Genomic DNA, 142,108 nt, shown 5'->3' on the forward strand with positions numbered 1-142,108 from the left:
CTGATCTCAGCAGTCCCTTGTTTCCCAAGCAGATATTTTCCCATCTGTCTAACCCATTTAATTTTTCAGCCCTACCTTTAGGATGGTGTTGGCCTCCAAGCAGGGTGGGGGACATACCACCGGCGTGCTCCTCCAGCCCAGGCTCGCTCAGCCCTTGCTGCATCGTCCCTGCTCGGTTTGGTGCCCAGATCCGTGGCCGTCATAGGATTTCGGCTGCAGTTCAGACATCACCTGGGCTCTTGGGGCTTCAGTCAGTCCACCCTTTTAACTCAGCTGCCCATCCTTGTTTCCTTTACTCTGTGAAGTTGGTCAGTTCCTGTAGCCAGGGTGGCGGTTGATGTTAGGAGCTTCACAACGTAGCGTGGCACGAAAACCCATCCTCCAGCATGGGTACGCAGGGTGAGAAAGCAAAAAGGGAGCATGTGTGAGATGATGTCCCAGTGACGGTCTGCTGTGGCATTTTCTGAATTACTCCAGCATTATTTGCAGAAAGGGTTGGTTTCTTTCTGCTGGGGTTACCGGTCCCCTCCTGTCTGCCCCGGCACTGCAGGTTCACCACCAGGATCAGTGCGGATGATGCCCCACCGCGGATGTCTCACTAGGTGCTGCCTCGTTCCTACACGGGCTGGGCAAGAGGGGCGCCAGCCATCTTGATTTGAGCAGTTCCCCGTTAGCTGCTTCACTGCTGATTGACTTGCTCCAATATTTCAGCTTCAAGGAAAGTTTGGCTTTGGCTTTTTTCCCCTCGGGCCAATCAAGGGAACGAACTGCTTCAGCACAGGGCACCTTGGAAATGCGTTCTCACCATTTTCTCCTCTGCTTCGGCCATCAAAATGGAACAATCGTCTTGTATCAGCTCAGCTTGACACTGAATGACTGAAGAAGGTATGTCAGAAGGGGAGGGGAAAGAAAAGTCACCTATGGGTTATCGGTGACTGTACGGAAAAGCTGCTGGGTCTTTGATTTTTGCTTTGTTCTCGTCAGCTCTTGGAAGTCCGGATGCCCAGCAATGAAAACTAGAGTCTGATTTAAGGATGCTGGAGGTCTCTGGGCATCTGTTTTCATCCCTGTGGTGGGTTGACCCTGGCTGGACCCCAGGTACCCACGAAAACCACTCTATCACTCCCCTCCTCAGCTGGACAAGGGAGAGAAAATATAATGAAAGGCTTATGGGTTGAGATAAGGACAGGGAGAGATCACTCAGCAATTACTGTCATGGGCAAAACAGGCTTGACTTGGGGAAATTAGTTTTTATTACCGATCAAATCAGAGAAGGGTAATGAGAAAACAAAATCTTAGAACGCTTTCCCCCTGCCCCTCCCTTCTTCTGGGGCTCACCTTCACTCCCGATTTTCTCTCCCTCCTCCCCAGTGGTGCAGGGGAATGGGGAATGGGGGTTCCAGTCAGTTCATCACACATTGTCTCTGCCGCTCCTTCCTCCTCAGGGGGAGGACTCCTCACACTCTTCCCCTGCTCCAGCGTGGGGTCCCTCCCATGGGAGACAGTCCTCCATGAACTTCTCCAATGTAAGTCCTATCCATAGGCTGCAGTTCTTCAGGAACTGCTCCAGTGTGGGCTCCTCTTTACACAGGGCCACAGGTCCTGCACGGGCTTCCCAGGGGATCACAGCCTCCTTCGGGCATCCACCTGCTCTGGTGTGGATATCTGTTCCACCGTGGACCTCTACGGGCTGCAGGGGCACAGCCTGTCTCGCCATGGTCTTCACCACGGGCTGCTCTGGTGCCTGGAGCACCTCCTCACCTCCTTCTTCACCGACCTTGGTGTCTGCAGAGTTGTTTCTCTCGTGTATTCTCACTCTGGCTGAGGAGATGAACGTGTTATTTTTGTTACCGTTTAACAGGCTCGCTCAATGTCAGGAGCGCCGCCCGTTGTGGTTTCCCCTTCCTTCCCCTGCCCATCACCAAATCCATCCCGCAGCATCCCTCGTGGTATGCTGAAATCACCTTGGACCCACCCTCCAAGGAGTTCGGACCAACCATTTGTGGCCAAAACTCAAAGGACGGCCCTGCCGTCTCTTCAGCAGCCTCCAGAAGAGAATGGCCCTCGGATTCCTGCCCTGCTTTGATTACCCCCCGCCGAACGTTAATTAAAGCGTCCAGCAGACGCTTCGCAAAGTCTCGTCCCGCACAAAGCGAGTCACTGGGATGTGGTCCGCTCCCTTGCTGGGAGAGAGCGATGAGACGGAGAGGGATGCTTGGTAACAGAAGCAGCTTGCTTGGATCTGCCCCAGCAAAGTGGGGAGCATGTACCCCCCCAAGATAATCTAGGCTGGTAGCATTTCAGGGAAGAAATCTGCTCCATTTGTCCAGGCTGGCTTTTGAAAAGAGGTCATGCGGTTAGATAAGCCAGCCAATATCTGGCTGGGGGGATTTTAGGATTTGCTGATGCCTGTACAGCCCGTGCTGATGACTTGCTTTTATCATCCTAGGCAATCAGATCTGGTGTATGAAACCTTTCACCTAGCCTTAATAGAATGGGAGTTGATGCTGGGCGCGCTCGCTAGTACCTGTCAAAGCAGAATCGCGTGACAGCAGCTTTTTTTGTGATGGTTAGCGTGAGCCGTGACACACACCACAGGCAGGGCAGGAGTTTGCTCTGGGAAAGATGAGCTCAGAGACAGCATCGCCTCTCCCAGAAATATTGGCATCCTCCGACAGTGAGGAAATGGTTGCAGATGGATATTCCATCTCCTCTTTCCTTTGTAAGCCTGGTTCAGACACCAGCACCAGCAGGGTTATGGACCGAGCCCAGCTGCCACATGGACTTAGCCTGGTTCACTGAGCTTAAACGCTAAAGCTGGAGCAGTTTGCTCACTCTTGGGGTTCAGCAGGGCATGTTCCTCTCCAGGGAGGGAGAGGCTGTCCTGCATTTTGTGCTTGGTTCGCTTCGGCAATTGCTTTCCCCAGGTTTCATCATGCTCACCTATAAATAACTCCTAAAAACACCTCTGCAGGTGATAATTAATCAGAGAACTGTGTGGCTGCTCCAGCTAAAAGTACCTGGCTTGCTAGTGGCAGCTCCCCGCCATCCTTCAGGCACCGCTGGGGCCCAGAGCCAGCCGTCATGTGGCATGTCACAGGATGGGACATCTCCAGTGCCAAGCTCCAGGCTGCAGGGTATGCCTGGCGCACTGGGACGCTGCAGGGATAGCTCCAGAGAATGATGCAGGGGCCAAGGCATGTTGTGGGGCAACCTTGACCACTTCCCGTGGGGACCGTGGGGGACTGCATGGTGCTGCCTGTATCAGCATTACCCCTGTGCTGCTCCCCGGGCTTTCAGGGAGGAGGGCAGGGCTCTGGACCATCGCAGTCATCACGCCTGCAACCCCAAAGCAGCCTTGTTTGGATGCATGTGGTTTTGGGTTCTGGTCTTTTTTTTTTCTTTTTAAAGAGGCTGATGCTGCTCCTGGCAGGTCAGCATCCCTCATCTGCACTCCTCGGGGAAGCGGGCACACACACTGCACTTGGTCATCTCGATCTTCCAGTGCTTTCCCACAGTGGGAAGTGAGGGTTTGGGAGATCCCACGGAACCCCCCCGAACTGAAGTTCACGGATGGTTGCCGGCAGCAGTAAGTATTTACTTTCTACAAATCCACCCAAAAGATAGATCTTTAAAAAAATCAAGTTAAGTAATTGCAGGTCTGAGTGTGAGCATCAATGTGAGAGCACATAGGGCAAAGCAGCACCAGGACCCGCCTGCAGGTCTCAGGCCCTGGGAGCCCTGCACAGAGGAGGAGGAGGAGGGAGCGCTCGTTTGCAGGTCGCTGCTGTTTCTTGTTCTGCCCTTGAATAACGAGCATATTTAACTTCTCAGCGTGTCTTGCAAGGGGGCAAGTCCCCCTCTGAGCGCTCTGTCCCTGTGGGCCAGGGGTCTTCTTGGACCCACAAGCCAAGGAGGTGGAGTAGCCTGAGAACCTCCTGGAGCTCCCATGGCAGTGGAAAATCCTCGCTGTTGCCCTTGGGAACCGGAGGGCTGGGGTGAGGCTGCAGAAACCCTAGGGCTGCAGAAAAACGTCAGCAATTCCTGTCAGTTCCCGCGCTCTAGCTGGTGGGAAGCAACGAGAGATGCCGACTGCATCCTCCTACTGGAGCCAGGGCTGCTGTGTCCCCCAGGACACCCCCATTCCGAAGCCAAAGAGGCTCTTGGCCATGTTTTGCAGCCAGAGGGGTCCGAGGGTCACCCAGAAGAGCCAGGAGCAGCACTGGCTTGCCCTGCTTCTTTTCCCCAGCCTTACTCTTGCAAGCCTGATGTTAAAGTCCAGGCAAAAATAAAATAAATCACTAAAAAAGGCTTCAGGTGGCAGCAGAAAACAACAGCTCTCCTCTCCTTTCGCAGCTCCAAAGGGGTGCTATGTGAGCGCTCGGCGATGCTGAGAGGCTGCTGGAGGCGCGGGAGGTGTTTGTGCCCATCCTTTCTCCAAGGGCAGCGAAGGGATTTTGGCTGCTATCTTTTTTGACAGGTGTTTTAAAACCAGAGATTTGGAGAATTTGCTGGAAAAGCTCAGGCTGCAGTGCCTGGAGCCCTGGGGCGATGTGGAGCCTGCACAGCTCAGGGAGAGGAGCAATGGTTGGCCCTGACTCAGTTTCCCCTTTTGGGAAGTGACCCAGTCTCAGCTCTGTCACTTAGAAATGCATCGTGGCTGATGATTTCTCCTTCTTCCACTAGGGGAAGCAGGGGCTTGGGCTCTCTGCCCTGTTTAAGGGGCAGCACGGAGTGGTACCTGACTACAGAATCACAGAATCACAGAATGTTAGGGATTGGAAGGGACCTCGAAAGATCATCTAGTCCAATCCCCCTGCCGGAACAGGATTGCCTAGACCATATCACACAGGAACGCGTCCAGGCGGGTTTTGAATGTCTCCAGAGAAGGAGACTCCACAACCTCTCTGGGCAGCCTGTTCCAGTGTTCGGTCACCCTCACCGTAAAGAAGTTTTTCCTCATATTTAAGTGGAACCTCCTGTGTTCCAGCTTGCACCCATTGCCCCTTGTCCTATCAAGGGATGTCACTGAGAAGAGCCTGGCTCCATCCTCATGACACTTGCCCTTTACATATTTATAAACATTAATGAGGTCACCCCTCAGTCTCCTCCAAGCTAAAGAGACCCAGCTCCCTCAGCCTCTCCTCCTAAGGGAGATGTTCAACTTCCTTAATCATCTTCGTGGCTCTGCGCTGGACTCTCTCTAGCAGTTCCCTGTCCTTCTTGAACTGAGGGGCCCAGAACTGGACACAATATTCCAGATGCGGTCTCACCAGGGCAGAGTAGAGGGGGAGGAGAACCTCTCTCGACCTGCTGACCACACCCCTTCTAATACACCCCAGGATGCCATTGGCCTTCTTGGCCACAAGGGCACACTGCTGGCTCATGGTCATCCTGCTGTCCACTAGGACCCCCAGGTCCCTTTCCCCTACGCTGGTCTCCAACAGGTCTGCCCACAACTTGTACTGGTACATGGAGTTGTTCTTGCCCAGATGCAGGACTCTACACTTGCCCTTGTTATATTTCATTAAATTTCTCCCCACCCAACTCTCCAGCCTGTCCAGGTCTCTCTGAATGGCTGCGCAGCCTTCCGGTGCGTCAGCCACTCCTCCCAGTTTTGTGTCATCAGCGAACTTGCTGACAGTGCACTCTAATCCCTCATCCAAGTCATTAATGAATATATTGAATAGAACTGGTCCCAGTACCGACCCTTGAGGGACTCCGCTAGACACAGGCCTCCAGCTGGACTCAGTCCCATTGACCACCACTCTCTGGCTTCTTTCCTTCAGCCAGTTCACAATCCACCTCACTACCCGATCATCCAGACCACACTTCCTCAGTTTAGCTGTGAGGATGCTGTGGGAGACCGTGTCAAACGCTTTACTGAAATCGAGATAGACCACATCCACAGCTTTACCATCATCTATCCACCGGGTTACGTCCTCATAAAAGGCTATCAAGTTGGTTGAGCACGACTTCCCCTTGGTGGAGCCATGCTGAGTGCCCCTAATGATCCCCCTATCCTTGATGTGCCTAGAGACAGCACCAAGGACAAGTTGCTCCATCACCTTTCCGGGGATGGAGGTGAGGCTGACCGGTCTATAGTTACCCGGGTCCTCCTTCTTGCCCTTTTTGAAGACTGGAGTGACATTCGCTTTCCTCCAGTCCTCAGGCACCTCTCCCATTGCCCACAACTTAGCAAAGATGATGGAGAGTGGCCTAGCAATGACTTCCGCCAGCTCCCTCAGCACCCGCGGGTGCATCCCATCAGGGCCCATGGATTTATAGACGTCCAGATTGCTTAATTGGTCCCTGACCCAGCCCTCATCTACCAAGACAGATTCCTCCTCTATCCTGACTTCTTCTGGGGCCTCAGGGGTCCGGGGCTCCTCAGGACAGCCTCCAACAGTATAGACAGAGGCAAAGGCGGCATTCAGTAACTCCGCCTTCTTTTTATCCTCTGTCTCCAGGACCCCCACCTCATTCATCAGTGGGCCTACATTGCCTCTAGTGTTGGCTTTACCTGCAATGTATTTGAAGAAGCCCTTTCTGTTGTCCTTGACCTCTCTTGCAAGGTTTAATTCCAAGGAGGCCTTAGCTTTCCTAGTTGCCTCCCTACATCCTCTGACAACAGACTTATATTCCTCCCAAGTGGCCAGCCCCTCCTTCCATGATTAAGGGGTGATGAGGGGATGGCAGCCCCAGAGTAACTCTTCCCTTGAGAACGGTTGGGAAGGCCACGTTGCGGTGATACTGCAGCCCCTCCGGCTCCCTCCTCTGCATCGAAGCTGCTTGTCCCACACAGTTTGGCCCCTAAGTTGCTCTGAAAGTCATCTCTGTGCAGCAGGCTCCGTATTCCTGGCGCAAAGGTGGTGAATAAACAAGTCGCTAGCGACTTCCACCGCTCCACCTGGGCTGGCTTGGAGGACAAGGATGGCCTTTTCCTTGCTCCCTCCTGTTAGCGATATCGTAGTGTCCTCTGCTGGGCACAGCTCAAAGCGGACACGACACGACGGTTGTCCAGTTCTCGCCCTGCATGTCCCCTAAGGCCCCTGTCTCCTCATTTCTCTGGTGAGCCAAGGGTAAATAAAGAGCAGGACAAACTAGCTGAGGCTGAGGGAAAAGGAGAGGAGGAGGATACCTGGTTTCTGCTGCTCTTTTGCTTTGTCTGTGTTAGAGATCTTTCCAAAATGAAAGCCAATGGGATGGACATTTTGCATCTTCCTCCCTTTCTCTTAGCTCCTTTCTTCCACCTACACAAGAGGTTTTGAAAAAAAAACCCAAACAGCTTCAATTGGGAAATGTTTTTTTAATTCTGTTCATCTGATCTGAAATCAAGTTGTTTTGCTCTTGTGCAGAGAAAGTCACTGGATCGATCTGGAGATTGTTTGCAGCAGGATACTCAGGTGACATCTCCATAAGGACATTTTAAAGTGTTTTTTTGCATCAGACAGCTGCTGGAAGCCAGCCCAGTGCTCAGAGATGACTGAAACCACCACAGCTGGTGGTGTGATGGGCACTGCGAGGTCTCACTGGGTCTCATTTCCAGAGGCACAGATGCGCTGCTGTCACCTGGCTCCAGCTGGGACAGCCAGAGCTGTCAGTTCAGGAATGTGTGGAGCTGCAAAAGCTGCATTTTAAAAGCAGATCAGCCCTTACGCACCATGGGGACTGTCTGTGTGTCCCAAAGAAGGGTTTCCTTCTGTTTACTGGGGACAGGAAGAGGGAAGGGAAAGGCAGAGGATGAAAAGCAACAGTCCTGGACAGGTTGCAGGTGGCATGGATGCCCACGAGAACTGGGCACTGCAATGGGGGCAGGCTGGGGAGGAGAGGGACTGGCTTCTCGAATTGAACAGCTTTCACTGAAGTACCTGCTTTTTCAAAGAGCAATAGAAAATAACAGCACCAGGTACTTAGCAGGACGCCTTGTTGTCATGACTTACCGGGATGACCCAGCCTGTTTTGAGCCCTGAATATTAACTTATGTTTAAAGTCTTTTCTGACTTTTTCTATACCTAGTAGTGGGGACTGTGGCAGCCTCAGGATGTAACCTCTCAGCGATCACCAAGTCACCACGTAGTGCGACAGTAATGCTGAGAACTGGCTTTTCTGCATTGAGGTGGCTTTGAATCTTTCGCTTCTCCAGCTCTCTCTCCATGATTGACAAGCATCCAGCCCTATATCTCTCAAGTTAGAAAGCACAAGAGCCATTATTGTTAGTGTTGGTGATTTATTTCTAGGGCTGGGGTTTGGGTCTTTACCTGAACATCACTTACAAAGAATAAATCAGTTGGGTTTTATAGACATTGCTGATAAAGTCTCATCACCTAACAGGTAAGCTCCAGCTACAGCACACTGCCTGATGGGGAACTTGGGTAAAACACCAGTGGCTTTATAACCACTTCCCTGATGAAACCTTAATTTTGTTCAGGGTATTGTAAACACACACAAAACCCATTTAAGATGTGCGTCTAACTTGGCTTATGTGACACGTATTGTCAGCATATAACATTTGCCTCTTCTATAATAACAGCTATACAAAGATTTCAAAGTGCTTGATAAACCTGACAGTCTTACTCTAGAGCAAATGGTTATTCTAAAGCCCTTCAAGCAAAGTCTTATGAAATCCCTATGTATCTCCATTGCATATAGAGGTTAAAAAAATAAAACGTCACCGTGAGTCCTCTGTACGCCAAGACGTGGAAGCCAGGAGCCTTGGACTTCACACTAATATCTTCCCAAGTCACTGAAGCAGTCCTATACAAATTATTTTTAAAGACCGATTCTTAATTAAAGGCAAAAATTATATCAGTGAAACAACCCCTCCCATGGTGCTAGTTTAAAGGAACACTTATTTCTTGACTGAAAGTCAGCAATTATTTTAGTGAAATTTGAGATGTTCTCTGATCCTTCTGGTCTGGAGCAGAGGCCTTAGCTCCTATCACTGGTTTCATGTGCTAGTGGGACTTTGATTTGGTTGGCTTTCTTGTTCTTCCCTTCTTACAGCAGCACCTGCGGCAGCAGAACATGCAGCACTTCACAGAAATGAAGAGGGAGAGGAGCACCACGGCGAGGAGGAAGGCGATGACATCTAGGGAGTGGTACTGGATCCAGTTCAGGTCGTGAGCAGCAGGTCGCAGGTGTGGGGCCCCTTTGTGTCTCATTACAAACTCGACCCAGTGCACGGCCAGGTCCAAGGGGTGGATGGGTCTGTCAAGGTGAAGGTCTGAGAGACGCTTGATGTTCTCTTTGTACCTGTCAAGAAAAGATGTTGGGTGTTTTCAATGACTTGTGCTTCTGAGACTGAGTCCCCAGAAAAAAAGAGATGCACTGGCAGTTGTCTGATGGTCCACTGGGGGCTTCTCTGGTGGTGTTTCCCCCCTCCACTACCCCATGAGAAGGATAATGGCAAAGTTATGGGCCCAGAAAAGCGCCGTTTTCAATGACAAAGGAGAAAAGGTAAAATAACTAGAAAAGCTTAGTTTGAGCTGCCAGCAAAATCTCTAGGGTGAAGGATGAAGGCATCTGGCTGAAATGTGAGACTGGGTGTAGACAAGCTGTCCAGCTGAAGAACAAGATGCATTATCAGTAGTAGTAGTAGTATTGCTATAAGAATGATGGTTAGGAAACTGGCAATAAGGTGCTGTTTTTCAGAAACATGATGGGGAAAAGGATGCCAAGGACTGAGAAGCCCTAGTGACAACAGCGAGTGAGAGCGGGGAAAAGGAGCGTGGATGGCTTAAAGCTCCCCTTTGCTGTGATGCCTTGGGCATGTTGACTGCAATACTGTGATAGCTAGCATTGTTCCCTGTACCGCCTCAGTGTACCTACACATATTTCTCCTGCTCTGTACTGGAATTGTCCAGCCTTACTGAGACAGGCAGCAGCTGACTGTGCTCCTACAGCTCCTTATGAGCACTAGCAGGGGGGAAAATGACTGAGAAAACTGGTCTGTAAAATAAATGAGTGATAATAGCTATGTTTAGTAAACCCTGCCAGCTGGAAGGCAATGCTTCCTGATGCAGTACAGCCTCTGGACTGTACCAAGGCACTGCCACTTGCCTCCTTTCTCCTACTGCTCTGCAGACAGCATCTCTGGGCAACCCTCATGCAAAGAAAATCATCCAGGCAACTGAGCCTTTCAACCTTTTCAGGCTCCCCACTGATTCATGTCACCACTGTTTTGGGGAACAAAAGCAGTTTGCCACATCTGCCTTCACTGATTGCCTTTTCTACCACCTCGTGTCGAAGCCCTCTACATCACTGCCTGGTAAGTTTGGCTTTAAGCAGGTGACAGGGCTTTTTGTCACCTTGATTTCTTCCATTGCACTTATACTCCAACCTCTCTGATACCTGCATCCTCTCATATGAGCCAGTTCTTGTCACCTAATTATTATAATCCCAGGCAGTGAGGACGGTGCTGTTACAGGGACAGGATGAGGTTAACCCAGGGCAAGCATCAGCTTCTCAATGATGTAACATTGATATAAGAAAGCATATAAGAACAGAGTAGTATTCTGTTAAACTGGAAGCTAGAGTGCTGGCATTACACAACAGGAGAAGGAGAAAGGCTGTGCTTCCATTACTGACTTTTTATCATTAATAACTGCTTTCAGGGCAGTGGATATGTCCTGTGAAGTCATCTCAAGTATATTCAGCGTCAGTCCTGCTCCCCGTGACTCGACTCGCTTGGCGTTGTCCATCTGGTCTCCAAATAATGGCATTAGTACCATTGGCACTGCATTGCATATGCCCTCATAAACACCATGTGAGCCTCCATGGGTAATAAAGGCACGAGTCTTAGGGTGAGCTGTGGAGGAAAGAAAGACTTGCTTAGCTTTTTGATTTGTTAAGTCACAGTAACACATCCTAGGGGAACAACTTGCACAAAAATGGTACTGGTAGGTATAAATCAAGAACTTTGGGCTGTCATGTGCATCATTACTTATGGACAGACCTAGGGCTGCAGAGAAGAGGACATTACAAGGGACTGAAGGAACCTTGGGTTGTAGACCTCTGTCTTGGTTTGGGTAATCTCTGGAAAGCGTTGGAAAATCCTCCAAAGCTTCTCAGACTTTAGGATGAAGTCAGAGGTTAAAGAGGATGTTACCATTGCTTACTTGTTTACCATGTCTTCCATCTGCTGGTTTTGCAGATCTCCAACAGCTGAGTCCTATTGTCTAACGACCAAATGCACTCCTGGCAATAGCATGTACAATTTTACCACTTGAAAAGCCCGATGACCTGTCTGGAAATGTTCACTTGGGGACCTTAAATTTTCTTTTCAGTCCAGTAGACAAAAACATGACAAAAACCCATGGCTGGGTGTTGAGACCAGCTACGCAGAGATAAAGACCTTCATTTTTGACAGTAAGGGTAGTCAAGTGTTGGAACACCTTTCCAAACTGTTGTTTCACAATTTGGCAATTTTGAGGTTGCAGTCAGGTAAGCTTCTAAAAGACAAGCTCTGGTTCAAACAGCAAAGGCTGTAAGGAATTCCTGTGACCCACAGTGATACAGGGAGTCAGCAGAGATGATGCTAATGGGGCCTTGTAACAGCATTATCAGATTAAAAGAAACACTGGTATCACTTAAGATATGTCAGACCTACCTAGAAGATCATTCTGTGGCAGCCATTTGACGAGCTTTACGTTCTTCGGCAGGTTGGGGGGCACCTCTCCTGTGTATCGCCACAAAACCTTTCAAGAGAAGTAAACACAATGTCAGTTCTCAGCATCTGGCCTCTTGCTGCTCCCCAGTGGGTTTGAAAAGCACAGCTAAAACGATCTGTGGTGCACAAAACCTGTTTTGTCATGCAGAGCAGCTGGGTGGTAGTTTCTTCTGGCATCAGGGAGCAGGAGAAAGAAGGGAGGAACAAGCACACTGAAAGCTGAAGGTAACTATGTGCTGTATTTGAAAATAGTATTGAATCGCTGTGCTGGAAGGGGGAGAGGGAAACCGTACCGTTTGAGGGACCGATCCCAAGGCATCCGCGATTTCTGTGGCTTTCTTCATAGGAATCTCAGAGACCATGGAGCCCAGCGAGAAGACAACGATGCCATGTTCTCCAGAGGCATTCACAATATCTTCAAATTCCTGCCAACACAAAGCATATCCTTAGTCAAAGTCCTTTCCATGTCATACGCTGTAATTTCTGTCACGTTCCCACAAAACTATCTGGAAAGGCAATAAAATGAACAGTCAACACAGCTAAAATTATGATCAGGAAAATTAGTTATCTATATGAAAATGAGTCCTAGGAAAAAAAAATGGGCACAGGTGGATGAACAAAGTTATGGAGGTGTGTGAGTGTTTGCAGAATTGAAGCCCAAACTGAGAGTGAGTATGGACATGAGAAAAAATTTACTTTAAAACAGTCATGTAGCAAAGCCTGCCTGCTCACAGACATTGGTTTCTGTGCAACAAAAAAGATGCTGCACCAATTAAGGAGATCAATTAATCATCATACTTTTCCTGGCAACCAATCCCCAGGTGAAAAAATTGTGGTTTATTTTCACATTTATTGCAAGTCAGATGCTCTGGATTTAGAGTGGATGCTCTTCTTTTCAGACCGTGCAGCTGCAAGAGAGAATTAAGATTTTGAAAAGTGTTCTGACAGCAGATAGCTCTAACTTCTCATATCTGGATTTATTGGGTCTGCTTTGAGTATGATAATATTGAACTGCTGCCAGGTTTTTTATCTGTTTTGTTTGATTTAAATAAAAGAAGGACTAGGAGATCTGTCACTGGAATCCAAGAACAAAAGGATTCTGATGAAGCATAAAAACAGCCGAAGGCTGGAGCAAAAATCCTGTGCCATAGAAAAATATATGGTAAAGCCAGGGAAGGAAAGACAAAACTGGAGGGAATTTTTGCAGGCATCAGAGTTAAATGAGTGGAATAAAATGAACTACATGTTCCTGTAAGTCTGGCAATTAAAATGTTATCTCTAGTGTCTGAGGGGATAACTGAGACTGACCCTCTCAGTTTATGCTCTGTTACATATTTTTGTGGCTGACCAGGGTGCTGTGGCCCTTTGCTTAAGAGTGGATCCCAAATAGAAGGAGCCATCAAAGGCTTGGTGATAGCTGCGCCCTGAACAGCAGACCTGATGCTCTCCTGGGGGCAAGCAAGGTGAAATGTAACTCTAATTTCAGGGCTTGATTCTGTCTTACCAGATTTCTGTGAAGACACACTCTCTGTTAAGGCATCATCAATGTCTGGTTGGGAACTTGGGGCTCAGTTCTGTATAAGCTCACAGACATCTGGGAGCTGCAAAATCCTCCCCAAACTACAAATGTGCTTTTGGTACAGTCCTCTTTGGCCAGTTGTTGACTTGCTTCATGCAGTTCCTGATGCAGTGGAACAGATATGGCTATTTCAGGGCGTATTTAGCCCTATTTATTTTCTGTGGGACCAGTCACATCAGTTTTACTCTGTTCTTTAAATGTTTTTGTGTGCCAAGGTCCGACTTTATTCTCAGAAGCACCACTACCGTTCTGAAACTTTTTGCAGCCCTGCTTTGGGAATAGGTGAGTTATTTTACTAAAGTCTCTTTAACCAGCATCTGCTTGTATCAGTGGGTACTGCATGTGACTTTTACAAATGGGACCTGCAATGGGCACTCACTGAAAAATAAGAGAAAGCACTAAGAGCTGGGAGGATTTCTTAGTGGAAAGCAGCAGATATCCCATATTTGGGAAGTTTGGTATAGTTCAAGCTAAGCATTTCAGTCCAGATCTGCGACAGGGTATTTTATGCAAAAGGTCTCTTGCTGCTTCACTGGGGTGGGGGCGGTGGGGGGTAGGGATTTCGTGCAGTCTCTGAAATTCCTGCAGAAATGGTCCTCTGCTCAAGGGCAGAGGACTAGGATGATTTGGCCTGCTGCATTAGCCTAGCTAACACCAAGTCTTGTAAGGGCAGAGGACTAGGATGATTTGGCCTGCTGCATTAGCCTAGCTAACACCAAGTCTTGTAAGGGCAGAGGACTAGGATGATTTGGCCTGCTGCATTAGCCTAGCTAACACCAAGTCTTATAAGGGCAGAGGACTAGGATGATTTGGCCTGCTGCATTAGCCTAGCTAACACCAAGTCTTGTAAACAGGTATAGAAAACAAAATTACTGGAAACAGGCAGCCAGAAAATACTGGGGGAAAACCTGGAAAAACACAGCTTTTTGTGCATGATTGTTTGGGAATCTGGAGGCCTCTCACAAAATAACTTACTCCTCGTTGCATAAGGGATGCAGAGGTGCAAAGTGCTTTCCCAGCCACTTCCACCTCGCGCTTTCTCCCGTTACTATTTGTTACTGCCGGGAGCTCCACCTCCTGGTGAGAGCAAACAAGTGCAGCCATAGCTAAACTAGGGGAAAAAAGGTAAAACTAACCTGTGATAATGCTTTTTCATGAGTGCAGCTTATGCCTCCGATCAAGACCATATTAGGCATCAGGGGCCTGGGGTACTCAAACACAAAGTCGTATTTCATGAGCCAAATAGATGCGTGGCTGAACAGCTCAAGCACTGTTGCCTCTCGTTGGAGGAATTCTTTGATCAAACGATCATACGGTGAATAAATCAAGCTGCAAGCCAGGGAGCTGCTCAGGCTAGCTATGAGATTGCCCGCGCGCTGGAGGAACGCCATGCGGTCCGTGTAGCGAGTGAAGAACCTGGGAACATAAGAAGGAGGATTTGGACAGAGGGTAGCGTGGAAGTCTAGGCTGCACGGCAGTCCCCGTAAGAGGTACACAGAAGGTAGGGAGAGATGCTCGGCCACTATCTGTCCACATGGAAAAAATGGATCTATAAAGACAGCATCAAATTTGCTTTCTTCAAGGTATTCAATCAGCTCTTTGTTAGACAGGAGACGTTTGCAGGAATCAAAGAACATGGTTGTAATATTTGCCATTCTTGAGAATTTTTCCAAGAAGGGTTGAGGTGTGAAACTCCTATAGCCCAGCTTTTTAAATTCTGCCTCCACATACTCCTTGGTGTAAGGCACAGAGTACGTTTTCATGGTATAATGCACTGATGAACCTATCCGCAAATTTATCTCTGGCGCAACCACCACGATTTCATGTCCCCTCTGTCTGAGCCGCTCCACAACCGGTCGCATGCTGAGCCAGTGGCTGCCATCAATAGGTACAACCAAAAGCTTTGCACCTTCAGAAAAGGTCCACAGGAGCAGGAAAAACACAACCCAGGACGGAAGAGAATTAAATCCTGGATTTGAAGAAGCCATTTTCCTTGTGCTGTCAGTAAAGTTTTAAACGGCCGCAAAACTATTGCAGGGGACGAGGAGTGAATCGTGGGGTACTTTGCACTTTAATCTTAACTAAGGTAAGTGCTTAATTTTTAACAGGCTGTATGTTTGTGGGCAAAAGTGAGGGTAATTTTTAACTGTGGGTGAAGGTTGGGTTTATCATCTGTGCATGCGGTGAAGGCTTTAAGCAACTGGGCACTGCAAGGTAAAGTTGAATGCTTGAATTAGCATTAGAGGATTCAAATGCTCAAGGGAGAAGTGTCAAGCGATTGGCAGAGTGTCGCACTGAAAGGCTGAATAGTCATGAATGGGAGGTAACACCTGACCAAGCAATCACTGTCTTATTAACACCCAGTTAATGATAAACTCCCTGCCTTGAGTCTGCTCAGCTGACTGGACACAAAACTCAGAACAAAAGTCTGACCTTTGGGTTGCCTTGCGCTCTCAGAGCCTAAACAAGAAGCAATGATTGACAGAGCTTTGATATACACTGGGTTGACATGGTTTATCTTCAGATTTCTTTCCATATCGTAGCAGTTATCAAAGTGAAAGCCCTGAGTCTACAGCAGTAAATGTGATGCAAGCTTAGCAATAACTTCTGCTGTTGCAACATCACCATGGTCCAAAAAACAGAATAAACAACCGGCATCTGCATTATTTGCACAGCCCACTAGGGAGATTTAAACAAGCTAGGGAAGGAGGGTAGATAGTTACAATCCTGAAAGCTTCTTTTTCCAATCGTCCTCTTATGCTATCTTACACTGCTTCTTACACAAATTCAGAGCTCCCTCTACCACCTTTGGTTGCATACCCTGCTAGGTTTTGGGGTATTCATACACATTATCAATCTCTGTGGCACAGTAGAAGTGCCTGGGTATATCCTCAGAGTTAATTCCACAGTTCCATTTTTCATCCAATCAAGTCTCCTGGAATTAATCAATATTCCACAACTGCGAGGGATATTAAATCATATGACCTAGAATTATTTTGTCATTTACCTAGTTATAGCTTAAGTGCCATGATTGTCTAATACTACGGCGATATGCTTACAACAAGCTAAGCTATACCTAGGCAGCTACAGAGTTTACACAACTTCACCTAAGCTTTCCCGGAGAGAAACCCTTCAGCTGCTTGCAGTGCAACATCTATCAGAGCCTGAGATTCCCACTCCCAAATCTTGCCATCCTGGTATTCAATCACATATTGCCTCAAACACAAATACTATTACAGGAAGCACTTAAAAAGGCAAATAAATAATTGCTAATAAATGCTGTAATACCCTCAACATAAACAATGTCAAACCTTTGATAATGGCTTCTTCTGCTCACAGTTGATGCCTCCAACATAGACCATATTTGGCATTATTGGGCGCGGATACTCAAAAACAAAGTCATATCTCATCAGCCAAATGGATGCTTTGCTAAACAGTTCCAGTACTGTTACTTCTCTGTGAAGAAACTCAGAAGCTAAGTTCTCATATTTTAAATAAAACAGATAGCAAAGCAAATGCTCTGAAACCCCAACCAGGAGGTTCTTCACACGCTCCGTAAATGTCATGTGATCTGAACTGGACGTGAAAATCCTCGGCACATAAGAAAAAGGACTGGGACACTGCGTGGCTTTGTAGTCTAAGGAACATGGAAGACCACGCATGAAGTACACTGAAGGGAGAGAAAGATATTCAGCAATAATTGGTCCACAGGGCAACACAGGATCCATCATAATGGCATCAAATTTGCTGTCCTGGAGGTACTTCATTATTTCTTCATCATATAAGAGATGCCGACAAGTGGAAGAGAACATGCTGGTCAGTTCTGATATATTGCTGAGTAAAATTGTAAATTTTTCTAGAAAGGGAGTGTTATCAAAAGCATTTTCACCAATGGAATGGTAGTATCTATCCACAAACTCCTGTGTGTAAGGCACAGAGTATGTTTTGATGGTGAAAGATTGTGAGTTTTTCATGAGCAAACTGGCTTCAGGAATCACCGCAATGATTTCGTGCCCCCTCTCCCAGAGTTTCTCCAGAACCACACGCATGCTCAGCCAGTGACTTCCATCCTGAGGCACAACCAAGAGCTTCCCACCTTCTGCTGAGCTCCAGAAAGAAAGAAAAAGAACAAGCCCAGTGTATATCTGATACCTCCACATAACTGCCATGGGGCTTTCGGCAGGAAAAGAAATAAACTGTTCCTTCTTACTTCTTCCAAGCAGCATATGAAAGCAAAAAAAATAGTTGCACCTCATTTATAACTTGATGGTCTTTAATCTTTACCTCTGTAAAATGTTTACTATGACAGGTTGTTGGAGTTCAAAGATCACATTATAAACAGTGACAAAAGCATTGATTGATAAGAGTGCTATCAAGGGATCTAAAGCAGGAAGCATTTCCATGCATTTAAGTTATCTTAAATGATTCAGAACAATTAGCAAGGTCTTTGAGTAGCAGAGGTAGCAGTTGTTTGTAGAGGGATTTTTCCAGGTCAAGGTAGTTTCAAGTGAGTCACTGTGCATTTGACTGTCCTGTGCCAGATTAAAGTCAGGAGTACTGCTTCCCAACTTTCATGGCCACTGAGCTTTCTCCAGAGAGCTTACAATACAAGAAGTGTGTTGCCCTATTGACATGAAAGACCTAAACCTCCAACTTACTCTCTTACACCTTTGCTCAGAAAGGTGCCTGGAGTTCATACATGATGTTCTACAGAGTCAGCAGGAGCTGGCACGCCAAGCAGTGGTGTCACCAAAGTTTGGGTAACATATTAACCAAACACCTTTTTATATAAACAATGATGCAGCAGAATATGCAGTTCTTGCTCAAGAGGAGCCATAAGAGTTCATAAGTGAGTGTCTTGAGGCCAAACATTTTTGAAAGTTCTTAATAATAGCTGCTTTTCAAAAGAAGTTAATAAGGCTTGGCTGTGGTATGAGCCAAGAGAAGTCCACACTTGTGTCCTGTGCTTACCAGAAGAAGGGGAGAACAGAGTTTCTGAGCTGCTTCTGCATGTGCTATGATAAGATTTTTAAGGCAAACCCAAAACCATGTTGGAAGTCCTGTTCTCTATGACACTCGATCACAGCCTACAGCTACTCAATGCGGAGTAACAATGATGATAGAGCCAAACTTTTCTGGGTAGCAGTAAATACTATAATAAGGGCCACAAGTGGCAGTTTGAGAGATTTGGACTGAACATTTGGGAAAAGCTTTTTACCTCTGAGTTTTTGCAAGTTTGCCTGTATAACTGCATGGCTGACCTGATCTGATGTGGAAGATGATAGTCCCACTCCAAGGACTTGTTTAGATATCCAAATCAGGTTGATTTGAATGGGATTTAAGTGCCTCATTATTATTGAGAATCTGGGTTGAAGCTGCAGCAAATGATGCAATGGATATGCAATGGTTACATGGGTGAATGAAATAGGCGCCTATAAACAAAGCAATGTCCTTAGATAGGGAGAACACGCAAAGGCACATGAAAACTTTCAAGATAAACTTAGAAAAGCAGATGTCTGCAGTTTGTACTTAAAAGAAGCACCTGACCAAGCAGATCTCATTTGCCATTAAGCCATATTTCATGGAAAGGGAAAAGGTGGATGCCAAAAATTTGCAAGTTTACAAAAGCAAAACAAGATATAGGAAAGCACAATTGCTGGCTGGAGAAGAGAGACTCTTTTAAACCCCTAACCAAGCACACCTGATCGGAGAGAGCTCTGAACGGTTTCTTCATGCTGTGCAGCAGCCTGGAAGAGTTGGCTTGGAGCAGGTAAGAATGATGGGAAATCTGGTTCATGAAATGTCTACCTTTGCCAAAGGTATCTGGGTGTGATAAGCGCATTCCAAGGCTAATACTAAATGTGTCTAAAAAGTTTATTTTGATAAGAGGTTCTCCATGTGGCATGTTAAGAAAAGTGATTCTCATGAGCCATTCTCTAGAAAGCAAGAAGTAACGTCTAAGGAAAATGCATTAAAGAGGAAGGAATTTCAGACATCAATACAGTCCCATTCTGCAGCCTGTTTAAGCAAAACTTTCTCTCTAGCTGACAGTGAGGTGATATTAAAAGACCAAAAACTAAAAGGAGGTGGACAGAAAGTATTCTCGTATGCCAAAGAGTTAGCTGCAGTACCTATGTGTGCACTTTCACTGTTTGGCGATACAGGAAAAGATCTCACATAACAAGGGGATGCAGCATTACATATGCCCTAAGGTGGCAGCATACACTCAGGTAGTTAACCCGGAGTTGCAGACTTACTGTTACTCTAACAAGCTAATGTATAACAAGCCCTCAAATATCATATTTGATATACAGTCATTTCCATGTAGTCTTCTGCTAACATTTCAGCCAAACGTGCATTTTCTGTGTAATGCTAATATATAATGCTATAAAACAACACTACAGAGGTTAAAAAAAACCCTTTAAGGCTAATGGCATGTTCACAAGAGATTAAACATTGTGTCGCTGGATTTTGAGCAACATGCAAACACCTTTTCACGTGTATATGAGTCCAGAGACTGAAGTCCACAAGTTCAGCCCATTCCAAAGGCAAGGGTGAGAACAGATTATCTATCAGGAGAAAGTAAAGCTAAAGTACAGAGTGGAGTGCCAAGGTTGTATGCTGGAAATGGTACAGCGAGTATCTCCAGTTAGGGAAGCCCATGATTACCTCTTTTGTAAGTCATAAATCCTGGCAGTCAGAATGTATCTCTTATTAACCACCCAAATCCTTTTTCAATTCATAGGTTTTGTCTAAAAAAAAGACCAAAATCTTCTGGTGTTGAGAGGCAGATTTTTTTTTTTGCATGCATGGTGTAAAAAAGTACTGCCTTTTGTTTGCTTTAAGCTTGCTGTCACCTCATTTCAGTGTTTGTAATACATCAGGTATTGGGAGGAACGGCTTATCAGTTCTCCTTTCACCTTTGCTACACTTTTCAGGATTTTATAGACCTCTGTCACACATCCTCTGCCATAGTTCTTTTCATAGGTTTAGCTAGGCAGTTTATTCCATTTCTGCTTTTCTAGACTGAGTGCCAAGTTTGAATCCTCTTAAAAATGCTTCATTTTTACAGTGTAAGATTCAGCTTTTTCTGAAAAATAAACCCTATTTCAATGTTTTGCAAAGTCAATATGTGAAAAACTTACTTAACAGGAACAGTTATCTCTAAGAAGATATGATGTTACTCTGCAAACCACAAAATATATTTGAATGCATATTAAAAAAAATCTGAAATAAATACAACATTCATTTTATAAGAATAAATAACCTAAGTTACACTTTATTTTTATGATGCTAGTTGAAACTTTAAATAAGGAGCATCAGTGGTCTGCGATATGCAGAAAGAATGCCAGAAGCTGGAGAAATGGGCCAACAGCAACCTCATGAAGGTCAGCAAAGCCAAAAGCAAAGCTCTGCTGCTGGGATGGGATAACTCCATGCCACAGGACAGGCTGGACAGACAGCAGCTCTGCAGAAAACGACTCAGGGTTCTTGTGGACAAGAAGTTAAATATGAGTCAGCAGTGTGCCCTTGCAGCCATGGAGGCAACAGCATCCTGGGCTATACGAGTAAGAGTGCAGGCAGCAGGTTGCGAGAGGTGATCCTTCTCCTCCGTTCAGCACTTGAGAGACATCTGAAGACATGTACCCAGTTTGGGGCTCTCCAGTACAAGAAAGACATTGATGTGCTAGAGCAAGTCCAGCAAAAGCTAGGAAGATGGTTAGAAGCTGGGGACGATGACACAGAAGAAGAGGCTGAGAAAGATGAACTTGCTCAGGAATCAGAAGAGAAGGCTAAGGAGATCTTATTGCTGTCTTCAACTCCCTTATCAGGAGGGCATAAAGAAGACAAAGCCACACTCTTCACAGAGATTCACAGTGACAGGACAAGAAGTGACAGACACAAGCTGCAACATGGAAAGTTCAAATTGGATACAATAATAAATTGGATATTATAAAGTGTTTTCACTATAAGGGTCATAGGAGATATTAAAAACTTGACAAGGCATAGAATGGAACAACCTGAACTAACTGGACCTGCTTTGACTAGGAGGTTGGCTGAGAGGCCTGCAAATGACCTTCCAACCTATTCAAAACAATAGAGAATCCTTCTTTAAAGAAAAAAAAAGACAGGAACGTAGAGGAACTCAGCAACGACAAGGTGGACCACAGGATGAGTGAAGGCCTCCTCAAATGAAAGTCTGCCTTGCACCACATCAACAGCCCTGAGTGAAGAGGCACTGAGCAACCTGCTCTAATGTCAAAGCTGGCTTTGAGCAAAGGCACATGACCAGTGAGGAGTTCCCCAGAGCTAATTCTATATACAACACTTTCGCCATCTTTATACTGTGATATTCAGATGCCTTCACTGAAATAAGTACTGGCACCTGTTTGCAAAGAAAAAGCAGTTTGAAATCCTTCTACTATCACCCAGAGATGGAGACCTTTCTAACAAAACCTGTGTGTTATAGTTTTTCAGAGTATATAAAAGCCTGCAAGATTGACAAGAAAAAACAGAGTATGACCCACCTGTGTTAGCTTCTTGTGAGCACAGTTTACTCCACTAACCATAATCATGTTGGGCATCAATGGTCTTGGATAGTGTAAAACGAAGTCTAGCTTGATGAGCCAAATGGAAGCCTGGCGTAAGAGATCTGTCACAGTCACGTCCCGCTGGAGGAACTCAGAAGCCAGTTTTGCATATGGTTGAAAGAAAAAATCACAGAGAAAATAATGTGGGATCCCAAATAGTAGATTCTTCACCCGCTGGAGAAAGTTCATGTGGTCTGTAAGGTCTGTGAATACCCTGGGGACATAAGAAGGGGGATTGGGACACTGAGTGGCTTCAAATTCTAAACCACATGGCATTTGCTGCAAAAAAAACACAGAAGGGACTGAAAGATGCTCAGCCAGGATCTGCCCGCACGGTAGCATTGGATCTGTAAAGACAACATCAAACTTGCTTTCCTCAAGATATCTGACAAGCTCTTTGTTGTACAGTAAGTGTGTACAGGTAGACAGGAACATGGCAGAAGTTATTTTTGACCGTTGATAAATTCTAACAATTCTTTCCAGAAAAGATCCTTCTTCAAATACATCCTGTGAAAATGCTTGGAAATTTCCATCCAGCTCTTCCTGTGTGAAAGGGACTGGGTACATTTTCATAACAAAATTCTTTGTTGGCTTTATGTGTAAATTTATCTCAGGTGCAACGACGACTATTTCATGTCCTTTCTGCCTGAGACTGTCCAACACTTCCCGCATGCTGAGCCAATGACTCCCATCCACTGGTACCACCAGCAGCTTCCCACCAGCAGCCAAACTGAGCACAGACAGGAGCAGAACCAGCATCACCATGACTTGCGGATGAGCACTAAGCACCAGGGCCATTTCTGCAGAAATCTGGTGAGTGCTGCCCAGAAAGAAAGCCACTGGCGGCACTGAAGCAATAGCACGAGCTCCGCGCTTTTATGCAATCTGTCTGCAACATGACTTTTGATCCTTGGAGGTATTTGCTGTGTGGTAAAGGTATGATCATTCATTTGATAAAAGGGTGGATAACAAGCCATAGAGTTCAGGAATCTACCTGGGAGGGTGGTAAATGTGGTGGATGCACGAGATAAGCCCCATCTGTTTCTACTAGAAAAGCTTTGGCCGCTCTACTGCCTTTGAGCGGGATCTGCCAAGCCACCATAGCGCCTTCAGGCTCACTGAGATTGACTTTGTTCTCACATAGCCATCACCAAGCTGAAATCTTCTGAGGCCTGCCTGTAAACAGAGACGGTGCTGCTTAGCGTGAGAGTCCACAACCTGCCATATTCCTGCTGATTTCACCTTTGGAAATAACCTTGTGAAGGAGCAGACAAATTCATTGACAAAGAAAGAAGTGGTAAGGCAGCAAGGGTGCCCCAGGACAGAAGCCTGCTGCCAGGCAGCCCTTCAGACTTGCCCACTGCTCATCCATCACTCACTAAGGATAAAGAGAATACCAAGCTACTCAACGCTACCCAAAATGGCTTCAAATATGCATAATGAAAAAGGTATCAACTGAGCATAATGTGTAAGTGAAAAGCTACAGCTGCCTACACAGAAAATTGAAAGTGAGGAAGAAAGTGAGAGAAAAATAATTTCTTTCACAAGTATTTGCCTAACTCCCCCCAAACGGGAACTTGATTCCTATCTGCAACACAAAATTCCACCCTTGTGAACACAGAAGTCTATCAGAGCAAGAATTAAAAACAGACCATGACCCACCTGTGTTAGCTTCTTGTGAGCACAGTTTAGTCCTCCAACAAAAATTATGTTGGGCATCAAAGGTCTTGGATACTCTAACACAAAATCTAACCGCATGATCCAAACAGAACCCTGGCGTAAGAGATCCGGCACAGTCACGTCCCGCTGGAGGAACTCAGAAGCCAGTTTTGCATATGGTTGAAAGACAAAATTACAGAGTAAATAATGTGGGATCTGAAAGATTAGATTCTTCACTCGCTGGAGAAAGCTCATGTGGTCTGTAAGGTTTGTGAGTACCCTGGGGACATAAGAAGGGGGACTGGGACATTCAGTGCCTTCAAAATCTAAACCACATGGTACTCCTCGCAAAAAGAACACAGAAGGGACTGAAAGATGCTCAGCCAGGATCTGCCCGCAGGGTAGTACAGGGTCTGTAAGGACAGTGTCAAACTTGCTGTCTTCAAGATATCTGACAAGCTCTTTGTTGTGCAGTAAGAGTGCACAGCTGGAGACTGCAAAATCACTGAATCTTTTCATACTTTGGTATTGTTTAAGAAATCTTTCCAGAAAAGATCCTCCTTCAATTGCAGCTTCTATAAATTCTTGGTAAATTTCATTCAACTCTTTCTGTGTGACAGAGATCGGGTACATTTTCATAACAAAATTCTTTGTTGGCTTTATATATAGGTTTGTCTCAGGTGCAACGACGACTATTTCATGTCCTTTCTGCCTGAGACCATCCAACACTTCCCGCATGCTGAGCCAATGGCTTCCATCCACTGGTACCACCAGCAGCTTCCCACCAGCAGCCAAACTGAGCACAGACAGGAGCAGAACCAGCATTGCTGTGACTTGCAGATGAGCACTAAGCATCAGGACCATTTCTGCAGAAATCTGGTGAGTGCTGCCGAGAAAGAAAGCCACTGGCAGCACTGAAGCAACAGCTCTGTGCTTTTAAGCAATCTGTGCTACAGCATGGCTTTTGATCCTTGGAGGTATTTGCTGTGTGGTAAATGTATAATCACTGATTTGATAAAAGGCTGCATAATAAGCATTTAATTCCAGTCAAGTCCACAGGCTAGTGGGGTGTGGTGGACGCACCAGATAACACCCATCTGTTTCTATTAAAGGAACAGTTAAAGAGTGTCCTAGGAAGGAGGCAGGGGTGGTTCTAGGTGGGACTGCACTTTCTATAGCTTCCACCTGGCTGAACCTTTTGCAAGTGTAGAGGATGTGTGACTTCCCCATCACCATTCAGCCTAGCAGAGGCTGTTCCTTTCCCCCTGGGCAAGACCTGTCCCATCTCTTTCTCTCTTTAAAGACTCATCTCTAGGAGGCCTATGGCCCCATAGCAGATGTGGAAGAACTGTTTAAGATGATGTTTGAGAAGACTGGTGAAGATGTATGATGCTAGGTTTGTCTGCAGGACACATCACCCACATTAAGCAGTGCTTCCAGTGTCTGAGACTTGTCTCAGGGGATGGAGGGGCTGGCTTTGTGAGCTCGGAGTGACACCAGATGGTTCAATTTAGCAACGGTTTAGCAAGAGTAGGCCTCAGAGTAGGCTCTAAAGGCCTGCTCTGTGTTACCTTTACACAGAACAAACTTTCCTGTCAATAATTTTCCTTTCAGCTAGAATAATAACAATAGGTTCTGAAGCAAACTACATGTTTTGTAGATAAAGTTTGTTTGTGGGATTGATAACAAGGTTCTAGTAAATAATGATTCATGCTGTTTACACTTAGTCTTAGAAAAACAAAGGTCTCTGCTAATTATATAAGGCCAAAAGACAAAACAAAACTGTAAAGAACAACTTTGTGATGACTAAATTAACTTGATTCATAAACTCTTGTGTCAGAGGAGAGATAAGTTCAAAACGATATCTTCTTCTTGGGAACACATGTACTTGTAAACAAGAAGGCCTCGACCACGCTTGCGCACAAGCACGATTAAAGGGGAATTGCGACCACCAGCGACCCCCAGAGACCACCCAAGAGCCCTTCCCCAATTTAGTACGCATGTGTAAAGACATTACGTAATGCATTACATAATGTGTTATGTATAAGTTGTTTTTTTAATTGGGTGGGGTTTTCCCTTGGAATTGTATATAAGGGGCAAGTTTTTGTTCTTAGACGTGCATGCTAGGAGGAGAGATCCCCCATGCACCCAGCGCTGCAATAAACCAATGTCAGCTTTCTAAACTATCATTTGGTTTGGAGAGTTTTCTTGGTTACCATTTTCCGGTAACAGGAGGATAGAGCAGAGATGTATGAACACTCTTTGATGGGGACTTTCTACAAAAGAATTCAGGGCCTCATTCTGGCTTCTCTGTTGTCACTGGTAAATCTTGCATGGTTTCTAGCAGCGGTGGAGTTGCGTGAATGCTCAGGTGGCAAATTACACCGTGCATGAGGATGTCTGTAAGATGCCACAGCCACCTCCACCACTTGGAGATGGATACAATAGCCACACAGGCTTGGTGACCTTACCCCGTAGCACACAAGTCCTAAATAATATGACTGAAGAGAAAGCCAGGGCACCAAAAAAAAAATAGCACAACTCTCCAGGCTCTCCTACTGAGCAGCAGAGGAGGCTCTCCAGTAAGAACTGTGTGCATTGCTATCTTCTATGTTAGAGGCACTCAAAGCACATGCCACATCTGAAAGGTTAGCATTGTCAACAAGGCTGCATCCATCCCCTCAGTGCTAGTCATGCTGTGCTGGACATGTCAAAGCAGACCTGCTCCATGACTTCATTCATTAGGACTGGGTTTTTGAGCCTGGAAAAAGCCTCTAGGATTTTCTGGGCTGTCCCATGGGAGCTGCTCATAAGACAAATCCAGCACTTTGTCCTACTGTCCACAAATTCTGACAATCGCTTTGGCTGGTGGATACAATGTCCCATCACAGGCCTTCATTAGAAGAGCCTAGAGTTTCTTTTCAACTGAGCATACTTAATAAACTAAAAGCCACAGCTGCCTACACAGAAAATGGAAAGTGAGGAAGAAAGTGAGAGAAAAATAATTTCTTTCACAAGTATTTGCCTAACTCCCCCCAAACGGGAACTTGATTCCTATCTGCAACACAAAATTCCACCCTTGTGAACACAGAAGTCTACCAGAGCAAGAATTAAAAACAGACCATGACCCACCTGTGTTAGCTTCTTGTGAGCACAGTTTACTCCTCCAATTACAATGATATTGGGCATCAAAGGTCTTGGATAATCTAACGCAAAATCTAACCGCATGAGCTAAATGGAAGCCTGGCGTAAAAGATCCGGCACAGTCACGTCCCGCTGGAGGAACTCAGAAGCCAGTTTTGCATATGGTTGAAAGACAAAATGACAGAGAAAATAATGTGGGATCTCAAAGATTAGGTTCTTCACCCGCTGGAGAAAGCTCATGTGGTCTGTAAGGTCTGTGAATACCCTGGGGACATAAGAAGGGGGACTGGGACACTGAGTGGCTTCAACACGGAAGGGACTGAAAGGTGCTCGGCTAGTATTTGCCCGCAGGGTATTACAGGATCCGTAAGGACAGTGTCAAACTTGCTTTCCTCAAGATATCTGACAAGCTCTTTGTTGTGCAGTAAGTGTGCACAGGTAGAGAGAGCCATGGCAGAGATGCTTTTCAGTCTCTGGTATACTTTAAGAAATCTTTCCAGAAAAGAGCCTTCTTCAAATACATCCCGTGAAAAAGAATGGATACTTCCATCCACCTCTTCCTTTGTGAAGGGTATTGGATACATTTTCATAATATAATTCTCTGATGGTTTTATATGTATGTTTATTTCAGGTGCAATGACGACTATTTCATGTCCCTTCTGCTTCAGACCATCCAACACTTCCCGCATGCTGAGCCAACGACTCCCGTCCACTGGTACCACCAGCAGCTTCCCACCAGCAGCCACACTGAACACGGACAGGAGCAGAACCAGAACCAGTGTCACCGTGACTTGCGGATGAGCACTAAGCACCGGGGCCCATTTCTGCAGAAATCTAGTGAGTGCTGCCCAGAACAAACATCCCCAGCTCCAGGCTTTTAAGCAATCTGTGCTGTGGGTCTTAGAGTGATCTTTGGACTTGTTTGCTGTGTGGTAAATCTATAATCATGGGCATGGCAAAGATGGAATAAGAGGTGTTAAAGTTCAGCTAATTTGGCAGATAGTAATCTGAGCAGCAGCTAGACTGGGAAACATCCATCTCTTTGTATTGGAGGAACACCGGGATTTAAGGAAATGAGGGAATCTTCAACAAGTGGTCTGCTCAAAAGTGCTGATTAACAGATAGTTAATTTTCCAAACAAGAATTTTGAGTATAAGAAAATTCCTCCCCTCCTACCAGTCCAAATCATTTTCTATTTGTAAAAGATTAGAAAAATATTACTGCTTCACATGGTCTGGTCTCTTTATCAGTTTTATATCTTTACACTGTAATGAAAATGGAAAATGGGCTGACACAGTTCATTTCCCTGAAAGGCCTCTTTTTGCAAGGATGAAGTAGGGGCTGGAAGGAGGAAGGACGAGGGCATGTTTTTTTGCGGAACGTATTTAAAACTGGATTAGCAACTCAGAAATACCATTTTGGATCAGTCTGGGAAGAGCATGCCCCAGGGCTATGAAAGCAAACAACCCTAATGCATAGACAGGATTTGCAGACAATCAGCCCTGATTATGAAAATTATTGCACAGAAGTCATTTCGACCATACAGTAATTTACTATGGAGGTTGCTACTATGCACCAGAAGTTTTTTAAGTACATTGACGGAACTACTGCAACTCTAGGTACACCCTTTGTAGGGAAACTTTTCAGAAGGCAGCGTAAGCTGTTGCAGATGGCTCAGTGCTGGCTAGCAGCTACGAAAACCTCCAACAGTAAGGAATCCATGTGGTGAGAGGATAAGCCTAGACTGACACAGCAACCAGAAGATTACCTGCCAACTGACACATTATGACACTTTCTAAATTAGGAAAGGGTGGTTCTATTAACCAAAAAGATTAATTGTTTTTAAAAATCAATTGGAACAGTAAAACAAATAGTTTCAGGTAATAATACTGATCTGGCAAACATAAGCATCAGACCTGCCTGCTAAGATGGGAATCACCCTTACTGGTGCCTGTGCACCTTGTTATCAAGAATGCAGTGATAAACTACTTCTACCTAGCCCAAAGAAAGCAATTGTATTAGTAAAAATGCTTAGATCCTGCTAATGCTATAGACGAGTACCTGCAAGACTGGGAGAGAATTAAAATCAACCTAGTTTTTAACCTATTTTCTTTGTCTTTAGAGTATACCTTACTGCACGTATAAATCCCACAAACGCATGTACACAATTATATACACACAGAGCATTTGCAAACAGCCTTTTCCCTTCAAACCTTAACATATTTTATCAAGGAAATCACTGACCTGAGATAATGGCTTTTTCTTTCCACAGTTTATACCTCCAATGAAAACTATGTTGGGCATCACTGGCATGGGATACTCAAAAACAAAATCCATTCTTTTAAGCCAAATGGATCCATGGCTTAAGAGCTCCTTCATTGTTACTGGTCTGTGCAGAACAGCCGAGGCCAGAAGTTCAAATGGCAAATAGGCAAAATTGCAAAGAAAGGATTCTGATAATTTCAGAAATAAGTTTTCCATGCGCTGGATAAATGTCATGTGGTCTGAGTTGTCTGTAAATGTTCTCGGGACATAGGAAGGGGGGTCTGGACACTGGGTAGCCTGCAAATCAAAACTGCAGGGGAGTCCCCGTAAAAAGAAAACAGATGGGATAGAGAGATGTAGAGCCAGGATTTGTCCACATGGTACAACAGGATCCGTGAGAAGAGCATCAAATTTACTCCCTTCAAGATATTGCATCAGATCCTTATTGTGCAGTAAACTGGTACAGGAGGAGACATACAGACCAGAGATGACTTGAACTTTTTCATAAAGCGCAGTAATTCTTTGAAGAAAAGGTCTTCTCTCAAAAAGATCATTCGCAAATGAATGCATGCTTGCTCCCAGTTCTTCCCTTGTTAAAGGCACTGGATACGTTTTCAGAGTGTAATATTCAGATGTCTTCACATTCAAGTTTACCTCTGGTGCGACAACGACAATTTCGTGCTCTTTCTGGCTGAGGGCCGCCAGCACTGAGCGCATGCTGAGCCAGTGACTCCCATCCATTGGCACCACCAACAGCTTCCCACCATCGGCCAAGTAAAACAGAGACAGGAAAACCAAAACCCCTGCAGAAACTAAGTAACTGTATTTACTTATGTGAGCCATGTTCCTAGAAACCTAAAGTCTGTTCATCTGCCCTGATCTGACAGATTTTAAGTAGATCCACAGCCCCCTGCCAGATTCTCACATTCCCCCTTAATGATCCAGCTTTTCCAGCAAAACCAGTCACCCCTAAGCATTCAAGGCATTGATGAATCATTTAAGGAACGTGATAAATCAGTTTGAATTCGGCAGAACTGGGCTTGGTATCTGAGGTTCCCTTGGAATGGGTCCTTTCTGATTGATTCCCTGTGCTGATTGATGTTAGATTGAAAAGAAAATCAGACTTTGCAAAAGCAAAATCCCAAGTTTGTGAATAGTGCTGGCACTTGGAAGTAACTGGGCTTGCTGAAAGCAGGTGTTAAAATGCTTTATTGCTTTCCTTCTTTTCTATCTTTCTTTTTAATAAGCATTTTACAGCTGTTCTGAAATGCTTGTCGAGTTTATGTTTAAAATTATAAAATTATGCCACTATACAGCATGATATCTGTGCAAATCCTAAGGAGGAGGCTCTGTGATTTACAAACAGCTCAGCACTGGGGCCAGGTACAAATTTATTACAACAAGCAACACTGCAGCAGAGGCTTGCATCAGAGAAGGAAAACCACAGAATCCGTGCTGTCAGTCACAACACTTCTCATCCTGACGTCTCTATGCCTCTTTCGATCATTTTCTTCTTCCAGGAGCAACAGGGAGCAATAGGAAGGAAAAGCCACTCCGTTCCCCTTGTACTTAATTAAATACAGGAAAGCCTGGACAGAAGTAGCCAGTAACAGCCCTCTTGTTTCAGGCCGGGAATTGATTTTAAATGGTAAGAGGTGGTATTGTTATTTCAGATGAAAAATTAAAAGTAAGATACCATGTCTGAGCAGTTAACAAGTACTTGTGATAAACTTGTCAACCTGCAGGATTATATTTTGCCATTAGATGTGACAGTGTGATGCAGAGGAGTAGTTGGAAGACAACAAGAAATCAGGATTGAAGAATCGGTACTTCTGCAATAAATATTGCTGCTGGACTATGATCTTTAGCCCCTGAGCAAGATGAGAGCGAGAGTGAGCTTTGTCTTCAGAGGACAGTCTGATTTTAAACTGGAGCTGCCACATGGCCTTGCCTGCAGGCAGGATTCCTCTCCTTGCTTTCCCAGAAGATCTGCCTGGGTTTGTCCCTGAGGAGCCATTAAGCTGCTCTGATGGACAGAACAGATAGGAAAAAGCACTACCCTGACAAAAGTAGCCATGTAGGGGGTTGATGGCAATTTGAAAGAGACTTTTGTGAAAACGCAAGATATGAACACTAGCAGCTTAGGAGAAATAAACAGTATTTTCAATGAGCAGCATCAAGTGAAGTACTGGGAGGAGGAAAGCAAAGCCTGAGGGCAGTTAAGGTTGGCTCTGGGGAAGATGTGCCAGGCTTGTGAAATGCAAATCTCTTTGGTTGTGAAGCTTCACTCGTTCATGTTCACAAAGGCCTATGAATTTGGGGCAAGAGTAAGAGAGGTGATAGGCAGGAGGAATCCCTTCCCGAAGACTCCGGGAAGGCTGGCAAGTGAAAAACGTTCAAGGGAAGAACAGAGTGTTTATTTTTAAGTAACGTTCACAAAGGATAAAACTTTATCCTTTCTAGGAAACAATGTGATTTATTCATGAAACGGCTGGATGACACTAACTACAGATTCATCATCTGCTGAGGAGAGGTGTCTCCTCCTATATCTCCTTTTCCACTTAACCTCTGGCTTCATATGAGGCTGTTCTACTTACAGCACAAGCAAGCAAGAATATACATCACATGCAGCAACAAGCTAACATACATCATGAGCACCAACAAGCTAACACACATCACATGCCTGCCTTTACTGCGTACTTTTTAGACCACAGATGCAACCACCTGTCAACATTTCCCTATCCAAAGTGGACGTCTCCTAAAAACGCAGGTGAGAATTCAGCTGTGTAGTTTTCGTGATGGGATCTGTTGTTAGACCAAAACCTTCACCACAAAGTATTAGCCTTCGACTGAAACACAAGACTGCTGTTACAGAAAAGAGCACATGATGCTGTTGCACATAACCCAGTGAGTTATTTTTCTGACTGGATAAGCAGCTAATGCTCTTCAAGAAATAGTCTACTGCCTCAAAGAATTTTTGGAAGAGCTGTTATAATTCACCTGCCCTTTTTGCATTAATTTCTGGGCAAGATGGTGTTTGTGTACCTGACTTCAGCTGGAATTAAACACAGCATGTGATCCCCTCACCAAACAAAATCCTTGTGCTGGGCAGACCCAAAGAAAAGAGGTGGAATCACATCTCGTTCTCCGGGTCTGTTTCTCATGCGGATTGGCTATACAGAAAGTATTAACCTAAATTATGTCTTTAGGTAAGAAATATCCATATCAAACACACTGAAACCTCACTCAGATCATGCAGGTGTATGACTGACAGAACTTTTCCCTTGTTACACCTTTCCCAGCCAGTCACTGACCTGAGATAATGGTTTCTTCTGTCCGCAGTTTATGCCTCCAATGAAAATCATATTGGGCATTACAGGCATGGGATACTCAAAGACAAAGTCAAGTCTCTTCAGCCAAATGGATCCATGACTTAAAAGCTGTGTAAGTGTCATTGGCTTTTGGAGAAAGTCCGAGGCCAGGCTTTCAAATGGTGAAAAGATGATACTGCAGGTGAAAGTCTCTGAAATGCTAATCAGGAAGTTCTTCACTCTCTGAGGGAAAGTCATATGATCTGTATTGAGTGAGAGTATTCGTGGGACATAGGACGGTGGGTCCGGACTCTGAGCAGCGTGAATGTCTAGTGCGCACGGGACGCTCCGCAAGAAGAAAACAGTAGGGATAGAAAAGTGCAAAGCAATTATCTGTCCACAGGGTGTCAGAGGATCTGTAAAGATGGCATCAAATTTACTTTCTTCGATGTATTTCATCATCTCTTTGTTGTACAGTAAGGAACGGCAGGAAGCTTGAAATATGGCAGAGGTCTGTCGGAAATGATCCCAAGTATTCAAAAATCTGGTCAGGAAAGGCTCTTCGCTAAAACAGCTTGCACTAAATGAGCGTATATGTTCTTCAATGTCTTCCTTTTTGAAAGGTACAGGATACGTTTTCAATTCATATATCCCTGAGGAATCTATCAGCATTTTGCTGTCTGGTGCGATAACAACTATTTCATGCCCTCTCTTGCTCAGCTCAGCCAGCACTTCCTTCATACTGAGCCAGTGGCTGCCCTCCACCGGGATCACCAGCAGCTTCCCGGCAGCGGCAGGGCTCAGGCAGCACAAGAAGAGGAGCAGCACTGCCACCAGCATGTTGAGAGTCCAACGGACAGGAACCCATGCACAAGAGAGGCTGGGGTGGTTCGCAAGCTTTTGTAGCTATGCTCCGCCTACACAAACACATCACTAGGCAATGATTTCAAATAATGCCTCTGCCCTTTTGACTTGCCTCATATGTCAGGTATTCACATGTTTGCACCCAATGGGAGTCACGCTAGGTGTGTAATGATTATAAAAGGCTGAGGTGAGGTTTGTACTTCAAAAGCGGGTTTGCATGAGCACGAGAAAGGTGTGTTTCCTATTATACACTTCACTCTCCTAAGCTGTGACTGCAGCTCGGTGCCTCAGCCGCCTTCTTCCCACAGCAAGACCACAGCCTCACAACACCTCTTACCATGAGCAACCCAGCAATCTTTACTGACTTTTACTGCCAGCATGCTCTAAGGTACATGAGAATCCATGAAGGAAATGCATCTGCAGAGTGGATGGACAGAAACACTGCTGGGATTACCCCACACGGTAGTACTGGGTCTATGGAGAGTACACCAAAATTACTTTTTTCCATCTAGTGCTGGAGTTCTCTGTGTCTCTGCCCCTCTGAAGGCTGTCAGAGTTTTCACAGAGTGTAGTGACTTGGTACTTTTTTTATAAGTACTTTCTTTTCTAATGAAGCTGAGGCAAGTTGTACAGTGAAACCTAACTTATAGTGAAGATAAATATGATAAATCAATGTTAAAGTACCTGGGTTTTGTTTTTTGCTTTTTTTAAAAAAAAAACAAAACCAGATTGTACAACTGAGAAAAATGAATTATTTTTTCATTGATGCAAACATGCTTTTTTTTTTATGATAAGTAGCCAACAGAAAATCTTTCTTCATTTCTATGTATAACTTCCATCTAACCTTTTATCCTATTGGGTATAAAACTAAGTTGCAAAACAGCAGTTCACCGTTGTACCTCAGATAGCATAAACCAACAACACGTTTGTAATTCATGAACTCACAAGTTCATGGCCCATGTCAGTTCAGTTTATGACTGAAGTAGTTCATGAACTCTGTGGGGCCAGATCCTTCTTGGTTGTAAATTGCTGGGTTTTTAAATGTTGGTGATAACCTCTCACCATAAAGATTTATAAGTAGGTGTCTGGGCAGGTGCCTTTGGGATACAATTGGCTCCTCCAGGGCATTCAGGGCTCTACATCATTTCTGGAGCCTTCTTTCATGTGCAGTTTCTGCATGCTTATTTTCAAGCCTAGTGGGAAAGCTTTGACCTTACTGAGAACCTGCCCTCCAAAAAGAGCAGCTAGCTCCATCACCTGCACTGTCCCCATATCAGTAGTTTATGACATAGGATTAACTTAATGGGAATTTTCAAACGGCTCAGGAGAAGGTGATGCACAGAAACAGACCTGTTGCTCATAACCTCTGAAAAAGCTGTCAAATGAATACTAGAAGAAGATGAGGTCAAGCTAGACTGAGATATGAAGACAGACAGTCATGCATTTCTCATGTGGGGCACTTACAGACATCTGCTTGGGTCTTTAATATCCGATCAGCAGTCTTTCCCACTGCTGACTCTGTGTCCTTTTGAAGGACCCCTTGTGAGCCACTGCTACTCCTTTTCCTTCATTCGAACATATATAATGAGTTAGAGTGAACCAAGCGGTGCTAGAGACTGTCCTGGTAAGAGGGATTGGCTCTGCCACTTCCAACACAAGCACTAAACATACTTATTTGGAATAAAGGGAGGGTATTAGGGCTTTCTTCTACACTACTCCGTTTCAGGGGCACTCACAATTTGCAATATTTGAATATCCCTTTCCTGCTTTTGATCTTCTGTAGAATATGCTGTACTTGATTCAGAGACCTAGTTAGTACCCAAAAACATGAATGGCGTTTTACATAAGACATCCACACCCAGAAAAACTTAAAACCTAATTAAATAACCTATAAATGAAGGGGAGGATACAATTTTAAAAGGCTTTCTTTTTTGGGTTAGATATTGACACCTTGACATAACGGGAAGATGTAAATGAATCAATCTGGCAGATGGATGTGACAGAAAAAGAACTGATGAATAGCTAAAATCTTAAGTCCTAAAACCTTTAATGTGTATGAAAGAAGAATGGGTATACAGAAGTACAGACAGACAGGCCATGAGACAGCTGGGAAGGGAGGACACCATGGGACAGACAGAGAGCAGACTGTACTTATATGGGTGTTCCTGAGGCTACTCTTTCAGAGCAATAGAGCCAAGTCCTCTGAGTCTGGCTTTGGTTGCAGGGACAGCTCTTACATAGATGGACACGGTGTAAGAAACTTAGATGAAATGGAAGATAACAAGTCTGGTTCCTGTTAGGGAGGAGAATTTGCAACTCACCAAAATTCAGGTGAGCTTCAGTTCAACAAAACAGTTTATCATTTGCATAAAAGTTACATGTCACTTAAATGTTCATATCTGGTAAGACTTCATGTTTGCCAGGATATTATTTAATCTGAATGCTGGATACTAGGAAATAACATTTCTGCATCATGCAGGATTTATCATTAGCTTTCTATCTTTAAATATCAAGGTGTTGTCAGTTAGGTTTTGACGTAAGAACACTTAAAGATTTATGTTCTTGCCTTTTCAATAAAAACAAAGTAAAATTTTATACCTGAGGCAGTTTTTTCTTCCGATCACAGTTTATCCCTCCAATAAAAACCATGTTTGGCATCACTGGTCTCGGGAACTCAAACACAAAATCATATCTCATTAGCCAAACAGATCCATGGCTTAGAAGGTCTGTAGCTGTCACTTTCTTTTGAAGAATCTCGTATGCAAGTTCTTCAAATTGAGCAAATACAGGCTTACAGTAAACGAACTCCAGCATATGGACCAGCATGTTCTTCACGCGTTGAGCAAATGTCATGCTATCTGAATTATTTAGGAAGAGTCTGGGGACATAGGAAGGAGGGTTTGGACACTGGGTAGCTTCAAAATCCATACCACAAGGAAATCCCCGCAAAAAGTAGATGGAAGGAACTGAAAGATACTCAGCAATTATCGGTCCGCACATCAGAACTGGATCCGTGAAAACCACATCAAATTTGCTCTCTCTCAAAAACTGCATCATGTCTTCGTTGTGCAAAAGGCTCTTGCAGTTGGTGAAAAAGAACTTAACAATTTCTAACAGGCTTTGATACATTGTAATAATAATATTCAAAACAGATTGTTCAATAAAATGAGCATTAACGAATGACTTGAGCGCAAGAGCTAAATGTTCCTCTGTGTAAGGTGTTGGATATACTTTCAATGTATAATTCTGAGGCTCCTTTGCCTTCATATACAAACTTGTTGACGGTACAACCACAACAACTTCATGTCCCTTTTGCTCGAGTTTCCCCACCACTGGGCGCATGCTGAGCCAGTGACTTCCATCCTGAGGTATCACCAGGATCTTTCTGCCTTCAGCAAAGATTAAAGATGATGTCAGAAGAAGAAACATCCAAGTATGTTGGTAAAAACACTGAAACGGAAGAGCCATTTCAGTGGAAGTAAACCGGAGAGTCCTGCTCTGGAGGCATCCGACACAGTCCTTTATATGAAGGTCCATGCAAGCTTTAACTTTTCTGGAGGGAACTTATTGACTGCAAAAATTAATATTTAACTTCCCAATGTTGTTGTGGTTATCTTTCAATATTGCCATTGCTCATATAACAAGGAAGGGGAGCACACTGTCATTGAAAAAGATGTCCCCCTTTGCTCTTTTTGTTAATTTTTAAGCTTGGAAGTATGTCAGCACGTTCCTTCCTTCACGAAACTAAGATGACCAGGGATGTCATCTTGTAATAACAGTTGTGGTTAATACCATTGACTTGATAAGTACCCAGTGAGCAAATAAGCCTAGTTTTGCTTTTAAAAAGCAACCTTTAAAATACACCCAGCAGAATGAAGGGAAATTGCAACACCTTTTATTTTATGCACTAACCTGAGAACACCTAACCAGTATGTAGAAGGCTGATGTTAAATTCCCACCTCCTGGAAGCTGGCAAACCTGCATATCTTATGAATATATGGCAGCTACCAGGATATACCATGCAATCCCAAATCTGAGGAGGAGAAGAACAATCCTCTTTGGCTTTTCTCCCCATGGTGTCAGACAAAAAAAAAATAACTAAATGATGAGTTCAGGGCAAGTGAAGGGAAAGGAGGCCAGCGTAGACCTTTTGGGACACAAAGAAGGAGCCTTGGTCTTTGGTCACTGTCCTGAAAACCCTTTTTATATATTGTAAGCAAGACAAAATTTAGGAGGAGATATGATATCTTTTACTGATCCCACTGATAACACACACACAAAAAACCCCAACAAGTAAACTAGGCTTTTGAGCTCTCCTCCTTTCACGGATACAGGTGGTAACGTAAGCAACCACATACATGTGTCTCTTGGACCTCATACAGGTGTCTCCTGGACCTCTTCAGCTCTGAGCCCTGACAGAGCTGCAAAATTGCCTTTTCTCTTCCATGTTGCCTTCTGAGCAGCAGCCCAACTTTTATGAGAAGAGAGATCCTCTCTTGATTAAATTAGCCAGGAACCTGGTAGTTGGACCTGTGGGTTTGAATCCACTCACCAGGAGGCACAAGCTGTCCCTAGAGCTCATGTTTCCTGAGGGAAGAACTGATTGCTGGGCCATTATGAAAAAACTAGGTGGTAATACCCCATCTTGGGTTTCCAGAGAAAGCTCTACTAGGGTGGTGTGACCCCTTGTTTGCTGGCATTCACTGCTCTGTGCAGTGAGCTGAGGCCCTCAGGGCTTTGCTTTATGCAGGGTTTTTTCTTTATGCAAGTAAAAGCAATGCCAGACCAAAGTCTTTTGGGTGGTGCTAAGGAAGAGGTCCTTGTGAAGAAAATTACTGAAGCAAAACTGTCAGCAGCACAAAGTTTTTCCTGTTCCTTCCTTTTATAAGTAGTGGTGGTATTCCCAGCACCTTCAGTATAGAGAAACAAACCCTTACAGCCTTAGGCAATGGGATTTGTCTCAGTAGACGCCCAAAGGGTGTTAGCACTGCTCCGCATAGCTCCACGCTGTCACGCTGACATGGAGGAACCACCCTTAGACACGGAGAACCGATTTCTAGAGAGGGCCAAATATTGGAGAATGAGAGGCGGGAGACAGTTTTGTAAGGCACATACTGAAGGCGTGTGCCTTAGTATGCACAGTATGAAAGCGTGAGACTGAACAGATTTACAAATAATTCTGATTAAATGCTGGAGATTTGGAGAGAAAGAGTTTATGGCAACTGCTGTGACAGGAACTGACCAAATCCAATTGGACCTTCCTACTTGGTGTGTTTTTTACTATGCACTTGGATATGATTTTCAACAGCAAAATTAGCTAGCTGAAAACAGCCAATACAAAGTTCATCTTCCCGTGTCTGTAAGAGAACAAGTCTCTTGCTAGTATGGCTACACTTTCTTATGGACTCAACAAACTCCCTACTTTTTGTACCAGACCATCAGAGCAAAAACTGTGGAAAAGGTGAGGCGGCAACAGGAGGGACAGAATTAAAAAAAAGAGAAATTAGAGGTAAGCAGAGAACAGACAAACAAAGAAAGGATGAAGTTCTTCGGTTAGCACAGAATCAGCTGAGGTCAGATCTAAGCTGGGTAATTATTATTCAGAAAATTAACAGACTGGATCATTTTTCAAAATGACATGGTAGGTTTACACGTTTGTTATTCATTATTCAGTAGCAAAGGGCACCTGGCTCCCTTGCAGGTTTGAAGGGTGTGGTGCTTGTTACCCACTCCCGTTATATGTGCAGAGAGCACCACAGAGTAATTTGAAGACCAGAAGCTTCAGTGAGTGAGAGCTGTGTGCCAGCTTTTGGGAGCTAGGAAGAAAGACTTCACCACTGGATACTGAAGGACATAAATTTTATGTTGAATAATGCTGAAGCTTGGATGACCCAAGACTGCAGATTTGTTTCCCTCTCAGAATTATCTCTTTCAATAAGGCTTGTGTGGGTTACTCCAGGGTGTCTCTTCAAGCTGGAAAGGAGCATTGCAGCAATGGAGCAGTGCTGCACTGGCATGTAAGCTGCCCTGAGAAGTTGAGACTGCTTGGACCCTAAGCCATAACCATGCTGAGGGATTTGGGTGCAGGTGTGCTTACTCCTCACCCTGTGATTGCTTCAGCCAGAAAAGGTACTAAAATTCTCTCAAACTGCTTATCTCTGAGTTGGACTGGTTGTGATGTGTGGATTTCTTCTAATGTGAGCAGCAAACAGTGAGTGGCACTAAGGGAAGATGATAGCAAATGGATACCTCAGCAGCTGCTTGTTATATGAGCAGCCCTAAAACTAGAACTAAAACGAAATGTTTGTTGAGGCAGCCTAGAAGTGTTGGGTTTATCTACTGAATTTGTTTTCCTGTTGTTAGATGAGATGCTCACCCACTTATGCTCTGGGTCTTGCAAGCAGGAACGGGTTGCTCAAATGCACAAGTAATGATGTAATTTGATTTCCCAGGTTTTTGGATGATGGATCAGGCATGGAGGAATCCTTGTGTAATTGAACACACTTTTTTTTTTTTTTTTTTTTTTTGATGATAAACAATGTCAGGCAAAAGGATTACAGTACAATGAAGGTTGGTAGCTGCTGCCATGAACCTGCCTGATTCCCTCCTCATGTTTTACATAGCTATGGAGATATACTGGCATTCACCTGTACAGGATGAGGTAGTATGTAGTTTGGGTAGTATGACTTCAGAGGAAAAACAACCCATAGAAGTGATGATATGTTGACTGCAAGTTGGAAAGTAATCTTACTCTAAGTCTTTGCAAGAGCAAGACACAGCAGGCAGCTAAGCAAATTACAGATCATTTCTAGGGCAGCCCTTTCCTAAGCTGTAAATAGAAATCATATGAAAATGATAGTATGATCCTGAAATTAATGACTCTATCCTAACAGAAAGATAGGTGACATTTAAGGCTGCCCAGGTCACTGTAATTAGAACGCTTCCTAACTTTTGTAGGGCAATGTGTGTTTGATATTTATACATATAATACTCTTAGAACCTTCATAGATTTTTCTGCATAGTCTCTTGTCAAATATTGTACCTTTAGACTCACCTTAGAGAAGGTGTTTTACTTTAAGCAGAAGACAAACTTCACATGGAAAGGGAAACTAAGGCAGTAGTTCCATTTGATATGAGGGGAATTTTTGTCAAAAGAACTGTGTTTTACATCTTTCAATATTGCCTCTTTAAAATATGGAGGCACAGGGATGCAGACAAAAGCAGACTGAAGAGGACAGTGAGATAAACTGTTTGGTTAGAGCAGCTGATTTGGGTTGCTACATACTGTGCATTGAAGATGTACAATGCACAACAGTGAAACTTTCTTTTTTAAAAGTAGTGCTGCTTTTATTTGCCTGATGTTGTCTATTTTGCCATTGCAGTGTAAGTCAGATGAACGTTATTGTCAGCTTTAAAGATGCTCAACATCCTTTACAAAAGCATAATAAACAGATGATTCTGATGTGGTATCAGGTTGCTCTGAACTGCCACTATGTTCATCGACACCTTGAATATTGCATGAAAAAAGTGACCCTAGTATTTGGTTCAAGAACAAAGTGATGACTAGTGGTTCAGTGCTGAAAATGAAGAGTTCCCCTATAGCTGACTTTACTGAGCCTAGAGTTAAAAACAAAAGACGACTCTCAGAGCAAGGTCTTTGGGTTTTCGGTCAGGTGAAAGAAATATACATCAGACTCCATGAAAATGAAATCAAAACTGAATCTGGTTAGTGAATAATATACATTCACAGAGGACACTAATTTGTAGCTGGCAGATGAAGTCCATTTTTGTTGGACTTATCAGAAAATCTTCATTAATTCAAATGAGTCATCTGCCTCCATCAAGGTAAATGGATTTCAGCCTGTAGAAAACAACTGCCAAAACCTCATTGCATTAAATAATTACCAGAAATAATAAATAAAAAAAAAAATCAATAGCACTAAACTACAGAAACAACATAATCACATTTCATTGGCAAAATGTGTAATTTGGAAGAAAAAGACCATACCTTAGGCAGTGGTTTCCTCTGAGCACAGTTTATACCTCCAATAAAGACCATATCGGGCATCATTGGTCTGACATACTCAAACACAAAGTCAAATCTCAGAAGCCAAAAGGAAGCTGAGTTCATGAGCTCTAGCAGGGACACATCTCGCTGAAGAACTTCAGAGGAAAACTTTATCCCCTCTGCATAGAAACCGTTACAGTACCCAAGCTCCAGGAGGGCAACCAGTGCATTTTCCACTCACTGGAAAAAAGTCATGCTGTCCGAGTTGAAGGTAAATAGTCTTGGGATGTAGGACAGAGGGCTTGGGCACTGTGTTGCTTCATAATGTAAGTTGCAAGGAAATCCTCTCATGAAGAACACAAATGGAAGAGAAAAATAATTAGCAATTGTTGCCCCACACATAAAGATGGGGTCTGTTAGGATAGCATCGAAGCTGCTTTGATTCAAATACTGCAGGGTCTCCTTGCTGCTGAACAGGTTCTTGCACTGAAGAAAGAATGTATGGAAAATATGCACTGAGCTGTTGTACAGTGCAAGAGCGTTCAGTGGGAAAGGCAGGTCTTTCAGGTGAGTGGCAACATATTCACGAAAGGAATTATCCAGCTGTTCTCGTGTGTAAGACACCGGGTATGTTTTCACCATGTATGCCTGTGTCACTTTCATCTGCCAGCTTATTTCTGGTGTAAGTACCACCACTTCATGTCCTCTCTCTGTGAGCTTTTCAACCACTGGCTGCATGCTAAGCCAGTGGCTTCCATCCATGGGCACCACCAGGAGTTTCCTTCCTTCTGAGAGGCCAGGCAGGAGGAGGATAAAAATCCAGGCACAACAAAGCTGCAAAGTCATGTTCCTGTGGTCAGAGTACAGACTGTGGAAGAGTCTTCTCATTCAGGCTCTAGCTTGAAGATGCTTTTGAAGGCAGCTGATGGGTTTATATGTTGAGTTGTGCTGCTTTGTCATAATCTTCTAGTTAATGATTCACTGCTCTGGCTTGTAGGTGGTTTGGTTTTTTTTCTCATTAATTCTAAAGCTGAATGTGGTGACCCTTTTCTGTGCTGAGTCATTGGAGTTCCTCAGTGTCCAACGCAGAACTAGCTCCTCAACATGCTAGTCAGATTTCATAGGACTTCTCTCTTCATCGTTGGTGTGTCCTGTCTTACTCCTTGGCCAGGGAAGGCAAGTCTGGTGCGAACAACTCCAACACCAGAGTAACAAATGAAAACAGCCTCAACAGATTTCATTGCGGTTGGAGACACATATGCTCAGATAATTTCTGAGGACAGAACAGGAGACCCTCAGGATAAGGGGAAAGGGCAGATGAACCAACTCTTCTAAGCTAGCAGAAATCTCCACAGTCTAAAATGACACCAAGAAGAAACACTGGGAGAGGCTGACCTGGCAGCTGTGGCAGAGATCTGTGTAGCTGAAGCCCAGGTTCTTGCTTCAGAGCAGTAACGCAGTTGTTTCACAACCTACGAGATGGCCCTCGGGCAGTTGAACACCCCTCACCACTTGCCCATACATCAAGCAGAGGCCAGACATAAGACGTACTAAATGTATCTTAAGGACTACTATTCCCTGTATGGCTTGGACTGTTCAGTAGAGACTCAGGTGTGAGCCCAGGTATGGGACCTGACTTAGCTAACGAGAAGCTTCAGTGCAAGCATGGGTTTGCAAGAGCTATCAGCTTCACAGCATTGCTTTTGACATCAATGCCAAAAAGATTAGATACCTAAATAGCACTGTGACATGGAAAAATAATGCAGCCTCTGTCCCTCAGGCACATGACTTCTTTTCTCTCCCTTCCGTATCATGGTCAATGCAATTAAATTAATTGCACATTGTTCTCTGCGTATTTTCCTATCAGCCTTTTTATTTCTTTTTCCCACTTTACCAATGTCTGTAACTCTTTCCTTGTGTAGGGGAAACTATTGAGTAAGTGGCAAAACACAGTTTTCTTTCAGACACTTGATAACGTTTTGGAAAACAAAATATTTGAGCTTCAGAGTAGGGGGAGAAGCTTTGAGGTAAAAGTGAAAAAAATACTCTCAGAGTCTTATGTTATTATAAACTGTAAGGAAAAAAATGATGAATAATAACTAAACCATGTTATTTCCAGATTTATATAAAACACACTTAAAAATGGTTGTTGGGAAGATGACCAGTTTAGCAAACAGCGTTTTCTCACAAAAAGTTTAATGTATATATTTTGTAATGGCACCTCCCCATTTGCTGAAGAGGGGTAGGCAGAGAGCTGGTAGGAAAACGTCCTGCCCTCCCCTCCCTTCTGCAGCAGGGTGAATTTGCCATCCAAACCTTGCAGCACCCTTACCATGAAGAGAGAGGGTGCAAAGGCAAGCCCAGGATGGGTGATGTTAATCAGTACCTGAGAGGAATTTCTGAATGTTTGAGAGTTTGCCAGCATATGCTAATCTATTGCAAAACTGTCTTTGTGTATGCGTACTAAATTGGGAAAGGGGTCTCTGGTGGTCGTAATCCCCCCATAATTATGCTGTCCGCTGTATGACCCCACTTCTGCACAAGCATTGTTGATGCACATGTAGGTGGCTGCAAGGAAAAGATACTATTCTGGTTATCTCTTCTGCTGGCACCAGAGTTGTGAACCAAGTCATTGGTCGCAGTCTTGTTTAGCTTTGGCCCTTCTTTGTAATTAATGAATTTAACAGAGACCTTGGATTCTCTAAGAATAAGCAAAAGTAAGAATCTTTCTGCATACCATTCCCACCAGAATTTTAAGTGTTATCAGTCCTAGAAGCAGATACGACCTGCAAAGCAAGCAGTTAGCTTCAGAAAGTTCAGTTACTTCAGCTGAAAGGAAAATTACTGAAAGGAAAATTGTTTCTGTTTAAAGGTTACACAAAGCAGGCCTTTTAGGGCCTACTTTGAGGCATGCTTTTAATAAACCGTCTGCTTGGGGGCATGAGGAGAAGCAGCCCCAGCACCTCTAAGGGCTCTTCCTTGCAGCAGCAGCCCTTGTGTCACAAGGCTCTTACACTGAGCTTCACCCCTGCTATGTTTCTCAGGCGGCTTCAGCAGGGCCTGTCCCTGGTGGTGTCCTGAGAGGTCTGGGTGATGGCAGAGATGTGCTGTGCCCCTCCCGGGCCAGGCCCACCACCCAGCAGCGGCGGGGCCTGCTCCAGGCCCTCAGGCCGGCGAGGCGGCCAGGCCCCGCGGTCGCCATGGCAACCCCTCACCCCCCACAGCGGAACGGTGCCGCCATGTGCAGCCTGACTCCCGCCATGCACCGCGGCCGGCAGGGAACTACAGCCCCCAGAAGGCCTTGCGGGGAGGTCTGAGCTCCCAGCGGGCAGTGCGGCTGCGCCCCGCCCGTCACGGGGTCGACTTGCCGGCCGGTCTTCGCTTCGCGCCGGCGCCTGTGCCCGGTGGTTCCTTCCCGCCCCTCGCTTTGTGGAGCGGGGGCAGTGAGGGGGCGCCGCTGTTCTCTCTCCGGGGCTTGGCCAGGTGCGTGAAGTCCCAGGGCCGCGGGCGGCCTTTAGGTCCCAGCGTGCTTTGCGCGGCGCCACAACAAACATGGCGGCGGCCGCGGGTCCGTAGCCGTAGGGGCCGGCCTGGTTCCAGGTGCTGGCTCTGAGCGGTGGGTCGGGCTAGGCGGCGGCCGAGGGGCCGAGCCCCGGCGCTGCGGGCCGGCCGAGGTGCAGGCGGCAGGCCTAGAGCACCAGTCCTCGTCCTCTGTTCGGTGCCGGTGAGGCCGCGTCTGAAGACTGGGCCCAGCCCCCGTGAAGTCTCCGGGACTGGAGCACGTGGGAGGTAGAGAGAGGCAGGGGGAGCCGGGTGAGTTCAGCCTGAAGGAGGGAAGGCGAGGTGGAGACCGTCCTGCTGTTGGGAGGGCATGTATGCGCCCTGATTCTTGTTGGAGGTGCGCTGGGGTAGGGTGAGAGGTGCCAGACCCAAGTTACAACGTGGGAGGTTCCTGTCAGAGATAAGGAATACAGGGCGGGGGCTTAGAGGGGTTTTGGGATCTCCTTTCATGGAGTTATTCCAACTTTGGCAGGGCAAGGACCTAGTAAAGGATATGCTCTGCGTTGGCCCGGCTTTGTGAGGGCGTTGGACCAAAGACATTATCCAGAGATTCGTTCTAATCTATATTACTGTATGACTTTTAAGGGAAGGAAGCTGCTAGCAGCAGTGTCTGAGGATCCAGAAATAAGGAGCGAGGGATGATTTGGCACTATCCTGCTGAAGTGCTTCTCTGGAGTGGTGGGTGGTACAGCAGGCTGTCAGTAAGATGATGGCTGTCTCCTAGATATGTGCCTTTTTATGCTGAACAAACCTATTAGGAGCAAGCTGTTTTGTCTTTGGATGAGGAAAAACAGAAGGGTCGTAATCTTTGCATGGTTAAATACTAAAGTGCAGCAGGCCTAAATGGAAAGCAAAGATAATATTTTCATAAAATATCGTGGTAATTTTGACCACTTATTACACTCTTCCCATCTGAACTGGCCAGTACACAGAGACAGGTTACTTGTGCACATGGATTTGTTGAGAGATGGTGCAGGGATTTTGATGAGTTTGAGAGGCCTTAGAGGCCTTACATACCTTTCCTGCAGGAAACTGGGCAACTTGAACACTGGTTAATTATAGGTGTTTAGAAGGACCTGTTTATTTTGCTGTGCATGTTTTTGCTTATGCAAAATTCATATGTGATGTATTTGATTCTAGTTAAAAGTCTGTTCAGACCTGTGCTACCATAAATGCTTTTAATTCACCCTTCTTTTGTAACATTAGTGCATACTTTTGTATGGATCTGATGTTCAGTTTTAGAATGAACAGAATAAGATGAAGAAAGTTATAAATAAATTATTCAGTCAAGGCTGAAAGGTTCTTCTTGGAGGATTAGAGGTGGTGGATTCAATTGCATTTTTTTATAGTAAATAGATTATTTTATATTTTTTTAAGGACTGGTTTGCCTTCACAATGTTTGGGGACTTATTTGAAGAGGATTTTTCCTTTATTTCAAATAATCATTGTGGAAAAGGGAAGAAATCAAAGCCCAGAGATTCTGAGCCTCCAGCTCCCAGGGATTTCACCAACCTAAGTGGTATCAAAAATCAGGGTGGGACCTGCTACCTCAATTCCCTTCTGCAGACTCTGCTTTTCACACCTGAATTTAGAGGTATTGTGTTCAAAATCTTCTTAAAGTAATGTTGGAATTGATATTTTACAGTGACTTCCATTTCTAATTATTCATTAAAGAAACACCACAAACACAGATGGTTTTTAGGAAGAGTTTTTCAGTTCACTTCAAATAAGTTATTCCAGAATGCTCAGACCTATTGGTCTGTAAAATTAGTGTTGTAACTTCTGCACAAAATGTAGGTATTGTAAACATTACATTTTCTTACAAGTAGACAGTCTACAGTTTGTGTAAATAAGAGGGGTTATTGCTGTCTATAAAGTGTCATTCATTTTTTTTATGCAACCACTACAATTCCTGAAAAAATGGATATTTTGCCATCGAAACACCTTCATGCTTACTGCTGCTTTATTGTTATAGCTTGAACCAATTGTAAGGATGACTGATGCTCAGAAATGTTGTTTAATGTCTTAATTTGCCAAAAAAAATAGCATCATAATGTTGATAGTTAAAATACAATAAATCTTTAAAGAGGAGATGTTGTCTTTTTTAAACAGGCTTTTGTCTTTACATTTTGCAGAGGCCCTGTTCTGTCTGGGACCTGAAGAACTTGGGACTCTGGATGATAGCAGTAAACCAGATGCAAAGGTATTTAAAATTTTCTTGTCATTAGTCACTGCTGAATGTTAATTGGGAAGAATATTGTTTTAATTTGCATTCAGCCTTACATGAGAGTGAATGAAAGCTTAACTTTGAAGTTGGTTGGCCGATACTTGATTTTGCGTGCAGATATTAAGTTTTCAGTGCCGTAAGCTTTTGCTTCAAAAGTAAGATATTGAGCTTGTTTCTGCTGAATGAAAGCAGAGATCTTTTTGTCTTCAAGTGGAACAGGAACAATCCTAAAGTCTATACAGTCCTCTTTAGATTTTTCTCTTCTGTAATTGAAGCTACAGTGCTATGACTTATTTGTCACCAGAAAAAAAATCTAAATATATATGCAGCCTTGGTGATTGCAGTGAGGCTCTCTGAAGCGGTAACAGCCCACCCATGCACAAGATGGTATGAAACTGGAATTTAGTCTTTGTTTAAAAAGTGCTTACTGAAGTTGACTACAGAATTTCATTCTTTAGTTCTCGGGTTAAAGTGACACAACTGGTTGCTTGGAAAATTTTTTTCTTTGTAAGTCAAAGATAAATACAGGTAGCTGAGCAAGCTTGTTGACATTACCCATTCTCATTCCCATCTCATTCACCCCACCACCAAACCCTTTACTGAGCAAGGGGTAGCATATGTTAAATCTGTATGTCATGATGTCTTGTAGCTATGTTCTTAGGGTTTAGTATTATGAAAAATATCAGAGAAAGTTGTCCTTTTTAACTATGGTGATGGCTTAATTTTAATCTGTACAGTTTGCTTTATTACAACACATGTGTTCCATGTAGATTTTTGGGAACCAAGTCTTACTATGTTTTGGTGTGAATTGAGTAACCTGTGTTATGAAAGCCATAGACAGTCGTGGCTTATTACAAATTTTGTACTAAATTATTTTTCTTTTTATTTAAATGATTGGTTTGAAGACTCTTTCTGATCTGTTGGTTTTTGTTTTGTTTTTTTTTGTTTGTTTGTTTTGTTTTGTTTTTTGTTTCTAGGTTCGAATAATTCCATTACAACTTCAACGGTTATTTGCTCAACTTCTGCTCTTGGACCAGCAGGCTGCATCTACAACAGACCTTACTGAGAGCTTCGGGTGGAACAGCCATGAGGTACAAATCACCAATGGTGGCACCATCATTGATAAAACTTTTTCCTGAATGGAGAAGATTTTTTTTTTTGGAAGTTTGACATTTAAGTAGTGTCTTAAAATACTTCAAGCTGTGGAGATAACATTGAATTGGGTCAACTGTTGTTGTATGCTATTGTATCTCCACATAAAGTACATCCCAATTGTTTACAGCGAGTAACAGAAGAAAATTGTTCTGTTAGATACAATTTCAGTAGAATTTCCTTTCTTTTTACAGGAACATTTTTCCAACAGTGATGAGAGTTCTTGTCCTCAAATACTTAGATTTTTATCTAAATTGGACTGTGTAACTCATCTTAGAGTTTAGTCTAAATCTACCCAAGTGAAAGTGTCTCATGTGGGTTATAGTTTATGTACTTGTAGCTACTCAGAGAGCATAACTAAATTGAGAATAATGAATAATAATAAAGGTAGTGATTTACTACTCAAGGTAGTAAATATATGGGTAGTCATTGAGGCAGCTGTCTTTGTCACACTTCATATATGTTGTTTTTAAGCAATAAGTAAAGCATATGGCACTGTTTTATTTCTTCAAGTTTGTTGTTTTTATCATGCAGGAAATGAGGCAGCATGATGTGCAGGAATTAAATCGTATTCTGTTCAGTGCTTTGGAAACTTCCCTTGTGGGGACTTCAGGTCATGACCTTATTAATCGATTGTACCATGGGATTGTTGTCAACCAGATTGTGTGTAAAGAATGCAAGAATATCAGTGAGAGACAGGTAAAGCCAGAGGATTTTCTGGGATAAGTGTCTGTTCAGTCTGTTGAAGATACTTTAAATGTTCTTTTTTTTTAAACTCCAAAAATAATGACATCTTTCTTGAGTGTCAGTTGTGGCCTTGTTGAAATTAGGTAGTGTATATTCGTTAGGGCACTGCAGGCTTGAAAACATGTGAAAATTATGCATGGCTTTGTTAAGTCTTGGCTGGCATTTTCTAAACCACCTACATCAGGCTGTGACTCAGAGGTGATAAAATAAGTGTTATTGCATTTTCTGAGTTGGCAAGCCTTGCTTTTAGTAGATGTAGTTAGAGAGCTGAACAGTGAGGTAACAACAGTAGAATGTACCTTTACAGTCTTTTATGCTCTTTGTAATTCAAAAAAAGTTTGTGTTTTTTTTTTAAATTAATTTCTTTTCTATGAATATACGGGGGTTTTCCCCATCAGCAGTGAAGCAAAATGAATGCTTACATCTGCTGTGGTGAATGGGATGAGTATCTTTCTAATGTACTGTGAACTTACACCACTTACTACCTTATTTTTTTGTTGTACTTCTGCATAGGAAGATTTCTTAGACCTAACAGTAGCAGTAAAAGGTGTTGCTGGCTTGGAGGAGGCCCTGTGGAACATGTATGTAGAAGAAGAGTACTTTGAAAATGAGAACTTGTATCGATGCGGAGCCTGTGATAAACTTGTTGAAGCTTCAAAGGTAATGCATTGGTGATTCTCAGGGTTCAGTTGGCTAACAGTTAGAAATTTTTTTTACACTGATGTGTCTGCCCTCTAACTCTGAAATAAAAAAATCTGTATCTTTAATCGGATGGCACATAACAAGAGGATGTCAAAATCTGACCTGTTTTTTAAACCTCAGCTACTATGTCAAGAAAAGCTCATGTGACTCATTTCTTGACTTGAACGTTGTTGCAGTCTTTAATCTAGCCAATGGTGAATGGGATGGCATGTAGTTTTGATAGTATTGCCTCATTCACCCACCTCTACTGCACCTGGGTTTGGGAACTTCAGAGGATAGGCTAAAAGATAAGCTAGAGCATAAAGAAAAAATAAACAGATCCATGTAAGAAGAAAACCATGGAAATTCTCTCATGAAGAACCCAAATGGGAGAGAAGAATAATGAGCAACTGTTGCTCTGCTCGGGGAAATGGGATCTGTTGAGCCAGGTATTGCATTGTTTCCCTGATGCTGAACGGGTTCTTGCAGTGATAAATTAACACCTTAGTAGGTATTTTCAGTATGTTCTGTAGTGCTAGAGTCTTCAGGTGAGTAAGAATGTATTCATGCAAGGAAGCATCCAGCTCTTACCTGTGTAAGAGGACGGGTATGTTTTCACCGTGTATGCCTGTATTGTTTTCATCTGCCAGCTTCTGGTATAAGCACCACCACTTTGTGTCCTCTCTCAGTGAGCTTTTCAGCCACTTCCTCATGCTAAGCCAGTGGCTTCCATCCATGGGCACCACCAGGAGTTTCCCTCCATCTGAGAGGCCAGGCAGGAGGAGGATAACAATCCAGGCACAGCAAAGCCTCAAAGTCACTTTCCTGTGGTCAGAATATGGACTATGAAAGTCCCTTTCCTGTGCTGAGTTATTGGAGTTCCTCAGTGTTCAACGGAGAACTGTTGACTTGAAGACTTGTGTTTATTGAGGTGATACCCAGGAGCTCAGGGCCATCCAGACTGGAGTACTCCTTTGTCTGCCTAGTTCCCTGCCTTCACCCCTGGGCACCTTGGGAAAGCTTCAGATGCTGGATGCTTGTTGGTGTGCTCCTGAGGAGTTGTGTATGTGACCCTCAGTGCTTTGTTAAATGCTGGCATGGCTGTTAACACTGCTTGCTGTCGGTATGCCAGTGCAGCCTGCATCATCCCTGTGCTGACAGCTTGTCCCTGTTTGTTGGTTTGCAACAATTTGGGCTGGTTTCCCCAACACAGTAGTTGAATTCAAGACTTTTTCTGTGTGTTGACATCCGTCCACTTAGCCAAGGCTAGGGAAGGGCAGCCCAGTGAGAGCTTTATAGGAGTTGTAGGTCTTTGAATTGCATTTTTCCTGAATGATACAAAGTGGTGGTTGGTTTTCTTCTGTGCTAATTTTTCATGTCCTAAGTTTTTTATAAAAAATTGCTCCTTTTTCCTGTTATTCCCACTATTTTTTGTAAGGGGGAAACAGACATAAACAGCTGTTAGTGCGATCTGATGTATTCTGCCATCTTAACAGCGAAGCTCTTTGGCCTACTGCAGTGACTCTCTTCTGCAGCAGGATGAGTGCAATCCAAACCTTGCAGCACCCTTAACGTGGAAGGCAGTGAGTGCAAAGGCAAGCTGAGGACAGGTGAAGTTAATCAGTGACTCAGGAGTTCAGGAACATTTGGCAGTGCCTCACGTGGCGTGGTTATAAGGGCATGTTCAAGGGAGTGCGAGATAACAGTTGCTTACCTCTCAAATATGCTCATTCACGTAAGAAGACTGTGGGATTTCTGAACTTGGGTAAGAAGTCACATAGCTGGGGGATGCTGAGGTGTGAATGGACAACCTGAAGAGAGAGGAGCTGTGCTGGAAGGCTGTAGTAGGAAGGAGGGATGTTGTGTCAGCACAACTGCTGCCTGTGGCTCCTTCGCTCTGCTGGCATGATGTGTGTGATCACAGCAAACTACGGTGGGAGTCAACACTGGCAGCCAGTGAGATGCCAGCTGAGTCACTCTAGGCTTGGTGGCAGCTTTAGGAAGGCAGCTGCCTAACAGTGCGACCACCTGCCCACACCTAGCCTGTTTCAAAGACAAGATGGCCCATACCTACCCACTCCATTCCTCCCTCCCTTCGGTACTCTGTGGGTATGTTTTTCTTCCTTCGTTTTTGTCTTGGCCTCTAGAGTTTAAGAATCTCGTGTTCTAGAACTTTATCAAATTTTAACGGTACAGTCTGATTTTCATCCTAAACTTAAAAGAACATGCAGAATCCTTTGTGGCACTAAGCTCTGCAGCGTGGTCCTCTCAACTGATGCAAATGGAATACATAACGCAGGGGGTTTCATAAACCGTACGTGTGTTCCTGGGAGGTGCTCTGTTATGGCTCTGCAAATGGAGAGTTGAATGGAGAGATTGGAAAGGCACAGAAGCGTGTCCATTGAATCTGCACTTAAATTCAGTGGTGATACAAGATGGTTGGTTTTGCTTCACACCAGGGTTCCTGATGTGCTCATGCATCAAGTTGTTTGATCTTGATTAATATTCTTCCTTACTAAAATGGGTTATGTTGGCTTTGCTGGCTTGAAAGTCCTCTCCTGTATAAATGAGGGAGACCCTAACTCTTGCTTGGTTTTTCTGTGGCTGGCTGTAGGGTCTTCCAGGATACATCTACCCCATGCCGCTCAGGCACAGCATCGTGCTCATTTACTGTAGCCTGGCAGATCTTACTTAAGGCCCTTTTCTTCAAGCAGCCTGGCAGATCTTAAGCAAGATGCCACTGTGATATATTCTGGTGATGTTTTTCAGACCATTTCTGTTGCATTCGGAGGCAGCCTAACAGTTATTCAGCAGCAGGATGTGAAATACATGTGGGAGTGATCTCTTTCTCTGGACAGTATACACCTGTCTGAGCTAGTTGTGTTACAGATAGGATTGTTTCTGACTTCCACATTTGAAAACACTGTGCCTGTACAAGCCCTGACCTATACTTGTGGTCACACAACCCCAGGGAACTGGAAAACTCCTCAAAGGTCATTGGAATAAACCTTGAACCAGTTGCTTCTTAGTATAAAATTCAAGAAAATCCTCTCACAAAGAACATGTGGGCTATGGAAATGTAATTACTGACTAGAATTTCAGCAATGTCCTCCTTGATTTTCTGTAGGAGGATCAAGTATGGGACTACTGATCACCGTTCAAGGGAGGTGTAGGGCTTAACAGAGGGGAAGGATCTTGATTGCTTTTAGGATGCCTCGTTGGTAGGGAAATTGAGAATTTGGGAAGACGTTTTAAAAATGAAGACACTGGTCATGTCTGCCTGGTTGTAATGAAGGCTTTGTTGGAAAGTAGAGAGTTGACCATAGCAAGGTGGAAACACTATTCTGTTATAACTGTGTGCTTACAGGTTTTTTTTAATCATTTTACAGTCTGCTAAACTACGCAAGTTGCCTCCTTTTCTCACCATTTCTCTCCTGAGATTTAACTTTGACTTCGAGAAGTGTGAACGATACAAGGAAACGAGCTGCTACACATTCCCTATCCAGATAAATCTGAGGCCTTTTTGTGAGCAGGTTTGTACTGTTACATTTGTTAAATTTTCTATATGCTTAGCAGAGAACCGATATCTCAAGGACAAGTTATCTTTAATGACCTAAAACTTAATCTGATATTTGCTTGAAAGGAGGATTATCACCTGGAAATTGAAATGAAATTTGTTTTTGTATTGCCATTGTCCGAGAATGTCATGTACAAATTTAGCTATATATGTTTTATGTGCCTGTAGTTATTTCATTTTTCTTAGGAATCTGCCTTTGCGTTCATATATATGTGTATTTTGATTATAAACTGAGCTATACCATTGCTTGATGACAATTTTTGATCCTTAAACTTTATAAAGAATATACTTAATAGAGGCAATATTATTGAAAAAGACATTTTTCTTATTGAAATGTTGCAATGCAAGCTTGGAAATTTCTCAGTGTTTGTATTTGAGGAGGCCACCTTTTTCAGTTTGTGTATATAAATGTGTTTCTTGTTTTTTATCTAGTCTTTTAAACAAAATAAACCTGGTTATGAACAAAGAGGTTGAGCTGTTCTATTATTTGCATCAATATTTCATTATTTTAAATTTTGAATTTCCAGTATTGTTCAGAATCATACTTAAAAGGTGGCTTAATAAGCCTGTGCCTTGGTCCATGGTTTGTGTTAGTCCATACTTGTGTTCCCCAGCGCTGAAAAGCCATTTCAGTCTCTGCACGTGCAAATGCACGCTGAGAAATACCTGAAGCTGTGCTGATGGTGTAAAACTGTCCTTGTGTGAAAGGCTTACTGATATATGTTGTTGTTACTATTATTGTTTTTCTTTTTAAAGACTGAAATGGATGATTCAGAGTACATGTATGAGCTCTTCTCTGTTATTATACATAAAGGTGGCTGCTATGGAGGACACTATCATGTTTATATCAGAGATGTGGATGAATTAGGAAACTGGCAATTACAAGTAAGTCCTAAAGGTTTTTTCTTCTGTGTTTGATATGTCTCATTTTTCAGAAAAGTATTAAGAGCTAGTGGATGAGATGTACATCCAATCTAATTAATATTTTAGTGAGGCGTTTGGTCTCTTACCTCATTGAGAAGGCTAGTTTTATACAGTGTACCATCTCTATTAAGATTTTCTAGCAAATTTTAGCTTTCCAGTCTGCTGAACTATCTCATGTTACTGGGCTCACTTTTTCTTTCTCAAATGGATTAGTATCTTTGCTCAAGGCTAGCACAGTGATTTTGGTGGATGACTCTGGCTGGCTGTTTGTAAGTAACACAAATGCCTTTTTTATGAAAAGAAATAATAATGGATATTCTGTATGAAAATATACAGTCTGTAGCAGGTGGCAGAGGCAGCTTATCGGAACTTCCTTCACACTTCTAAATTGTGAATGCTAATGCTAATAACAGACTATAATCGAAAACCACGAGTTGTGTGTGAAACAACAGTATTTGCGAGTCTATTATTTTTCTTATACAGGAAGAAGAGGATAGGCTGATTGAAGATAAGGCTTTAAGAGATACTGAAAATGCCAAAGAAATAGAAAATCCGTTGGCAGTGTTGAAAGGGATTTTATCAGAGGTATGGTATGTAAGGAGTTCATTGCTTTGATTTGGGTATGAGGGAACCTGGAAGAAGGGGTTAGTGTACACAAGAGTGGGCAGGTTTAAGTGTACAGAACTCTTCTGAACTTATGGTGAAGCAGATAAAACTTGTAACTTAACCTGACTTTAACAATGGCTCTTCATACAGCAAATGGCCCTTTTTGAGTATTTCGTAAGTTGCTTACCTAAGCTATTGCAAAAGGTGGTGTTACATTGACTTATTAACAAACAGGAATGATTTAAGCACTTCAGAATTGGCTTCTTTGTGTTGATCCCTTGATTTTTTTAGCCTTCATTATCTTAGTTTTTAATTTCTCTTTAGGAAGAATCTAAACAAATTCCTGTGGATCAATTAGGGCAGAAATTATTGGAGAGAAAAGGGGTGTCCTGGAATAAGAAATACCGAAAACAGTATGGAGCATTACGAAAGGTAATATGCATGTATGTTAGTTTTCTTTTTTACTGTTAAGATAACTTTACATTTATATTTCTGTTGAATAGTCAGTAGGATGGTAATTGAAAATACTGGCCCATGGACTAGCAAGGTAGAGGATGGGTAAGAGAGGTTTGTAAGATAAATTAGTAGAGTGGGGAACGCAGACAAGATTCTCAAGGGATTGTCTGCCTGAAATCTTGTATGGTTTTTTCCCCATCTATATGGCTGGCCTATAAAAGAAATAACCTTACCTACTGCACCTTCTTTCACTTGTGTCTGTGGATGAAGCTGCAATGACACTACTACCACTTGAACACAGAAACATTGGTAAGAATTAAAGAAGAAATACAGTACCTCTTCACAGTCATAACAGAAATGAGGTTTTGAAAATGTATGCCCCTTTCTGTTTGATTAGGGCATGTCCATAAAATTACCAAACAACAAACGCGATTTTACTGGAAGTGTTAACTGTATTTTCTAATGCTTTAATGAAAATACTTCAGCATTTGTGTTATAGATACATGAAAAATTCATGTTTGACTGTTTTTTGACTAGAACCAACAATCCAGTTTTCACAATAATTAAATGTAGTTGTGAAGTCTGAACACCAGTCTTCTGTGGAGATAGGTGCTTTTCTGACTTTGACAGGGAATTGACAGAAACAAGTTGTCAGCAACCCAATATTAACCATTCACACCTGCAGGCTTTTAACTGGAGAATTGGCAAAGCTGGTACCAATCAGTGGGAGACAGGAGGGCCCCTCCCTCCTGGGCCCCACCTCCAGGGGGCAGTGGGTTAGTGATAAATAGGAAAGTGAGAATGATGTGTATGGGATGGAATACCTCGTTGGTCAATCTTGGGTCACCTGCCCTGTCTGCTCCTCCCTGCAGGTGCGACCCCCCTTCGGCTCTTTACTTGTAAGCAGTGAGGAATTTAGCAGTGACCTTGGTTTCTCTAAGACTAATTGGCCTGGTTTGGGCCAAACCAGGACATTCCACCCCTTATTCCATACCATTCACGTCATACTCAGATCATCACTACCTTTTCATTTTCAAATATATATACACATATCACTAGTTTATGATTCATCTCTATACAAAAAGTTCATTAAGTTCATTTGGTTCAGGATTGTGGGTTTCCATCTGGCTAGCAGTCTCTCAGCAGTCTCTCTGGCTAGCAGTCTCTCTTTTGTCATGGTTCGTGCCCACGGGTTGCAGGTTAAAGATGTCAGACTTGAGGAGGTTTCTGGACACCACTTGATGAAGCTAGCTCCGGTCTCATCACCACTGTCTTAACCTGAAAGACACTTATGCAGCAACAACATACAGTTCAGAATTAAGTAGTCTCACCCAGAATCAGATCACCTTCAGGGACACATCGGACTTCACCATCTTGCAACATCACCCACCAAGTACATCCAGGTCCCTGAGCAAAAGCAATCCCACGAATGGGTTTACCTTTGCCCGTTGCAGGAAGAACCCAGACAGTTTTTCCCAATAGATTCCTTTCATGCACCACAGGGACTTTATCTCCTTCTACTGTATGTAGAAGGTCTTACTGAGCAGGGCCAGCTCGATTGATAGATCCCCTGGTGTTAACTAACCAGGTAGCTTGTGCCAGATGCTTATCCCAGTTTTTAAAGGTTCCACCCCCCATTGCTTTCAGGGTAGTTTTTAACAGCCCATTATACTGTTCAATTTTCCCAGAGGCTGGTGCATGATAGGGGATGTGATATACCCATTCGATGCCATGCTCTTTGGCCCAGTTGTCTATGAGACTGTTTTTGAAATGAGTCCCGTTGTCCGACTCAATTCTCTCTGGCGTGCCGTGTCGCCACAAGATTTGCTTCTCAAGGCCCAGAATAGTGTTCCGGGCAGTGGCATGGGGCACAGAGTATGTTTCCAACCATCCGGTGGTCGCCTCCACCATGGTAAGCACATAGCGTTTACCCTGGCGGGTTTGAGGGAGTGTGATACAGTCAATTTGCCAGGCCTCCCCATATTTATATTTCAACCACCGTCCCCCATACCACAAAGGTTTTAACCGTTTGGCTTGCTTAATTGCGGCGCATGTTTCACAATCATGGATAACCTGTGCAATAGAGTCCATGGTTAAGTCCACCCCTCGGTCACAAGCCCATCTGTATATTGCATCTCTCCCTTGATGACCTGAAGTGTCATGAGCCCACCGAGCTAAAAATAGTTCACCTTTATGTTCCCAGTCCAAATCTATCTGGAACACTTTAGCAGCTTGATCCGCTTGTTGGTTGTTTCGATGTTCCTCAGTTGCCCGACTTTTAGGTACGTGAGCATCTACATGACGTACCTTCACGACTAGTTTCTCTAGCCGAGCAGCAATATCTTGCCACAATTCAGCAGCCCAAATAGGTTTCCCTTTGCACTGCCAGTTGCTTCGCTTCCACTGCTTTAACCACCCCCACAAGGCATTTGCTACCATCCATGAGTCAGTATAAAGATACAGCCTTGGCCACTTTTCTCGTTCAGCAATGTCTAAAGCCAGCTGGATGGCTTTTACCTCTGCAAATTGACTTGATTCACCTTGTCCTTCTGTGGCTTCTGTGACTCGTCGTATAGGACTCCATACAGCAGCTTTCCACTTCCGATGCTTTCCTACAAGACGGCAGGATCCATCGGTGAACAGGGCATACTGCTTCTCATCCTCTGGTAGTTCATTATATGGTGGGGCTTCTTCAGCACGTGTCACCTCCTTTTCTGGTGGCATTCCAAAGTCTTTGCCTTCTGGCCAGTCCATGATCACTTCTAAGATTCCTGGGCGATTTGGATTTCCTATTCGAGCCCTCTGTGTAATTAATGCAATCCATTTACTCCATGTAGCATCAGTTGCATGATGGGTAGTGGGAACCTTACCCTTGAACATCCAGCCTAGTACTGGTAATCGAGGTGCTAGGAGAAGTTGTGCTTCAGTACCAGTTACCTCTGAAGCAGCTCTAACTCCTTCATATGCTGCCAGTATCTCTTTTTCAGTTGGGGTGTAATTGGCCTCAGAGCCCTTGTATCCTCGACTCCAAAATCCTAGGGGTAGACCTCGAGTCTCCCCTGGTACTTTCTGCCAGAGGCTCCAGGTAGGACCATTGTCCCCAGCTGAGGTGTAGAGCACATTTTTAACATCTTGTCCCGTACGGACTGGTCCAAGGGCTACTGCATGCACAATCTCTTGTTTAATCTGTTCAAAAGCCTGTCGTTGTTCAGGGCCCCACTGAAAATCATTCTTCTTTCTGGTCACTTGATAAAGAGGGCATACAATCTGGCTGTAATCTGGAATATGCATTCTCCAGAAACCCACAACGCCTAAGAAGGCTTGTGTTTCCTTTTTGTTAGTTGGTGCGGACATAGCTGTTATTTTGTTGATCACCTCTATCGGGATCTGGCGACGCCCATCTTGCCATTTAATCCCTAAAAACTGGATCTCCCGGGCAGGTCCCTTGACCTTGCCTCTTTTTATGGCAAAACCAGCTTTCAGAAGAATTTGGATTATTTTCTCCCCTTTGTCAAAAACTTCTGCTGCTGTATCACCCCACACAATGATGTCATCAATGTATTGCAAATGTTCTGGAGCTCCATCCTTTTCTAGTGCAGTCTGGATCAGTCCATGGCAAATAGTAGGACTGTGTTTCCACCCCTGGGGCAGTCGATTCCAGGTGTACTGGATACCTCTCCAGGTAAAAGCAAACTGTGGCCTGCACTTTGGTGCCAAGGGAATAGAGAAAAATGCATTAGCTATGTCTATGGTGGCGTACCACTTGGCTGCCTTTGACTCCAGTTCGTATTGAAGTTCTAGCATGTCTGGCACAGCAGCACTCAGCGGTGGCGTAACTTCATTTAGGCCACGATAGTCCACAGTTAATCTCCATTCTCCATCAGACTTTCGCACTGGCCATATAGGACTATTAAAGGGTGAGCGAGTCTTGCCAATCACTCCTTGATTTTCTAATTGTCTGATCAGTTTATGAATGGGGATCAGGGAGTCTCGATTGGTGCGATATTGTCGTCAGTGCACTGTGGTAGTAGCAATTGGCACCTGTTGTTCTTCAACTTTCAGCAACCCCACAACAGAAGGATCTTCTGAGAGGCCAGGCAAGGTAGACAGCTGTTTAATGTCCTCAGTCTCTACAGCTGCTATACCAAAGGCCCATCTATACCCTTTTGGGTCCTTAAAATACCCTCTCTTGAGGTAGTCTATGCCAAGGATGCATGGAGCATCTGGGCCAGTCACAATGGGGTGCTTTTTCCATTCATTTTTAGTTAGGCTCACTTCGGCCTCCAATACAGATAACACTTGAGATCCTCCTGTTACTCCTGAAATACTGATAGATTCTGCCCCTTTATGATCTGATGGCATTAGGGTGCACTGTGCACCAGTGTCTACCAGGGCTCGATACCTTTGTGGTTTTAATGTGCCAGGCCATCGAATCCACACAGTCCAATAAACTCGGTTGTCCCTCTCCTCCCCCTGGCTGGAGGCAGGGCCCCCCTAATTAAGAAATGGATTCGTGCTGCTCACAGGGACTGGACCTTCATTTCTCCTATTCACACTTGGGAAAAAGGAATTTGAGGCCCATCTACCCTGGCTGGGGTCCTGCTCACTGGTAACTGGAGCAGCCATCCTTCTAGAAAAATTCTCTCTGGTATTTCTTTTAGCTTGCAACTCACGTACTCGTGCCTGTAGGGTACTGGTAGGTTGTCCATGCCATCTGCTCATGTCCTCCCCATAACCACGCAGGGCAAACCACAGGATACCTCGTGATATGTTCCATTTCCTTTGAGCTGGTCCTGTAGGAGAACGTTTTCTCTTAACAGCTGCAACGCGCGCCTGTGTAGGCAGAGAGTCAAGTTTATTCTCGATCTTGGACAGTTTGTCTGACAGTTGTTTAAATGAGTCCTTGTTCTCCTTAGTCAGTTTTTCCACAGCCGAGATGCGTGCCTGCAGTGGGGAAGAAATACTATCTTCATACTGTCGCATACAGTTAGCCATTTCACCCACAGTAGAATGTGCCATAGCATCTTCTCCCCATACTAATATTGACAATGTATGGGTGTATGTTGGTGGAGCATTCTTCACAACCTTCCGGAACATGGATCGGTTGCATTCCACTTCATCAGGATCTACAGGATCTACAATGTCCCGTGGGTGTCTATAAATGATCTCTTGCACAGCCAGTTCTCTAAGGTAGTTAATACCTTTTTCTATAGTGGTCCATTTGCTTAGGTGACTCATAAGATCATCTTTATAGGGATACCTGCTCTTTACAGCTGACAAGAGTCGCCTCCAGAGACTGATAGTGTTTGACTTTCTTGCGAGCGCCTTATCAATACCACCATCTCTGGACAGGGATCCCAACTGTCTGGCTTCTCTGCCATCTAATTGCATGCTGTCTGCCCCATTATCCCAGCATCGGAGCAGCCAGGTAATAATAGGTTCACCGTCATAACGGCTGAAGTCTTTCCTTATATTTCTCAGGTCCTTCAGGGATAAGGAGTGGTAGGTTATCTCTACGTCCGAGTCCTCCTCTTGTGATAGTTCTGCTTTAGAAGGACCTTTCTTCTGTGATGGGTCTGCTTTAAAAGGACGATCGAGGAAACCCCCATCTGTGTCAGGCCCTAACTCTGCCTGAGAAGGGCCCTCACCTGGGTCATATGATGGCTCTGCCTTAGAAGGCTCCGAGTCATCATCCTTCTCTTTACAAGCTGATCTCTTTTGGTATTTCTTCCTGGTTACAGGAGCAATTGGTACAGATTCGATAGATGCTGGGGTCTGAGTAGATGCAGTGGCCATCTTGGGGGGTGTAGCAGCTGTGGTGCAGGCTGCCAAGGTTTCAGTGGGTTTAGTGGCTGTAGCGGCAGCACACGCTGTAGGATCTGAGGTGGCTGCATAACACCTACAACTGTCCCTGCACCGATATTTGATCTTATCCCACATCAGAAACACATTCAGGACAACCAAAAATAAAAACATGCCACCTAGACAGCACCATCCTAATTTCACAAAATCTAGTAGAATCAGCTTGGCAGAAAAGGAGAAGGTACTATTTCCCGAAGTAAAACTGGAAGCGTAATCATTAACAGAATCAGCTAAAGGATGCCTGGAGCGTGCAGATGAAGTCGCTGCTACTGATTCGCGATTAAAGCTGCCCATGATTGTGTCATAGAGATAAGAGATAGGAATATTAACTGCCCAGTTTATTACAGCATAAATCAGTATCAAACCCCATACCAAAACAATACATTTCAACCAGCGCCCACTGCTAAACTGCATGTAAACATTCATAAGAAGCAAGCAATAACACAGTGCCCACGGCAGGTAAGGCATCATTGCAATACTCAATTGTGAAAGAAACTCCATAAAAAGATGAGATAACACAGCATTCAAAAATGACATCACCATTTTTCACTATCTGTTTTAATTTCCAACCCCTTGTAAATCTCAAAGGAAGAAATCTGATACTCTCTCAGCTGAGCTCTCTGGGTCTCCTCCCACCAGAGCCAGGATTCAACTTATCAGAGCAACCTGTTGGAGCTTCTCTCGAGCCCCACGTTGGGCACCAATAAATCTGTCACGGTTTAAAGCTGGGCTGGCTATTAACCAGGTGGCAGACCCTCTCTGTTAACCCTCTCCCCCCCCACCCTAAGGGAAAGGGAAAAGGGAGAGAGACTTACAGGTTGGAAAGTTAAAACAATTTTAATAAACTATAGTAATGAAAAAGAGTATAATAACAATAATAATAGAAATAATCAAATATATACAAAACCAAGATTGAGAGCTTGGAAGTCCTCCTCAGGCAGAGTTGCTCCCCCCAGCATGGGCAGAGGGGAAAGTGCAGTAGCTCCCCCTGCCATCACACCTGCAGGCTTTTAACTGGAGAATTGGCAAAGCTGGTACCAATCAGTGGGAGACAGGAGGGCCCCTCCCTCCTGGGCCCCACCTCCAGGAGGCAGTGGGTTAGTGATAAATAGGAAAGTGAGAATGATGTGTATGGGATGGAATATCTCGTTGGTCAATCTTGGGTCACCTGCCCTGTCTGCTCCTCCCTGCAGGTGCGACCCCCCTTTGGCTCTTCACTCGTAAGCAGTGAGGAATTTAGCAGTGACCTTGGTTTCTCTAAGACTAATTGGCCTGGTTTGGGCCAAACCAGGACAGTTTTTCTGTCTAAACTGAGGAAATATATGAGGAAGCATCGTAAAACCAAGTTTGAAGGGATGAGGTTTGTGTATCAATTTGAAAATGAATCAGGTGAGGTAGCTAATGCAGGCTGCTATATTTAAAACTGAGTATTTCTATCTTGTCCTTGCTTTTCTTTTAGTATTTGCAGAATCATCCTCACATATTTCAGTTCAGTCCTGATGAAAATAAAGTTGGTCTGAAGGAAAAACACAAGCTCCCATTTAAGTCAGATTCTCAAGGACAAGATCTCCGAAGCCCTCCTCAGAAGAATGGTGTCCAGCGGAATTCAGAAAAAAACCCTCCAAGGTTAAGGGACAGTTCTGCTGGTTGCCATTGGTTTGATCTGAATGATTCAAAAGTCCAGCCGATCAAGGAGGAGGATATTGAGAAACAATTTCAGGGTAAAGAGAGTGCCTACATGCTGTTTTATCGAAAATCTAAATTAAAAAGACCACCTGAAGGTACACAAAGCTCATCTTGATATTCTGGGGGCTTCCTTCTTTGACAGTTTGTTTTCTGGAGGGCAAAGGCTATTGGGTCTTTCTGTCCTTTCCAAGAGTTGAAGATACAGTTTTCTTTCTAGTGCTTATTTGAAAAAAGGTTAACTAAGATACACAGAGATTACCTCCAAGGAGGTAGTGACCAGTTAATTGGCTGTAGCTGACACTAACTTTTTTCTAGTATGCTTCACAAATACTAGCTGAACGTCTTCTACTGAAATAAATAAAAGTTGTTGCTAAGGGCATTCATGTATCAGTTTCCCTTAGGGAAAGATTGATGGGAAGAAGTAAAAGCACTTGTTTGTTCTTTGTGTTATCTTGCAATTTAATTTTCTCTGTTACGAAAGGATGCAACATTATTGCTCTGACTTTTCAATGATTACTGCACTGTAATGTCTCATCTTGATCGCTTTTCTTGTTTGCCAAAACACGTTTTAAGCAGCTGAGGCCAAACTAGTCTGTATTATTTGTTGCAGCGCGAGGAAATCCAAGGTACCAAATTCCTGAACACCTTCTGAATGAAATGAATGCTGCTAATACTGAGCTGCAAAAAAAGAGGTATATTAATGTAACTGTACCATCTCTTAAACAGCATTCTTGATCTGCAGATCTCCAAAGTGATTTGAAATGAAAGAAACTCATTGAGTCGAGCCAGGTACTAAAATGATTCAATGTCATAGTAGTTAATTTAGGAATACAACTTGTATGTCCAGATTCTGCCTTTACTGTTTCGCTGCCTCCCTGTTAGTGGCATAACTAGACATTCTACAGAATTTCAAGGGAAACTTACTTACAGTTGAAAATTGTACCATTTTTTTTGTGAAAATCAGCGCAATTCTGGAAGGAGAACAGAATGTTGTCTTAATTGTGTTTATAGAGAGAGTTCTCCACTGGGAGTAGGGGGAATGACTTGCTTTACTGTGAAACAACAGATAAATGGTATCCTTTGGCAGAATCGTGGAGGAAAGAGCTAGTGGTATTCAGGTTGGTTGAAACTTTTCCTTCTGTTGAGGAACACGCAGAACTGACGATACGCCTGAATCACAGTTAAGCTATCAAAATATAAAAGCGCATAAGAGACACAAGTCTTCTGTGATATCTCTGTACTGTGCACGTTTCCCTCCTTTATTTTTTAAATGGCGTATTTGCTGCTACGTTTAGTTAATAGAACTGGGTATGGGTATGAAGGAGGAAGGCATGGCCGTGTCTGTCCTGTCTCAGTTCCCATGCAGTTTTTCTGTCTCTGCATTTCAACAAGAGTACTGATCTGGGACGCAGCCTGAAATAAACCCTACAATCTTAACATCCCTAAAGATGAAGTTTGCCATTCTGTTTAGAAAGGTAGAAGGAAGGTGTAGAAACACACAGAACGCACTGTCATAGTGCTTATGTGGAGGATGTCTGCGCTAGCTCTATATTGTACAACGTGTAAATCACTGTCATCTTTGAGCACCTCTTTGCGTACCCCTTGATGGAGGGGGGAATGTGACAGTGAATTTAGCCACGAGGGTATCAGTTCCAGGACAGCTGCACAGAAGCATCTCTGAGACAAGCTATAGCCATTTGTCGGTGATAAATTCACCAGTTTATTGTTGTGTTATTCTTTCAAAGAGCGGAATGTGACTCAGCAAACAATGGCATTGATTTACATCTCCATTTGAGCTCATGTTATAAATTCCACAATGGGGCTTTGCATCCTTCGCTTACTTGGAAAGAGAGTGTTGTGGATTTGACTATTGACAGAAGAAAAACGCTTGGACACCTTCGACAGTCAGTATTCCAGGTATTTGCTATATTAAATGAACTCAAACACTTAATTTTTACTTGAGCCACAACAACATTTATGAATGTATTTATGCCACAATTTGTATCTTAATGAGAAATTTTCAACAGTAAATGTAATTTTAGGGGGCTAAAACTATATGGATTTACACAGAAGGAAAGATTGGTTTGAGGTCTGTTCTCAATGTATTGAAGAAGCCATGAAATTGATGAAACTTTAACTATGGAGACTTGAAAGTTCTCATTAGCAAATTATTTATATTTGGGCAGCATGTTCATGGGCATGGATTGACACTTTGCAGAAGCCCAGGCTGATTCTTACGTTTTTGGTTTGTGACAGATTTGTCTTTGTATTTTCAAGGAGCTAGCTGGCCTTAAAAGGAGGTAATCAGAGTAGTGTAAGAAAAAGGAAAATTAGTTAAAAGAAGTATTTAGCTTAACTATTGAATGTGGTATCTTTGCATTTATTCTTTGCTATGTACTGTTTGTTTTTCCTGCACTCACAACCTTTGGTTAGTGTCCAGTTGAAACTATATTTTGGTATCTCTGGTGACTAGTCTGAAAGGCCAAATCCTAAATGCTAGACTGTTTTCTGTGTTACTGGGCTTGTTGAAGTAATTAGTTGTGACTTGTTAAGCATCAAAGTTGTAATTTTGAGTGATGTGAGTTATTACTTACTGATGTTTTACATTTTTTTTTTAATTCTTCCCAATTAGATGTTGGAATCTTGGGAAGGAGACATGATTCTCAGTATTGCCAAGCCTTTACCAGCAGGACTGCATCTTTACCAGATACTTGATGGTAAGACTACTACATACAAGGCTTCCATGTTATTTATATATTGTATTTACTGCAGACATTGAGGATTTCATATGTAAAACATCTTGGAGAAGTTTATTACTGCACAGTCTTGAAACTTACTTGTGAGTCCACTGCTGTTATTTAGGACACTCTTATTAGTGAAATGAAGAGTTTTGAGACTTTTCTATGTAATCTATGTTGTGAAGTACAGTAAGACTGCAGATCTTATGCAAGTGAAACACATTTGCTGACAAAAATACATCAGTCTGTATTTTGACCTTGATTTGCTTATGAAAGTTTGTATTTACCTAATAGGTAGAAGAGGTTATAGAAGAGAGGAGCCAGGGTGTCATTAGAGAAAAATTTAGGTTATGCCTAAGCTGAAGTAGGAATTTTGTAAAGGAAAGTGCTAACATAAAGAGTACATTTATTTATTAAGAGTACAGTAGTATTTTAAAATCATGAGTTCTGTCTCCAGCTTTGCGTTGTTGTGCAATTCTAGGTGTTTGTCTTCAAAAGCCTATTCGGCCATTTTAAAATTTTATGGTCTTTGTGATCTGTTTCAGAAAATTAGGGTTCTACCAGAACATAATCCAACTTTTCATGATGTTGACATCAAAATACAGAGGCACTCATAGCTGCTGTAAATATTCTTCCAGATGCTAGCACAGTTCTTTAAATAACAATGACTTTTAAAAAATCTGAATCTGACTTAATGCCAGGAAGGTAAAAGAAACTGCAGCATGGGCATTAGTATTTCAAAGAATGGCCTTGGAATGTGCAGTATGTAACTCATTTATTAAATCCAACCTTTTTATTTAAAATCTATTGATTTTCTGTTAAATTTCATGAAGATAACCCTGACCAAGCAGCTTTGCCGAGTGCTAACTTGGGCCTCAGTTTTCAAGGGAAATTGAATTGAAACCTTCATGCTGTGGCCCTCTACTCAGTGAGAGTGCCGTAGTAGGGGTGTGTACCCACTTACGTTGCTCTTGCTATGTGAGTGACCCCTACCTTCCCCCCGTAAATGCTGATCACACAGCAGCTTTTCTAATGATGCACTTGAGCCAGAGTAGAATGTACCAGCGTATTTCAGTTTACCAGCTGACCCTGCTTGTCTGCTTTGCCGGGGGTGGGAAAAGAACTTGATGATTTGGTCCTTTTTAGGAGATAAGCTGACACTGGATGGCATTGGGCTGGCTGATGGAGCAGATGTCTTCGTGTGGAATGGGAAAGAGGTAAAAGAACCAAATACCCTCTCTCCTTGTCACTTCTAAATAGATGAGACGCAATCTCCAGACACGTTTTTGGAAATGTTGATCTGTTCTGCAGATGCATTGGCTTTGGGGCCCCCTCTTCAGCCTCATCTAGGATACTATGTTTTTACAGTTTGTTGGGATACCTTGAGTGATGTACAGTGTGCTGCTTGATAAAATTATAAATAGAATTATACTATGCAGAATGCGATATGGTCAGATTGATAGGTGCCTGTAGATGTCCAATGCCAGTGACATTGGAGTGTGTTCTGAATACATCTGGTGCCTCTTGGAAGGAGATCGATTGATAGTAACGCGATAACAAAAACTTATGCCCTGTGGTGAATCATTCCACATATAAAATTAGGCCTGTCAATTTATGGTCTCCCTGGAATACTGTGCTCCTTTTCTAGTGTTGTGTCTTCCTTTTAATGTTAAGGCTTCTGCTTAACTTCTGAATGCTTGCCTCAGTGGTTATGCAACTCAGCATTTTATTCCATCTCTGTAATGGAATAAAATTTTACTTTTAAAAGATTTTTTTGTTTGTTGTAGAAGTATACATTTTCTTTCTGATTTATCAAAAAAAAAAACCCAAACCAGAAGAAAACATCTAGTAACGGTTGTTCTTGTCTTGGTTGTACTTTTGGTGTGGTCTTCACTACTCCCAACTTTCTGCGTGATTAAGTTGTCTTCGGCAAGGAACTGTATTCTTTGCCTAGGCTGAATATCAGAAAGGTCAGATTTTAAAATCTAACTCTTTTGATCTGTTTCAGTCACACTTTTGGGTAGCTCTTTAATATCCTGAGGGGCTAAATTCCTCTATGAATCTGATGGAGACCAAGTGTCTGCTGGATGCCCTGCTACTGTTACTGATGTATTTACTACACATGCAGACTTGGAACAACCTTAGCGTTATGTTTTCTCTTCCCCACACCTTTGAGTTACTCTAGACGTTTGTTTCAGTAGGCTTTTCGTCAAAGGTGGTTTATTTCTAATGAGGAGAGAGGGTCCATCTTTTTGTCTCAATAATTTTATTGTTGTCATATATTGCTGTCCAGTCTCTTCTGTATTCTATTTATCACCACTGCATAAATCTTGCATTCCTTACTTCAGGTTGGTGGTACAAAGGTGATGACAGGCCCTGATCATGAACCTGTGGTCGTAAACGTTCTTCGTTTAGCAGAGCATAACGAAGGAGGGAAGGGTCAGCATTTCACAGAATCACAGCACGTCTTTTCATGCAGCACAAAACTACATGATCTGCGCAGGGCCTTAGCACCGTCGGGAGGAATCATTCTAAAGAATGGCTCAGGACCAGATAAAGAAGTCAAGAACTGGGAAGTTTTTCTTGAAGAAGATATGAAGGAAACAGTCAAAAGTGTTGGTCTGACGGATGGATGCTCAGTACTGATCTTAGACAGCCATGACCAGAGGTAACCATTTTGATTACAAGTATAATTAAACAAAAAGGCAATTTTGGCAAAATCTGTTTAGTTAAAATTGAACTAGCCATAGATATTTTTTTTTTAACTAATTGTTGCTTTGAGCTTTTTAATTCAAGATAATGTAATCTTAAGTTTTGGAAATCAGGTGCTTATCAACTCTTAGATATTTCTTTGCTCTTGAAGTGCAGATGCAGTCACATCCTTTGACTTCCACTTGAAAAGGGAAAAACCTAGTGAGAACAGCTTGTGCCCAGTGTGCTGGCACATCTTTGGCATAACGTGGATTTCTGAGGTTTGAGTTGTGTGGTTCTCCGAGGGACTTGGTAGGATGAGAGAACAGAGCAGTATCAGAATTGTGTGCAGCTCTGCTGAATCTCCCAGCTGAATCTAAAGTCACCAGAGGCAAATTTCTGGTCTCATTTCACTTCCCAATGTATAGCCCTGAGGTTAGGTTCCTGTTATCAGAGACGTGTATATGTGCTTGTTACATAAATTGTGACTTCCTAGCGGAAACAGCACTGAAAAATTGAGATTAAATGAAGCAGTGAGAGGGTTCTTCACCAAGAACTGTTTCTGTGGTTATATGCAGTAGCAGAGAGACAGAGAAAATATCAAATTTTAGTTATGACTAGGTATGCTCTTACCATATTTTTTCCAGAAGCCTTAAATCCAGCCTTAGAAAGTGACTTTAGACTGTGAAGTGCCTTCAGAAGCTCAAGTCCCATTGAAAGCCAGTTACCAAAACATAGCCCAGGGGTGCCTGGATGCTGCCTGAGGCCTCTGACTCTTACTCTGTGACATGCCATCGCTATTAATGACCTAGGCATTATCGGTTTATTTGGGAGCTTTGGTATTTAGTGATCTAACCCAGACAATGTGTAGTTTTCCTGTCTTTGACCATCGCTGCGTGGCTCATTTTCACAGCTTCGTGCATGTCTCGAGTGGCAATTTGACTGCTTTTACATATGACATCAGCTGGCTGCAAGTGAAAAACTTCTGCAGAACGGAAGATGAAGAGAAACACGTTAAAATTACTGCCACTATTGAAACAGTAAGGAGTTTTCCGTGAAAAAAAAGGCCAAGCTGTTTCCGTGAAAAGCTTGGCCTATGCGCTTGGGCCAATTAACGGAGTAGATTTACCTTCAGGGCTGAAGTTTTTCTGTGATGCAAATAGTGTGCAACTCAGAGTTGCTGTTACTGGGATACTTTGCCTGCTGTGTAATAAGACTGTAGTGCTGGTAACTTAAACCAGCGTAGTCTCCGTTAGTGTGTTCTAGTATGAACCAGTTTTCATTTTGGACCATCCTGTAAATGTGTGTTTGGTGAGGCTATGTCAGTAAACAAAACCTAAAAGAGGAGGAAAGTATTATTTCTCGCTTTCAACATAGGATAGGAAACATGCTGGTTTTCCCCGAGGGGTGGGCTTCTCTGGTACCTTTTCTGCCTTTTAAATTATTTCCTGTTACAGAAAATATGAAGTACTATTTAGTTTTGCTCACAAAATTACTATTTGTGAAATATTAGTCTTTTGATAAATCCAAAAATTAAATACCGCTTTCTTTTCTTTTGGAATATTGTTTTTAAGGAAAATTTCCACAAATGTGTTTTGATATCAGTACATTTATTTATTATGTATGTTTGTTATGATAATGTTAAATGTTTTCTCAGCTGTGTATAGTGTTAACAGGAATAAGACCATAACTAGGCTGCGTTTCAAGTGAAGGCTGCCTTTTGTGGACTGGCATTTGAACAGCAGGTGTGTTACTGGCATTCTGTATTAAAGGTGTTAATATTGCTTTCTTTTAGGTGATGTCAGATATCAAAATGAAAGCAATACGGGAGCTTCAGCTAGAGGAGGAACTAGGTAAGTGTTCAGCTGCTTTACTTTTAGATCTGATAATGTTAGAATTTACTGTCTGGCTTCCTGCTTTTTGCATCAGGGAGGCCTCTAAACTAAGCATGTTGTTGTCATTAATGTTAAATACGTTATCTATCTAAACTTCTGAGCCAAATTTCTTCTTTGAATTACAATACATCTATCTCTCTTTCCTGTCCTTTGTGTTGCAGCAAATGACAGCTGTCTTAGACCTGTTAGTGGAAATGGGAAACTTCTGTCTCCAGGTAAGTTTGTTTATTTAATCATCGTTCTGTAAGAAATTCAATTAGGAGACTTTAAGCTTCCCTTTGTCCTTTCATGGGAGAAGTATGCACACATTCCACTGATTTCCAAGCTTAACTGAAGCAGTTGTGAGAGGTTTTTTTCCAGTTTTACTGTTTATTAACAGTACCAATACAAACTTAAACATTCAACTTAAATATTCAGCTTGCTTTTATTACTTGGATCCCTAATGAATAAAACTGATTAGCGTACCTGCCATTGTTTATTGACCACTGGCCGTGTGCTTCAAGACTGTGGGAATTAACAGAGTTCTCTTTCCCATACTTTTTTTATAAATTGACTCTAAATGATCTGTTTTGAATCATATTTAACACATTACAGAGCAACTTTCTAGATGTTCCAGGAAACAAAGTCATTGTTCCATGTCTTTGACTTCTGTTTCCTGAAACCAAATGGACTAAATGTATTTGTTAGAGTATTAATGTGTAAGGCTGGATTTCAGAACAGGTTGAGCAGCAATCTTGAGTCTTGTGGTGATGGAAGATGCACTCTTAGGTTCCTGTTTACTGTGAGAAGGCAGCTTGTGTCTGTGGTGTACAAAGCACACTGAATAACATGTGGATTCCTGCTTCCATAAGAGTGGAGGAACATGTTCATGCCATAGCCTGCTCTTTGATTTAGATGAGCATGCGATACCATCTGTCACTGTATAACTGTGCTCTTGATGGCCAGTGTTCAACAGAAAAGGATCCTCAGCTTTGCGTTTGCCCTTGTTGGGGCAGTGGTGAGAAATTGAGTGGATCAGCTTTCTGCTTGCTGGGAAACATTTTCTGTCTCTTTGGTATTTTGCTAATATATTGCATTAGTAAAACACAGCCAGGAAGCCAAGGAGAGATTAATTCCTCTCCATTCAGTGCCTGTAAGACAACATCTGGAGTATTTTGTCCATTTTGGGGGCTCTGCAGCATGAGAAAGAAGCCCTTACAAACTAGAGGCAGTCCAGAGGAGAGCAGCCAGGATTGTCTGGGAGCTGGAACATATGAGACAGGAGGGAAGCTGGGTGTTTCCAGCCTGAAGAGGAAGAGTCTTGACAGGGGTGGGATGGGGAGTAATTGCCATCTTTAAATCTTTAACATGGACCTATAGAGAAGGCAGAGTCAGATTCTTCTCAGAGGTGCACATGGAAAGGATCAGAGGCAGCAGACACAAGTTTCAGCAAGGGAAGTTCCAGCTGGGTATGGTGGGGGTTGAAAGGGATTCACATTGGGAGTGAACAATAGACCCAGAGCACTGGGAAGCTGGGGGATGTCTATTCCTGGTGGTATTCAGAGCTTGACTGGAAAAAAGCCCAGAGTGAACTGATCTGATTTCAGAGCTGGTTCTGCTTTGAACAGGGATTTGGACAGACAACCTACAAAGATCCCTTCCAACCTAAATTTTTCTGTCACCCCATATACAAGGTGTGGTGAGGAGGAACCTTTATACAAATGTTGCTTTGCTGTAGTCGTAGGAGGCTTACAGACCTGGTGTCAACACTGTGGAAGTGAAGTTCTCTAAATGTCACTGAACATTTTTATCTTACTCTAAAAAGCAGCACAGTAGAATGGATGTTTTAAGGAAGCAGCAGCTTATGATGTTCTCGGTGTTTTTGTCCTCCCTGCAGTGCCTGAGGATTATACCGTTAAGGAAGCGGAACTGAAAATGGGAAGCTTGCTCGGGCTGTGTCATGGGAAAGCTCCAACTTCCACTCAGGTATAGTAGTGCTGTGACTGAAGAGAGTCTCATGCTGCTTTTATACTTTGTTCACATTTCCTAGTATTTCACATAGTCCTCTTTTTACTCTCCTAATGGTTGTAAACGGCATGGGAAAAAATGCTTGGTGACACTGAGAATTATACATATCAGTGTGAAGGCTCACACCACTTGTCTCAGTTGCAGAAGGCCAAGAGCATATCCATGACCAATTAATAAAGCTCGTATGACTAATGGTAAATCATTTATCATTCGTCTGTTTGTGGCTGTCCGACTTCTGTGCTCAGATGTGCATATACTTTTGTAAAGAGCATAAAGTAAGAAAAGGGAGATATTGCTCTTGATATCTACAAGTTGTAAATATGGAAGAGAAAAAATAGTTGTCTATATCTAAAGATCAGGGTGCTAGCAGGTTTTCTCTCTCATTTGCAGCAGACATACAGATAGTTAATGAAGATCTACTGACGGCTGTAACTCAATTGCATGTACTTGTCTGTACTGCTTAGATTGTTTGCTTTAGCCCAAAGTAGTTTCATTGCTGTTTGACTGATGTCAGGCTTGCAATAGCTGGTGTATGTGTGCAGTAGGGGGTGTTATTTCACAGTATTTCCATACTTAGACATGTATTCTGATAGCTTATACTTGCTTTTGTAGCTCTTCTTATATTTTATTGTTGGGAGCAACCAAAATACAAGCCCTGAGATGGAGATAGTTGTGGAAGAGACTGCCTCTGTCAAAGAGGTGAGTCTGTCTGCTTTTCAAAGCTTTTGTCAGGTCTGCTGCTCCTGGAGAACTTTGCCTTATGCCCATGCGTCACTTGAGGTCACCAGGAGACACTGAGGCAAAGGAAGTGTTTCAGCTACAAAAGGCCAGTGGGGAAGAATGCCTTGATCTTTCACCAAGTAGTAAAGAGACATCTTTGCTTTTTCCCAAGGATGAACGTAGTCCGACTGCTTCCTGCCTGGCTTGGCACTCTTTCATACACAGCAGTCCTCAGCATGCTATGCAGGCATGGCAGTGCCTGCCACGGTTGCTTGTGGTTCATCAAACCCTGAATGCACAGAACTGGGGTGAGAGGAGTGAGGAGGAACTGTGCAGAGAGCGAAGGAAGCAGTTCTCAGTACTGCCAGTCCAGACTTCTGGCACAGAGTGCCAACATCTACGAGTAGTGGCTGGGAAGTGTTGAGTTTGCAGGTTTGATCTCTAAAAGGTGCATTTTCAAACTGTGGGACAGAATTTTTCAAGTAGAGCAACAAACTGACATCACAGATTTGTTCTGTTTAACAGTTTGTAAAAGCTGACTTGCCTGCCTTAGTCTTGCCTGAAAACAATCTCATACTTTAAGGGTTTAATATATAGCTCAAGTACACCATGTTGATGTAATTGCGTTGTTTATAGGAATTGACAGGGATTCGGTCACTCAGTCTTTATGTTAGAAAATTCTAGTGTAGATTTGCTGAAAACTTTATATCCCAACCTATGCTTTGAGACAAGTCTCACCATATGTTTCTTTTTTCAGTGTCTAAATTTAATGCTGGAAAAATCTGGATTATCAGGTTAGTTGTATTGTTACTTAATGATTTTTTTTTTAAAGGGATTTCCAGATTTCTGAGGCAGCTCTTGGTACCCTTACCTCTTACCCAAAAGTCATAAATTTGTCACAATGATCTTTGTGTCATTGTAATGTGAGGAGGGGAAAGAACGATAAACTTGCAGTCTTACTCTGATAAAAGCTGTCTGTGCAGTTGCTCTTGAAAATCAGTTTCAAGCTTTCTATTTAAAATATGACAAAATCCACAGTTCCTGCACTATTTGCTTGGGTGCCTATGCAGTGGAGGTGTTTGGCTGTTTTGATAAGATATCCTATCATAGTGGGAACCACTGCACGAGATTAACTGTAAAAAATAATTTTTGGTGGCTTTGTGAAAACAAGTTATTCAAAATGAGATCACAGTTCGGCCATTATTTGGAAATCTGAGTGGCAGCAGTTCTCGTTACTAAGCTTTTATGTGAGGCTTAAGGAGGAGATATACACAGCATTAACATCACACATGAATTTCCTGGCTGAACAACAGGTTTACTGCCAAGAAACGGTGGTTCTGTTTTTATTGCTTTATTTTATATTACCATTTTTGAAAAATAGAATTTGACTTTGTGTAGAGATTTGTGATCTGACTGCTCTCAAAGAAGTGTCAGACTTCAGTGGATTTCGATGTTCTTGTTGTTTAAAAAGACTGCAAAGTATTTTTTTTCCACGCAGAATTTATTGATGAGGTTATTTCTGGGCTTGGGTTTTTTAGTTCTGAAACTCAAATTTTGTACCTTGCAAAGAATAAAGTGCATTTTCATTAGTTACTTTGGTCACATTAAAAAGTTCAATTGTATTTGTTCCTTCTGTACCTGGTGCACTTTATATATAGGTGCTAAATCTAAGGTATTGTAGTTTCTGGACTACACCATCTTTTTTATTTTCCCAGCATGAGGTCTCCTGGTAGACAGTTGGGGAGGGAAAGTTGGATTTTTCCTTATAGTATAGTTTATATTTTAAGGAGCCTGTCATTGATTCAAATGGTATATTGACATGGGAATTTCATCATCAGCTCACACTCAATGTTTCCAGACTTTTTTCCCCCTCTCAACATTTTAATTTTCTTTCCCCTGCATTGCTTGTTTTTTTGGCTAAGTGTTGTCAACCCAATTTTTTCGCTTTGTTCTTAAACCAGGGAAATGAGTTAGGTAGGTGAGGAAGAGACATTTATACAAAGAAGAGAAGAGTATTTCCAAATAGCAAAGTGTTTCTGGGGCCTGGGGAAGGACATGAAGGTGGTAATTCATTAAATTTGTCAGAGTTGTGTTTAAAAATCAAACAAAAAACAAGCAAAAGAACCCCCTAACACTTACTAGGAGTTGTGCAATGTTTTTTCAAAATAGCATTGTTGGCTAATTAGTTTTCCATATGTATGTGTTTGTGTTTTGGTAGGTGACAACTGGCATTTGAGAAGGATTGACTGGTGCTATGAAGCAGGGGAAGCATTAAGTCAGGAAGTAAGAGGATTCTGTTTTTGGCTTGAATCATGCTGTAGTTTATTTACTCCATTTTTGAGAGACTTTCCCTGAAGAGAGCTGCAGTGAAGCAACTGCGTGGTGTTTTTGCGGGCGCTACATGAGTACACGCCCTGTTACATTTTCACAGGGCCTTATGAAGACAGTGCTGGGATAGCAATAGTTAAAATGTACATCTTGTGCACCTGCCTCTTATTTTCAGACACTAGGATTAGACCACATGCACATACTTTTTTCTAAAGTCGAGGCTTACCGCGCATTAAAGATACATCTACGAAGAAGCATGAGGTGTCAGTTGGTGAGATGTGGAGGTGCACAGCTCAACTGGCTGCTCTGGAAGGGGTCCTGCAGAGCAGGCTCCTGTAGGTGCACCATTTGTGTGCTGCTGCAAAGCTGTCTCCAAGCGGTGGATGTTAAATGGACATTTCTGTGCTCTTTGGTGCAAAAACCAAAACACCTTGGACCTGTGGCATGCATGGCTTAAAAAACCACCAGCATATACTTTAGGAAACAACGCACAAGAACACGTAGGCTTACCAGTGTCCTGTGCTCTCTCTTCCTACAGAATGCCACTCTGAAGGAACTTAATGTTTGCAGTGGAGATACTTTGGTTATAACTGAAGGAAAGCTTCCACCAAAGGTAAAACGAGAGAGATGGTGTTCTTTAGTCAGCTGACAGAGTCTGGAGATGTGAATATGACAGCAGTTTCTTTTTTTTTTTTCCTCTTGCTTATTTTAAAAATATTTCAGTTGGAAAAATTGTGATCAGCCATAATAAATAATGCTTTTTGTAGTTTTACAGCTTTTTTTATTTCAGTCAATATTTATAACATTCTTAGTCTGTATATATTTATTATTCTTTTAACTTCTGTAGCGAAAGGCTTGCCCATTGCAGCTTCCTTGCCTAGAAGTGTGTTAAGGTTGACAGATCTGGAGGAAATCAGTATTTCTGGTATGCAAGGTCCTTGCGAAGGCTCAATTCATATGCTGCTACTGCCTCACAAAATGATAAAAACAGAGGAACTTAAGTGTTTGCCTTTCCCATTTATGTAGCAAATTTTGGAGTTCTTCACAAATGTTGTTCGTAAAGCATCTGGTCTTTATCCACTGTATGGATTTACCCCTGCGAGTCCAGAGGAGGGCCTCGAAGATGATCAGAGGGCTGGAGCACCTCTCCGAGGAAGACAGGCTGAGAGAGTTGGGGCTGTTCAGCCTGGAGAAGAGAAGGCTCTGGGGAGACCTTCTAGCAGCCTTCCAGTACCTGAAGGGGCTACAGGAAAGCTGGAGAGGGGCTTTTTACAAGGGCATGTAGTGATAGGACGAGGGGTAATGGTTTTAAACTGAAAGAGGGGAGATCTAGATTAGATCTTAGGAAGAAATTATTTCCTGTGAGGGTGGTGAGACACTGGAACAGGTTGCCCAGAAAAGGTGTGGATGCCCCCTCCCTGGCAGTGTTCAAGGCCAGGTTGGATGGAGCTTGGAGCAACCTGGTCTAGTGGAAGGTGTCCCTGCCCATGGCAGGGGGGTTGGAACTAGATGATCTTTAAGGTCCCTTCCAACTCAAACCATTCCATGATTCTATGATTACATAAAAGTGCAGTCTCTGTAACAGTAGGAAGTGAGAGCTGATGATGTGTGATCTTCGTGAATGCCAGTGCCTTTACAAAAGCTCAGATTTGAACAAGTCTTTTCCTTCTTCCCGAGATGAAGGTGAAATTCTTCATTGTCTGCATTGGAACACATGAGCTACCCGGTACTTTCTGTTCACTTTTCAGGGTTTCCTGAAAATACACATCTGGTGGTTCAAATCTTCAAGTCATATGAAACATGGAGAGAATGCACCAGACCAAGTGAATGGGATGACCTGGAAGTTGGATGCTTTGCAGGTGTCTCCTGCAGCAGGTGAGCTTGGTCAGTTTTTGAGAGGCCTGATGGCACTGAGAGCTTGTATTGAAATATTGGTTTTGACTCAAAAGCCTTAAAATCCTCCTGAATCCTGTAATTACGAGTTTATGGTGAAAGGAGACGCTTAGGAGACAGATGCAACTTTTTACAAGGCCACTAATGCTGAATGGTACTGTTCTGATGTTCCTTAGCTATATTTGGTCAGGGGTAAGACCTCCACTAAATTTTGAAGCAGGGGCTCTTTACTTGTCAGGAAATAAAATGGCTTCTCCATACCTGAAGGCAGTGGCAGTATGGCAAAGCGTGTACTCAATGAGCATACAGGTGATTGGCTTCAAATGCCAGACTCCTAGTATCACATTTAATTCACTTCAGGCTATGTTGCTGTTTGAGAAGCTGTAAAAGGAATGATGAGCAAATCTTACAGAGAATAAAAGACATTACATCCATATTTTAACCTGTGTTTGTTCTTCTAAAGGTCAAATCCAAATCAAAAACCAGCTAGGGTATGAAAATTGAGTGAGGGTTGAGAAGGAAGAAGAAAATGAAGTGGGGACAACTCTGAATTGGAAAATGGAAAACAAACCGATTTTCCTTTCTACAGGAAAAATAATATTCTTCCTTTGTAACTGAGTTGTGTTGCAGAGCCGGACCCCTCTCCTTTTAAAGGGTTTCTTTGCACTTTTCTCCTTTTCTCTCAAACTTTTTCTGAGTTGTACTTTCTCCACTGATGATGTCAGTAGCAGAAGTAAGAGCAGATTTAACTTTGCTTGCAACACACTCTACACTTCAGAGTCATAACCAACAATTAATACTATTTACCACTGTGAATAACTGGTCTTAGTTTTAAAATTTGCAGTATAGGATCAGTTGGAACTCTTCCTGCTTGACAACTGACAATGTATTTTATCCGCTGCATGCGATGTTTCTGGAACTGCCCTCCAAAAAAAATTGAGGTCAGGTCCCTTCTCTAAGTGAAATCTCACCATGAAGCGACTTATCTCTTAGGATCATAACCAAAGTCATGTTGACTCTTGTTTTGTTTCTTTCTTCCTCCCCCCTTTTTTCCCCATCTAAAGATTCACCAGAATGCATGCCCACAGATATGGATCTTTGTTATGCTGGCAGTATAGAAATAGCAGGAGAAGCTTCTTTGGAAGATCTGAAGATGCAGGTTAGATGTTCTACTGTATTGGAAATGTACAGCAACACTGTGATTAATTGAGCTCTATTAATACCTGTTTTTTATTTCCTTTTCCCTTGTCTCCAGTATGTTCTGATATGGCATTTGCTTATATGCCATGTTCAGGGGTAAGTACCAAGAGGCAGTTGGAGCATGTAGCTCAGAGACTTCCTTAGTATGTCCCCTGCAGTTGCCATTCTACCCGTCATGTGTCCTGACCTGCAAAAGCCTTGTTGCACTTCACCTGGAACTTTGGCTTGCAGCCCTATTTTTATTTCACAATGTCCAGATTCTTCATGAGAAGCACAAACATACAAGCACTTCCTAAAAAGCCACTTTTCATTTCCACATTGTTTCTGTATTAGTTTTCTGCATTGTTTTTGTTTTTGGTTTTTTTTTTTTTTGGTATGTTGAATCTGATGAATAAAGAATTGCTTTTGATGCACAGAAGGTCATGTTTGTCATTCAGGAAGGTACAGCTTAGTTTCTTTGGCCAGAAACTAAGGTGCCTTTTTATGCTTTTTTTTAATCATAAAAGTATGATTTTAATACACTAAAAAAACAAAACAAAAAAAAAACCCAACCACAAAAAAAAGTCCCCAAAGCCACAAAAAGACATAAACCAATGCTACCATAAGGCTCTTTATTGTTCAGCCGGTTGGTTGTTCTACTTAAACTGCGTGGGGAAGGATAGCTCACTTGATTCTGATCCATACCAACACTTACTGTTTTGGGTATGATTTCAGTTTCAGTCTCTGGCAAAGTACTGCTGTGAAAAATTGGCCATTTGCATCTTGTGAACAAGGAGAATTATCTGAGCGTGGGAAGAGTATTGTGTCCTTGATAAGGGCTCAGCTTGGGGTAATGATTGTGGCAGCCTCATTCCCTCCCAGTTACACAGATTTTGGTTAAACAAAGAAATTTGGTATTTTTGAGATGTAAGTTAAGTTGAGAAATGTTGGGAGGGAGTGAGGTCCAACTTGCTTTGAGGTTGAGAGGTGACTGTGTCAATCCTAGCCACTACGTGTAAGTCACAAGCAACAGCTGGTGTGGAATAAATCTAAATGCCTTGCCCTATTTCTGATTGCTTTAGTATTGCATTGAGAATTAATCAAGTGGTTTTCATTTTTCCCAAGGAGACTGGCTGCTAAAATGATTGAAGAAATGTCTGTTTTTTCAGGCTATGACCTTACCATGCTGCCAGGAGCAGATTGTCCCACTGCCCTCGTTTCTCAGAGCATGGACAGTAGACAGTAAGCGCCCAGGCAAGCTTTTACGAAACAACAAGCAGCAACTCAAGTAGGTTTCTTATTGAACACTCAAGTAGCGTTGCAACAGGCTGGCTGTTGACTGGATTGTGGGATGGATCGGTGGGGAAATACATCAGCTCAGTCAGGTGTCAACAGAAAGCTCATTTCTGGTTACTTCAATTTTTAGCTGAGCATGTTTTTTAACTCAAGAGCTGTGGAAGGGGGAGGTAGGAGCATAAGTAGATCATACCGTGGTTATTCTGCTGAGCTTTATTTTAGGTGGTTTTAACTGCAATTTTTGTACTTTTCTGAGTTGTTAATTTTTGTTCCGACAGCCTCTTGCTTTGGTTTTCCAGATAAGCACAGGTCTACTTGACTAAACTGGTGATTTTTATACTCAGGAATTTAGAATATGTGACTGGCAACATGTCTAATCTCTGTTTTGTTTTCAGTGACTATAAGCTGGGTGCCAGAGTGGAAATCTGCATCGAGCCTTTGCAAAAAGAAGAGCATTTGGGGTAAGATCTCAAGATCCTTATTTCTGACAGCAGTGCGTTTGAGATGAGACTTAATTGGGCAGCTTTTAACTTAAATACTTTCTGTCAGGATTAGAGATGTCAGGATGCCAGAATGCTTTGGAGCTTATTTTTTGTTTTCAACAAACAAAAATAAGGGAGGGCAGGAGGGAGTGAAAACGGGGAACTGTGGATTCTGAAAGCATGACTCACAAGAACGGTCTGTTTTCTCTTCCTGCTGACAGCCCTCATGAACTGCTGCTTCGAGTCCAGATGGGCATCCCAGGGGAGAGGGACTACTATGACTCCACGGATTTGGTGTGGGATATCTCCAAAGAGTGCACAACCTGGGCACTGAGGCAACGAGTGGCTTCTCACTATTGTCTTCCTGTAGATAAAATTGAAATAGCCAAATACTTCCCTGAAAAATTCGAGTGGCTGCCAATATCTAGCTGGGTAAGATCTGCAATGACAGAATCCAGCCGTTGTTTTGAGAGAAGGATGTGTTGGTTTGTGCTGCGGTTCTTAAGCAAAGGTATTTAAGCAGATTTATGAAATCTGCCATGTACAAATCTTCTCCTTTGATTTTATTCAGACACAGCAAATTTCAAAGAGGAAACGGAAGAAAAAACAGGAGAGTTTATGGTCAGCGCCTTATCACCTGAAAGATGGAGATATCATTGGGGTGAAGGTAAATTCACCTGGCTTTAATTGTTGCATGAGGTTTAGGTTCAGGCACTGTCCCCTTTGCAGTATCTTAATTTCTTCCTGCTTTTCCTGCATGCTGCTACATCTCTGTGAAAGTACTGGTACGTGAATCTGGACAATACGTTGTGTGGATTGGAAACTTGTTGCTTTTTCTTCTTTTTCTCCTGTTCTTTATCAACCTGATGGAAATTTCATGCTTTTCCCCTTACATCTTGGTACTGGCACTGGAGGGCAATTCCTGAGGGGCACTTGTGCAGCTCTTGGCCAGTGCAAGCAGTCGGTTTCTGCTCTACCCTTGAACACTTTACAGAAGAAAGTGGATCTTTTTTCTTGCCCTCATTTTATTGAGTCTTTTTTTCCAACTCTGAGTCAAATCCAAGAACAGCGCCCTTTAAAAATCATATTGTAAATTTAAAGACATTCGCTTTTCCAAAGAATTGTTACAGACAGATCTATTCCATTATCCAAAAAAAGAATTACACAGCAGTGTATTGAGCTCTGAATTAACAATAAGGCTTATTTAGCAGACCTCTGAAAGAACATACTCGCTGTATTTTAAAGCAGTAGGCGAGAAGTCTGATGTCCTATCCTGATGCGTTTGACTATGGAGAGACATCTCTGAATAAGGCAAATTTACTGTTAAATGCAAAATCTAAACAGAGGAGTCGAAAAACTTCTTTTTGCCTTTTAAAATCTTTGCCACTTAGTTAACTTGAAATTAATTGCTGTAAAACTAGTTTGAGGAAATGCTCTGAAAATGAATTGTGTAGACTGAGCAACATGTGGGAAATAGTTTTGGTAGATGAAAATTAGAAGTTAATACGCTCAATCCTTTTTCACAACAGAATCTTCTCCTTGATGACTCTAAGGACTTCAGCACAGTGAGAGATGACATTGGAAAAGAGAAACAAAAGAAGCTTGCGTTAGGGAAAAAGAAAAGGTATTGAATATTTACATTTCTTTTGCTTTAGAAATATGCAAACTGTTCTTTGCCACCTTTCAGACTAGCTTGATACCTGGGTAGTTTTTCGGGGCAGTGCTGGCTGGGTGCTCTTAGAGCACACAATTCCAGTAGTCCTGAAGGAAGTGCTCAAGTAGTTCAAACTCCTGGCTTTAAGTGCTGTGTTCCTACACCGAGCCTCAGTTTTTTCCTCTTGCAACGCGCTGCAACCTTTGTCCCTGCCTCTGGAGATGAAAAATGAACTCCTTGGCTGCACTGGCCCTGCACAGGTTGTAAGTGTGAGCTTGCAATGTCATTTTTACAACTAAGTGGAAATAAGGTTCCAGTCCAGGCACGTCCTGCAGTTGGTGCTAAGGCTCAACACTAATATTAGGCATCTTAATTTTTCTTTTTAATAGTCGGCAAGCCGAACGCTTACAGGACCATGTTTTCTCTGAGGAGAAGCTGAATATTAAGCACCGTAAACCAGAAGTGGCTCTTTCTATCAATGTGGGCGTTTTCAGATAGGACCAGAAGATTTGCTGACTAGACCATACTACCAATGTACTAAATTGGCATGGAGTACCTCAGCTGGGCCAGCAAGAGGGTTTTTCCTGAAGTGTCTTCAAGAATCACTGAGACAAACTGGATATAGGATTGAGGATAACTCTGATTTTCTTCTAATCTCTCTTGGGGAAGTGCTTCAGCGTCCCTTTATCAATGTGGTACTTCTTCTCAGGCTAGGTAAATGCACTTTATCCATGAAAAAACAGAGTAATATATTGTATAACCTTTTGGTGACTGTTTTGTAATCACCCTAAATGCATTTGTTTTTTGGTCAGATGCTGATGTCTTGCACCATCACTACAGAGGTTGCTGGGTTTTTAATGCAGTCATAAACATCTCTTTTTGGAATTTTTTTTTCCACCTCTGATCACTGAAGTTACTAGTGATACCAGAATTGGCTTTTGTCTCTTCATATGTAAACCTAAATCTGCAGTAGCTCGACTCAGATTTCAGGAATGAAGGAAATGTGGGAATCTCTGGGCAAAGTATATGAAATTGCCTCAAAAAAGAGCAAGTCCAGAATCTGTCAAGCTCTAAAATCTGAAGACTTTTTGTGATGTGGAACAACAGGGGGGTAATCTTCTGTTTTAAAGTTGCTGGGATGTTTTTGTTGTCCATAAGCTTCATTAACAAACAAAAAGGACAGAAAAAATTGCCAGATCTGATGTTTGGTCTTCAGTGGGTTTTGTTGTACTCAGGAAAAAGGCTTGTATTTATTTTCAGTACTCTTATTCAGAGGACTTTCCCTCATTTCTTATCTTTTTCAGTTGTTCTAATATTCTTTGTTACGTTTGAGAAAAAGTTGCTCTTGGTGTCACAAAGCTGATTTACAGCCTCTGTAACAGAAGGGGATGTATGTGCCTGACTGCCAGCTGAACTCAGTATCAAAGGTTCCTAAGGAAAATGTTTACTGAATACTTGTGAGATTGGATCTCAAGACTGAGAACATGTGTAACTGGCTGACGAGAGACCATCTTTTTCTTACCCTAAACTGGGAATCAGGATTTACTAGAAGTTGACGTTTCAGCATCTTTATCAAAACTTTTCTAACACTTCCAATACTTAAACTTTGTTTCCTCCACTGTACGTGACTCTTCAGAACTTAAATTTCCCATCAGGTTCAGAATTTCCTTCGAGCACAGCTAGTACTGACAAATTAACCCAAACTCTTAATAGAGTTAATTGTTTATAATCAAATTGTAAATGAGTTTTGAATGATAAGGTGAAAATGGTGGAAGAGAACGCACAAGCGTTTCTGTGCGGCAGTCACGTGGCATCTAACGTGTTTGCCTTTGAGGGGTGGGAGCCTGTGCGAATGGATTGCCGTATCAAGTGGAGTCTGTGATCAAACACACTGCAGAGCCTTGTTGAACTGCACAAATGTCCGGAAGCCTGTTCTGAAATGAGCAGAGCAATTGTTCAAAAGCAGCTTTTGAACACAGCCTGAAGTCTCCTGAATTAAATCTATGTTAATGAGAGGAGAAAATGCAAGTCTCCTTTGGGGACTAGGGTAAATGTTTAACCTGTTTTGTGTATGTGTAGAAGATTTTGTAGAAGGAGATGCCCATACATCAGATTCGTAAAATTTTGGCTAATGTGAGAAGATCTCTCGTTTACCTTTTATAGGTTAACAATATTCTGGTATTTCAGACAGCTTCATGGTAAAGACTGACACTCTCACCTATCAGGGAAAAAAAAGTGAAAAGCACCTTGAAGCATATGATTATTTATTTCTTTGCATATCTTTAAAATTTAGCAGGTGGTTCTGTGCTTTCTTAGGCCGATGGATTGAAGAAGGAGATATTTTAATTTCCTCACTGTTTTGGCTATAGGTAGGCTTTACTTGAATCTGGAAATCCTAGTTTTATGGATGGATTTTTCTGTCTGAGGTGAGGGCAGCCAATTGCTTTCCCCATCTTTTTTTGTGCTGCCTTCTTCCATATCAGCAAGTGTTCTTGTGAGCCAGAAACGGTTGCACGTGCTGATTCCTGAGGTAAGCAAGAAAGGTTTGTGTTTGCAGGTTGTTCCATTGCATTGCACGCACTTTTAAATTAGTGTTGAAAAATAAAAAGCTGTCACTTTAATTCCTCCAGTTCCTCACTGGACAGCTGTACTGAGCTCAACCTTCCCACCTGCCTTTAAGAACTTGTATGTCTCTTCTTGAAAACAAAGTTTGGAGAAATTTAAGTATGGATTACAAGTACTAACGTGGGGATTTTAGTATGTGCCTTTGTTAAAGTGTAATGTAGCAGCTCCTGCACTGAACCAATCATGGATTATTTCTAATCTTGGCTCAAAATGCGTATTGTTTTTCGTAGAACTATTGTGGGTCATTCCACAATGAGAGAGTTCATGAAAAATGGGGGTGGGGAGAGGGAACACCTTTTAAAAACAGAGTCTTTGTGATTCCAGCATTTATGATGGTTATATTCCAAAGCCTGGAAAATCTTTCCTCTTTATTTTTCCAAATGTTCTTCACAAAATAAAAAGTCCTTTCTATATGTCTAGTTGCTTTGTCTATGTATGTCTCACTGGTACATTGATTGGGAATGGCGTGAGTTGGTTTCTAACACTGGATGGGCACAGTCTTCATTCAGCTTTAATTTTCAGAGCATTCCGATCTCTGTGCGAGAGGTTTCCCCAACCTGGCTGGGGTTGCACTGTGCAAGACCTGGGTTCAGTTGGAGGACTGGGATTTGGATGCAAGTTCAAGTGATTTTTAGCTTGTGTTTTTCCTCTTGTTTAGAAAGCATGGTCTAGTATTTACTTCCTGTTATTTCAACTCCCAGTTTGTGCACAAACGTATGAATCTGGTCTGTTTTTCAAGGGAACTAGCATAAATCATTGAGAGGGCTGTGGCTCTGCGTAGACTCAGAAACCATTCCTTAGCAATCCTTAGTGTTATCTTTTGTATGTGCTCTTGGTGTGGTCCTTGTAAGAGAGCAAGTGTTCAGCTCTGGGAAAGTTGTTATGAGAACTTGTGTGTTTTCTTTTTCTTTTCCTTGTAACTCATTCCAGTTTGCTGAAGTGATTACGGAGCAGGAAGAAGCGGCCTGTTTAAAAAGCAAAGTTCTTCTCCCTCACTTTAATCCCCCCTCAACGGCCGCTGAGCAGAGCCATCACGTTCTGAAGGGTGTTGCAGGTACAAACCCCAAGAAGGAGGAGCGATGGCACGGGGGGATATAACTGGGAGAGGTGAGTGCTGGCGCAGAGGCTGCAGGCTGTGCTGGGGAGAAGCTCTGTGGTTCTGGGACTCGCTGAAGCCACCGGTGCCCTCCAGCATGGTTAGGACCCAATCAGTATACAGCTCCTTCCATGGATCTTTATTGCAGCCGGGCAGCGGAGGCCCATCAGCTCTGTTTGTTGAATGGAGTTTGCAAGTACGGCTGCTTCTGCTCCTGTTTGATCTAGGCGTTTGTGCCTTGTAAGAGCATCGATCTTCCTGCTAGGTTGTGGGTTTCTAGCTGAGAATGTCAGCTTCGTGTTTAACAAATCTATAAATTCCTGCAGTATAGAGCTTTCCCATAAACTAACTACACCCAAACAGATTTTGATTCTGGTTGCTGTATTCAGCAGGGCTTAAATACCGGCTTTGGCTAAAATTTCCTTGCTAATCACTGGGGAGAAATGTATTTAGAAAAAAAAAAAAAACAGAACTGGTCATAGGCCGTTGTGCTTGCTTTGTTGCTGACAAGTTTTACTGCAGTTCAGTACCTGTTACTCGTTCCAGGGGTTAACTGCATTTAATCTCCTGTGTGCGTTTACTCAGGCGTTGCTCGCTGGCCTCTGAGGTGCCTTCTGTCCCTCTGTGCTGGCAGTCTCCCTCACGCAGGTACCCGCCGGGATGTTCCCCTCTGCTCGCCCCAGGTCCTGTGGCAGCACTCAGCCCATTGCCGTACTTTCTGGACTGCTCCTGCCACTGCTCTGAGCTCGTGCCAGCCCTCCTGTCTCTGCTGGGTGACCCCAGGGTTGCTCCTCACCCTATGGCTGATCCCTCTTTATTTGCCTTTTTATTTGCCTCATCTGCAGCTTCTCCTGGGGGCTCAATCTGCCACAGGCCTTGTCATCAAATTCCTCTTTAATTCCCTTTTTCCTGGTAATCCCAGGGAATGGCTGATCACTCCTGCACACACGCAATCTTCTGTGTTTCATGCAGAAGCTGGTGAGACCACTGTGTAATTCTGCTGCCGTACCCATCTCGCTTGGTACTTGGGAGAAGAAACTAACACCCACCTCACTACAACCTCCTTTCAAGTAGTTGTAGAAAGTGATAAGGTCTCCCCTCAGCCTTCTTTTCTCCAGGCTAAACAATCCTCAGTTCCTCACAAGTCATATGACTTGTGCTCCAGACCCATCACCAGCTTCGTTGCCCTTCTCTGGACTCTCTCCAGCACCTCAAGGTCTGTCTTGTAGTGAGGGGCCCAAAACTGAACACAGGATTTGAGTTGCGGCCTCACCAGAGCCGAGTACAGGGGGGACGATCCCTGTCCTAGTCCTGCTGGCCACACTATTGCTGATACAAGCCAGGATGCCGTTGGCCTTCTTGGCCACCTGGGCACACCACTGGCTCATATTATTGCTGTGGCCATAAAATAATGCAGAGAACAAGTAAAAGGAATTTGAAAAGGAAATGGGCTGATCCTTTATATTTGTTGTTTGAATTACACAGCAAAAGCTTTAACGAAGAACAATAAAACAATTTTCTGAAATGCACATCAGTGAGCATGGCAATTCACACAACAATGAAAATACCAAACCTATTTTAATGTAGGCTATAGTTGCACGCTTTTGTTTCTTACTATACTAAAATGCTTTCAAATGAAAAGACTTATGACTTAAAAAAAGAAGAAAAGGTAGCTAGGCACACACAGGACAAACTTAAAAATGTATTTATAATCTAAGTATCCTTTTCAGAATGGTGCTAACTGGGGTAAAGAAGAGTTTGTAAACATCAGCAAAGAAAATCTTCTCTATTAATGATAATTGTGAAGCCATTAAGATAAACTGCTACTTCAAAATCAGTGGGTGGTGCCTCATTCTGGGTATCTATTGCACTGTGGGTTGCACCAAGTTCTTGTGACCGTGGCTTCTCTGTGAGGGAAGGCGGAAGGACAACATGTGTGTGCTGTGCTGCATTTCTCAGCATTCCCGGGGCTGTTGTGTCAGTCTGTGAGTGCGGATTGGCACTGCCCCTTGCTCAGAGCTCTGTGTGCAGAAGCAGCTTCGCTTGTCTCATGTTTTCAATCACTGTGGAGAAAGCACCAAAGATGTGAAAGATGACAGGGAAGATGCCCACGTCTGCACAGCTTAAGGTCAGAAATTAAAGCCACTCTAGATAGCAAGACTTCTAAAAGGTCTTTACAGTTATTTTTTTTCAATTTTAATGAGTAGTTTTGACTAGTTATTTTGTCTCAGCAACAGGCTTTGACTGCAGTTAGCTTTTAGCTTCTAGAAAATACTAAGTCACTGGCTTGGGAGGATAATTTTTTTTTTCTTCTTTTTGCTCCTTTGTCTTGGACTATTTTGTTAACTCCTGTGTGTGGCAGAAGTATCTATAATGCTGTGTTCTAATCAGTACTCCAGGGACAGAGTGCCATTAGAACATACCAGTTCCTCTGATGGAGTTCACAGGTGGCACAGGTGCTCTTTTCCGCCTTCTGCAGTCCTGTGAGGTTCAAAGCTTTGAGCATCAGACAAAAGTCTGTGTGCTGCGGAAGGGGAAAAACTAGAAGAGAGAGCTGTGAACCCAGATCACAGGATTGTTGTTAGCCTGCTTGTCTGCTGGAAGGGGGTTGTTCTGTTACCCACAGCTTTTGAGTCTGCCTCATTCCAACTTGCTGTGATCTGGGGATGGAGACCTCAGAAAAATACATCTCTCTAAGAGTTATTAAGTGGGCAGCCAGGAGAGGGGGGTGCAGAGACACCAACCCAGAGGAATTAATTCCATTCCTCACAGAACATGTGTTTTTAAACTTTGGTTACCCCTAGGGTGAGATGTACTGAAATGGCGTCTGCGGTTCGGATTATGAAGCAGAGCAGCAGCGCACTCAGGTCTGCGTGTGCCTTGAACCAAATTGGTGGTGGTTTGGAGCCAAACTTATATGGTGTTTGGGAACTCCACCAGCAGCATTCAGACACTGAGGAGAACTCTCCCCACACCTCACTGCTTGCAGTATATTCACTCCATTAATGTTTATAAAGGGCTTTGAGCAGTTTTTACTGCAGAAATAGATCCAGCATTTCTCAAGATTCTCCTATAGCCTTTTCCTTTAACCACATTTGTATTGCATAAACTTGAGATGGCTAAAAAGGGATCAGGAAAGTGCCCCCTGTTTCACTCACAGGTCGAAATATCTTCTGGTTCGTAAGCGTACATCCTGTTCCCATATTTGCCGGTTAGATCAGCTCGAACTGTCATAGAAGGATCTTGCCGGGGGGGGAAAGTACAAGATGTTAGTAACTCTGGCTTTGTAGAGTGGGATGGCGGTGAATAATTTTGTGAGGATAAAAGCCTTTTAAAATGGTGTTGATTGGCCTTTTCATGGCCGGAAAGGTACATCTGGAAGCACCAGGCTCTCAGCAGCTGTACATTAATGAACTCTACTTCTGAAACCCATCATGAGCAGATCCTCTACGTACAAGCCTCATCTGGTGGCTCAAGATTATTGCCCGTTGAGTCCTTCGTACCCAGCAGTTTGATGGTAAGTTTGCCTTTTGTAGAGCTGTTGGTCATGGTTGGTGATGGGCCTTAGCTCTGCCCTTGGACAGAGCGTTTGTCATTCATCTGAGGACAGGCTTGGAGCAAGGGGCTGTATTCAGGTGGTATGACATGGTATCACGTAGGCAGGACCGAACTCGTAAAGGATATGTGTTAAGAGTTAATAGCAGTGACAGGCTGTGCATTTCCACTCGTGGAATAAGCCTGTCACAGTCCTGTTTTTAAAAAGATAGTAGTGGTTTTGGATGCCCCATTTAATCTCTGGTTGCTACACAAATACTCTGAAATAAGGCCCCATTTTTGATTTTTCCAGTTAAGCTGTTCTTTTGAAAGTCTGGGTTATTCCTACAGCTTTAATACCCCAAAGAATAAGAGCTATTACTTGGAGCAATGGGAATTCAATGGGGACCATATGGAAAAAACGCTGCCCTGATTATTCCCCTGACCCCAGAGACTCACCCACAAAGAGGATCCGAGGGACATAATGGCCATCGGGTGCCATGTTGTCATCGCTGCTGGAATGCTGTCGGGGTAGATAGTCTCTTAGTGACAGGTTACTGTCTGCGCACTAGAAATGGACTGTATCAGCTGAGCTTGCCTCATCACCCAACAACTAACCATTCTGGTGTGATCAGATATGGAGTTCCCCTGTTCTGTCCAAGTTGTCCTGAGCTAGATGCTTGGGGATGAGGACAGGAACCCCAGGCAGGTGACTCAGAAAGCGTGATGACTGGGTGTTTTTGTCTTGTATCAGAATATTACCTGTGGTTGGAGTATACAAAATGGTATTTCCATACCAGTGAGTATGTGTAGGTGTGTATGGAAGTGTCTCCCTGTCCCCTCTCCAAGGAGGAACTGTGTTGGTGTTTTGCAAACCCCGTTGTACATCCCCAGAGAAGTGGGAGAAAAAAGAGAATCTCAAATACTACTTCAAAGCTATGTGAAGTGAATCCCTTTCTGCTCTTAATATGGCTTAGTCCACTGCCTGGTAAACATTTTGATGAAGATTTTAGAATTCAGACTTACCACCAGATTGAGCATGATAAAGTCCTCCTGAGCCATCTGCTGGATCTCTGGGCTAGAAGCAAATGCTTTCCTTAAAGCTAAAAGAAAGAGAAATACATTATTTGGGTGGAAAAAAAATCTGGATCACTGCTTTTCACGTTTTTGCAGCATCTTATATTGATCCTAAATCCAATAGTAAATGACCGGCACTACTTTCTGATGTGCATGTGGCACACAAAGCTCAGAGGACTTGGTTCTCGTAAAGTAAAATGCAAAAGACACTTAGTTCTGGAGAAACTGAAATGCTGGTGTACAGACATATTTCCTTCCCAGTGGCTGGACAGTCCGTGAATGCACGTGGTTGGCTTTATTCGGCTGTCTGGGGCCCCACGCTACAGAGCATAGGAGTTGTCTGCACAGTTTATGCTGTATGCATTTGGGGTAGCAAATACAGAAGTTTCATAAGAAATGGTGGGGCCAGATTTCCCCGACAAACCTCACTTTGTTCTCGATAACCCAGGAGGTATCAAGTGATAGTGAGTGGTGTGACACACTCTTTGGCAGGAGGCCTCGTAAGGGTAAGAGGGAAGTGTATAAACCAGATGGTAGCAGATGCTCTTGCAGGCTGGAAGATGATTTGAGCTTCTCAATGCTGTAAACTAAACTATTGCACTCTATGGTTCTTATCTGGAGATGAAAATATGTTTGTAAAGCCATGTAGCAATCCAGGTGAATTGGTGAATATGAGGCTACAAGGGTAATTTTCTTGGTGTCTGACTCTCCCTCGTTGCAGGATACCCATAACTTGAAAGTCATGGTATAAAATGATGCAACGGAGGCAGTGTGGTGCTTAACCTCACTGCCTTGACAGAGCCTACTTTCAGGGCTTCTTTCTAGGGGGATACGACTTCCCCAGGCTTTAATCACAGGAGCTGATGATTTCTATGCTTGCTGGGGCCCAGGACAGGAGTGGGAGTTGGCAGGAAGGAGAAGTGGCAAGAGATGAGGGGTGGGGAAAAGAATGAAGGAGGAAAGCTTGGTGTCTGCCTGCCTGTTTTGTAGCCATGTGTTTCTGCTAGGGAAGCCTTGACCCAGAGCACGTTACTGCCCTGAAAAACTTTACAACTGTTTTATTCCCCAATCCTTCTCAAGGGTCCCCATTGGATTTACTGTCTCTCCACGTTTCCCTGCATGTGCTGGAAAGGCTTCACACCGAGTGCTCAAATGCTTTGTAAGGAACGAGCACTGACGGATTTGGATCCCCCAGGTTGTTTGGAAGGGTTTGTTTTGCTCACCTTGGCTGTAAGGACACTCTTCCAAGTGGTGAATAACCATCAGTGGCTTCTTGCTGGAATGACAAGGCAGGAAAGGAGTGGGGAGGCAATTCAAAACCCTTTACAGACCGTGCTTGCAAAGAATTAAGGCACTGAGTTGCTCCAGGCATATATTTACATTCCGAGGAGCAATAGCAACAGGGCTAGTACGGAGGTGTGGGGACAGTCATGTACAGAGGGGTGTATCACTGAGAAGGCAACACTGGAGGCACTGCAAGGGTGTTTGCTCATCTCCCAAAAGTGAGCTCTCACCAAAATCTTGTTCAGCCTCCGTACCATGCAGCAAAATACGGCTTGTATCTTGCTTGCAAGATACAAGGCACAGTGTGAGCATCACGTTAGAGCATAGCTTTGTTCTGTGCAGTTAAATGTATGAACCGGCATAAAAAGAATTGAGGATTACCTGTGTTTTGATCGTGCTAAACCTTCTTCATATGTCTGCACCCATTCGATGTCATCTCCCCAGCCTGTTGAGAGCACCCTTAGTTAATTTTCCCATCAGTATGGATGAGGATGTTCTGCTGAACAGGGAGCTGGAGCCACATGTGTAATCGGGCGGCACCAAGGAGGCACTGGCCCTCAGGGTGTCTAGACCCTCCAGGTGGTTTGAGGGCACCAGGAGAGCCCCAAGCAGAAAGGTGCAAAGAAACAGCTGACAGGGAAGGGGGGTGAAACCCCAGCCTTGCCAGGGCTCAGGTGTGGGCTAGGATTACAGACAGGTACTTCCAGCCGCTTGAAAGCTGGAGTCCAGAGCTCCTGTCGGAACCCATCCACCCTCCCAAAGAGCCAAACCAGGGTTGCTGCTTGTCTATGGCCTCCTGCAATAAGGGATTGCTCGACAGGCTGGGGGCTGGGATGCAAGAGTGTTTTTGGCGTGAGGTGCCTGGTCTTACTTGATGGAGTAAAGCTTGGAGCTGAGCCTGGAGCCCCTTCCAATGGCTACAGCATGCTGCTCGTGCCCTGCATCACCCAAAGGAGCCCCCAGGGAGGAAGAGGATGTACCTGCTATTTGTGCCTGACCTACGATGCCAGCAGGAAAGCGGACAGCAGAGGGGTTGAGCTGGCTGCAACTTGGCTGTGTGACTATGGTCTCCTGCGTACAGAGCATGCCTGTGTAGGGGTGGGAGCTGCCTGTGGGGCTGCCTATTGAGCTCAGCCTCTGCAAAGCTGATCCAGCAGCCGGTGTTACAGCCTGGCTCTTGGCTCTGTCCCCAGCCCAGCTCTGGAGCAAAGCACCTGTACCGGTTCTCAAGCACAGAGTGTGAAGACTTCTCCCCTGCTGAACGCACCAGTGCTCTTGGCCACGGTGGAAGTGGCACCTCTGAAAGGTAGGTTTGGGCTTCTGCTTCAGAATGGGAATGCAGCGAGGGATCTCCCAGCCGCTGTTCTCAGACATTTCCCTGTCTGGGTGTATGGGTGGAGGTGCACATTAGCCACTGTGACAGAGGGAAATAGGGGTGCTTCAAGACAGCCTCAAGAATCCCTGTCACTCGCCTCGAGAAAGAGTCTGCGGGGTCCATATCTGAGCCGGGCTTTCTTCCTCTTCATCAGGGAGCTTCTGGATCTTTTTCTTCACAGCCACTGTTACGCCATTGCAGAGAAGGAGGGAACACAGGAACAGAAAGGCGTGCATGCTTCTGGCTGGCAATAACAGAGAGAAAGGATCAGCTCAGGCAGGCAGAACTTGACAAATACCCAAAAGCTTCAGGCAAAGAAAAGAGACCCATGAAACATTCACCTCCCTGTTAAAAATGGGCTAACTTCAAGGTTGACGCTTGAGCAGAAGCTTGGGGAGCCTCTGGAGTGACTCAGGGAAGCATTGCAGATCAGGTCACCTCTATCTGAAGGCCTGAATGCACTTGGAGCCTGGTAGGTGACTTGGAAGATGCAGGCTGAAATAGCCGTGGGGCAGCAGGTACCCTCTGTCCCATCAGCAGCCCCTTTCATCACGTGAGATCTCTATGCATGTTAGTTGTTTTGGCCAAGCAGTCCTCCTCCCTTGGGTACAGTTCAGTGCTGTAATAACCAGCAACCACATCTAGCAAAAGCCCAGCCACAAAGAGCAGGTACACTGGCAGAAAAGAAATGCCTGGTCCTCCTCAGGGACAAGACGGTCTCATACAGAGCCACTTACTTGGAACCGGTCTCTCACCTGGCAGCTCCTGCAGACGCCTCGACAGGGGTGTCCTTGCGGCAGCCTCTCCCCTCTGGCCCAGGCAAGGCAAGGTGTCTTTATACCTCTGTATTTGCACAATAGCTGGGTACAGACGTCAGCTGACATTCCAGGATATCCTGCTCCTGCCAGTGTTGCAGAATTACCTTTTTACAAAAGCTTTCTTCAATCAGCCCAGCAGCCTGCAGGTTTTTAATCGAGGTGTATTGATTTCTGAATGCATTCATGCAGAGTTTATGCCAGACCCACCTAGCTCCTTGGGGGTGGACTGTGGGTCTCCAGGTACAGTGAAGTCTCCCAGAGTCAAACAGAGATACAGAGAGGATGCACTCACCTCTCTTGAGACCCTTCACACCAAGAGTGCTGCAGAATTCACGTCACTTTGAAGAGGTTTAGCACGTTTGTGTAAGAAAAAAAAAACATTAAAGAAAATAAGAAATCACAACGTAAACAACATGATGTGAACTGAACCATGTCACAGTAACAGGGAACAGCAGCATAGTGAAAGGGCCATGCAAGGATAAGAGGCATAACTCTCTGGTGTGAACAGGACTTGTGTCACAGCCTAAGGAGATGGTCTTCTCCCATCATAGATTTTAAGGAAATTAAACACCAGCTTTCCATGGAGAGTTCATAGCTCTTTGGAACGCTTCTGCTGTATCAAGTGAAAAAGACCATAATTTCCATTGTGGCATGAACCACTGGCCTGTTAGGAAATCCTAGCTCTGCTTCTGTACATGGTCATATTATGGTCTTTGTTCCTATCTGCTCCGTTGTGCTGGATAAGAGATGGGCTCCTTGTGAGGACCCCCCTCTGGTGTCCCATTGGGTGGGCTTTAGTGTATCATATGGGCCCAGGAGGTCGCGGTAGGGTTTTAGAAGAGCTGGACGTATTGTCCCCTGTGTTTCTAATGCTTGGTTACTCAAACAGAGGAATGCTTGTTCTAATGCTGTTTTGTGTCAATGCCTTTCCTTGGCACTTTTTTGAAGAAAAAGCATTTGTCTGTATTTAAGGTCCAGCAGGACTTGGACTTTCAACTTCAGTGCTTGCTTCTGTTGCCTGAAGGACAAGGGACAACAGCCTCAGGCTGTTTCCCAGCTAGACCTTGTGGCTGGCAATGGCTTTGCTCGCAGAAGGGAGGCATCTTCATCTTTGCAGTCCTTGGTGCAAAAGGAGGGTTTGGAGCCAGCACAACTCATGGGAAGGGAGAGACCCCTTCTTTCCTTTGAATTGCCTCTGTTCTCACCTCCTTATACCTTTTCATTGAGCCAGTGAACCGGGTCCCAAGTGTGGAGGGTCATATATATGTATGTTCTGATACATCACCAGTGGTTTTCATCTATCTCCAGTTCACTTGCAGGGTACAGAGGCAGTATCCAGACATGGAGTGTCACGAAGCAAGCTCAGGACTGCTGCCTTGACTTCACGCAGTGTTTCACCGCCAGTGACTTAGAGCACATTGCTAGCTTGAGGCTGAGAGTGACAGTGGCTAGAGAGTCACCAAAATGTGCAAACATCACACGTTTCTTGAACCAGAATGGGACTGCATGAAATGGGGATATAAATCAGATTGGGAGGTTGAGTTGTGTGGAGGAAGGTGGATGGTCATTTCAGTAAAATTCAAAAGCTCTGCTTATTTGCAAAACTAGAGTAGAAAAATGTATGCTGCTGCACTCTGAATAACAAGAGAAATAAAAGGCAGCATGGACAGCTTTAGCAGAGGCTGGTGAAAGGAAACTAGCACACAGGCAAAATTTGAAGAAAAAAAGGGGGGGTGGATCCAGAAAACAAAGTGACGCTTCATAGAGACCCAGCTCTCATGAAAGTTACTGCTTTCAATTTCAGTTATGGCAGGGCAGATCAAATCAATCCACACCATAACTTCAGGCATGATATATTCCATGGCTTCAATAGACCCAGAGGGAACTGTTTCTCCTGATAAAAGAAATCTTATTGTGCACCATACACCCATTGATTGCGAAATTCTTTTTATTTGAGTTAACAGACTAAATCAAACAAGCCTTTTCTATTAATGCTCCTTGGAGTAAGCATGTGGCAGCTTCCAGGCTGCTTACTGTGGTTTGGGTCTTATCCAATACACCAAACGCAACTGGCCAAACCAAATTTCTGCTAGGGTCCTGAACGGTCCCTCCATTACATATCTCAAGCAGGTAAAGATAAGAAAACCAAATATTTTTAAAAGTTTTGTGCAGAATCTGTACTGAAATGATTGAAACCAGCAGGAAATATCTATCTAGGAAACCACACAGCTCTGTTTGTCTAGTCATTATCTCCACACAAAATGTATTTAACATGAGTTTTATCAATTGATTGCTTTCATATCTGAAAAAATAACTTACAAAGGCAATTCACCTCATTTCTCCCTTGCTTTCCACAACACAGCGCTCCTGAGATGCAGCATCTTTTTGCACCTTGAGGATGGAAAGGCCACAGCAAGCCCACTTTGCCCTGATCCAGGCAGGATCAGCCAGCGAGCTGTGTCCGTAACTCTGGGACACATCTCGTGAGCTGGATTGTTGCTGGATGGCAGAGGCAGGGCAACAGAGCCTCCGCAGAGCTGGCAGTCCTGCAAGTATATCTCATGGCAAGCAGCCAGGAAGTGAAACAAGTACCCGGGCTGTGCCAAGCCCCAAAAGAGGTATGTAAGAGGCCAGGACCTCAGCTGGCAGAAAAAGGGTTTACTGAGATTCATCCTATATTCAAAAAACTAAAAAAGATGTAGAAGATGCCTACGACTGTGTATTACTTGTCACCAGGCAGGCTGGTACAAAGAAGTTCCCTCTGTCATAGACTTTATCCTGTTGGATGTGGTTCAGATTTTGAAGTGTGTTTTGAAGTGTGAAGTCACTTCCACACCTTCACAAGAGTTGCTGAGCACTTTAACATGTCTGCTTGCTTCGTTATGGTACCAGATTGGAGCCAAGCAGCCACTAGCATCTGTCAGTGCATTTCACTGGTGAGATGGAGCCCAGCTGCCTTGGAGAAGAGGGAATGTGCACTGGAGATCTCTGTCTTGTACATAGGGGAAAGGAGGGGAGTAGGTTCAAGCAACTGGTATCTGAACCTGGATTTTGCAATCTGCAAGTCCCAAAGTTCCATGGAATAAAATGACTTTTCTTATTGCAAGCTCCAGTTTAGCAATGCAGAGCCGGCAATGGGGAACACCCTTGGTGTCAAATGCCAGCTTCATTCTCCTTTCCAAACTGTGTAGGTTCCTCATCGTTGACTTTTCTTGCAATTAGAATTAAATAGTAAATGAAAGTGAGAAATCATTAGCCCCAGAGCTATAGTCACTGATTTCTTCATGGCTTACTGGAGGGACAACAGATAATTATATGACACAGAACACATGGAAATTCTCACTGGTTTCCATATTGCAGGTGTGAGGCTTGTGTAATTACCTTTTAGGACAAGGGAACTGCGTAAGTGGTCCCAGGTGGGAGCTCTGCTCCCTGTGAAGTCCCATCCTTGGAGCCTGCTTTCTGAAACATTCCCAAGATGATGCCACATCCAAGTGACTCAGGTACGTCCATGCCAAGTGAAAATGGTTAGTTCTCCACTGCAGTGGAGTTGTGTTGTTAAAGCAGCAGGGAAGAGGGGGCGCAGTTGCGACTCTTAGTTTTTCATGCCGAGGTTAAAAAAACGGCAGCGTGGCACAGAGTGTGGATTCATGTCTGAGTTTATTTGTCAGATAAACCTGGGCTGCTGGTGGAGCATGACTGTTCCCAACCTAAGAGGGTGTATAGTTGAGGTCCCATGGTAAGGGGAGGTCTGGCAAGCAAAATCTTGCCATTGTCAGGAAAACCAAGCTCAGGACTTTAGACTGGATACCAATTTTCTGAATAATTTTGGAATCCAGAGACTTTATTTATGGTAAAGAGTAAATATATGTAAACAGGCCTTCTTGTAAAAGAATATAAGCTGCTCTCAGGGAGTGCAACACACACTCCTTGTAGTTTTGTAGATTTGGTGGCCACATTTCTCATGGGGAAATGCTGTGCAGCAAAGCTGGTGTCAGTTCTGGAGCTGGTGGCAACCAGATAGGAGAGAGATCCTTCACAGAATAAAGTGTATCCAGAGATGTAGATGTCATGGAATTCTAGAGAGCTCTATGGCAGATATAGGCTTTTTTAAACTTACAGTTTTTAAGGCATCTTGCAGAACCTGCCAACAACATATTTCAGGCCTGTGCAGCATCAAAACACAATTACTTCAAATCATCTAGGAGCAAAGATGTACAGCACAACACCAGTTTGTGTTTCACCAGTTTCCCGCTGATCTTCAAAAACCATACTGTCTTCATAGTGATGTGAACTCCACATTTGATATGTTTACCTGATGGGCTGGGAGTAATTTGGACAGTTGATAATAATCTGAAATGTGTGGGACTGCTGGACAAAATTCTAGATTCCACATTGACTAGCAGCTCAAAAGGCAAAACGTGGCTTTTTAAGGGGTGGTAGTAATTTAAAAGGCAAACAAACCCGCAGCTGTTTAAAGGAGGAGAGGAGGTTAGAGAGTTCAAGAGCACATTGAGAGCGGAAGGCTGTCTCGCAAGCAAATGCCATTGTTTCCACATCTCAGGCTCTTTCCATGGGCTTGGTTTGGTTGCTGTTCTTGATGTTAGGGTAAGGGGAACTGTGTGAATGTTTATTTCTGCCTGAGAAACTGATTTTAATGTAAACCTCCCAAATCCTGTCCCGTGGTGATCTTTGGAGAAATCCCCACTTGGTTTAGAATTCTGCACAATTACAAACTGTTTAGTTTCCCATTACCTTTTTAAGGTTTTAAAACTGAGAAACCCTGTGAAGTACAAAAACCTGCTAATATTTATCATAGCAACAAAAATCTTGTTCTAAGATAATGCAGTCCGTATGTCCTTGCATATTACTAATGTTCTGATACTGGTATCCCCAGGGATGAACTAGATGTGTCTTTGACTGAGACAGACAGTGGGTTCTTTCTGGTGTCAAGCTGCATCTATATTTTACAGCAGCTTTTGTTAGCTCAGCTGATAGGGGTTGGAAACTGCATGTATACATGTGTGTGCTTAACCTACAGAGTTCATAAGATCATTTGAGACTGGAGATAGTATCCTGCTGTTTGTGGTACGTAAAACCACAGCTTTACAGTTCCGCTGCTGGGTCTTGAATATTTGGCCAATGACATATGCCATGGTGCTGTCTTGCTGCTTTGCAGCCTATGTCTGCGGAGAAGTTCTGCTGTATTAAGTCAAACTAGTGGCTGGAAAGGTCAGAGTCCCTTGCCATGGGAGGAGGCAAGCCTTGGAGGAAAAGGCAGTGTGCGTTGTCTATTCCTGCTTGTGATTGTGGTGAAGTGCTCAAAACAGGAAGATTCTCTGCTACCCTCTTAGTGTTAGGATGGCTTTTGACACATGTTGGAGATCTGGGAATCTTCTCTTGATCAGTTTGGTATGCTGCTTTGTCTCTCATTGATGCTGCATTGTCAGCTGAATTTCCTACTGACATCTGTGGCAGGATTGGTCTCAGCTTGCCCAACATTTGTGAACAATTCTAGTCCAAGGTCCTCAAAAAGACTGGGTCTCCAGACTAAACTTAAAGCTATCTGTTTTAGGGTCTTAGGGCACTTCTTTCAATTCCAATGCCTTCCTTTAGGTCCACAGGGATTTGTGGAGACTTTGTGGGTGACTAGCTTTTGGTTCTTCAGTTAAATTGAGCTGTGCTTCCTCGGGTACTACCTCTTCAGCAAAATGTGCATGCCAAAGGTCAAATTTAACAAAACCCCCGAGATTCCTTCTGAGGCATCTCAGACACTTCATGGACAGCTGGTGGCAGAAATCCAGAGAAACCACACAATTCCAAAATAAACAACCCTCTTCCCCAGAGCAGCTTCTTCCCACTCTTCTTGCTTCCTCTAAGACCTCTTCCGATGCCCTTGGATGTACAAGCTGTCAACACCTCCTCTTCTTCCCAGGCTCACCAGACCCTGTAGTCACAGCCTGGCTGGGAACCTCATCAACCCACCAGTGTGTTGGGCTGGGGGAAGACAGCAATCGCTTCCCTGCAACAACCTGCTCTCAGGAGCCCAGGCGTAATTAACCTGTCAGCGTGGAAGCCATCCGCTTCCCTTCCTCTGCTGAAAAAATAACCCCTTTCCTTGCCTGAACTAATACCAGATACACGTGCTTTGGTGACATGTCCCTTTTTGTTCCCAAATCTGATTAATTCTTCCAAGGTTATTTAGCAAGGCAGGCGAGCTCGAGCTGTAAGTTGAAGCATGGCAGCACAACCCCCATGCCAGCCCTGTTGAAGTTCAGCTTTCAAACATTAATGGTCACGACTGGCCAAGCAGAAAAGCAGTATATTCTTTCTCAGGTTCCCAAACTTGGTCAGGGAGGTTGGCAGTGACGTGGAGGCTGGCGCACAAGCAGGTTTTTGCTTGTCGATGAGGGCTGTGATAGGGCAAGGATGGAGCACATTGCAGGGAGGGACTAGGATGCTGGCTGTTGGGAATGGGCCTGCAGGAGATGAGGATGGTGCTAGGGGTCCTGTGCTCCTCTTTAATGGCCGTGGCCTGGCTTTGCTAGGGAGCATGAGGCAGGATCGGGCAGTCCTGACGTTGGCTCCTTTTCCCCCATCCATCATTCTTACTTTCTACTTCTTTAGAATCATAAAATTGTTTTGGTTGGAAAGGACCTTTAAGATCATCGAGTCCAACCGGTAACCCAGCACTGCCACATCCACCACTAAACCATGTCCCTAAGCACCACATCTACTTGTCTTTTAAATCCCTCCAGGGATGGTGACTCTACCACTTCCCTGGGCAGCCTGTTCCAGTGCTTGACAACCCTTTCGGTGAAGAAATTTTTCCTGATATCCAATCTAAACCTCCCCTGGCACAACTTGAGGCCGTTTCCTCTTGTCCTGTTGCTTGTTACTTGGGAGAAGAGACCGACACCCGCTTCACTACAACCTCCTTTCAGGTAGTTGTAGAGAGTGATAAGGTCTCCCCTCAGCCTCCTTTTCTCCAGGCTAAACAATCCTCAGTTCCTCACAAGTCATAAGACTTGTGCTCCAGACTCTTCACCAGCTTCGTTGCCCTTCTCTGGACTCGCTTCAGCACCTCAACATCTTTCTTGTAGTGAGGGGCCCAAAACTGAACACGGGATTTGAGGTGCGGCCTCACCAGAGCCGAGTACAGGGGGGACGATCCCTGTCCTAGTCCTGCTGGCCACACTATTGCTGATACAAGCCAGGATGCTGTTGGCCTTCTTGGCCACTTGGGCACACTGCTCGCTCATGTTCAGCCAGACATCGACCAACACCCCCAGGTCCTTTTCCGCCAGGCAGCTTTCCAGCCACTCCTCCCTAAGCCTGTAGCAGTGCATGAGGTTGTTGTGCCCCACGTGCAGGACCCGACACTTGGCCTTGTTGACTCTTGACCTTGTTGAACCTTGTTTACTTCAAGAACAATTTAAAAAAAAACACCAGAAGATACAACTGAAGTTTCTGAGCACTGTTTATCTGCTGCTTATTCTAATAAGGGGCTAGGGTGGCGCTAGTGCTGTGGGACAGGGGGCTTTGGGGCTGTTTCCAGGGGCTCTTCTCTCAGGCCCGGGCAGGGCCTAAGCAAGCCGCCGGGCCGGTTGCTAGGGCCGCGTTGTGCCTAGTAACCTCCTGCCCCGGCTCTGCGCTTGCGCAGTGAGGCGCCTGCGCCGCGGGGCAGGCCGGGAATGCTGGGAGCCGCCGGTGGCGGCGGTGGCGCCGCCGGGGTCCCGCCGCCGCTATGAACGAGGCGGTGGTGCGGCGGACGCGGGAGTCCTTGGGCCGGGTGATCCGCAAGCCGCCGCTGACGGACCGGCTGCTGAGTAAGCCGCCATTCCGCTACCTGCACGACGTGATTACCGAGGTGGGCCGGGAAGCGGCCTGCGGGCCCGCTCCGCTGTTGCTAGGCAACAGGGCCTCCCTGCCGGCTCGGCCGCCCCCTGGCGGGCGGGGGTGTGGCTGCCGCGGGGTGGGGGGAGAGGGGGTAGCCCAGGCGCGGGGCTGCGGGGGGGGCTCAGCCGGGGGGACACCAGAGGCCGTGGGCGCTCCTTCACCCGGGGAGGGGGGACCCCGTCTGCTTTCCGGGGCCCCGGGGACTGCGCGGGGCTGGGCGGCGGGCGGAGGTGACAGCCGCAGGGGGTGGGCTCCCGGTAGTAAGTAAATCTTAGGGGTTTTAGGGTAGTAAGTAAATTTCAGGGGTTTTAGGGTTGCTTGTAGTGGTTAAGACCAGGCGAGGGGTCTGAGTCCTTTCTTCAGTCTGCTGTGGATTTGATATTTAATGAAACCTGTTGGTTGGTTGTTTTTCCACCTCCCATTTCAAAAAAAAGTCTTAATTTTTACATTCACTTTGGTGCTGCTTTTGTATATGTAGTCACATGTAAAGAGGTTGGTATGGGAATAATGCAAAATGCTGGTGTTTACGTTGGGATCTCGGGATTCCCCAACCATCAAGGTTAAAGATGGAATTAAATAGGAAGAGAGGCCTGAGCCATAAGCAAGGATTAAGTCTCCTTGTTCCAGAGCGTGTTCAGAGACACAGCAGTCCTCTGAACCTGCTCTAGAAAGTGTTCTAAACGAGGTATCATCTCTGAAAGCCAGTAGGGACAACGTGTTTCCTGTTGCCACACGAGCTTTATTGAACAGAGGCCTTCAAGTGTTCTTAACTTACTCTTTTTCTTCTGTTTTGAAGGTAATTAGAGTGACAGGTTTTATGAAAGGACTTTACACGGATTTCGAATTGAAATCAGATAATGTTAAGGTGGGTATGAAACTTCCTTATTTACTTAGCTTTAATGTTAGTATTCTTTGAAACTTACCACAAGGTACTTTTGGTATTTTCTGCATTCATTGTCAAGTACCTGTCTTTAGCTTTGTGAAGAAATTGTAAAACCTATTGCCTGTTGGTTATATTATGTGTGAGGTGAAGTACAGATTGCATTTGTGGATGTGACACAAACAAGCTGTCCTGTGTAAAGAGCTATTTCTGTACAGATTTCAAAACAGTGAGGGTTAATCTATTACCAGAGCTAGGTTTCCAAAATACTATTGTATTACAGGTGAAAAGAATCATTACGTAGCAAGATTGCCTGGAAGTAGTTAGGCATTGATAAGAAGTCACAAACGCTAGAAATCCACATACAGTTTTTTAAAGAGTCTTGTGGTCTCTCAGTGGAATGGTTTTATATTTATTGCTTTATATATGCATGTATACATACACGTACATATAGATATATATACTGTGTACATATATACAGTAAATATTCTTGCTTAATATCCCAGGACTTGCTGAGGCATTCATCTGGTTACATGAATTCCACAATAGGTTTATTACAGCGTACAAATGGCTAAAAAAAAAAAAAGAGGAGGTTGATGTTATTAAGAAAAGCATTTTTCAGTAAATATAAGGGTTGCTTTAGTCTCTGGTGCTCTTCTGTTGTCTGCTTCTTTGCTGAGCTGATGCTGACTTCTCCAGCTACTGACTTGATTGGAAACTTTTGTTGCTTATTCATGGCAAATAAGGCAGTGTTTGTACGTTGCTAGTCAGACAGCTACATCCGTTGGTGATTGTTTAACATAGCAACTGAGAGTAGGAGGTCTATGAGCCTGGCTTGTTATCCATACAGCCGGCTGCATGAATGTTTTATGCGCTTCTTGCAGCTAGTTATCAGTCTGATATGTTTATTTCTGTGACTGTTCTTATTGTTGTCAGGATAACTGAAGTGTGAGTTATTTCTACAATGGATTGTTGTTTTTGTTGGTACTGTTCCTGTTGAAGATTGTCAATAGGTTCTGGGATGAAGAGCAGCTTAGCACATGCTGCCTCTTCTTGGCAGAGCACCGTGTGTTTTATTTGTGGATCAAAAAAGCAGATTTCTTAGCAACTTCTGAATAGGTCTTTGTGTCTACATACTGTGATAGCTGTGAAGTTGCACCAATCTTCAGTTGCACCAGTCTCTGAGAATTTCTTTCACAGTCCATGAGATCATGGTTTTCAAGAGTTCAGGCAGAGGAAATCAAAATGCTATAGCGTGGAGGAAAACGACTCTAGTTTGTGTTCCTCTTTTCAAAGCACTGGTCAGGAGAAAGACTTGGCTCTCCCAGGATGCTTCCTGCCTGTGATTTCCGTTGGAGTTGTAGAAAATCAGGAGAGTAATCTTTATGCAGAGACCAAAACTACCCACAGAGAGCTAGAGTCTGAGAGCAGCAGCTAGCGTCCATGTTGTGAATAGCTGTTTCTATGCGAGGGTGATCTGCTTTATGTAACTCTAGGGAATGATCCTCGTCTGGTTTGATGATCTGGCAGTAGATGCACAGACTTGGAATGGGCAGGATGCTTTCAGAAAAAAAGAAAAGTTTGTACCCACTGTGAAATAGTCCCAGTGCTGTAGTCCGCAGTCTGCTTGCTATGGGTTGGGAAAAATCAGCAGGTGCTCTTTGCAAACTGGCTGTGCTGTGCTGTTGTAGTTCATGAGGTGCTATTGTATATCATGAGGTGCTGCCACAGATCATGAGGTGCATAGACTGAACTTAGGAGAGCCCAAAGCTCATGGTCCAGCCTTTGTGGTGGCTGGAGCTGGCTCCTGATCTGGACATCCCCTTACATGCTATGCAGCGTCATGCACACATACGTGCAGCAACTGTCTTCGTTTCTAGTTTCAACTCGCCTCTCCCACCTGGTCATAGCAGTGGGGTCCTGAAGTAGCCACCATTTCTTCTGTGTTACCTTTTATGTCTCAACTGTTGGGATAATATGTTCTGCTTGGATAGCTGGTCCCTTCCTCCTGCATAGGAAGATGGGGGAGCAGGCTGGAAGCATCCCATGAGCCAAATCTGGCCTGCAGAGCACGCACGTGGACCTCACTGAGTTCTAATTTGCTTCAAGGATGTATAGTCGTAGCAATCAGTTGGAGAGAGATGTAGGGGGAATTTAAAGTGTGAGGATTCCTTAATCGTTGGGACTTCTCTGAAACAGACACACCTCTTCTACCAGCTACATGGGACGATATTGCTGTCTGAGTGTTTATCAGAAAGGTTCATCTTGTTAGGTCTAGTAAAAAGTTGTTCTCTTGTAAATGAGAAGACTGGATATCAGGCTTGTTCTTATAATCTTTTACAATAGCTTTTTATATATAAATACACACACAAAAAAAGTCTTTATATTTTTTATATATATATATATATATATACACATATATAAAGTCTTACCACTTGAAATAGGGGAGATATCTTTTTTGAAATCTACCCAATAAAAAATATTTTCTTAAGCTCTCAGCACTGCTTCAGATGTTTGTTTCTATTTTGATAGAATTTTATTTACTGGTGCAGGTGGGACCTGTAGATTTCTTACTGGGTTCATGAGGATTTCTTATGTGGATAGAACACACTGATAACCTAACTGCTGAAAATGATGAGGATGTAGGAGGAAATTTTGGATCTTTATTTGAAAACATGTTTGGTTTAGCATAGTGTCCTGTCTCCTTCTCTAAATTAATAGATTGCATATATCCTCGGAAGGATGGACAACTATTTTAATAGAAGGAGGTTGCAGTATTTCCTTCCTTTCTTTTTTTATTTTTGAATCCAGGGAGCACCACTGAGAGTGAAGTGCTCCTGATGCTAATGGAGACAATCTGAAAATCCCAGCTATGTGGCAGTTGTTTGTTTTAATCCATTTGGAAGATCCAAAGATGGGAAGTACCCTGACTCTGGAGGCTGTCTTCCCATGCGTTTAACTATCATTTATGTGCTCGCAGCAGGACCCAGTTTGTGTTTATGGAGAGTGGCTCTGGGACTTGAGATACCATGTGAACACCTCTGTTCAGCGTCAGTGCCGCAGGAATAGGTAGTGCTCCGAGATGGCCTGTAAAGAGCATTGGCCTTGCTCAGCTGGGGAAATACTGGCTTCTGTTGCTTTGCTCTGTATCGGTACATCTGTCAAATTAGATCCAGGTCATTCTGGATCTGTGCATCCGAGATACTCAGACAGTAAGTGCAGTGCAAGATCAGGTGTTTTACTGGATAATTACAACTGCTCCTTTCTGAATTAACTGAAATGGCAGTGGTCCGCTTTTCAGTTGTCAGTTTGAATGCTGTCGTTTATATTCTTTTGAACTGATGCCTATTAAAGCACACATACAGAATTCTTCTCACATGGGTTTACTTTTTAACAGGCTAGTAAAATAGTTTCTCTATCTCTACTCATGACTGTAAAGGATGAGTGGGTAGAGTTCTGTGCTGGGCGTGGTAAATATTGCTTGGATTTTATTATATTAATAAAACCTTTTTCCCTCCCTGAGTATTCTGCAGCTGCAGAGACTTCACACCATGATTTCATTCTCTGGGCCAGGAACCCTCCAATAAAATTTTCCTTGGTGGGGGTTGGTTTATTTTGTCTTAATTTTTTTTCTTGTAATTTTGCATAATCACCAAAAGCCATCAGCACTACGGAAGAGCACTTGGGGAAAGTTGTTTGTAAAGTGTAATTATAAAACTAAAATACATCTGGTAATTGTGGAGATAAAAATATGTGCCTGTATCTCTTTCCCACCATGTTTCATATGTTTTCTTTACTCACTGTTAAGTCTGGTTTGTAAAGTATGTGTACAAGCATGTGAGTCCCTCCATTTAGACTCGTATTAGTCCCAAAGTTATGGGACTGTGCTGAAAAGTATTCAAGGCAAGAACTGTCCTTTTAAGCAATATCTGCTGTAACAATCCCATTGTAACTCCTAAGTGATTCCTTTGGTAATACTTGGATGATTTGTTAAACAAAACTTTATCTTCTTTAAGATGTAACCTGTGAAAATAGAGTGCCAAAGGACTTATAGCAGTCTTAAAATGCACTGGAGCTAAATGATAAACATTTAAACAATAAAAAGACAAAAGTTATGCTTTCACTTTGATTATTCCAGTTCAATATTCATCCATTATCGAAGCTGTCATTTCTTAATCAGAAATAAATAGCTAGCTATAAATCAGGGGCAACCCTCCTTCCTGACCTTACAAACCACGTGCTGCTCTTGTTGTACTGATGCTTTCTGCAACTATTCCTCCCATCAGCATCTTTCTAGTCCTTTAGGTGGTGTGCGGAATTATTTTGGAGTCTCAGTATTATTTCTTAATTGCTCTTTTGCCAGGATAAAGATGCCAAAATCAGCTTCCTTCAGAAGGCAATCGATGCTGTTGTAATGGTAACAGGAGAGCCACTGTCAGTAAAACCAGCGCGTGTTGTGGCTGGGCACGAACCTGAAAAAACCAATGAATTTCTTCAAGCAATTGGGAAGTGTTGCTTAAATAAGGTATGACATCACACATATATTTTATACATATGGTGATGTATTATCAGAGCTTATTTGCAACAGGCTTTATTGACACTGCTATTTTTACTTACACAAGATATATGTTGGGTCACCACTTTTAATAATAATAATAATAACAATGATGACAACAGAGTATATGATCCTTAGCAGAGTTTGAGCCAGGTCCCCACAGAAATACATTATTTTAGTAATGTATACGGCTTTTTATTTTTCACCTTATTCATTGGTCATTTAATAACTTTTATTAGGTTTTAAGAATATGAAACTTCATAACTTTTAAAGCTTTTGGATGCAGGCACATTAATTGTATGACCAGATGCTGCCATCTTAGACTTTATCTCCTTTAAAATTTCAGTCAAATCTCTAATTCTGTAATGAAAGTCATGTTTCCGATATGCTGGGGTTTATCTGTTTGGTTGGGGTTTTTTGGGGGGTGTGGTTTTTTTTGTTGTTCTTGTGTTTTTTTTGTTCTTTTTTGAATATGGAAATGCAGCGCAGGTGAAATTTGATAAGCTGTTAAAAATAACTGCAGAGGCAGTTCTTAAAATAATTGTTCTTAAAACAATTATTTCATTAAAAAAATAAGGATTCTTTGCTTGTAGGTGGTACAGAGATTTTTGAAATACAAAGGTATTATCTAAACCCCTTGAATTAATGAGTGTGAAGAAATTGTGTGTGTTTAACTGTGAAATACTACAGTGTTTACAGGCTGTCTGCAAGTTTAATTTGGATTATCTTTGATAATCTACTCATTTAAATATATGTTATTTTTTTAATTATCTGAGTGCTCTGAGCTTCTTCCTTATGAATTGCTTGAGATCAGGAACAGGGAAGTTGATAAACATATGCACAGAGACTGGACGAGTTAGAAAATGTGCTTGATGGAACAGCTTTGTAGAATGTTGTGGTGAGATTTATTATCCAGAGGATATAGTCTACCCATTTGAGCTAAGATCGTTAGCCCCTTGGCTTTTATTGTGCTTGATATGGAAAAGATTTCCTTCAGTCTCTAGCTTGATACTTTTAGTGCTGAGCTGAGCACACTGCTTGGAGTTAGGTAGCTCAGGCGAATGTTGCTAATGTGCCGAAGTTTGTGTCCAAATGTGAAAACCCACAAAAATTCATAGTTTTGTATTTCCAAACCAGGAGAGAATGAGGAGTCAAACCCTAGGGCAATATCAGTTTTAGTGATCTAAAAGCTGTTCCTGTTTCAGGAAGGAGAATTCCCTGGCAATGTGGTGAATTTTTTTTTTTGTTGATGTAGTCAAACCCTTTGTCACTTAGACATGAAAACATGGTGTTAACTTGCTGTCTAAATGACCTAATTAATAATTGCTTGTCATCTTAACAAATGAACTAGATGCAGAAGCTTTTTAAACAGAGTAGCTGCAGCTTATTGAAAGTCATTCGTAATGTAGTTTTCTTCAGTGACTGTTACTGATTAAGCAAGTATTAGGTGAAAGTGGATTGGCCCTAAAGTGGATGCAAATACAACATAATGTGGTTTTAAGAGTGTTTAACCAATCTAGCAGTCGTGGTATGAGGATTTGACAGTTATTTACCTTACCATTTTGAAAAATATTTAAGTTGTTGCAATGAGAATTGCTATTGTGCTATAATAGATAAAAAACACCATATATTTATATAGCTCTGGTACTTATAATCAAATTATTACAAGATCTGAAAGGAGGAGTTTGACATAAAAGAGCATTATTACTGCTGTGAAAGAATGTTTCCAAAAAAGCAGAAATATAAGCTTTCTTAAAAAAAAAACACCCCCCCCCCAAAAAAAAAAAAACAAGTCATGTTGATTACAGAGTTAGGAAGAAAGGAGATATTTAATAAAATAATTTAAATCATTTCAGTGATATTTTTCTATTCCTTGCAGCTGTCCAGTGATGCTGCTGTAAAAAAGATCTTAGCTGGGGAAAGAGCTGATGCTAAAGGGAAACCTCCGTCCTCTAAATCTCAAGATAAAGAAAGCAGAGAATCCAAAACAGAAGAACAAAAAAGCCATAGAGATAAAGAGGTAGGCAGCAACTTTTGTGGGGGTACAGGGGATACCACTCTTTATGGTTTGTTTGTTTGGGGTTTTTTTTCAGCTTGCATTTTTGTCTGTGTAAAGTAACTGTGTGATAGAGTTGTCATGTAGTGGAATTAATTTTTAGTTTTTACTTTCTTTTTAGGGTAGAGGAGACACTGAAATTAAAGACAGAAGCTCCAGCAGAGACAGAAAACCCAAAGGAGATCTGAAAGAGAGCAAAGAAAGAGAAAAGGAAAGTGATAAACAGAAGCATAATGAAGACAGGCACAAAGACCCTGAAAGAGACACCTTTAAGGAAGGAGAAAAACAAGAAAGGGAAAGAAACAAAAGCAGAACAACCAAGCAAGGAAGAGAAACAGAAAAAAACAAGGGAAAGGGAGGCACAGAGCAAGAAGATGATCTTGAATGTGGTAAAGGACAGGAAAGAGAGAGAAAAAATGAAGGAGAAAGAGAAAAGGACAGACTGAAAAGAAGAGATAGAGATAAGGCTAGGGACAGAGAGCGAGAGAAAGACAGAGATAGAGGAACAGATCAGGAAAGGGGTAGACAAAGATACAGAGAAGAAGGGGAGCATTTAAGAGAACATGGAAAGGATAAAGCAGAGAAAAAGGTAATTGAAATCTTATTTCAGAGAATAACTTTCCGCATGCTGTGGTAGGGACTGAATGTTTGTTCTAATGACTTTGCATGTTTGTGTTTCTACTCGTTTAACAACTAAGTACTTTCTTTAACAGCAATTACTGTCATGAAGTGAAAGTTTCAGTATGGATTTGTTCTGGTAAGAGTGTGACTGAGGCTGTGTGTGTGTAACTTCATGTCTCTCATGATGTGTCTTGACTTGAGCCATCAGACTCATCTGACTGTGCTTCCTGAACATCTAATAAGCAGTTTATTTTCAGAACTCTGCATGTCTCAGTTCTCCTGATCACATTAGGTTATGTTTGGCAGAGAGAGGTGGCAGTGCCTATTGGAACTGTGTACTTATATCCTCCTGTATCTTCCCAGTAATGCATGCTGTTGTGGCAGCCACAGACAGCTTTTAGGGAAGATGGGGTTGAAGACAGTTCCTTTGGGCCATAAGTAGTCTCTCTTGCGCTTACTTCTGTAGCAGGACACACAGGATAGAGTTGCACATCCATATTTTTTTCTGTCTTTCTAGATTAAACTGCTTGCTTCCAGCTTGATTATTTTTTTTCTTGAAAGAGCTGTTGGGAAGCCCATCTAGATTCTTGCAAGGGTGCTCTATTTGCACCGGACTCTGCACATCATGTTACATCTTTGAGAAGGAACACATCCACCGTTTCCCAATACTTCAGGCCTTCTCAGTGTAAAGTTCTAAACTGCCTTAAGAACCATCTCTTCATTGCCTTTCATTTTGTTGGTTTTTAATCTTCTCTTTTCCTCCTCTAAATATTTTCTATTCTCCCTTTCTGTTCTGTTGCATGCTGGTTCATGGTAGAAATTTGAGATTAATGGACATCAAAGGCGCTTCTGTTAGGGGGTGGCTTAATTTTGTTAGATGTGAGAAAGCACTTTTGTCAGTACCTGCATGCTGGTCTTAAGGATTTGTGCCTTCCTGGTATTACTCAGAAAGAATAATGTTTAACTGTTGATTTTGCTCGGTTTATCTCCTATGCGGGGTAGGCAAGGTGAAGAGGGCAGGTAGATGGATAAAGGTAGATGAATGTGCGTTATAATGTGCTCAGTTCTACTCTATGCTCATTTCCCCCTTCATATTATTCAGGTAAGTAGCTCACTTCTCAGCACACTGAATCTAAAGCAATTAATTTATTTTCAGTCTGCAGATTCTGAGGAATCCACACTTCAAAAAATGCAGAGGCCAACTAAAGACAGCAAGTGCCAGCCAGATAATGAGGTCAGTAGTATAGAAGATCTGGGAAGGTGAATACTGAAAGTGTTGCATTTTAGAGTGATTTGAGAATCTGCATGAAAGGAATATAGGATTGAAAGGTAGGTAGATGACAAGGGCTGTAAAACAGATGCTTGTCTGGTTGTTTGGGTTTTTTTGTTTGTTTGTTTTCTTTTTTAATTTCTCTGAGCTTGGACAAAAAAAATTCTACTGAGTTTATTTTGTTTTCCTGATTTTATTTCTATGTATTGATATGTTGGGTACTTCAGGAAAAATACTTATTTGTTCAAAGTTTTCTGTTTATTCCTTTGAATCTTTACTGGAAAGCTGTTAGGTTTGTTGTTTTTTTTTTTTTAACTTTAAAGGATGTTACTGTTTTGGAGAGAAAATGAGTCCAGTGTTGTGTCTGGGCCCATGTTTTGCAGCTGGATGATGGCAGGGCAGAACAGCAACTCACTGATTGCCTCTGAACAGTAGCTGTTGCTTGTGATACCATTGTGTCTGCATCTGCTACTTCTTAATGACCTGAGGCAATTTGGGGAATTATGGAGCCATATGGCTAAATGTTTAAAGAGCGAGACTTCAATAAATTAAGCTAAAGCAGCTCAGCCTAGGAAAAAATAGGCAGGATCCTAAGTCTAGAAGGAGTCTCTGTTGAGAGTCTATGGGCCACTGACATCATTGTGTCTTCTACATGAGATGACAAATTTATAGCTATTATTTGACTGAAGTCCAACCAAACTTTTTAAGTTATTGGCACTTGGAGGGAGAGCTTATAAAATAGCTTCTAGCCTGAAGCAAATGTTCATGGCCAAGTTAAACTTCCTGCAAATTGGGTCTCTAATGGAAATTCCGAGCCTCATCCCAAACTATCGTAGTGCTCTTGGGCACCGCAATAATACAGTGGGGCAGTAAAATTTCATTTCCCGTCTTAAGTGCTTTTGGGAGCGATTCCAAGGCATGTGGGTTTATTACCTTAAATCTAGATGACATGCTTTTCCTCTATTTGCTTGCGTAACAGTAGATGCTGCTTAGTTTTCAGGTGATGAAAACTCACACTTTAGAACAGTGCATGACAAGTGGTCATCATCTTAAGACTGTGGAAGAGAGAAGTGAAATTAAAATGTTCCCAATTATTTTTTAGAGCTGGAGAGCTAAGATATCTGCACAAAGTGATTTAGAGGAAATTCCAGCATGAAATAATTGAAAGTGCATCTAATGGAGTGGGGTTGATCTTCCTGTCTTCACAGTAGTTTCTCAGCAGGGTAATGCCTTTATTTCCAGGGGTTTACCCTGATTTAAACTACTGTAACTCCATGTAAGTCACATGGCAGTGAAACAAGTGTATTTAAAAGAAGGGAAACAATTTACATCTTTATGCACATGAAGAGTATTGAATCATATTTTGTAGTCTATGCTGCATAATTAATAAATCTCAGCATCTGTCTTTTGTAAATATAATACAAGTGAAACAATTTGAAGCAGCCCCTCTCAAGCAGTGGCTGATAGGCCAGTACGTAACGTGTCACCCACTCTTTTCTGCCTTAAGAATTAACCTCCTCTTTTCTCATTTGTTTCTGTTGTGCTCATTCACCCACTTACCCTGGCTCCTAGTCCTGCTCTCTTTATCCTCACGCTCCTAGCCACAGCTTCTCTTTCTTTCCAAGCCTAGTCTTACATGGCTTCATGTCGTAGCGAGCTATTTGTCTTGACTTTCATCTTGCTTCCTCCATATTTGAATTAGGTCCTTTCTTCAGACACGCTGCTTGGCAGCATAAGAACGTGGAAACAGTGGAGGAAAAAGCAGTGGGGAAATGGGAATTTTTATTTCATTTGAGGTGTCCGCAGAATTTCAGGCTGAGTGGCTTTTATGCAGCATTTACTTTAGAGAACAAATTAATTTAGATTTTTTTTTCATATTCTACATGTACAGCAAAGCTATCACTTAAAGTTTAGTTCCCGACTTTGCTTCTATGAGATTAGGAGTCTTAATAAGATTCGATCTGTATCCATGAGAGTCAATTTTTCTTGCTGCTAATTATCAGAGGCCAGCTTTAAAATGCTACTTAAATTTTGACAGGTTGACTTTTTTTTAAAAAATGTATTTTTCTGGTATTAAAGAAACTCTGTGTGTTACGCAGCATGTAATAGTCATCACATGGGTATCTATAATTTTCTGGAACTAAAAGAAAGCAAGTATAAGTAGGAATTAAGAAGAGACATTTGGCTAACACATGGCAATCAGAAGATGACTGCTTGCTGCTTCAAGGCTAGCTGCTGCAAACCATACCGTTTGTGATCAGAGTGAGTTGAGTTATATTCTGTTAGCTCTCAGTCCATCTCAGGTAAAAGTCTTGTTTCAAATGGACACTTTGTAGCATGACTTGTTGACCTTCTAAATAATAAAGATAACTTTGTCTTTTGACAAAAGGTGATTCAGGTCATAGAGCTTCTGAGCGTATGGTGCTGCTTATATGAAAGTGGCTGCAGAACAGGTATGTCATTTCCCCCTAAGGCCAAACACGTTGGAAAAGTCTCTTCCATTTTACAGATGGCTGCTGAAACTCTTGGCTAAGCTTTTTGTAATATCCTGTCACTTTTGGCCACTTCTATAATGACTTTTATTTTTGCCCTACAAACTGTATTGCTCTGTAACTGGTCACTTGAATCAGCCTCTAAGTCATATCTAATGAACTTCTATTTCTGTTGGAACTCATCTCGACTATATAATGAAACAAATACTGAATGAAAAAAGACATAACTGCCCTAGAAGCAGCAAAGAGAATTGTTCCATGGAAATCTGCTGGACATGGCTCAAGTATTTTCATCCCAGTGATGTGAATGACCCACTCTTTTTGGTGTTGGATATTCATAACTGGCCTCATATAATAGAAATCCATATTAAAACTTATGTTTTAAAAACCAGGATTTTTCTAATAGGCCTTTTGTGTTTTGAAAGGTTTTAATTAGCAGAAGCTAAGACCAATAGAACACCATCTTGTGAGCCTTCATTTGAGGAAAAGATAATTTATCGATATTTTCCTAGTAAGTTTTATCACCACAGCAGTCAGATTGACCTTAGCAAATAGAGGTCTTTCTTTGTTGCTCTTGCACACTAATAAATTATTCCTGTAAATAATGATAGCCGTTTTAGGAATAAAGACTGGAAATACAGACAGTTTGAGGGAAAGAGCAAAGAAAGTCTTGGAGGGATAGATAGCTTTCAGTAAAAGCATTAGAAATTAACTGTGCTTAATTGTTGAGGAAGGATCTGTTGCACAAAATTGAAATATGTATTTATATATGTAGATGTATTTATATAAAACATATATATACACATATATGTAGTTTTATTTATATAAAACTTATATACACACACACTATTTACAGTATACATGCAAATATAGCTCCTGACACTGTGGATCTAAATAGAAGAGAAAAACATTGTGGAGGGTTGATTGAATTAGATTTCTGTTCATGGACTTAATTCTTGTTTATTATTAGTGAACTATCAGTAGATCTGATGAATTAGAGGAGAAAAATCACAGTGGCCGATTTATATAATGAGTTTTCTCCCTTCCTTTCTTGGATGGCGGTGTTTTTTCTGCCTTTGACTGTGATGCATGGAGTGGCCCTGGCTAGAGGAGATGTATGTACAGAATTAGTTATAAGAGCAGTATAAAAGTCACTGATAGAAACTGCTCACAACATCCTTTCATGAATTGCCCTCTCCCTGGCAGTGCTCAAGACCAGGCTGGATGGGGCTTGGAGCAACCTGGTCTAGTAGAAGGTGTCCCTGCCCATGGCAGGGGGTTGGAACTAGATGATCTTTAAGGTCCCTTCCAACCCAAACCATTCTATGGTTCTATGAATATAGAGGTTGGTTGTTGCATGGAAAGGGGGCAGAATTAACAGTTTGGCAGGATGTTTATTCAAAGCGTATTCCTCTTCTTGACCTGCTGAAGCATTAGAAATCATTGTTTTCTTATGCCTTAATGTGAAAGTCAACCTATTTAAAGGTTAATAATGAGGACAAACCAGCAGATGGGATGTTTTACAGCAGGCTGCTGTATCCTCTCCAAATAGAAACAAAATTACTCAAAACTGGGAAGCGTGCATACATCCATCTAAAATTCCATTTAATATGTTTTTTCCAAGATGGTGTGAGATGAAGTGTGAGATTTCTTTTTAATGGCTCCAGTGACTGCTTTTCAAAGTCTTGAAGCCTCTTAATTTGTAAGAAGAAAATGACCTATTTTATCTCCCTTTGGAAAGACTCAAATCATAAATATTGTGGATTTATGTTTTTGTGTGCTACCATAGCGATTAAATTTTAGCTTTTACTTGCACTTGTTGCCAGTGTGCACATGTGGCTCTACAAAAATGTTAAGCAGTGTTTGTAGTCACTACCTGACATAAATAAATGACTGAATCCCCTCCTCCAGAAGCCTCAGCATCTATTCTCAACTCCTTCCCCACCTGTGCTAATAATTACATCACCCAAAGAGCTGCTGAAGTTTGAGTGTACCAGATGTGGCCTGCGGGCCTGGAGAGCCAGACTCTGATGGTATATGAGCTTTACTTTTGCTCCTTGCATAGTGTTGTAATTGTGAAAGATGGTAGTAATTAAGATGAACTAAGATTAAGATTAACCACTTCAATATTAGCTATGAATTTTGGACTTCTGTCTGTTTTTCTTTATAATATGCCAGCATTTCCTAAAGAGTGAAACAAAAATATTGGTAGCTCTGGTTGTGGGTCAAATAATAATTGTAATAATCATAGAATCACAGAATCATAGAATGGTTTGGGTTGGAAGGGACCTAAAGATCATCTAGTTCCAACCCCCTGCCCATGGCAGGGGCACCTTCCACTAGACCAGGTTGCTCCAAGCTCCATTCAACCTGGCCTTGAACACTGCCAGGGAGGGAACATCCACAGCTTCTCTGGGCAACCTGTACCAGTGTCTCACCACCCTCACAGGAAATAATTTCTTCCTAATATCTAATCTAAATGTCCCCTCTTTCAGTTTAAAACCGTTCCCCCTCGTCCTATCACTCCATGCCCTTGTAAAAAGTCCCTCTCCAGCTTTCCTGTAGCCCCTTCTGGTACTGGAAGGCTGCTAGAAGGTCTCCCCGGAGCCTTCTCTTCTCCAGGCTGAACAGCCCCAACTCTCTCAGCCTGTCTTTATAGGAGAGGTGCTCCAGCCCTCTGATCATCTTGGTGGCCTCCTCTGGACTAGCTCTGACAGCTCCATGTCCTTCTTCTGTTGGGGGCCCTAGAGCTGAACGCAGCACTGCAGGTGGGGTCTCATGAGAGTGGAGTAGAGGGGGAGAATCACCATAGTTCAGGATTTTGAATGAGATGCAGAGATATATTATAGGGAGAGAGAGCACAGAAACATGAAATGGTATTCTCTAAATCACCTGTACTTCGTCAGTTGTGTTCAGAAGTAGTTGCTTCCTCTTTAGCAAGAAATGTCACTAATTAAATCAGGGAGTTAGGTAAAAAGACAGGAAAATTATTAGAAGCATGAATTGCTTGTTGGAAACTACTAGTTTATTAGTATGTACGGTACTATAAGGAGTGGGAAGCCCTGCGTGTGTGCATATTGGGCCAGATCCCATTGCTGGCTCCATCCTCAGGTCTACATGTAAGCAGACCTTTTAGGTTGTAACCTAAAAGGTTCCGTTTAGGTTGGAAAAGACCCTTAAGATCATTGAGTCCAACTGTTAACACTACCAAGTTCATCACTACCAAGTCTGCCCCTTCTGCTAGCCAAGATTGGTATAATGGGATGGACTGCCTCCTTCCCACCCTGATCCCATACCCAGGAGTTTTTGTTGGGCTGGCGGGAGTCCTGCTTTATACTTTGCACCTTCTCTGGAGGCATTTGGGCCCCAACTGTGTTTTAGGCAGAGTGAGCAGTAAATCTGTATTATACCTTACCTATAGTAGTGGCAGCTCTCGTGGACCTGCCTCTCCACCTGCTCTTGCCAGGACATTGTTTCGAGATTATTTTGTAGGGCAGGTGCTTGTAGCTGCCTTCAGCCTCTCTCATGCCCACCTGTGCATAGGCTGTTACACCTTCGCACACAGGGAACCTCACAGGCCAGGTGGCCTTGTCTCCTGGGCCTGGTGTTGATCTCGTCTCATGAGAGGCTGCTGCTTATGCACGTCTTTTTCCCAACCTCCAGCCAAGCGGACCTGCTGATTTAACTTGCTCCTTTCCGAGGACATATGACCATTGAAACGTGTAACGTAGTGCCTTTTGCAGAAACTATTGTCAGTCAGGTGTTCTTGACTTCAGGCAGTGCAAACTATAATCCAGAGAAAACAAAATAATTCTTGTGTGTGCTTGCCTGCTTTCATTTCTGGCCTCTCTGAATCACTTTCGAACTAAGGTCAGAGTCCTTGGAAGTGTCCTGAATTTTCCTCCACTTTGATCTTTTCCACTTTGAACTCTTATCTGCCTTCCTGTACTAGTTGCACCTTCAGATCATCCATTGCTTGTTTGCTGGTCTTTCTGGCAGGACACATTTCTTAGTTTGTCTGGGTGTTTGTCCAGGAAAGCTGCCGTTTGAGTAAAGGACTATGCAGTCTAGTGGCACAATTTTTTTGGTCTATGCTTCTATTTTGGAATGAAATTTAAAAGACTTCCCAGAAGGTTAAAAGGAACTGTGTATCTGAAACATGTAGGTGATTGCAAGCATGCTACTCCTTTTGGTAGCTCACTGGTAGCTAAGCATTGTATCCCAAGACCAGTAGTGGCATCATAGATCCTATACAGGTTTCACAAGATTGCTCTGCCTTGGAGACTCTTATTTCACATTTGGAAGTTGTCTTTACAATAATGAAACATAATCATATAGGTTCATTTAAAAGAAAATAGCTAGCATGCACCCAGGAAAAATACCTGCAAAGTTCGAGGAAAATAGACTTGAAGTATTCTTAATCTTATATGTGTGGGTCAGTTTTGTAAGTGAATATTTTTTATGTATAATACAAACAGATAAAAAAGCAACACGTGTAAGTAAATTTTATATAATAATATATAATTTTTAATGTACAATTAATATACAATTATATAAATTTGCGGGCTTTTGTTTGTTTTTTTTTTTTTTTAAAGCGTGAAAGTCCTGCAGGAATATCAAGGCAGCCTTCAACAAAAGGTTCAAGGCAACGCGCCAGACCCAGAGGAGAAGGTAACTAGAGGGAGGATATTATTTCTATTAAATATGCTGGAGAATTATTGAATAGGAATAGCATAAATACTTAAATATCCATGTTTATTATTTTCAGTACTTGTTTTATACTCCCAGTCTGCATTTATAAATCCAATAGGCAATTTTTCTGCATGGATTTGATGCATAGAAAGTGGTACTCAGTTCAGTTTGCTCATGCACAACTGTGGATATAAATTCAGCCTGCTCTTGATAGTAATTGTGTTCTCTCTGAATGGGCTTTTTTAGTTGGTCTACAAGTATTTCTTTTTCTATTAGTTTCACAAAAAAATGTTTCTTTGCTTAATAATCTAGCAAGCTGAGACAAATAAACCTTGCAAAATTTTGGCTTCCCCCCACACCTTCACTGACCATTAGTGGACAGTATGTCTGAGTTGATAAAATTATTGCACGTTACCTTTACATAAAGTCACATGTAAAGGTTTGTTAAATGTTTACAGCAGAGCAGTATTCCACACGGTATTTTTGTTTTAGTAAGACTTAAGATATGTTGTTTAAGGTTGTTTTAGTAAGATGAAAGACATTTGTGAGGCAAGATGTGCTTTCCTGTAGGGATAAATCATACAGCCATGACCCCTGAATTTGTAACTTTACCACTTACTAATATTTGGGAAGAGTGCTCTTCCTAAATTTTGCTAGGGAATCCAAACTTCACTTATTTTCTGAATTTTTCAATCGTTTCTCAAGGATCTGAAGTCTTAGTGTTTGGTCTTTAGAAATTTTGGGTTTATAAATGAAAAGATCATATTTGTCAAAAAAACCCAACCAACAAAACAAAAAGGCACATTCCCTGAGATTAACTGAGTACTGGCCAGTGCAATGGGTATTTGTTTGATAAGCAGTATGCGAAACCATCCACATTTGTGTTACACTTTGGGATTTTTTCAGTGAAAAGATGGTTGTGTGAATTTGAGACTAGCAGAACCTTTCTGAGTGATTTCCATAGCTTGAGATACTTACAATACTCCAGGTATAAGCTGGAGAACAGGTGAAGATAAGGTGTTAAACAAAACCTCTGGCTTGCTGCCCATTTGATGATAAGAGAAGATCCTTCTGAGTATTGAAACAACGGCACATGTTTGTAGATCTTTGACTTTCTCCAACATCTGTGATTACAGCTGTGGTCAACTGTGTTGCACCAGGGCTGGTCTCAGGCTAGGACCTTGTGATTTGAGTTGGAACAGAGCAGGTGATCTGGGTAGCATCAGTACTGAATCCTATCCCACGACCTCTTCCACAGTAGTAACTTTCCTCCTCATCTGCCTCGCACCTGCGTTAGTCATTTCTTTCAGTCTCTTTGGACAAGATTTAAGTCTTAAGATGGTTTTATAGATTGTTTATTGTCTTTTATTGTTTAATAGACAGTTGTGCCAGGCTTTGCAAATAAGTAAATTTTTATTTTGTTTGTTAAGGTGCTTCATTGCAATTGATTATGTCACCAGCTTTTATATCTAAGTGTATTAAATATTGTATTTGCATGCTAATTGGAAACTAGATTCTCTTCAGAATATCCCAGGTACTTAAAACTTTCACATCAGGAAGAAAGGAATCTAAATTTAGTATTGCTAGCCCTTTGTATAACAAAGCCAAGAGGAAGAGCCTAGAGAAAAGAGTAGGTAAGGAGTAGAACTGTCTGGCACCCGGACCTCCTATAATGATGTGTAATTGCAATTTCTGTCTGTATTTAAACGCCTTTTTCCTCCTACTTCTATTTCAGTGAACTGATTATTTACTATGATTCAAATTTTCTTTCAATGGTTTTGTGCCATGGGCGCTGGTATTTTATTTCTAAGGAAGAAGGCACTGATAAATCAGTTTAACATCTCTGTTTAGTACGGTAACATCTGTGAATTGATACCTGTTAAAATAGCTAATTCTGGCTAAAGACTGGTACTGTTTAGACTAATGAAGCATGAAGATCTTCACACACTTAATCTGCCAATGTCGCTTATTAATTTATGTAAAGAGATTGTGTGTTGCTGTGGGTTTTCCCAAGCATCCACGTTTTTTTGGGGTTTCTGTTTTAGTAGGTTTCCATGGGTCTGGGGCAAAATACTGAAGTTATATCAGACCTTGGGCTAGTGTTTTCAGAACCATCAATGTTCGTGTTTTCAAAAGGACTTGGGGAAAAAATTAAAAAGGCACCTTAAATACCTTGGAAAAGATCTGGCACTTTGGATATGATTATCTGTTGACTTAGGAGCTTAATTCAAGTTGGTGCTTGAAAATTGAAAATTTTACGTCATATCTCATGTATTTAGGTGCTGTGAGGTTTTAATAATTTTGCAGCTGAAAAATACCATCTGGATTCCATTAAATGTAGTCTTATTTTACTACTTAGTGATCCTTAGTTGATCCTATAACTTTTTTTATTTCCCAATATTTGAATTTTTCTTTTATAGCCTGAACTGGCACTAAACTACGGTGACCAGACACGCCCCATTTTATAGGATCGTCCCTTCTTTAAAATCAGGATCCATTTTTTCTGATAAATGAAATACAGTTAACGACTTATCCTATGTTTTGGCTTTAAGGTAAATATTTTAAAATACTCCTTTCTTTATGATGCAGCAGGCCAGGACGCTCAAATTTCCGTTTATCAAATGATAAACACTTTCTTTGTTCTAATGCAGCAGAGTTGCAGTAGGTGAGTAGGGCTCATAGGTGCTCCGTAAGTAATCCAAGAAGGTAGTGAAAACCTTCTGGAGCTATGCTGATGCCCATTGCACGCTGGTCTCTGTAGTTACTGGTGATGATGATCAAAGCGTTCTGTATTTTCTAATATTAACTGGAGATAAATAAATGCACAACAGGAGAACACAAAAGGGCTAGTGTCATGACTAAACTTGTAATGAACAAAACTGAAGTGGTGAATGGAGGACTAATTAAGCAAAACCAGGTATATTTTCTATCCTGGTAATTAAAACAAGTTATACCAGCATTTGCTCACCTCTGTTATGAACAAATTCCTAATGGTATTGGAGCAGATGTTTTGTTGTTTGGTTTTGTTTTTATATAGTTAATGTTACTTTATTACTACTCAGGCAATGACTGCTTTTATAGTTGCATCATGCCTTGCAGCAAAACTTGTATCATGCGATAGAGACCGGTTTTGCTAATTTAGAAGTTGATTGATAAATTGAACGTAATTATTTTTTAAACTTGCAGTTGCTCTTAATTGAGACCTGAACAGGTTTCCTTTCAGACACTGAACTAGTTTCTAAATGGAAATGATGGACTAAAGTGCTTCACTTTCCACTGGTGGTTTGGCTTTTCTGCTAAGCTCCAGACCTTATGGGTGACTTGTAGCACTGCTGCATAGGTTGGTGCTGAATATTTAAATGGTAGTTTCAGTTTTATGAAATGACAATTCATCCTAGCCTTAGTCAGCACAGGTAAATGAAAGCGCTGGTTGACCTTTCTCTGCTGTGTTAATCTCCTCCTAAACTCATAGAACTCAATATCTGCTGCAATGGACTATGTGTCTTTGTGGATGCTTTCCGTGGCATGGGTGGAGGAGCAGATCCTCCGCTACTGATCTGTATGTCCTGAAAGCTTCAGCTTTATTCATTTATTAATTTGATCGCTGGTTTTGGAAGTGTTGGATGTTTCAACCCAAGCATTAGGCAGGGCTCTATCTAGTAAATCTTTTCCCGTGCTATCAAAACTGTTTGCTCCTTTGTTCTGGTGATGGAAATGTTACCTGAGGTGTCCCGGCTGTAGATAAGGGGCTTTGTGAGTCTGTTCTTTGCCTGTGTATCGCAGTTACCTGTTTGCAGGTAAGGGGATTTGGAAGCGCTGGGTTCAGTTCCTGGGCAGCGCTTTGGGTACCTCTGTTTTAGACATGCGTGCTCTTTCTGTATCTGTAACCTTGCCTATTTCTGAATTTACTCTGCTTCTGCTGCGTTTCGAGGAGTGTGAGAACTGAACATATTACTCCATGTGAAGGGGTGTGTGTATCTGTGTATATATATATACATTTAATGATAAGACTAAAGCTAAATATTCTACGCGTTCTGTACGTATCTTGACAAATTGTATGAATAGTTTAACTTTTCTTGACCACGTGTGTTCAACGCACAGGTATGTTTTCAGGAATGATGTACAAAAGGTGCTGAATTGTTTCTCCTTTGTGTCCCTCCACCCTGAATGTCTCTCCTCCCTGGACAGATAATTTAGAAATCAGATGTATACCTGAATATTTCAGCTTTCTTCCACTGTGTGTTACTTTGCTTTTGACAACATTATCTTGGGGGAATTAATTTAAGATAATTGGTAGATGAAATGGTCTTTCATTTTTTTGCAAACTGGTTTAGATAGCATAAAAAGTGAACAGCATTTGTGGACTAGGCTCTTCTATGGCATTACCAGCAAGTAGTGTTCAGCTACCAGAAATCAGCTTTTCTTGCTTGAAATTTCTAGTGGCTTTAGTATGAAATGTGTTTAAAGCTAAAGTCTTTGAAACAAACTGAAGTACATTATGCATTCCAAGTAGTATACACACAATATTGTGTATTTTAGCAATTACTTAAACTTTATTAGGTCAATATTGTATTGTTTCGCCAACTATCAGGGTAATAAGTAATAACTGTAAGTTGTTTCTGAATTGAAGAAATTGCCATTAGTTTGCAGTAACATCAGGAGTTCAATCAGCGGTCATGTAAAAATTCCTTGTGAACTTTGAATGTTATTTATTTACACTCAAGATGGTTTGTTAAACTAGGATAGCCCTTAAAGAAATAGTAAGTGTAACAGGTATTTAGCATGGCTTTTTATTTTAAATTTTTATTCTATCTTTGGTTTAATTTGACTATAAACTGTTTTGTTACAGGAACTGTGGAAACAAAGAGTGTGGCAGATAGGATTTCAGAGGACAATGTTGCTAAACTGCAAGAGAAAGCTGAACCAGGACGTGCAGTAAAACAGAAAGGTAGGGAGAATAAAAACTTGACTGCCTTGGAAAGTCTAACTTGAGTGCTTCAGGGTTGAACTTGAATCCATGCAGCTAAATGATTCAGGAGGGTGATTTACACTTAATCCAACTGCTGCCTTGTGTTTTAATCACATCTTGTGATTAATGTCCTGATTTGAAAAATGTACATTCCTTGATAAAACAGTTACTTTCTATTCTCTACTTCATTACTCTTATGCAAGTTTTCAAAGAGGCCAGTGCTTACAGTGTCCAAGGAAACTGCAGGGCTGCTGCACCCTGAATCCCTTGGTGACTTGTTCTGTGTAAGAACTGAATCATTGCACGTTTTTTTGTGCAAGTATTTGGGAGTCTCACTTAGTGTTTGCATTTTACAGGATTTTAGAGGAAAATTCCATCTCTGCATTCTTATTTCTCCATCTTTTTTTCCAAGTTGTATATAGCTCCCAAGACATAGATTGTTAATGAGGTATTTGTATCCAGCTATGGAATACATGGAGCCATAGAAGCAAAATGTAGGAGGAAGAACTGAGATTTAAGCAAAAAGCTGCGTGTTTTTCTCCAGATCCAGATGCTTGACCTAGTTAGGAGAGTTGATACCATGTCTGTGGGAGGTCAAAGGCTGTTTCCCAGTCCACCTGTGGCCTTCAGGGCCTCATAGCTGTGTCAGTCTAATGAAATGTAGATGGTTGGCCAAGACATTTGTGTGACCTTACACAACTGGGAGAACTTCCATGCTAATTCCTTTTAATCTTTTGGAGCTGTCTTGTCTATTGGAATGTATCTGTTATGGAATATAACTTTATATTCCCCTATTTCTGATTTGAATGTATGTAAGAGGAGTACCCTCAGGTTCATGATTGATTTACATTGGCTTCTCAGGTGGTATAAGCACCAAATATTGTATTGACTGTTCTTTATTTTCAGCTTTATTCAATAAGATAGCGTAACATAGTAGTGCATTAGTGAACCTTAATTTTCTCTAAGTTCTTATAGAGATGAAATTTGTCATTCACACATTTAATAGCTTTCACAGTTGGAATGTGAAGTCAATTATGACAGTCGATAAGAACAGTCATTGGAAATAGCTAAGTTGGGTGCTGTTTGGCAGTAATCATAAGTCAGTGATCACATGTCCCTTCTCGCTGCGTTCTTGTCTCTTTAACTGCAAAGGTTATGAAAGTTTCCAAAGGAAGAATCACTTATAGGACTTAAAAAAAAGTGTTAACTGACTGAAATAAACTTATTTCCTGTATCTTTTGGAGTGTTATTTCTGCATTCTGCTTCAGTATTATATTCTGTTTCTGAGCATTGAGACTCTGAACCTTTCCATTGTGTTTTGGCTTTTTTTTTTGTTTATAAATGAGGATTTTTCAGCATATCAGTTATTCTCCCTTAGTGTCCTCCTTTAAGAATCCTCACTGGCTAGTTCATGGCAGCCTCTTAAATAAGAAGTATATGTTTAAAGCTTTCTGGCAAAAGGGTGTTTTGGCCTGCCTCAGCTGTTTGCTCATACACCCCTGAAGTTACTTAGATTCCACTTTCTTTAGACCTGTGTACATAAATGCACCCACTGTGGCAAGAAAGGAGGAACGGCTGGATTTCACAGTCACTCTATGAAGTGTACGCCTGCAGGAGGCTTTTTCAGAAGCTGATGATTTTGTAAGATTCTTCTGAACCTTGTCAAGTTCTAAAATGAGCTTTTTTGGGGGTTTCAGTGGTGCAGGTTAACTTCTCACAGTTTTGGTAATTACGCTGAGGTACGCTTCTCTAGGAGGAGTAATGCCAGGCTCCTTTCCAAAGTTTATCTCAAAGTAACCTTAAGATGGTGTCACTCGTTCAGTTGAGCCATAACAGCCACCTACCACCCATCCGCAGAGACCTGGTGTTATACGTAAAATATGAACGTCCTTTCTACCAGCTTGGCAGAGGAGCTGGGAGGGTGGTGTCTCAAACAAAGTCGTGCCGATCCAGTTCTTCAGGCAGTGTGTGAATGCATGTGCTAACAGGAGGGCATAGGAAGTGCTTATTTGGTGGCAGTGCCAGTTTACACTAGCGGCAGGGTTTAGGAAACTCTGCTTAGTTTGCCAGTGCCCTTCGAAGCATCCTAGAAATCACAGTCCTTACTAGATGCTTAGGCGCTGTCTTGTTTGCTTATGTAGCTAGTCCATGATACCATTTGGTTGGTTAATTGCTCGTTAAGATTTATACTCTAGCTAACTCTAGTGGAACTAAATGGAAACTGGGTGTTGAAACTGCTTGAAAATCACAGTCGCTGTCCCTCTACAACTACAAACCTACCTTTGGAGTAGGTTAGTTGGAGAGGAGCTGAACATAAGGTTTTCAAGGGGTTTGGGGAGTACTTGGGACTACTCAAAAAGAAGTATTACAGTCTGTGTACTGCTTCTGAATTTCCTCTGGACCTTTCATTTTTATATTTGTGGACTGTGTAAACTTACTTTGAGGGGTGAGAAGTCCCTGTACTTTAGTAGTTCAAAGTAGATCAGCATGGCTTTGCCTCTCAAATCTGTTGTACCTTTTACACATCTCATTTAATTTCAGGAGTGTCTACTGAGATATTCTATCAAGACAAACATTTTGATCCTTCAGTGTCTTTTGAAATCTAAAAAATGTTTCATTTTTGATGAGTGTGTTCAGCTTAGTGACCAGGACATCAATGTCTTTAGCAGAGAAGTGTGTTTGTTGGAAACTGCTCCGTAATATGTTTGTCCCTCTTCTCCCTTCCCAACTAAGAAGCTGGCTGTAGTTCTTGTTGTGTTCTTCATGCCTAACTTGGTCAGATTATTAGTAAAGAATTTATACAAGTTCTCTGAAAAATCAACGTATTTGTTATTTCCAGGTGAATTTGCCAGCGACTCAGGAACATTATAGTGACAAAAGACCAGCACTGAACATACCAATGATAGTTAAAAACTTCTGATAGAAAAAACAGTGCTTTTTAATAAATAAAGCACTTCTTCCTAGTTTAGTGCTTTTTTTTCCTTTTATGCTATGTATTAAAGAATTTTTAAACTGTAACAAAACATAATTTAGTTGTGTTTCAATGCTTTGAGTAGACTTTATCCAAGTAGTATCTACTTAAAAGAATACCAAAAAGCCATCTATGAAAGTGCTTTGTGCTTTGGGTTAAGTGTTTAAAAAAAAAAGTAATAGTTTATCAGCATTTTATGGATTCTAACTTGAAAATAAGCAGAACCTGTGGGGAACTTTTTGCAATATATTACAGGTAGTTATTGCAACAACCAGATTTAATAAAAGGTACATTTTCCAGTTCTTAATGTTCAGTACATTGACATTGTTTCCTTCCTTGTATTACCCGTGTTTATGGCTTCTGTTCATAATAAAAGTGAAAGTGATCCACAAAACCTTTCCTCAAATAACTGGATAATTAGACCAGTAAACAGACAGTGAATCTGGAAATCTCCTGGAAAATGTGGTATATGTGAGGTCCCTGAAGCATCTATTAGTTTTGCTCTGTGCTGTGATACTGTCACTGCCCTAGTCTCTCAACTGGTTCTGTGGGGGCTGGGATGAACCAGGGAAGTGAGATTTTGAGAAACGATCGTTTTTCACACAAGTAAATGAATGCTGGCAGGACTCCTTGTGACTGTTGGCTTTCTATCTTGTGAGCAGCTGTTATGTCAGCGTGATGCATGTCAGGACGTAGCAAGAGCAAGAAATCAGCTGAGACCTTGAGTACGGCTGATAACTGCTCCAAAAGCTAAATTTCTTTAGCAGTCTGCACTCCTTGCTTAATGGTAGCTGTTTCTTTGAAAACAAAAGTAGTGATTGTTGCAGGCGTTGTTTCCTGGGAGGTGGGTGTATGTAGAGGCAAGGGAAGACTGTACATGCTTCCCACAGACCTGCAGAAACCTGCTGTGCCAAAGGTCAGTGATGGCTTTCCAGTATGAGAAGAAAAGCTGTACGATGAACAGGCTGAATGTAACACATCAAAAATTAAAAACCCTGGACACCCTCACTCATCTTCCTAAGCCTGTCTGCATAAAGGCTGCCAAAGAGTTCTTCGTCCGGTCTGACATACCCACAGTCACCAGTGGGCTGTCTCAGCTCCTGTGGTCGCAGGGGCAGGCTCCAAGCAGAGCCTTTATGCAAAATCAAATATTTTATTAAGAAGCAGATGTCTGGTTTTTATTTCTCTCTCCTTTTGTGATCTCCATCACATGGGAAAATGCCTTTCACTGTGTGGAAGGGGAATTTTGAAATCCCTATCACATCTGTTAGGCGGGGATGCTAAATGAGGTACCCAAGGAAGCGCAGGAAGCTTGTGGTACAGCCAGCAATGGAGCACAACTTTCTGACTCAGGCCTGGCTCGATCTTAATTTAGGGACCATTGCAGCTCGTGTGCTAATGACTGGAGGACTGGTTGATGCATGGTGGTTGTTCCTGTACCCCTAAGACTGAGGGAAAACTTAACATAGCGCTTATGGTTAAGTGTATTTACATATAGAATCACAGAATCGTTTTGGCTGGAAAGGACCTTTAAGATCATCGAGTCCAACCACTAACCCGGCACTGCCAAGTCCACCACTAAACCATGTCTCTAAGCACCACATCTACACGGCTTTTAAATCCCTCCAGGGATGGTGACTCTACCACTTCCCTGGGCAGCTGTCAGCCTGTTCTAATGCTTGACAACCCTTTTGGTGAAGAAATTTTTCCTGATATCCAATCTAAACCTCCCCTGGCACAACTTGAGGCCGTTTCCTCTTGTTCTGTCGCTTGTTACTTGGGAGAAGAGACTGACCCTCACCTCACTACAACCTCCTTTCAGGTAGTTGTAGGGAGTGAGAAGGTCTCCCCCCAGCCTCCTTTTCTCCAAACTAAGCAACCCCAGTTCCCTCAGCCGCTCTTCATAACACTTGTTCTCTTGTATCTTCCTTATGTTCTCTAGTAGACCATATGTAGAAGTAATACAGTGTAACATAACATAAATTTTTTTCCTTCAAAATGTAGTACATGTTCTGTTTGGTAGTTTTAAATGAGAAGGTCCTGCCTGTGAAATGGCTGTTCAGAGCATACAAATGCTTTAGGAAAGTGGAATGCACTAGATTCTGGGAGAGACTTGCATTGCTTTGTCTAAGTTTGGGCTGGTAAAAGCCCAACTGCCTTGGCCTTTTTCTTTCAATGGTGCCATTCTCGGTGATTTCAGAGTAGAGGGACACTGAAGTGGACAATAGCGTTAGAAGAGTCCTTTCTGTGTGTGGTGTTATAAGGAAGAAATACTGGTAGAGGAGGTTTCTAGATGGAATCCAAGAACACTGAATGCTTTTTACTTACCAAAATTATTTGTAGAAACGCTAAAGTAGGAAGTGGTGAATGATGTTCATAATCCTGTGCAGTTAAATTGTCAAGGCAAAATGCCATTCGTCTTGTTCTCTGCAACTGTAGAGAATGGACTAACCTGAGCTTGGCAGGTGTGGGTTCATGCTGTTAACCTCACTGGACTACTCAGAGTGACTCAGTGGGAAACCTGTCAACTGGGAAGGAGTGGTTAAACTGGTTCTGTCCTATTTAAATTGCAAATGGGGTCAACCCTGTGGAGAGCATAATTATGGTGGGATTACAGAAGAAGCCCTCATCCTCGAGTCATAGAATCCTTGATGTTGAAAGGGATGGGCAGATGGAGGTCAGCCAGTCCAAACCCCTGCTCAAGTCTGAGACAACTAAGAATACCAGTAGAGGAAAATAAGGTGTTAACATAAACAAAGAAAGGTTTAAAAAAACCCCAGCATAGATAATATAGGGTTTTTTTTTTTAATATGTTTTTTCCTCTTATGATTTTGAATAATGAGCAACTTAAAATATTGGAAATGTTACCATGCAACTGTGGAAGAATTGAGTGAGATTATGTCATTTTCACAGATGAGGGAATTTCACGATATTAAGAAACAAATAAAAAAGTGTCCCTTTTGAATTGTGAATACTCCAAGATGTTTAAAAACTGGAAGTTCACAAGATATTTAACTTTTATATAAGCTTATAGAATTTTATTTCTAATTTTAAAAGTTTGTCATGTGATGTATTTCATGAGTGCACATTGAAGTGTAGTGCTGATAAGATTCAAAATACTGCCATAAGAAAAGTTAGATTTGCCTTGCCAGTTAAGCCAAAACTGTACGTTTGTTTCATTTAATAGAAGGAGAAGCAGAGAACGTGGCTCCTGAAAAGCCTGCAGTATCTGAAAATGGTGAAGTACCTAATGATCTTCCACCTCAGCCCATCCAAAGGTTTGTTCCTACCCTTTACTCTGATTCAAACTATGATGTGTCTGGAGGTAATACAGTCCATTTGAAAACAGCAAAGAAACTTGGAGCAGTATGTTTCTGCTAGTGGTACCAAAGAATAAATATTATCCCACATATGGTTCCCTTTATTCACTTCCATTTCCTTCTATAAAGAAAACTTTAACATTGTGAAATGTTTTGGACTTATTTTCTTAATCCGTAAAGATGTAATGCTGTTAAAATATGAGGGACGTGTGGAGAGTCTAACGAGAAGAACATTGCATTACATACATGACTTTCATAAGTATGGTGTTATGGATAAGATGAACTTGCCTTTTAAATCCCCATTTACTTTTTCTTTGTCCAGTGAAGGCTTGTGTAAGTGTATCACTTGTGAAAATAATTTTTTTCCGTTTACGTTGCAGCATGTACTGTTACTAAATTTATTGTTAACGGTACCTAACTGTGCTGTATACAGGTTATTTTTTAGGGAGATAAATCAAGAGGTGGCTCTACACGGAATCATAATTTTTTGTTTTAGGGCGCATTTTCTAGATATTCCTAGATTCTTACTAGGATGGCAAGTATTGCGATACTGGATTGTATCCCGGGGATGTTTTCAGTGGTTTTATGTATCGGCTAATTTACTCAGCTCATGTGTGTGTACATGTCTTTTCCTTTGGAGGACATGTGAAGCTTCGTTTTATAGTATAAATGAAAGAGCCTCTTTGTTATTGCAGACGTATTCCCCGTCCTAGCAGTGCAAGACCAGCACCCCCCCGAGTAAAACGTCAAGAAAACGCAGAGATCTTACTTCCAGAAAGGTAAGGAATGTGGGAGGTGCAGAGCAGATGTTTCTAGCACTTGTGCCACAGTATTTTCAGATCTTCTCTGCCTCACCTGCTGCTCAACAGCGTTAGGATGGATCACCTCACTGCTCATTGATTCAGACTGGAAAATTCAAGCCTGCTTTATTTGTTTTATTGTTTCTGCAAATCCAGTGCACTATCTAAAAGTTATGGTTGGCCATCACATCTGGATGATGCCTTTGGAAACTCTTGACATAGATAACCCTAGAACGTTAATCTAAACTACCACTAGAATGTGTCTGTGAAACACGCTGTGAATATCCCATGCTCAAAAAAGGGTGAAACAGCCATTTGACTATGGCCAAAATGGCTTACAGGTGAGCTCTGATAAGTGCCCATCACTAAAGCAGTGTGTTTAGAAGGAAAATACATGTCCTTTTGCAAGAGAAGGATGGCTGTTTTTCAGAGTTGGGCTGTGAATGGAAATAACAATTTGATGTGCTCTTATTTGGTGCTGCTTTATTTTATAGGAGGAAGGGAGGAAACTGCTGTCTCTGCTAGATAGATCTTCATAGGTTTGAACAGATCTTAATAAGTTTTCATTTTGTTTTGTCTCTTTCAGGGTTGGTAGTGGTAAAACAGTCTCAAATGTGATCACAGACCAGCAGATTGATGATGATGATGACCAGTTTGTGGTGGAGGCAGCACTGTCACTGCCAGAAATGCCAGAGATGGAAAAGGTCTGTTAATTTTGCAAATTTTAGAACCTTTTTCCACATTTTGTTTGTAACTTACTTGTCTAAGTAGCTTCTAGCTGGATATTTTTGAATAGTTGTATATTATAGCAATACCAGCTTATTGCAACTAAAGCTCTCTTCTTGCATGTGTAGGAGCCAGAAGTGGAGCTGGTTGAGGAAGAAAAGCATGGTATGTTTGCTTTTACATATATTTATATATGTATATAGAATAAAACCATGGGTTTAAAGCAAATGCTAAACATTTAAAATACTGAGTAAAGCAGCAGAATACCTCCTGAGGGTAGGAGCTTGCAACCTTTGCAAGAAAAACAGAAATTATTTATCAAATGCAGTCTTGTTGAGTTGAGCAGCTGTATTTGCAACTGATGTTAAGTACAGATTTTCTATACATCTTTACTCTCAGCAGGATTTAAAATTCTGCATAAAAGTTGTAAATTAATATTTCTTAGAGTGTCTGGTACAGCTTGTGAGCTCTGAGATACGAGATGGGATTGGCTGTTCAAGACAAGTTATAGAAAAGCTTTTACAAAAATTGATGGACCTGTTCTTAACACATTTATGCTTACTGGTGACCTTGGATCTCTGATTCAGGGGCTTCCATTATGGTTACTCCAGATGTGGTTTAGGCAGATATACTTATTTGCATCAAAAATTTCCTTACAAAGGAATATCTATCTATATACCTATCGTGCAGTTCTTGAATTCTTCCAAAAGAGGAGTGCAAAGGAAAAGCCTTTGTGTTAATACAACTCAAGGACCTGGTTCTGTACCAAGAGTTGTTCAGTAAATGCTACTGATGATACAGTTTGATTTAGAGGATACTCGAGAAAATAGAACAAATAATAAATACCTTGTATCTAAGTAATTAAAATACATAATAGAACTCTGTTCATGTTGCTCTAAAAATTGTTTACATTTAAAAAAATAAGCAGTTGGTTTTGATTTTAGCGTCTGAATGTTTATAACAACATTTTAGTGACAACCAATGCTGAGAAATATACTGATTTTTCAACAGGTGGGCTTGTAAAAAGAATCCTAGAAACAAAGAAAGATTATGAGGCATCACAGAAGTCATCAAAGACGACAGAGAGGGTAAGATGGTAATGGCCTTCCAAGAACTGTGAATATTAAATATTGTAATTGTGACCTTTTTCTCTGCCTGAAATGTGTTTTTTCCATTTACAATCAAGCTTTCCTCCTTGATGTGCTATGCTGCTTTTTCTCTCCATTAGTCTGTCAGATATTGTTACCTTCTCCATGTAGTCTCTTTCTCACCTTTAATTTTTGTCGTTTGTTTTTTTTTTTCAGTATTTCAGTACAATTTTTCAGGGAGCCTTTAACCTTTTCTATTGTTTTCCAGGACAAAGTCTGCTGATTTCAGCCTTGCCCTAGATGTAGTAGGGCCCACTGTGCATTTGTACAGCTGCACCATTATTGTTTCAATCTTACTTGTCCTCTGGGCTTTTGAAGAGCAGTATCCTATTGCCCAGAAATCATTATAATTGTCTAAAAAAAGATGGGATCTCTAGTGCAGTTAACCATATAAAGTATTTTCATATCACCAAATGTTTCCCTAGTAATGTCCTGGCATACCCCAGCATTCAGATCTGAATCTATGAAGTGATTTGATTTTATTTTTTTCCACAGTGATTAGTTGGGGAAAGTGTTTTTTGTTGTTGCTGGTTTTTTTCCTGTGTTTTTTTTTCTTTTTGGTTTTGACAGCTTATAAAAGCTCTAGAAAGGGTCTAGCAGTGATAACAAACCAAAAGCAAAAGTTTGAACCCCCCCCGATTTCAGTGTCTTCCTGTTACAACTGGAGAGGTCTTTCAGCCTTTCAAAGCTCATGTTAGAAGAAGCAGAAAAAGGCGGAGCATTTAGATGGATTTTTCTGATCCACTGGCTCTTTGGAAAGTTTCTAAATCACTGATCTAGTTTGATGTGCTGGTGAGGAGGCACTGAGGAATGTAGTGCAGAGTGCTGTTATAAAAATACAGGTAGGTACATGATGTTTTGGAAAGGCATGTGCTTTTTATGAACTCTTAAATCTTCAATTCCAATCACATCTTCTCTTTTTTTTTAAACGTTAATTCATTATTGTAGGTTTTTTCTACTTGTACTATTTTTCAGGAATGATGTATAATTTGGCATACTGTTTTAAGATGCTGCAACTCAGACCTAAAGAGCCCACCTTTTCACAGAGCATCAAGTTCTTTCAAATACCTGTCTGAAATCAGTAGTGACTTTTGAAGCCTTGACCACTTGACTGCCTCTTTTGGCTTTATCAACTATAGTAATTTGGCCATGAGTAATGACATTATGATAGGTTATAAACAGAGTGTACAGCAGGAAAAAAAATGTCCCTGACAGACTAAAACCATGGTAGACAGTAGACTGTTTTAGAAACCTGGTCTTATCTAGAACCTGTATGACTTTATAATCGCCTCTACAATCTGCAGCAAAAGTGACACAGTGTTAACTTTTAGGATTGGAATTTTGGGAGGCTAAAATAACAATTCTCTCCTCTAAAACAGAGATACTCCCATATGCTTTTGTGTCCAGTGGTGTAATGGATTATGCTGCCATACAGACCAGCCTTTTCGTTTCTTCCCCAGCAAGTTGAGAAAGTCAGGAAGGCAGATCAGACCCTTGGGGAAGTATCTCCCTCTCTGAAGTTTGGGACTGTCAGACATCCAGGCCTGCTTGGCTGCAAAAAAATTCCTTTCATGTATTGCAAGGGCTGAGGTTAGTAAAGAAAATTAATCCTCCTTAAAATAGGAAAACACCTTTAGTTTCCTGCTGATAATCTGTTATGAATAGTTAAAGCTTTATCCAACTTGCTGAATCACATACTATTTTTTATAGATGTGCAGCACATAGCGTCTGTGTACTGATCACTGAAACACTGTTGGCTATTTCTAATGAATACGTCTGATGGGAAAATTTGCCTGCTTCAATAAGTTCTGTCTTTATATAACTGTTTGGAGAAAAGAAGGGGTAAAAGCTGGTTTCGCTCTGTTTATGCAGTAGCTCTAAAGCTCATGACTGGATTGCGTATTGAGCTGGCACTTGCGAGGGCAAGAGATGCAGCTGTTCCTGGTGGTATAACTAGGTGGTGCTGTTGAATCATCAGTCTCGAGTCTTAAATTTTGGTAGTAGTTCATTTAATAATGTCTTCTGACAGTACATAATTGTGCTGTAGGCTGTACTGTTTGGTCTTGTGTCCTGTCAACTGAAGCACTGGACATAGAAAGGGACAATGGGTTTACAAAACCGCATGGATTTCATGCTTGGGAAGCTTTATCTGGTGTTTGTGCTAAATTTTCTGGTGTTTTTTCTGAACAAGAGTAACTACCTAACTAAAAAGATTCCCTTTTAACCCCTTAGATTTTTTTTAAATGCACGCGGACAATTGTGTTCTTCTACAATAACCATTTAGTTCCATTGCCTGTTTTCAGTCTCTAAAACATTCATTCAGTCCTTGTTTGTCTTTTGTTGCATCTTTTGAAGCACTGATCTGTGTTAGCAGCACTGATAATAGACAACTAATTCTGGAAAAAACCGTGCTGACTTCCTAGTCCATCACGTGAAAACTTGCATAAAACACTAAGCTTCTGGAATATCATCTGATCTCATATCGAAGCAGCTGGCTGCTACTGCAGGAGGTTTCTTTGCTGCCACTGCTTTTCAAATTATGTTGTTGAAGTCGTCACGATCCAGAGAGGAGAAGCGTAGATTTCCTGACAGCAGAGGGAAATTAATCAATGGAAAAGACGATTAAAAATACTCGGAGTTAGTGACTGAGACTTGACAGACGTAGTTCAGAAAACATGAGCTGGAGACGTTACTGAATCCTGGGAATTTATTTTAGAGGGTAGAGACACTGTGTCACAGGAGACAGTAAAAAGTAGATTTCCAATGTGGCATTGCCTCTGGGAATATTTCAGGGGCCAGCTATGCAGAGAGTAGCAGGTGAGGGTCTGGCATGCTTGTGTGGCCCGAGCATCATGAGCATGTCTCATCTCTGAAGGATGTTCCTAACATCACGAGGAAGGCAGGGGCAAGATTTATTCTTGTGAGACTGCAGACCAGCAGTTTTGGGCAGAATAGTTGCTGGTCTGTGGAATCTCTTTGGGGAGAGGCAGCAAAAGTAATTAAAAAGAAGGAAGAGTTTCAAGTGGTTTGTTCCTGCCAAGTAGTCTAGGCAGGCAAGTGGAACCACGTCGTGTTCTGTTGATGGGACTGCGAGAATGGGTCAATGAACTCTGGCCAGTGTGCTGTGCTCAAATGGCCGTAGGTTTTGTGCCAGGTCTAGCTCTGCAGTCTGCTGGGAAGCAGTATCGGTCTGGGATTTGACCATTTCCCCCTAGACTGTCAGCTCTTTTATTTAATTTGTTTTCCATCAAACTCTCCAGAAGAAATATCTTCTACATCAGTATGCAACTGTATTCCAAAGCGTGTTATGCATTGGAGAGTAAAATGTAATTGTACTTGTGTATTCTGGAGTAAGGTAAGCAAAAGTCCAGCAAAAATTTGAAAGAATACTTGCTTTGGGAAATTACGTCTGATGAAATGAAGGTTATCCTTGCATCTGTCAGTAAGAATGTTCTTCTTCCCTCATTTTGTTAAACTATTAAATACATACAAAATAAATGAAATACTTTCCCAGTTCTATTCATTAGGCTTTAAAGCCTTGTTCTTCTGCCAGTTGGGAAAATGAAGGGAGAAAAAAATACGTAGGCTGAGTGCTGGAACTTTTGGCTATGCTTTATGAAGTCCAATATTCAGCAAAAAAAATGATCAGTGGATCTACCTGATTTATAGTGGATTAATCAACTAAAATTAGGTGAAGTTGGTGAATTAATACTTAATCCAAATTTAACACTGGTGAACTCTTGGGGATGTTTCACACCTTTACTTCGAACTGCTGATTGCAGAGGAGCATTTATTTGTGTTAAAAGCATTCCTCAGAAAGCTTTTATGTGCTGCTTTTGCCAAACATGCATTTGCTTTTTAAGAAGTTTTAATGAAGAAAAAGAAGAGAAAAGGAAAGAAGACTGGGACTTTCATCATCTAGGTTTTGCATGTGCAGAAACTTAAAATAATATACACAATTTTCAGGTCAAACAAAGAGGTCATTCTGGAAATACACAAGATTTTTGCTGCCTTGATTAGCTGTGTTCAGCCTAACAAATTCCTAAAAAGACTTCCTAAATGTATTTGTTTAGAATCTAACCCTCTAATGTTAAACAGAGAAAGAAACAGATGTTACATTTTGTATTCCACTTCATTTATTTGATGTGTGGAAAATGTAGGCAGGTTATTAAGTAGTTTAAGCAAGTGGGATCACAGAATTCCCATCTTTCCACTACCAAATACAGTTCACAGGCTTCAGAAAAGAAACAGCTTTGAGGTTTCTGTGAGGAACAAGTGATATTAAATAGCTTAGCACCTGGATAATATTAACTTTAATTACAAATGTGATAAATTAAGTATGTACTTCGAAGCTTAGAACAAATACAATCATTGCTGATTCTGTTTGTTTAAAGTTCTTCAGGTCATTGATTTTTACATTAATCCATCAGCTGCACAACATTGGGTGTCCCCTCCAGTAAATGCAATTAGTAACGTGTCACGTTAACCAGATGTATTCATATATCCCACCATTCAAGTATTTTGAAGAGGCTCACCACTCAAGACCGCAGCTTCTCAGCATCCTGCCAGCTTAATATGTCATAAGAAACGCTGACAGTAAAATCTAATGAGAGTTACCTGCAGAAGGGCTTTCATCTTTGTGTCACAGGTCTGTTCATGATGTTGTGACATTAACGACAGGATCTGAATAAAGCTGCAGTGAGAAAGTTTTAGTACAAACTGAAACATGGGAAGCTCCATCTGAATATGAGGAAAAACTTCTTCACTTTGAGGGTGCCACAGCACTGGAACAGGCTGCCCAGGGAGGGTGTGGAGTCTCCTTCTCTGGAGATACTCAAAACCTGCCTGGACGCAACCCTGTGCAACGTGCTCTGGGTGACCCTGCTTTGGGAGGGAGTTAGACTGGATGATCTCCAGAGCTCCCTTCCAACCCCAGCCAGCCTGTGATGCTGTGAACTCAAAAATAAAAATTGTACCCAGCAGTCTGGTTATGGACAAGCACCATAGGAATTTAAATTGAATGAGTATATGTGTGAGCGTCCTTGTTACACTACTACCAACTCTCAGAAGAAAAACCTGCAGTCCCCAAGTAATTGTGTTACAAGCTGTGAGCCCAGGAACAGGATTTTTGTCACTCTTGTGATATTCCTGGTATCATGGCTGGGGCCTTTGCACACAAAAACACAAAATGTTCTCTCCTGTGGGTACAGTATAAATACAACATGAGACAGCAGATGGATACGTTAAACAGAAAGGATATATAAAAGTGCAGTGAGACAGCTGTGATTTCCATCCCTGGGAGAGGATGCAGTGCATCAGCTGTGTAGCAGCAGTATGTTGTAGGACACAGTACAGGTGACTTCCCCATATTTCAAGCAGCTTATCAGTGGGTTTGGCTGGGATATTCTTCTGGGGCATGGGCTGGTGTGAAAGCTGTTGGTTAACACAAGGAACATGTTTATTGCAAATTATTTTTGAACAGGGAAGAGGCTGCTGTTTCAAGAGAAGGAGGTTGTGGACCCAGAATTTCAGCAGTGTGAGCAGAAAAGGAAAGCTTGGCAGGACTAGCACCCAGCATGCCATTATGTCTGAACTAATACTATCTGCTGTCATTAATTCCTGCTAGAGTTGTCTCTTGGCATGTGTGTGGTCAGACTTGTAGGATTCTGCTTAGCGTGCTGAATACAGCACCAGATACGCGAGGCTTTGTGAACCGACTTCTCCCCAATGTGGACTGGATGTGAAGTAAGGCAGACTGGCTCTGGGGGCTGAGGTGGGGTGTTTACGTACATCTGAAAAGTCCAGCTCTTTTTAAAGATATCAAATGTGAACTGGGAGGAAAAAACCACCACCACCACCTCCCCAAAAAAAGAAAAGAATAAAGCCCCCTTTAAAGAGCTCTCCTTTTGTTTTCTTTTGGTGCCTTCCAACTCAGAAGCAGGTCAGACTAACTCTGGTAAATCTAATGGTAAAGAACATTGTGTCTCCGATTCCTTGGCCTGTTCCTGAACTCGGTACCTGGCATAAGCAGAAAAAGCATCCTGTTCATTTGAAATGATTTAACATTTACTGTTTTCCCTGGGTTTCTGTGAAAGAGTTTCTCATGGTGATCCCTAGTGGATAGTTACAATCTACTTAAAATGCAGACTCTGTAAAAACCAGGAAAAGAAAACACCCTTTATGATCAAAAAATATTTTGTACAATAAAAAAAAAAACCCACCTTGCTAGTTTTGCATTGAATGTATCAAAATTACTTGTCCAAAATGAAGTTTCTGTCCTGTCCTATAGAAAGAGGGAGAGGGAATGGTATAGCTCAATAAAACTATTGTTACTTGGGTCTATTTTCATAATGGGACATAATATAATAGTTAAAAGGGGCTGTAGAAACTATTAAGTGCTTGATGGGTGTTTGTTCTAATTTGATTCATATTTAAAAAATGGAAACAAAGGAGAAGCTATATAAAAGTAAGCAAATGCTCTTTCTAGAAATAAACTTTTCAAACAGTGGGGAAAATAAAAAATATCTTGCCACCTCTTTAGCTTAGTAGATGTCAGGCACTTCAAATGCCCTCAACAGCCCAGCTATCGGAAATGCATGTCTTGTGAATGATCCATTTTTATGGAGCTGTGCGCGCTGCAATATTTATACTAATTGCTTTAGCGAGGGTAAATTAAACACAAGTAAATTCTAGTGGTTTCTGGAACCCTGTTGATAATTTCCTCTTTATTGATGAAAAAGAGAAAATTCCTGCTTTTTAATTTCTCAGGTCCCTGCGTGCGAGTGCACGTCTAGTTCTGTTCGCATTGAGGTAATGGGAAAGACAGACTTTTTCCCAAGAATCCAAAATAAACATTTGTCTTGGTGCCTTATGAAAAACACGAAGGAAAGGAAGCGTGTTGGGCCTACAGAAGTGATACAGGCTTTTATATGGGGATAATTTATTGATTCTTGGGTTTTTGTGAAAGGAGAGTTCATTGAGGTGTATGGGCTAATTAAATAGATTGGAACAATTCTGATTCTGGCATTTTTTCTTAAAACTGAATATATCCTGTTACATGTTTGTGCAAAATGAGCAAAGGTGGCATTCAGGACTCTTACCACCCATGTTGCCTGTTGTAATAAACCATCTGCCATAATTCTTACTGATTTAAAAGAGTGTCCCACGTTGACTTTAACCCATAACTATGAAAATGAGAACAGACAGGATGGCTTTTCCTCCCCCCTTAATTACTTATAATCAGCAATAGGTGGCAAAGCTTGAGTGCTTCGTGGTGATAATTCTCTGTCCTGAGCTCAGCGTTCTGAAGACTGCAGGAGATGTAATATGGCATCTTGGTAGTACAAGTGTTAGTGAAATGAAAGAAAGAATTGATGGTCATTTTTTAATTCATGTGAGGAGGGGCAATAATGTGCCAGTTGAGCTACTGCACCTTCAGGTGTTGGGAAATGTTTCTTGGGAGCTTGAAATTTAAGTGCTTCTCTTTTAAAGAGAGATATATACTAAAAAACTCTTGCGTGTTCTTACACCACTTAGATGTATAGTCTGTGTTTCAAAGATGGGGTTTTTTTAACAAGCCTGTTGATGTACCCATTTAAGTCCAAATAGTAGTTAACAGCTTTTTAGTGATAGTATGTTTCAGTACTTGAAATGACTTTGGATGGGATAATATTTTGTCCTTTTTATGTTGGTTTTGAAGAATGGAACTACACAAAGAGTATGCTGGAGTTACAGGGACACTAAAATTATTTTTGTATATTTACTAATACAGTTTAAGGGCATCTTCCTGATTCACAGAAAATATTCCATGGTGTTTTATTTCCACTTGAGCTTTTCAAGCAGCTGTGTATTTTAGTGTGGAATATTTCAAATTGTTAGTTTGATCTATGTTTTAAAGTTACAATTCTGGTTTGCTTGTCTACTGAATTGTGGGATTTTTCACTTCTTTTTTAATTTTTATTTTCTTACCATACTTGCTGGTGTTGAGAAGTGTGGCTGCTTGGATTGTCTAGGTGTCAGGGAGGTCATGCCAGCATTACAAGAACGTAAAACATTGAACTCAGCATTTGGAAAATAAAAATGAAGTAGTATTCAGGGTTTCACACGCCCAACTCTATCCTCAGATAATGGACTGGCTGAGTCTTCTTGCTTCAGAGATAGTTGTATTTGAAACAAACTCCTTATCTCTTGGCTGTAGCTTCTTATAATGGATGGTGGGGAGGCAAGCGGTAAGGGTTTGGTGCACTTAGAAGGAGAGGAAAAACAAGGCAATGGGACTTAGTCCTGGGAAGCTGTTGGATCTGATACAACTCTGCTCTTCTGCTGAACTGAAGGTGAATGTCTTTATAGGTAACATCCCAATTACATGTGGAAAGTATGGTGCCATGGGTTAAGCCTTCCCTATGGCTTTGGAGGACAACATGTTGCAAGGATGAGGAAAACAGAGTCAGAATAGAGAGCAAAGGGGTTTGAAACACTGTGAGAGTGCAGATCTGTTCATACCTCTTTACTAGGTGCAGCAAAGCGGTGGGGCAAAAAAATATTTCCAGGAGAGAAACTCTTGTCGACCTGAAATGTGTGCTGAGCCTTAGTAAATGGCTGGTGTGCAGGACCCTGTCCTGTCATCTGTGCCTTCAGGGGCACCCGGGCAAAAGCTCTCTTCTTTGGGGAGCTGCAAGATCCACAGGGAGAGAAACTGGACAACGCTGATGGGAACACTGTTGGCCACTGTGCTCAGAGGTTGGCCAAGGAGGAGCCCCAGGGGAGAAGATCTCAACCCTAAGCAGCTGTGCTCAGAACAGGGGTGCTCACCAGCTCTCGGGGGGATGAAATGGGTCAAGAAGCAGCGCTTTCATCTTTGCGTCGTAAAGGATAGCAAACACATGGATGGCTCCAGAAAGTATCTAAATAACGCGTTTTATGTAATGTGGAATAATGAAACACCTGCTTCTGTGAGAGAGGTATGGGTCGAGTGAGAAGGAATTAAGATGAGTGTTATTTTTAACAGTTTAGCCAGCACTCATGAATTGACTTAGGAAGCGAAGGTCACAAGTTCAGCAGCGTTTGTCACTTCAGCCTAGTTCCTAATTAAACAACTTTAACATTATAAAATCACAGTAAGCTCAGAAGTCCCGTAGTTTTCATGCACTGCGTGTGTGGTAAAACACAAGCATCGGACGTAAGTAAATCTCAGCCTTCAAATCTTTGGAAGTATTTTTCTAAAAAAAATATATATATATATATATCTATCTGAGTTCATCAGTAAGCCAAGGGCTGCTGAAATGTGTTTGGCAGTAGTCCCTGCTGCCTCCAAAGGCAGCTGAACAAACAGCACACAGCTCGCACAGGAAGACAGGCCAATTGGGTAGGAGGGCAGGAGGGGACAGCATGCTCGATTTTGGTGTCCCAGCATGAGAGAGAAGCACACTGCCACCTCTGTGTTTGTATAGCCGCAAGGAACTGGGCTCAGGAATTGGCTGATCCTGGGTTGGGGTGGTAGAGAAAGACCTTTTCTAGTTTTCCAGTGTACATTAAATGACGAAAATGACTTTAAATAAACTTTACTTAAAGCTTTGTGTGTCTTAAAGAAAAACTGGGTTTGGGAATTTGACCTGTAGGGCTCTTGGAAAGAAAGAAAAATTAGGTTGTTTTTCTTGAAGGGGGAGAAAAAACCCAGCAGACTTTTCTGTAGTGGTGATTATTGTTGTTTTCAGGGAAGGCTTTCCTGGAGTAAGATTATTACAGTGTGTTAGTAATGTGGCATCACTTTGCTCTTTTTATGGCATCCTTTTGCTCTTCGTGACTTTGCCGCTTTAGCAAACGCTTTCCCTGTATTTAACTTGCAGTAAGCTAGGAGGCTTCAGGAGATGGACCACAGAGACTCTGCTGGCTGCACGTGAGGGAAGCGTGCACACGACCGAATTATTTTTGAGTAGTGGAGTTTATTGAGGCCACATCTGCAGCCTGCATGATTTTACAACCACTGTTAACAGAAGTACAAGGCACGGAATAACTGCCGTCTATTTGAGCTGTGCAGTGTGAAGTGCAATTATTAGGACCAGCATTAGGAGCTGGAAATCCAGATCCAGGCAGTGGAGGGAGAGAAGCGTCTTGAAGAGACCAATTTAGAGAATTAGGAGGAGGCTGTGCCCTTCAGCACCCGCTGTAGCTCCCGAGTAGCAGCAAAACACTGTGGCAAGCAGGTCCAGTGAACATTTATGGTGCGGTAGCCTGTAACATCATGACCGGTGTGCTTCTGCTTCTCCAAATTGCTGCCTTTCAGATTTCATAATCATCTTCCTCCAGACTTTAACATGACCTTTTTCTCAGTGTTGTTATGCGCTGTGACTTGCAGCACTATCGAGTAAGCGCCAGTCCACCAAGTCACAGAATGGTTGGGGTTGGAAGGGAGCTCTGGAGATCATCTAGTCCAACCCCCTGCCAAAG

The 142,108-nt window shown here is 42.5% G+C and overlaps 4 protein-coding genes and 4 pseudogenes across 10 annotated transcripts in view; 2 read left to right on the top strand and 6 right to left on the bottom strand.

The window, feature by feature from the left end:
* Positions 1-8,957: 8,957 nt before the first annotated feature.
* Positions 8,958-22,639, bottom strand: LOC137667469 (UDP-glucuronosyltransferase 1A1-like). Its single transcript, XM_068408233.1, has 6 exons — positions 22,209-22,639; positions 16,562-16,997; positions 11,965-12,096; positions 11,612-11,699; positions 10,591-10,810; positions 8,958-9,255 (listed from the first exon to the last, which is right to left on the bottom strand). The coding sequence occupies exons 1-6, from the start codon at positions 22,637-22,639 to the stop codon at positions 8,958-8,960; spliced, it is 1,605 nt and encodes a 534-aa protein (XP_068264334.1).
* Positions 22,640-26,525: 3,886 nt separating this feature from the next.
* LOC137667379 (UDP-glucuronosyltransferase 1A1-like) lies at positions 26,526-33,060 on the bottom strand (annotated as a pseudogene).
* On the bottom strand, positions 28,859-29,752 carry LOC137667305 (UDP-glucuronosyltransferase 1A1 pseudogene; annotated as a pseudogene).
* A 2,616-nt stretch (positions 33,061-35,676) lies between the features above and the next one.
* On the bottom strand, positions 35,677-36,513 carry LOC137667381 (UDP-glucuronosyltransferase 1-6 pseudogene; annotated as a pseudogene).
* A 4,179-nt stretch (positions 36,514-40,692) lies between these two features.
* LOC137667382 (UDP-glucuronosyltransferase 1A8-like) lies at positions 40,693-41,938 on the bottom strand (annotated as a pseudogene).
* A 2,515-nt stretch (positions 41,939-44,453) lies between these two features.
* On the top strand, positions 44,454-84,478 carry USP40 (ubiquitin specific peptidase 40). 6 transcript variants are annotated; one of them, XR_011048796.1, is made up of 33 exons: positions 44,664-44,905; positions 46,031-46,247; positions 46,789-46,856; positions 47,858-47,971; positions 48,567-48,731; positions 49,293-49,439; positions 52,850-52,993; positions 53,794-53,922; positions 54,445-54,546; positions 54,892-54,999; positions 62,345-62,666; positions 63,182-63,263; positions 64,317-64,488; positions 65,204-65,288; positions 66,456-66,526; positions 67,658-67,977; positions 68,914-69,040; positions 69,796-69,853; positions 70,057-70,110; positions 71,772-71,860; positions 72,515-72,601; positions 73,380-73,416; positions 74,841-74,905; positions 75,489-75,563; positions 76,699-76,834; positions 77,908-78,002; positions 79,192-79,310; positions 79,714-79,779; positions 80,022-80,232; positions 80,372-80,467; positions 81,330-81,424; positions 81,844-82,168; positions 82,267-84,478. XR_011048796.1 is itself a non-coding variant. In XM_068408229.1 (32 exons), the coding sequence occupies exons 2-32, from the start codon at positions 46,049-46,051 to the stop codon at positions 81,950-81,952; spliced, it is 3,747 nt and encodes a 1,248-aa protein (XP_068264330.1). In that variant the 5' UTR covers positions 44,454-44,575; positions 46,031-46,048; the 3' UTR covers positions 81,953-84,478. The 6 variants fall into 6 exon arrangements, 5 of the variants coding, with proteins under 5 accessions (XP_068264330.1, XP_068264329.1, XP_068264331.1 ...); XM_068408229.1 differs by lacking the exon at positions 44,664-44,905 and adding an exon at positions 44,454-44,575 and having other exon boundaries at positions 81,844-84,478; XM_068408228.1 differs by having other exon boundaries at positions 81,844-84,478.
* Positions 84,479-87,188: 2,710 nt separating this feature from the next.
* LOC137667435 (anterior gradient protein 3-like) lies at positions 87,189-92,681 on the bottom strand. Its single transcript, XM_068408186.1, has 7 exons — positions 92,543-92,681; positions 91,452-91,515; positions 91,010-91,062; positions 89,736-89,812; positions 89,169-89,232; positions 88,334-88,417; positions 87,189-87,238 (listed from the first exon to the last, which is right to left on the bottom strand). The coding sequence occupies exons 1-7, from the start codon at positions 92,679-92,681 to the stop codon at positions 87,189-87,191; spliced, it is 531 nt and encodes a 176-aa protein (XP_068264287.1).
* Positions 92,682-100,980: 8,299 nt separating this feature from the next.
* The window catches only part of TRAF3IP1 (TRAF3 interacting protein 1), a 46,607-nt gene continuing 5,479 nt past the window's right edge, over positions 100,981-142,108 (top strand). Inside the window, exons 1-13 of one of the 2 annotated variants that reach the window (XM_068407555.1) lie at positions 100,981-101,133; positions 101,959-102,027; positions 106,406-106,567; positions 108,477-108,617; positions 108,775-109,242; positions 110,431-110,508; positions 117,632-117,707; positions 122,578-122,676; positions 128,856-128,946; positions 129,684-129,767; positions 130,375-130,492; positions 130,643-130,679; positions 131,526-131,602. In XM_068407555.1, coding sequence (XP_068263656.1) covers positions 101,011-101,133; positions 101,959-102,027; positions 106,406-106,567; positions 108,477-108,617; positions 108,775-109,242; positions 110,431-110,508; positions 117,632-117,707; positions 122,578-122,676; positions 128,856-128,946; positions 129,684-129,767; positions 130,375-130,492; positions 130,643-130,679; positions 131,526-131,602 — 1,623 coding nt within the window. In that variant the 5' untranslated portion in view covers positions 100,981-101,010. The remainder of the gene's footprint in view (positions 101,134-101,958; positions 102,028-106,405; positions 106,568-108,476; positions 108,618-108,774; positions 109,243-110,430; positions 110,509-117,631; positions 117,708-122,577; positions 122,677-128,855; positions 128,947-129,683; positions 129,768-130,374; positions 130,493-130,642; positions 130,680-131,525; positions 131,603-142,108) is intronic. The other variant, XM_068407557.1, reaches the window with a different exon arrangement.

This window comes from Nyctibius grandis, chromosome 9 (genome assembly GCF_013368605.1).
Source record: "Nyctibius grandis isolate bNycGra1 chromosome 9, bNycGra1.pri, whole genome shotgun sequence".
Classification (NCBI taxonomy): Eukaryota; Metazoa; Chordata; class Aves; order Nyctibiiformes; family Nyctibiidae; genus Nyctibius; species Nyctibius grandis.

Excerpts from the sequence above, each read along its gene's own strand:
- LOC137667469 (XM_068408233.1), bottom strand. The coding sequence starts at position 22,639 with ATGGCCCTGGTGCTTAGTGCTCATCCGCAAGTCATGGTGATGCTGGTT. Across the intron at positions 16,998-22,208 it reads AGATATCTTGAGGAAAGCAA|CAAATTTGATGCCATTATGA; the intron begins GTTTGATGTTGT and ends CCTCCAGGACAG. Across the intron at positions 9,256-10,590 it reads GCAGTTATTAATGATAAAAA|GTACAAAGAGAACATCAAGC; the intron begins GTCAGTAATGGA and ends TTTTCTTGACAG.
- USP40 (XM_068408229.1), top strand. The coding sequence starts at position 46,049 with ATGTTTGGGGACTTATTTGAAGAGGATTTTTCCTTTATTTCAAATAAT. Across the intron at positions 69,041-69,795 it reads TTACTGCCACTATTGAAACA|GTGATGTCAGATATCAAAAT; the intron begins GTAAGGAGTTTT and ends GCTTTCTTTTAG. Across the intron at positions 80,233-80,371 it reads GGCTGCCAATATCTAGCTGG|ACACAGCAAATTTCAAAGAG; the intron begins GTAAGATCTGCA and ends GATTTTATTCAG.
- LOC137667435 (XM_068408186.1), bottom strand. The coding sequence starts at position 92,681 with ATGCACGCCTTTCTGTTCCTGTGTTCCCTCCTTCTCTGCAATGGCGTA. Across the intron at positions 89,813-91,009 it reads AGAGTGTCCTTACAGCCAAG|CTTTAAGGAAAGCATTTGCT; the intron begins GTGAGCAAAACA and ends TCTTTCTTTTAG. Across the intron at positions 88,418-89,168 it reads CCCTCGGATCCTCTTTGTGG|ATCCTTCTATGACAGTTCGA; the intron begins GTGAGTCTCTGG and ends CCCCCCGGCAAG.